At 28.3% G+C, this 143,360-nt stretch overlaps 4 protein-coding genes and 1 pseudogene across 10 annotated transcripts in view; 1 reads left to right on the top strand and 4 right to left on the bottom strand.

Annotated features, from left to right (window-relative positions):
* LOC107171379 (uncharacterized) overlaps positions 1–2,763 on the bottom strand; it is a 9,615-nt gene extending 6,852 nt beyond the window's left edge. Inside the window, exons 1-4 of one of the 4 annotated variants that reach the window (XM_015521779.2) lie at positions 2,582–2,763; positions 1,115–1,310; positions 909–1,044; positions 684–836 (exon numbers count right to left, since the gene is read on the bottom strand). In XM_015521779.2, coding sequence (XP_015377265.2) covers positions 684–836; positions 909–1,044; positions 1,115–1,188 — 363 coding nt within the window. In that variant the 5' untranslated portion in view covers positions 1,189–1,310; positions 2,582–2,763. The other 3 variants (XM_089217790.1, XM_015521647.2, XM_015521710.2) reach the window with 3 other exon arrangements.
* Positions 2,764–6,319: 3,556 nt separating this feature from the next.
* Positions 6,320–11,001, top strand: LOC107168575 (ubiquitin carboxyl-terminal hydrolase 7-like). 2 transcript variants are annotated; one of them, XM_089217863.1, is made up of 11 exons: positions 6,320–6,794; positions 6,872–7,075; positions 7,682–7,863; positions 7,973–8,188; positions 8,505–8,648; positions 8,731–8,922; positions 9,000–9,080; positions 9,153–9,243; positions 9,478–9,670; positions 9,748–9,916; positions 9,980–11,001. In XM_089217863.1, exons 2-11 carry the CDS (start codon positions 6,985–6,987, stop codon positions 10,205–10,207), a joined length of 1,587 nt encoding a protein of 528 aa, XP_089073989.1. In that variant the 5' UTR covers positions 6,320–6,794; positions 6,872–6,984; the 3' UTR covers positions 10,208–11,001. The 2 variants fall into 2 exon arrangements, with proteins under 2 accessions (XP_089073989.1, XP_015373562.1); XM_015518076.2 differs by having other exon boundaries at positions 6,320–7,075.
* A 23,552-nt stretch (positions 11,002–34,553) lies between these two features.
* Positions 34,554–52,472, bottom strand: LOC107169669 (uncharacterized). Of its 3 annotated transcripts, none has more exons than XM_015519521.2 (5): positions 52,008–52,472; positions 50,006–50,168; positions 41,248–41,322; positions 36,366–37,649; positions 34,554–35,530 (listed from the first exon to the last, which is right to left on the bottom strand). In XM_015519521.2, exons 2-5 carry the CDS (start codon positions 50,106–50,108, stop codon positions 35,391–35,393), a joined length of 1,602 nt encoding a protein of 533 aa, XP_015375007.2. In that variant the 5' UTR covers positions 50,109–50,168; positions 52,008–52,472; the 3' UTR covers positions 34,554–35,390. The 3 variants fall into 3 exon arrangements, with proteins under 3 accessions (XP_015375007.2, XP_015375159.2, XP_015375226.2); XM_015519673.2 differs by lacking the exon at positions 52,008–52,472 and adding an exon at positions 50,351–50,493; XM_015519740.2 differs by lacking the exon at positions 41,248–41,322 and having other exon boundaries at positions 52,008–52,468.
* An 18,867-nt stretch (positions 52,473–71,339) lies between these two features.
* On the bottom strand, positions 71,340–136,008 carry LOC107170406 (gamma-butyrobetaine dioxygenase-like). Its single transcript, XM_089215031.1, has 7 exons — positions 135,539–136,008; positions 120,268–120,455; positions 103,089–103,223; positions 76,528–76,633; positions 73,679–73,881; positions 72,278–72,444; positions 71,340–71,684 (listed from the first exon to the last, which is right to left on the bottom strand). Exons 1-7 carry the CDS (start codon positions 135,758–135,760, stop codon positions 71,530–71,532), a joined length of 1,176 nt encoding a protein of 391 aa, XP_089071157.1. The 5' UTR covers positions 135,761–136,008; the 3' UTR covers positions 71,340–71,529.
* On the bottom strand, positions 118,699–120,112 carry LOC149060658 (protein CFDP2-like; annotated as a pseudogene).
* Positions 136,009–143,360: the final 7,352 nt, after the last annotated feature.

The following is a 143,360-nucleotide window of genomic DNA, read 5'->3' as shown; positions in this document are numbered from 1 at the left end:
GTAGATCACATACTAAACAAATATCCATGAATGATATATTACAAGTATTTAATTTACTATTTAGATTTTTAAGAGTACGATAATTAGTTTCAATGATTTTAACAATGAATTGATAACATCAACAATTTATAACAATGATATTAAACCAACAATAGAATTTAAATAACTAAGCATTTATGGTAACAAGAGTTGCAGTAGAAAGATTACATATTTTTTGGGAGGAAAGTATAAAATTTTGAATGTGTAAAAGGAGAGTGTTAGTCTAATTAAATAAAAAGTTTAGACTTAAGCTTTATAGAAGATAGAGGTTCCTTTAACAAATATAGTCTATAATTGAATTGTTATGCTAAAAGCCTATTTGTTTCATTTTTAAAAATTATTTTACAAATTACAACTTATACATTTATGTAAATTAACAACATTGTATTCATAAAAATCAATTTTTTAAGACTTTGTTTATTAAATTAAAATAATTTGATGATTTTTTTCTAATATCATGATAAAAGTATTTAATTGTGGTCTTTTAAACTTGGTGTACATTGGGGAAGGATGGGCAGGTGTTCTAGTCTAAATAAATCACTGGAGATAACTCTTAAGGAAAGTAATAGATAGTAATACAATCAAGCAGAAAAATATGGATATTCAATAAGTATTAAATAGTAATGACCTAAACATATACTTACAAATTTATACGCAGAGTCTAAAATTTTTGTTTCAAGTTCATCATTAACGGTGAAAAGTAAAAATATAGTATTCCACATACTATTGATACGTTTGCCTATAGTTAAAATAGCTTTATTGATCACTGCACAGCATTCATTTTCTTTCTTTTTACACTAAAATAATGAAATAGTTTTAAAAAATCACCGAGTATAAACAAAGGTGGTTATATACAATAGGCAGCCTACATCAATTATCTTGAGGAAAATATCGAATATTTTTAATTCAAATTTTAATTGTTCCATCATATCAAGTCTAGTTACTTTTCCTTTAGCAATTTTAACATCAATTTGTTTACGGTTTTCATTCGCCTTTTTTAATATTCTAAAAGAAAACGTTTACAATTATTATGTCAAACAAAGTAAAACTTATAATATAATAAACTGCAACTTACATTAGTGAATGATAATGATCAGTATGAAAAGTCATTCTGAAACATCCTTCGAAACCCTCAATTTTGAATACCATAGTTGTTATTGATTGTTCTATTTTATACACAAATTTTATGATATAAGATGGAACAGAATGTACTCCGTGAATATATGTTTCAAAATCTTCCACAAAATGTTTAACTGTTTTGTAACATAGATCTGAAATTAAATACGCAATTGGTTATTGAGCAAACGATTACAATTAAGTACCACACGTTAAACGGTCGTTAATATGCATAAACTAACAAGATTCGAGACATCAAATTTTCAAAACAGTTACACGACGCACAGTGAGTGCGTGTGTTAGGATTGATAAAGGAACACTCATGTGACCATAGTTAACTATCGATGTTATTAAGGAAGAAGTTGCAGTGTATCGAGACGCATCGATTTAATTTCGAGAGTCCAAGAAGTTACACATGCAATACATAAGCGATACGTACCGACCTAAATCGGACTCAGACTTCGATACTACTATACGAGTCAGTACATAACTATTTGCAGCCGATACGTATCGAATTCTTCATGAAAATGTTGCATGCTTTATACTTAAAACGTGACATAACTCTCCGTAACACTAGCTAGTCAACGTCCAACTAGATTCCCTATGGTAATGGTAATGGTAACCCACCGATTAAAATCAAAAATATCCTCATCTATAGACCATAGTCGACATATTATTAAGTAACCACTCTTATCATTTGCTCTTATCACTCACGGTCACCAGGGCTAAGATCTGTGATCTAAGCACCCGGGTATCTAAACAGAATCTTAAGTAAAACCATAAACATTAATTACTTAGTGCCTATTAAATATATGTGTAAAATCACCTGGCCAAAGTTAAAGATTTTGATGTTCACGGTTACGTTCCCGACGAGTGACTAGTGGCTTATAGTGGTATCTACTGCACAATTTCAAAAGGGGTAATGAAGACTGAAGAGTGAAGACTATCTAGAAACTCACTAATCTAAATCGGTATAAAAAAAACCTTAGATATAAAGATATGGATAGGCCACGTCTTTGTTAAATATATTTCAGGCCGTGTTCCCGGAGGGAAGACATTGAGGACGATGCTTTCATAATGATAATCGACACTCGATAATAGATACACTTATTTGGCCTCAATTCAGTCAATTCATACGCCTTCTTAGGTTCTACATGATCAATGTACTCTTTAATTACCGCTGATAAGACTGTTGTCCTATCCATATCTTTATTAACTATGGAAAAATACATCGGGATGTTTTTAGACCATATCATTTACATGGTTCATTATCCCGTTGTGGGATAATCTTAAATCGGCTTAGTCTTGTGAATTTCTAGTATTTTAAATTCTTTTACTAATGCTAATAGTAATAATAATGTTTAAAAATAATAATATTATTCTCAAAATTTGAAAAATCACTATTAAATAGGTATTACTACTTTACCATCTGCCGTTTTAAAAAGCGTGCCAGCTGTTCCTATTTATCCGACATATTGAACACTGAACACAAGAAATACAGCCACTTGGTGCGTGACGATTGCGACTCACTTTAATCTTTTATCTATGGACTCACTCGTCAGTTTTCACCTCGCGTACTAAAGGCATAGACTTGTAGAAATGAATCATTAAGTACGATAACGGGGGAAACTGGGGAAAGTAGGCGGGGCTTGTTCCGAGAATCGGGCGCTGTTATAGCAACTGTAGCTATCTTGGCATTTGGCTGTCCTCGGAACAATACCATTTCTCTCACTCTTATGATAACACATAAGCTATCTCTCGAAATTCGTATATATACCCTATATACCCTATAATATATATTATATACCCTATGGCACGAATGCACAATTACTCCTCCCAATCATCGGGGAAAATGTTCCGTCTATTTCTATTTTCTTTAAATCCATGTCTATTGAACACTGATTATAAATATTCGACCTCCCATTTGGTGGCGCATGCGCAGTAAATGGCACTTGCAGGGTGGCATTTACGACTTTACGCTATCGAAATTATTAGACGTATTTCATAAGCCATCGCTCTATTCATTTTATATGATATAAAGGTAAACAAGAATTCGATTTAACTCAAAGACAAATATATAAAGTTAAAATAGCATATTATATCGAATGTAGTGGTTGACGGCTTTGAAATTTGTGAGTTGGAAAAAACATTACTATGATTTAATATTTGTTCTAGCGTATAACCACAGTACATACAATTAATAACTAATTACTAATTTTTGATAAAAATACGCTGAACGGTGGGTGATTCAGCATCTTAACCCCCCCCCCCCCCCAATCTAAATCCACCATGGAGGTTAAATATTATGATTTGTTCTTGTAATATTGTGTAATATGTATGTATTATATATACTTGCGTGTATTCAGTTGTGTGATGACAGTATTTGAGTTGAACGGTGAAGAATAAGCCGAGAAAAACAAAACTTGGAATTTTTCGGCAGCGGTGGTAGTTGTTGGAGATACAAGCGACTACGACAGTACGAAAAGAAGATGCACTTAAGAAAATAATATTTACTGTTGCCTGTAGTGATTAGAGTGGTGGGGTGAGGTTTCAGTTCTGTCCGAGGTGTGACAAACACTACCGCCTCTGACGTCGGAATCTCGAATAACAATTATGTATATAGGTACTTCAGCTGTCTTTTTCGAAAACCATTGGTAATAATATCTATAATCGATGCCGAAAACACTGAATGAGTGTCACGGGGTGGGGGTTACAATATATTTTTGGTACAGTTTTATTATTTGTCGATATGGAAACTGCGGGTAGTTGCAACCGCATGGTTCCCTACAACAATCACTATTCACTAGCCGCTAGTCAGAACCGCTTTTACATTTATGTATACATACACTATAGTGTTATATTATTTCGGTGGGGTGGAATGCGGGTGGCTTCGGCCCAATACAAAAAAATCGATTGTGACGAAAATAACAAAGGAAATTCGCGCTCCTTTTATTGGAATATGTATATCTATAGTGTTTTGTGTGCACACTCATGCGCAGTAGTGAAAAAGTGGTTGTCATAAAACTAATACATTTATTATACGACCCAATAATACGTACTATAAATAAATGTTGTCCCTCGAAAAAAAAAGTAGGTACATTAAAACAGGTTTATTTATTTTATTTTACGTTCTCCTCCGCCGAGGTGTTTTCGTATTAAAACCATGTAGGATGTACGCACGTTTATAATGGCATGTTGAAACATGCATTGCTTATTGTGATTTTATAAGCACAAAACTAATCAAATTTAATCCTTTAAACTGCCAAGAACAATTTATTATTTTGCAAAGCTTTTATGGACTTTATTCCCAAATTTACAAACTTTACAAGAATACATTTCTTGTTACACATGTTTCAACATTATATGTGGCATACCTTTTTATTGTAACAATATATTTAAAAATTCGAAAAAAATAGCCATTAAATCGTCTCGATCGGTCATTACCTCGACGTGTGTGAGAAACCCTAATCAGCATATTTGTTTTTACCACAGCACTCGCCATTCCTCACACCCAGTATATAAGCCGTGCTTGACGTAAAGAGTAACATAATACCATGACGACAATCGTTACAGTAGTCTAATAGTGATTTGATGTTTTGATGAGATTCAAATACGAATTAAAACCAAGTTCAGCAGGGGTGGACTGGCATCTATTCGGCCCACGGTTATGAAAAAAAAAAATCGACACTATTCTAATATAACTTTAACTTTTTAACTTACTTTTTGAATTTTAGTTCCTCGACTCACCATAATTAATATAGGTAGTTGATAAATGTTTTTAAAATATGAATTGATTTGAGGTAATTGAATTGTTTGTTATTTATATTGTATTTTAAATCATAAATAATAGGTAAAATTCATTGGTTTGATTAGGTTAAGTTAGGTTTAGTGAGGTTTAATCTAAAACCTAATTTAAAACCTAACGCTGTTAAGGGGATTCGATACCGCTATTATTTCTACCAAAATATACCTATATTTTGCCAACTGTATTGATTGTTCTAGTAATCGGAAATAAATTCCGAAAACATATTTGAATTCGCTATGAAGTTTACTTGAAAACAATTTTTCAGCTCTTTCGAAATTGATCACTTGAACTCTTCAATTTTAATTTGAAGAATTTTACAATAATATTTATATTGAGCTAAAAAAATTAATTTAAAAATGTGAGAAAGTCGTTTTCAACAATATTTCATGATGAATTCATATGTTTTCAGGATTTGTTTCCGATTAGTTGAACAGTCCGTACATATGACAAAACATTGATACTTTGAAAAAAAAAAATAGTAAATAATGTTCATTTAGCGCGCGACGGTGCGTATTTGATATATTACTGTCTGTGCGGCCGTCATAATCGAAGATGAGAAATATTATGTAGCGTGCTGTAAAAGTTATGTGGGTGGGTGGAGGCACTCACAATAATGACTGCAAACAAATACAGGCCACGCACGCACACGCTTTGTCAATTGCCTTCAAATTGTCTAGTCTATATTCAGCTCTTGAAAAACGATCGCTATGAAATTCCTTTAATAATATTGATCAGCATTAATATTTAGAATTAATAATTCGATATCAGCAGCGCCATCTACTGGGGTTAGGTTACCCTACTTTCCCCCTCACAAAATGATCGATCGTTTTGAGGTTTCAAACTTGCCGTTGTTTTAACCATAGACGGGTGACCATCACAGCTGATATGTAATATCAGAGTCGGTCTCTCTCACACATAATATCACAGATTATATAAAACAATATAAATAATATTATAATATATAATAAATATTTATATTAATATTAATATTAATTTATATTAACAATATAAATAATATTATATATAATCTGTGATAATATTATACGTGGTCTCCTACTATAGTCACCCGCGATGTTGGTAACACTTGACGCATCCTTGTCTGGGTAGAAACGCCGATGCTGACGCTGCCACTTCAAATATATTTCTGATAGGCCGCTAAATTTTGATCTCAAAGCAATCTATAGATATATAAACAGATAAATATACGACTTCCTTGCCTATACAACACTATATTGGTAGGCATGAACATAGCCTGCCCCACATATGAGATTAAGCTGGCAATGTTTACATAATTTGTAATGATAACGTACGTTGATAAGGCGAATAGATACGTAATGTACTAATGTATTGTGTATATTATATTTGTATTATATTATTGTTCTATGGTTATATGTATTAACTTGGCCTATCCATTTTTCTATTATCTTTGTTTGTTATAATGTGATTTAGTTCCGTAAGTATCCACTAAGACGGCGCTAGTAATGCTAAAAAGAAAAATAGTAAATACCCCCTGCACTCTACCTGTTGTAAACAATTCGTTGTCAACCTCCACCTCACCACACTCTCCAACAATATTGTTACTAATTACTGTAGTACTGTACTTCTGTAAATTTTGGCCCGTGCTTATGATTTAATTCGTCAACTGTCGGTTAACCATTGTGCATTATATTATCTTCAATCGTGCAAATAACATATCTTTGGCAAGTTTCTGATTAATATTGTATTTATTATATATAATATTAACCATTCAGTAGGCCAGTTCATCTCCTACAGAATTAGTCCTCTCCGTGCCTTGAACAGAACAGTGGAAGAACCTCCTGAAGCTACTGACTGGGTATGCGGTCGAATTAATAAGGGCACTTCACACTTTGATATCAAAATACTTCAACCACTTTTTTATTGACAACATAGGATTGTTACTCCATGCAATAATCTTAAGGGCGTCGGAGCCGGTGCTTTTTTACTATTTTCAGTCCAAACATTTTGTAATTTTTTTTAATTCAAAGAAAAGATCATCACCTTCAATGTCGGAAAACACTCAGGTGATGCCAATCATTAATGATCTTGTAGGACCTGAAGAAATGCCCATTATTTCAAATAATGAGATGGAAGAAGGTAACAAATAGTAGTATTAATTATTTATTAATTTTTTGTTTATAATTTGACACTTAATTCAGTAAAATGTTTACCTACTTAACACATTTTCTTACTTATTGACAAAATGTTAAGTATCTATTATTTTTATAATTTTAAATTGTATTTCCTTTGATGACTATTCTCAGCATGAAAAAAAATTATCCTTAAGTGGTGATCAATTTTTGTCAGCTTCTGTCATTTCACACCCGTCAATTAAATCAGTTTCTATCAACTTATTTGGCAGCTTTTGTTTCTGATGATTGGTTGTGATCAAAATTGCTTTATTATGTTAGTTTTAGCCAAGTATAATCGCTAGGCAGATCATTGATGATTCAGTCAGTTGTATTATATTGTATAATAGAACTTATAAAAATGTTTTGTCTTTTTTTATTTATTTGTTCCTACATTTTTAAATAATATCAACAGTGATTTTTATAAATTTATCTTATTGCTTACACTAAAAACATTAATTTTAATTATAATTAAATATCATTATTAATAAAATATAATTGTATCGTCAATTTGTAAATTTAACTTTGTCTACTGACTACTGGCATACTGAAGTTATGATTATTTTATTTTTAGACAATGCACGACCAGAAGGAACTTTTAGACTTGAAATTGAAAATTTTAGTAAATTAGCAATTATTAAGGAACAAACACTATCACCTCCTTGTTATGTTCGCAATCTTCCATGGAAAATAATGATAATGTATAGAGCAGACGAATACAGAGGATTAAATCATGCTGTTGGTTTTTTCCTTCAAGTATGTATATTTTTTTTCTGTCTTATTCGTGACCAGTAGTATTGATCTTAATTTATTATAACTATAGTTATTACCACAAAATCCATAATCACTTTTAATTTTAAATTAGTGTAATGGTGATTCAGAAAATACTTCCTGGAGTGTTAATGCAAGTGCTGAACTTTGTGTTATATCTCAAAAAGAAGGAATCTCAAATGTTAAACGTAAAATTCAACATCTGTTTAATCCAAAAGAGAATGACTATGGATTTAGTTTTTTCATGTCTTGGGAAGACATAACAGATGAAGCCAAAGGATATATTAAAAATGATACGGTTTTTTTTGAAGTGAGTTTAGTATACTATTTATATTTATAAAATGTTTACTATTTTTACTTTATTTATGTTTTTATTTATTAGAAATAAATGTTTAAATTTGTTGTTCTGTACTACTTATAAAAGTGTGTATGTACAAATATAGCAAAGGGATGGGGTACATCTTAAAATTTAATGGTTAATTCATCTTGTCACATAAATTATTAATATTTACAGTTTACAAACAAGAATTTTTTTTCAGCTTCAAAATTCTATAAATCTTAATTTATTTATTTATTTTTATCTCTAAATAAAACTATACTGATAATATTAAACTCACTTTTAACAGGTATCTGTAACAGCTGATGCACCGCATGGTGTAAATTGGGATTCTAAGAAACATTCTGGATACATAGGTCTGAAAAAAAAAAGTGCCGTAGGCTATATGAATTCACTTTTACAAGCATTATTTTTCACTAATCAACTACGCAAGGTTAATAACATCTTCAATTTTATAATTATTTTATATTTATCTCGTTTTGATATTACACTTGATCACAAATACAATTTTTTAGGCTGTATATAAAATGCCTACTAAAAGGGATGATAGTAATGACAGTGACGTATTAGCATTACAAAGAGTATTCCACAAGCTTCAATTTTATAATAAACCTGTTGGAACCAACAAATTAGTTAAAAGTTTTAGATTGGAAATCCTTACAAGTATATCATTGCCGTATTATGATATTCAAAAATTCTTAAAATACGTATGTATAATATTTTTAATCAAAAGATATATTACTTTTCTATTACATTTCTATTAAATTTTTCTGATTTATTTAAGTTGCTTGTTAAATTGGAAAATAGAATGAAAGACACGAGTGTTGAAGGAACTATACCTAAGTTATTTGGGGGAAAAATGATTGTAAGTTAAATAAACTTTTTTTTCCATACATTTAAAACATATATGTAAATATTTTAATTATATTTATTTCAGTTATATATACATTCTAGAAATGATAATAATACATCAAAGCTAACTCAAACATTCTATGACATTCAGCTCAATATAAAAGGAAAAAAAAACAGTAAGCCATATAAAATTATCTCCTTTTAGGCTTATTCTGGACTAACCTATTATATATATCTCATTGTAGATACTGTGAGTCAAGCTTAATGAATTTTGTTTAGGTACCTATATGATATTAACTTAAATTTATTACCATAGACCTTATACTACTAGACAAGAATTATAAAAGCTTAATCTTATTGATGCATGATTTATATACCTATACTATTTAATATTTTTTATATTCTTGAAGTTTATGAATCATTCAAAGATTATATTCAAGTTGAGACACTGCGTGGTGTTAACTCATATGAAGCTATATTGTATGGTTTACAAGATATGGAAAACAGAGTTATATTTGAATCATTTCCTCCTGTTCTTTGTCTACACCTTAAGCGATTTCAATATGATCCAGTCACAGATATCTCTTTTAAAATCAATGATAGGTAAATTTAATGTTATTATTTATGTTTTTGATGAAAATATTGTATTGTAATGTTATTAATAAATCTTGCTATTTTAGATTTGAGTTTTATGATAAAATTAATTTGGATCAGTTTTTAAAAAATAAAGAAGATACTCCAGCTGATTACACATTGTATGCAGTTCTTGTTCATAGTAGGGTTGATCATAATGGAGTTAATTTTAATGGACATTATGTGGTTTTCATTAATCCTAAAGGCGATGGAAAGGTAGATTTACAATTAAATATTTAATTTATCAAATAATATCAAATGTTTATTTTTTTTTATCAGTGGTGTAAATTTGACGATGATGTTGTCTCAAGATGCCCTAAAGAAGAAGCAATAGAACGTAATTTTGGTGGCGATAATGGAGACATCATTAATTGGCGTATGATGCCAATAAAGAAATGTAGAAATGCACATATGTTGATTTATATTCGTGATTCTGAATTAAAAAATGTGCTGCAGGAAGTTACAATTAATGATATATCAAAAAAGGTTTATAAAAGTATTAACTAATGATTATCTGATGGAAATTATTAAATTAATATAATATAATATGCTATATTTAGGATATTATTTTAAAATTGATTTAAAATGATTATCATTAAATTAATTAATTATTAGTTATTATTATTTCATTATTTTATTTATACCACAGCATGTTTACAATGGTTGATTAAAAACTAAGTAATATCAATTGTTTAAAAGTTAACAAAATTATTTGAAAATTCAATGTCAATAATGTTGTGAATTTAGAAATCAGTGTATGGTAACATTATTTTTATCGCCACTTTTAAAATAGGAATATTATTCGATTTTTTTTAGCATATTGGAAAGGTCTACTTTGACAGAGACAAATGAAACAGTTTATGAAGTGGTTTAGTAATGATACTTTTACATTTCTTTAATATAATAAATAAGAGGCACACAATCAAGACCCACACCACTATATTTGTTAAGCGAATTCAAAGCATAGAAAATTTCTTCATCACTAATATATCGTATAAATTTAAATTATAATTTATATTTATAGTGTCATAACTCATATTCATGTATTCATCATGTTCATATTATGTGAGGGAGGAAGTGAGTGTACACGAGAAAAAAATTGAACCGACTCATTGAAACTACAGAGTGACAGTAATATTATTATACGACATATTTTAAGGAATATGAGTTTTATTAGATTAAAGCTTTTTAATGTAATACCAAAACGGTTTTATACTAGTAAAAATGTTATTTTCTAATCTAAGAATGCAATATTAGAATTAAATTTAATGACAATATTTTACATTCTTTACAAAGGTCGAAAACTCAATATAATTGTATTGTGACATACTAATTTTATATTTTTTATGAGTTTTTGTAATTCTTGATTACATAGAGCGAGATTTTGATAATTAAATAACAGTCTGCATCTTAGGACAAACAATTCAATAAAATGATTTACAATTTCTTTGAATTTACTTAGTTTTGGTGTTTGGCGTCATGTTTTATTTGTATTTGTATATATTTCAATCAAATAATGTATTATTATTACACATTCTTACTTTAGCATGATAAATTTATATTTATCTATAAATATGAAATACATTTTACTTATATTGTATTATAGAATCTTTTAGGCCCTTAGAAATATTATTGAAAATAGTGCTTCTAAGTTACATAGTTTTTTAGAAAATTTATCCTAGGTAATATTTAAATATAGGTGGTATAAAATAAGTAGCACCTCTTACAGTGTAGTTGTAGATGTGTGTGATGTAAATCTCGGGAACTATAGAATAGTCTCAACAATTCATAAATAAAAGCGCCTTCGTATGAATATGTACTGGTGTTCACTTTTACGTTAAGGGGATTGGAAGTGGTGATTTTCTGTCTTTAATTAACACACGTGGGACATACAATATGCCTGAAAAAATTAAGGTACTTCTAGTTGTTCGATTTAAAATATGTAAAGATGAGTTAATTGGTTACAAGTTTATTTTGCATAGGTCGAAGCACTTTTTCGATTGTAGCAATATTTTGATAAGAATAAATATTTTAAATTTTATAAATTTCTCAATTTTTTTAATTCAATATATTAGAAATATTAAAAATATGCTTCGACCGATGCAAAGTAAACCTGTATACCGATTCAAAAATCTTTACATATTTTAAATCGAGCAACTAGAAGTACTTTCATTTTTATCAGGCGTATTGCATGTTCCATGTGTGTTAGACAAAGACCCGAAAATCGCCGCTTCCAATCCCCTTAAATATGAATAATTATTTGAAAAAAAAATTTCACTCTCTAAACAGAATTTCTTTTCGTAGAAAATTAAATTGAAAATTGAAAATTAAAATGGCTAATGCTGCCACCAATGTTATAAGCACTACGGTTTATGGACTGATTGAACTGTGATGATGTGTTATATTTTATATTGTGTCTTCATGGGCGCTCATAGGTAAAATTTTAAGGAGGGTCAAAATAAAAAAATATCTCAAATGTAAGATAGCAAAGATTTAATGTTATTTTCACTTATGAATGTAAATATGCATGTTATATATTTTGTATTGTCATATATATATATAGCTACAGTTGATTAAAAAACATTTTAATTAGTTAAGAAAAAAAATATATAATCTAATCTAATATATTATTCCGTATCGGTAAATAAGAACTGCAAATTTCTTCGTTTTATTCCAAACATATTAATGACATCCTGAATGAAAATATCCTTGTTTATGTTCACTCTTTTCATGATGAAGGCTCATCATACTCATAGGTGCAAATAGGGAGTTATATTGGCGGGGGCTCGAACTCTTTGATATATTCAACAAAAATTCCCTCCTCCACATCAAATAAAAATATTACTTTTTTTTTATTAGCTACTAGTATAAAATTATTACTTATTATTGCACATATATTTATTATTAACTAGATAATTGGTTACAATATTAAATTTATTTTTCTGCTGGATTTGGCAAAGTCATTTAAAACTGAGACCCTTTCAATAATAATATCTTCTTCAATATTAATAATCCCTAAACTGCTAAATTTTTCTTGGAGCATTGTTGATCGCATCCATGTTTTCAACCTCCTCATTGCGGAAAATGACCTTTCACTAGAAGTGGAATTGATTGGCAAAGTTATTGTTAAATTAAATAAATTATAATAATTTGGAAAGATTTGTTTGCCATTCAATGAGTTTAAGTGATTTTGCAGAACTTCCAAATCAACATTAACTTTCAAGTTATTTTTGATAACCATCATTTCTGATCTTAAGGAATCTTTGGAAACACCGAATAAATAAATCTTAAAAGTTATTATTTAAAAATCAATTTTAAAAAGTATTCGGTAAATAAAAAGTAGATTCGAACATTCAATAACATTGTTTAGCACAATTATTTATTTATATAAATACATTATAAATTAATATTAGATTTAGTGTTTATAAAAATAAATACTTCTAATAATTTTCATATTACCTTATAATGATTAATGAATTGTAAACTTTCATTAAAGCTTAATTTTAAAAGGTTTCCTACAGATTGGGCTATTCCCATACTTTCTGGTGAAAATCGTTTTTCCATATTGACAATAATAGTATCAAGTATAGGATAAAAACAATGCATTTTCCAATAATTTTTATTTATTGTAGTACCCATTAATACATTATTAACATGGTCTTCTTCTGCCGAAGTAGTTGATAGTACAGTATACTGTTAGGTTCCCTTCTACGACGTTTAGAGCCAACTGAATTAATTAAAATTACATCAATAATTTGAATCATACATTTATTTTATTTTAATAGGTATTATTAAAATAACACACCTTGTGAAGGAATATCCAATGACACATCATGTTCTTCATAAAATATAGTAATATTATTCCACAAATTATCAAAATATACATCTTAACGGTTATTTTTCAGAGTATCAATCACTCCACATTTTAATGAACTAGATTTTCCAAGAGTTGTAGAGTTTTTATTGTAGACAAAAGACCTATTGCTGGGGCAACATCTTTATCTTTTTGTAATTCTATTTCTTCATCTAGAATATATAGAATAGGTTTAAAATTTGCAATAACTGAGTTACAATTCTTATAACGGCTGACCGATCGAATATCTCATAACTGTGGGATTTTTGTTTTTTTAACTCCTAGTTTTTCTTGAATTTCGGTCATTTTTTCATTTTTTGTTGGTTAACTAAAATGAACATACAACGCTTCCAAGCCATTAAAAAAATTCTGTGCGTCCTAAAATTAAATTTTAAAATACTTGATGTCATATCATTTTTATTAAAACACAGAATTTAATACTCCATAACTGAATTAAATATGCATACATTTGTTACATTTATAAATATATTTGATCTCACCTTTAAATGTTTACACAATATATCAATGACCACAAGGTTTAATTTGTGTGCCATACAGTGTACATAAATAGTTTTAGGATGTATTTCTTTAAGCTAAGCCTGAACTCCACCAGTATTACTTGACATCACGCTAGCACCGTCATACGATTGACCTATTTTATTAATTTTGTCTAAGTTCAAAGAATTTAAAAACTGTAATAGAACACCAATATTATACTGTCAGCATTTTGACTTTGAGATACATCTAAAAATTCAACAAATCGTTCTTCTACTTTAAGGTTTTTTGGTTAACGAACACACACAGCTAACTGTTGTTTTTTGTGGCATCTAGAATTTTTTATTAATAAATATTTTATTTATAAAACAATTATCAAAATATAGCTTAAGACTAGTTAAGTAAATAAACAACATAATATTAAGAAATTACCAAGCTTCATCACACAAAATGCTATACATTCCAGCACTTATTATATCTTCAACAATAGTATTCCTTATACATGTTTAGCGCAAATCTCAATGATTTCATTTTGTATTAACCAAATTGTATGATTTGTTGGTTTAGCATAATTTAAAGCAAAAGTTGGATTATACTTTGCCGTTAGTTTGCATGCTTCTTTTAAGTTACCAACAGTAAACATGATAAATAATATAAATAGGTATATATATATAATTAATTAACATTAGTTAGATACTTTTATATATATTGTACTAAATTCACCTAACTTACCTTGATTCAAAGATGTTTCATTTTCAATATGACCTCTAAATGCTACTCTTTGATGTGCCAAAAATAATATGATATCAATTAATGTTAACATGTAGGTAATCTCTATTTTCTAATATTTTATCACGGTGTGCATTTGTAACTAATGTATGAACAGAACCAGTAGTTTTAGATTGGATATGTGCATGCCATTTTGTCATACAAGTCAAATGGTACTGACAACTAGAATGCAACCCTAACATTAATTTAGTATATTTCGATCCTATTCCTCTAGAACCAAAAATCTATAAAATTAATATTTAGTATGTTATATAAATAAATCGTCTACAAAAATGAATATATATATATATATAAGTATATATCAAAATAGTTTAAAAATAGTCATTTAACACTTACTTTTTTCAATTTCTAAATCCTTTAGTTGAAAATTCTATGTTAGCTACAGTTCTAGACCCAAACATTTTACAACGATAGCAAAATATAGCATTCTCAACTATACACTATACTCTATCCAATTAAAACGACTAAATACTGTAGGAGAAAAACCTTTATTATGTGAACCAAATTGTGTCTGAGGGTATTTGTATACAGAAGAATAAAATTATTAATTATTATTTAATACTCATTAGTTTTAAAACTTGAGCTACAAAAGGCTATAATGTTAGAAGATATAAATATATTAGAGACACAATAATGTATATTTTATAGGTACCTAATATATTATTATATTTATTATTTCAATATTTTAAAATTAAAATAATTACAGAATAAAATATCTAATTATTGTACTGCAAATTTAACATCAAAATAATAACTAGGCATATAATTAAATTGTAAAACTTACTTCTAATATAGGTTTAGCAGGACCTGAATCGATATCACCTAAATCATTAAAATCATTTGGCCACTTGGCATTTGACCTGTGTAGGAGCTTAATAATAGATTTGCATTTTCTTCTATTAATGTTATAACGCTTTCAGATCCAAATGAATCAATCATTCAAAATGAGAAATGCTAATTCAAATTTAAAAAAAAATGTTAAAGAATTTTACTTGCAACTCTGGACGATGACTGTAGAATGCCTCATTGTCCTCTTTGTCTCTTTGATACCTTTTTCAGTAGGAGTACTTGATATACTTTTTTTACATTAAAAATGCTAAATACTGATTTCTTATCCTTAATTAAAATTGTTTTTAATATGTAATGTGAAGTAATTTGTTTATAGCAAAGTTTTTAAAATGAACATTAACACTGACACTGGCTATTATAGTTACAATGTTACATAATATAACTACCTATATAGTAACTACTATAAGTATAGTGTTATACTGACAAACTAGACAAACTGTCAACTGTCACACTGAAGACTGGACTAATATAAATAGACAATAGAGTGTACAGACATACAGTTCGTACAAACATATTATAACATACCTAATTCTATGATACAGACTACATTGAGTAAATGTACCAATAAGTAATAAGTAATAACAAGACAGCAATAAACTAATAACTAATGTCTAATAATAGTAATAATCGCTATAACTAATAAATAATAATAAAATAAACTACGACGTTAAGTATATCGGAAATAATATGCTTGATAATCGCTGGAAAACCCGTTAGCTATTTATCAGCTTACCCGTGTAATATACTCGTATACACATATTATAATATCATAATTCATAGTATCCTACCATTTTACTATAACTTGTATATTTAGTATTTACTTTATTCATAAGTCTTAGGCATAGGCGTAAATTGGAGGGGGGCTTAGGGGGCTTAGCCCCCTAAAAAATAGTATAGCCTTGTTATAAATTTCTAATGTTATAAATTATAAATTATAATCTTAGCGTTAGCCCCCCCCTTCTAGCAAGCCAAATTTACGCCTATGGTCTTAGGCTAGGAATACATTTTAACGTATTACATGTTAACGGTACGATAAAGTCATGATGCACGTGACTGTTTTCAAATATCGCACGATATATTTATGTTCCCAATACTTATTTCATAAATCAATTAATCTATAATTAAAATAAAAAAAAAAATTATATTGACCATATTTGTTATGTTTTTCACTGTTTAAAACAATAAGTAGACAACACATAATAAAATATCATATAAAACTTTATTGAACCGACAAAAAGAACTCTTAAGTATACACTCACATGATGCTTATATCGAATGAATGATAATGTGGCTAGTTAGTAGCTACGCAGTAACATAACACACTAAGTCACTAACACACATTATAATTATCGCGTCTCTTACATATACAACAATATTGTACACTTTTACAGTCATAGGGAGCAGTCGAAAACAAAATTTGATTAAACAAAATTACATTACACTAAATTACACTAAATTATATTAAATTTTAATATAAGAGTAAATATTGGGGGTGGCTTAGATGGAATTGGAGGGGGGCTTAGCCCCCAAACCCCATCCTATTTGCGCCTATGATCATACACAACCCATTCATATTATTTTTTGTCCAGGGGGGGGGGCAAGTGCCTTATCTTGCCCCCCCTCACCACGGATGTCATGTGTGTCTTCAGTTATATCTGAACAACGACAATTTGTTGTTCCGTTCTCTGTAGTAGATGAAAACCAAATGATGTTTCGTATATTTGGTTATTGTTTAAAAAAAAAATACACACTTTAAATTAATATAATGATATATAATATACTTTATTAACTGTTAAATTATAATTATTTACTTTGCGTAAGCACACTACATACTCGAATGAGTTGGTAACTAGACGGAACAGTTGACAAGACTAAGAGATAGTAGTCTATATAGCACATACCAGCGTCTACCCATTTACTATATTATAGCTAATATTATAAAGACTACTTTTATTCTAAGTTGAATGTAGTGTTGGATACATAACAAGAAAATTAAACATTACATAAAAATTAAAAGTTGTTAGTCTGGTTAAGACTCAAAAAATTGCTTGATCGGTCAACCGATTTGGATGATTCTTTTTTTTATGTGTTCGTAATTGTCAGGAAAAGTCTTGTATGAAAGAAAATCTACTAACTTAAAAAGTAGAAAATTTGGTTGGAAAAAATACAATAGTCTATCCATCTGCACAGAAAATACAAGTTAAACAATAATACATTTTTGTTCGTTATAATTTGTAAGGTTGTTATTGGTTACAAAAAACAGTTGTGATTTAATTTAATAAATTTTAGACCTGTATTTATTTAAAACCATATAACTTTGTTAAAATGGTATTCCTAACGTTAATTTTTTTACCGTTGTCCAGGAAACCTACACAATATGCACACCACCAACTGATGTTGGCTTTTGGAATAATGTTGCTTGGGTACCCAAGAGTAAAATTAATTCGAGTTAAGAACACATCCCTGTTCGTGGGTTCTATGCTGATAAAAGCAACTTTGATTTTCATTATATCAACACCATCTTTATTCTATGTAGTATCAAAGTTATCTTTTCTTGAGGATCTCATTGGAATATTCTGAGTTCAACAATTTAAATATTAATAATGTCTTTAGGATTATTACTATTATGCTATTTGATATTTAATGTAAATATTTATATTACATTATGCACCTTTTTTTTCTTGAAGATATGTATATGAGACATTTTTAGTAGCCATCTTAATTTATTTTTTGGAGAATTTTTGTACTCGATTATTAATTAATTTTGTGTTTCGTAATTTCTTTATTTTTGTACTTAGAAGATCTTCTCTACATCGTAATTTTTGTATAGGTAGTGTCATCAGTGTTTTTTTTTGCTTAGTATAACAATTAGGTATAGTTCAACAATTATAATTTATAAACATAACAATCATGCAAACGACTATAAAATAATTAAGCCGTAACAAAACAAAGATAAGAGTAATTAAATATATCGTTACAATTGAATGCTTGAATATATAATAACAGGTGAGGTTAGATGTATATTGGATTAACGTACCAAATATAGGAAGGAGAAAATGAATGGACGGATAATGAACAGATAGATAACAATGTGGTGATTAACACGAGTATATTATATATATATATATATATATATAAATTATTTATACTTAATAGTGAAATAAGAAGGGAGAAGAGAGGCTTAATTATATTCGAGAAACTGAAGATAAATGAGGAAAGTAAAGTTTCAATACTTGAGGAAAATGGAGAATGGTTTTGACCGAAGGAAGTGATATAAGCATACTAGGTAATAGAATGGTTGATTTAGATCAAAAGAGGCTTTGGTAGAATCGTTTTTAAAAGGAGTGGGTATGGGAGGATCTCGCCTAATTGGAGGTTTAAGTTTTTTATAATCGGGGTAGCCTTTGTAGTTGGTGGTGTGGCTGCCATTGCATAAAGCACATTTGGCATCTGACTCGAGAGTCACGTGGCTTGGTATAGGAATTCGAGGAGTGATTTATTTATTTGAAGTTAAATATTATTATTTACTAATTTATGAAGTAGGATATAGCACACTCGGATAACTACCTGCATTTGCCAACGACCATATCACGTTGAATACAGCAGTTACCTATCGTCCGATCTTAAATTAAAATCGGGCGTACTTAGTACTTTGATGGGTGACCACTTGGGAACACAGCTACCTTGTTATTATGGTTATTTATTAATTTTTTTTTTGTTTTGTGACATCTTATATTGGTAAATTTTTCCAAGCTATAGAAATGTTTTTCATCAATAACAATAGCGTATTAGGTACCTAAGAAAGATTTTAGTTCGGTTAGGTGGTTACAACTAAGATTAATCACAAACCCGTGAGATGGATTCATCACAATTAAAAATATTTTTTATTTTTTATATAATTTGGTTAAAACAACTCATAGAATTAGTCTCAAATTATTTAATCTGCGTTTAGAGCATAGACATATAAAGAGATGGACTGCGCTTAGAGAGAGAGGTGTCAAGCCATCATTGATAAAGAAAGAAAAATATATACTACAAGTTTGCATGGATTAAACGACATATGTATATGTAACTTTATTTTTCCATATAAAAATTATAGTGATTAGTGATTACAATTTACAATCAAAATAAATGTAAACATTAAATAAACATATAAAATAATTTAATAATACAAATTTAAAAAAAAATTATAATCGTTCCAATATTGTATATTTGTATGAGCTGTGTAAGTAATAACTAATAATTACTAATTATTAATTAATAACATAATATTATAAAATATAAATTATAATTGTCAATATCCTAACCAAATAATTGTATAGGTTCAATTATAGTAGTATTGTTTAGTTGTGAAATTGTACCTAAATAAATGTATACATATTATTGATGTGGATTTTTACAAATTAGTAGGTATGTTAATATTTTCTAAGGTTCTCTAAAACAGCATACTAGTAGAAATATTTAAACCATATTTGTTAGTTAAGGTAATATCATCATATGCTATTTGTCTTCTAATAGGAGCTGTAATAAAATATTTTTAACTAAATTGTTTTTTTCCTTTTTTTTTTTTTTACTTTTTTCAACTTATACTAAACAAACTTGACAGATTTTTACCATTTACTATAAATATACACGGAATTGCAGATTTTTTTAAGATTTTTTTCCCATAAACACCGCCAATATAATAATCACCATATGTAAAATGATTTTCACATATCAATGAATTTTTTGTAGCTTCAAAACCAGGTATATGTTTTTTTATCATTTCTGTCCAATCATGAACTCTACCTTTAGGTATACTGTAAAATGTAAATAAGATTACATTTGTATACCTAGTAATTTATTAGTTGAAAATGTTTTTATATTCACTTTCTTCAACAAAAATAAATTACCTGTGCATCATTAGGTCATTTTTTTCACTAGTGCCACAACCTTTAATTGAGCAGTACCTCATTGTGTTTATAACAAGTATTTAAAATGTTAATAAATAAATTGAAATTGATTTAAAATGTATAATTTTAAGATTTAATTCAAAAACCACATGAGATTAAATTTGATTAATATAATATTATCTTCCCAAATTCCAAGGTTTATCAAATAATAAATATTTAAACCATAGCACGATTTAAAGTGAAAATATTTCAGATTATTTATTTATATTTATTTAAATTTTATAGAATAAAGCTTGGAAGAATTGATATAATAATATTTTATAATCCATGACACTCTTTCTGTCTCTCTCTCTCTGAATAGTTGATTTGCCTTTAATGGACGGGGGGTGAGGAAAGCGCAGACCATCTCTATGGTTTAGAGTAGTTAGATTTTAGATAACCTGGTTAGCTATATAGCAGGGGTGGTCACGACGAGGCTCGCGAGCCGCATATTGCTCTTTAACCAATTTCGTGCGGCTCTTGAACCAAACTATTAGACTAAAATATTAATAAATATATAATTTAATTAGAACCGTAAGATAGTGTTTTTATTGCCGTCGGTTTCGTTATCATTTCAGTTGTCATTAGGTATAGATTGGCACGGCAGCGGTGGTGACGGAGCTTTTAATAATGTGTAGCCAAAAATAATCACTGTGTGTTTTGACCGCGCCCGAGTCGACGACGATTAAAATCGGATTGCCGTTATCGCGCCGCCGCGTTAATGTTAGTCGCGTTATTTCAATCTTTGGCACTAGGTACTTATGTATGTGAATCGTGGTACTTTACTCTTGAATTCATTAAATCTAAACATCGATCTGAATTAACTGATGAACATTTAAGTGAATATGTACGAACTGCACCTACAAATTATCAGCCAGATTTCAAAAAACTTACAGAAAAAATGAACACTCGGAAAAGCACTTCTCATAAGAAAAACAACAATAATATTAATAATAATGTCAATATTCAATATTAATAATGTTTTTTATAGTATAAAAAATAAATGTTCATTCATTTGATTTAAAATGATAAATGTATCTTCATTTTATAAGCATTACTTTACAACGTGGGCCACATTATGTGGCTCACCTCGAATTAACTTTATACATTTGCGGCTCCCAAAGTTAAGAGGACGCCACACCCGCATGTGCTGTCTTCGTCTTTCAAGTTCGTAACATGGCAAATTTTATGCTCAGCAGTTCCAATTTAGCTCCATTAGTTTACAACTTGGAGTAAATTGACCTCTTATAAGAATTAAAGGTAACATTATTATCTAGGTTTTCACAGAGGCTTTTTTATTATATTACAATTTTGAAGCGAGTTATGAGTATTTTAAGATATACAAGCAATTCACAGTTTTAAAAATACTCATAACTCGCTTCAAAATTGAAATATAATAAAAAAGCCTCTGTGAAAACCTAGATAATAATGTTACCTTTAATTCTTATAAGAGGTCAATTTACTTCAAGTTGTAAACTAATGGAGCTAAATTGGAACTGCTGAGCATAAAATTTGCCATGTTACGCACTTGAAAGACGAAGGCAACACATGCGGGTGTGGCGTCCTCTTAAGATTAGTGCCTTAGTGCCCACCCCTGTTATAGAGCATCATCAGAGTTCAACCCGTAAAATGTTACTTTTTTTACCACTAAATTAATTGCTTAATTAGAAAAAAAAGAGCATGGTAGAAAATTAATTTTTTGTTCATAGAAGGAAGACATTCTAGAAGAGGTTATTAGAACTCTAGAAATTGACTAGAATATTACTACTGCCTATGATAATAAAAAAATATATATGCATATATACATATACAGTGGCGTACCCAGGGGGGGGGCTTAGGGGGCTTCAGCCCCTCCCATTGGCCATGTTTTGGAATACATTTTATATTAAAAAAGACAAAGTACTAACCATGATATTTCTAAAAAACGGTATTGAATACAACGTATTATCTTTAGTAACAATGACCTAGTATAAGCAAAGCATAAACGTTGTGTTTATTATGGTACCGAATACCGATATAGATTTAGCCCCCCCCCATTCGAAAATCCTGGGTACGCCACTGTACATATATACATAAGTAATATAAGGTATAACTAACATAACTTATACATTTCAAAATGGAAAATATTTTTAGATACTTCATATTATGTTTTTTTTCTAGAACGCTTGATCATAAATTCATAACAAATTGGATGTTTTGGTATGAGTATAGGAAGTTATCATTTATCACGTCTTTATTCTATTCGTTTATGAATATAATTTAGCAGCAAAGTTAAAACTATCAGAACATCATGAATTATAAAGTATAATCTAAAACTTTATACCTATATAGTATTAGAAGTTTAGTAAATTTGTATTGGTATTTCTTCTTATTTACTAATTCTCACTCTATTTAGTAACTAACTTAAAATATTTAACATCTGGGATTTGTATGTACCACAACGGACAGCTTATGTATTCATTTTGAGTGTATAAATATTATGTTTGATGGTTGGAAAGTTTATTCTGATGATGCTGCTGCTGGTTAATTGAATCTGTGTCCGAGACTGGTAGCTACAACAATACAAATCATAAATTATTCATAATATTAAATTGATATTACGTACTGCAGTTATTAAGCTTAAAATCAAAATAAAGTTTAGCGAGTTTTAATCGAAACGTTTGAAGAGAACTAATTAATTACTTAATTTTTACGTTACGAAAATAATTATTGTATATGGTATAAATGGTTTTAATATAAATTATGAAAATAATAATAATAATAATAATAATTATATAATATACGATAATATCCGTAGCATACTAGTATAATCAATGATATAATGTATATTTCATCATCATCATTGATACCAATAATACTACATTTTTAATGCTCACTGATACCTACAAATTTACCTGCATCAAAAAGTCACAGCTAATACACACAATAGACACAAATATACATTGTACCTACGAATCGTCACAAAATATTTAAGATTACCGTGTCTTTAGGTTTGTCGTTATTCGTATCTTCCTGGATCGCCTGCAAAAATTCTTCTTCCACAATGACAGTTGTGTTAGACTGCGTACAAACACGATATTCGAAATCTTTTAAGTGATTACAATCTTCTCTATCGTCACTAGAACTACTATTCGAGTACTGAACAAAAAATAAATGTAATATTTTTTATTTTAAAATGTTTATAAATTTGTATATGGGAGTGGAAAGGACAAGTGGGTCATAGCCTACCCTGCGAGCTTTAGTTGTTTTACCATACTCGCGTTATAGATTGCAACTTAGATCGTAAATATAGTAATATTGTCTTATTCTGTGGTATACACTTTTTGGTTTTTGATTTTTTTACATCACGAACCTTAATAATTACTAATTAATTAAATATCTAGAAAAATAAAATACGAAATTATTGATCAGATATTACCTGTGAGGCAGTAACCATGGTATATCGGTATACGGTAATATGAGATTGCGTATGATTGTCCCTTTTAGTAGTGCGATTGCGTACGTTTGTAAAATAGCCTTAAAAACATTATAATTGCGTACGAAAATAAGCGCAACTTGCGCAACCTTAATATCGATAATCAGTCCCTGATAAAAAATTTAATACATTGCCATTTATTTTAAATTGTTCGTATAGTTTTATTACATGGTTAATGTTTTGAATATGTTTAGTTTGGATTGCTTTGGAGATATTTTTTTGTTCAATGGATATTTTTATATTGGTATTATATTATTTTAATGACTCAATGACAAAGTATATTGGTCGATGTGCGTTATATAATTAAGCGTTATTCAGAGGACGCCATACCCGCATATGTTGTCTCCGTCTTACAAGTGCGAAAGAATGGAACATAGTAAATTTACGCTCAGCAGATCACGTTTAGTTCCGTTAATTTAAAGATTAAAGTGAATTTACCTCTTATAAAATTTAAAGGTAAGAACATTATATGTGTTCGTAGTAGTATGTTGCGTTTTTATGATAGTTCAGTTGCTAAGTGTGTTATGAGCATGTATGCTGTATTTTATACGCAAAACTTGCTAAAAAATCAAACCATCATAAAAACACAACATACGAACACAGATAATGTTCTTACCTTTAAATAAGTTTTACATTTGGAAAAACTTCACTCACAGCATCGTTTCCTAAAATAAGTTATATCACAAATGTTCACACTTGTGAACAACAGCAACGTTGCACTAAGTTTGGTAGGTAGAACGTACACAATCGTAACGTACCCTCGGTATATTATAGAGTACCTATAGGCATTAGCGTAATTCCATTAAATTTCAGCAGGTGCAAAATTTTATTGGTACAATAATCGTAATGATAAATTAAGTCATATTATTCATATTTAAAGCTAATTGCATTGCTCGCGTGTACGATAGGTATCTTTTTATATTTGATAACGATATAACATAAACAAATTTCAAAATCTGTATGTACCTATATTTTAAATACTATATGTGCTGTGTCTGTACTATATGATACATTATACATATAAAAATATAATAGGTAATAATATGAAATTAATTAAAGTGATAACAACATTTTTAAATAAGTTAAAAAAAAAATCAACAAATCAACGAAATTCAGTTGGTATTGACGGTATTGTATTTTAATAGGTATAAAGTTCAGAATCTGCATGTGCAAAAGCATATCTTTGCACCTGCCACATAATACCAGGGGGTGCAAATGCACCGTCGTGCATCCCCGTAATTACGCCACTGAGTATAGGTACCTACTATAATTATAATAAATTATAAAACGTGTCTGTAACTGAGGAGCTGGTCTTCTATTATATTATGTTATTTTATGATATTACCCGTTATATATATTTTAATCTACCAAATCCCACTGTAGCTTAGCATAAAACATGTTTTGTAATATACTTATTTAGTTATTTATATATTTTAAACTGTAAATAGTGGGTGATGAACTGATGACTCGTGGGATAGTAATTTTATATACCTAAATTAAATTAATTTTTCACGTATCAATCGATAATGCTCAATGTGCCGCAAAAGGCTGCGCACACTTATAATATGTATCACCTGAATCAAATATAAACATGCAGATCATGTATGATATTATATACAATCTATTTCTGAATAATATTATGTGTAAAAACTAAAAATTATTATTATTTTGTATTTGATATGTAACGATTTATCTTATTTTTTTTTAAGATTTGTAACTTAACTACATTATGCAACTATACAAGTAATCAAATTAAAAACGTTTGTTTATTGTTTTATTATCACTTAACACTTTATAATATAGGTATTGTTATATTATTTACTATAACATATGTATATATTATTATATATATGTAGTATATTTGCTACCTAGTAATTGATATAAAAACTTAGAAGTTTAAATAATCTATTGCAATATTTTAAATTGTAAATTAATTCTTGTAAGTTAGTAGTACCTAAATTGAAAAAATGTGGTTAATACTTATTTAGTCCCATAACTGAATAAGAAAAAATGTTTTACTTATTATTGATAAACAATACATTTACCCATTGCTTTCATGATTTGGAATGGTAGCGAACAATCTACTACCTATCTAATGGCTAATTGAATCATTGAGGTGACAACGAGTCTTGCCATTTGTATGTCTTTTATTGGATAATATTAAAAATTGAATCTTCTCAAAAAATTAAAACAAATTAAGCTTATAAAAACTAAAGAAGAATGAATTAGAAAAAAAAATTAATTCAAAATAAATATCAAGATTTAAATAAATACAAAATTTATCACATATATTAATTGAATTATTTTATTAATTTAATATTTTAATTAACTGATTTATATGTAAATAAATATCTATATTAATCATTTTTCAAAAATTAACATAAGTCACATTTTTTTTTAACCTCACCAGTTGAATTTTTGTTACTAATAATTAGGAAGAAGTAATTAGTTTATAAAATTAGGAAGCAATATTTTTTATTAATGTTTTTTATTTGACAAAACTATCCATAACATTACGACATAAACTCAATTATAGTACCTACTATATTTTAAATGTCACGGGACTCAATTAGTGTATAAGTACCTAAAAGAACTTAGAAGACAGTTCAATCTAAAATGTTTAGATATTTTTTACTGGATACAGTATGCAACCAAAAACTGATATATTCATTTTTAAAGAAAGAAAAGAAAATAATATTTTTGACCGAGGTTGAAAAGACATTTTTTTTATTAGGGGGAACTCACGGCAACATAGGCCATCGTGTGTGGGGTAGCATAGTAAGGGGTAATTTTTGTGTATTTGTTTGTAGATTTTTAAGTTGGTAGATTTTAACACGTAATTGTGTATGTGTGGGCATGTGGCAAGGATATGTTGCTAAAAATCCCGGTTGGTCACGCATCCGGGAGATAGCAACTGCGGCCGGTACGCACGCTCAGTGCGTTCCCACAGATTGAGCGTACGACCAACGCCTCACCAAGCCACTGAAAAGAAATGTAGTTAAGTAATAATTATTAAAATTACTTGTTTGACGGAATTGATGCAACTTTTTTTACTTGCAGCCATATTTATATTTTGAATAAAATCTTCGGACGATTCTTTAGAATTGTAAATATCAGAATTTGATCCATCATGTTCCCCTAACCGTCGTGAAATGGAAATAGCAGGACCTAAATTTAAGTCGGAATCCGAATATGTTTTGTAATCATCACCATCATAATTATTGTCATCGGAATAATATTCGTCCGTACATTTCATTTTTACTTCTTTCTGAAGCAGTTGTTCCTCTATACAGCTATCTTCGGAGTCTCTGCAGTGTTCAATTAATTTACTATCTTTTTCCTGAAACTGTTTGATATCTTATTAAAAATGGTTTTATAGTATAGTTTCAAATTAATTTTGCTAAACTATGCAGCCGAATAGAGGGTAATACTATTTTTCTTTTAGTATACTAATTATTTTTCGTGATTCAAAATTAAAAAATTATTATACTATTATAGCCTATTACTAGTAACAATCATTTATTGTTTAGTGTTTTTTTTTTGCTCAACGTGTAATATAATGGATTATTTAATAATTATTTGAAAGCAGGTATGAGTGTAGAATGGACATAACATTCAAACAAAGTATAGGTAAATAATAAGACAACACCGCAAAGATTTTACATTTCTTTATTGAAATTTATACTGTAAATGACTTTGATATTACTTTTAACCTGTATATTATATCTTAATTTTTAATGTTAAATATCATGTTTTTTCATATGTATAAAATATAATATACACAAGTTTGATTACCTCAGATGTTGAACCCTGATATCATACTTTATAATAACTTTTATAATAATGAAAAAGAGTAAACAATTTTTTAAATATAATAATTGATAAAATTAATACAATATTATATTGGTTTTTGTTAATATATCATCCGTATATTATTATGAAAGTAATTTAATTGAATCGAAAATAATGAAAGGTATTTACTGTCTGTCACCGTATTATTTTAGGAGAGTGTCTAAAATCTCTTGGAATTTAAATATATCTATTTTATTATGTATCATGGCCCCCATAGTATTACGTTTTGAGTTATTGAATGTTAAAATGTATTGTATTCTCTCTACTTTAAATTGAATCAAACAAAAATTATCGTTAGTTTCTAAGAAATTGTGTTAATATACCGTACACAGTATACACGTACATAAATATATTATTAATTGTATTGTTATCGCTATTATATATAAAAGGTACACAAAAGGAACACAATACAAATATCAAGGTGTCACGAATATTAGTTAAATAAAATCGTACTAAAAACAACAGAATTGTTCCAACATTTTAAATGAGTGATTTAACAAGGAAATATTATTTTATACCTATATGAGAGAATATTAATTTAATATCAATTTTACCTCAATAAACTGTATCACTATTCGAAATAGACTCCAAACTATGAAGATAGGTGAACTTAAGACGATCATCATATTTAAAAATTCCATGGTATTCGAAAATATAACTACTGGCGTTTGGGGAAACATGTTACATCTATTGGGAAATAGACAGCACATAATACTGTCATCCGCGTACATGGTTTATTTATTGATATAAATTTGTATATTTATAATTTTTTTTTTTTAAATTTAGCGATTACATGCGATATATTAAAAAATAAATATTTTATTTTGTTTACATAATAAATAATATTGGCAAGAAATTATACATGTTACTATGAAATAATTTGACTAGCCAGTGACTTACAATCACAATACTGTCTATATAAAACCATAATATTACCTATCATGTTCATTTCGAGAGGTATATTATGCATTATCTTAGTTGAATCCAATACATATAATGAAATAAGACGTAATGAGACACAATAATACACCTTTTTTTAAATATTTAAATAAAAATTAATACTATTATATTATAAACACTATTATAACTATTATTATAAACTAACATTAGTTTCGAATAAAATTAAAGCTTAGTATTAGCATTGAGTATAGTTAGTATTAGATACTATCTATACTCAATGGTATTAGCTATATCAGTTATAGGTATCTACGGTGCTCAATATTGACAGTAGGACCAGTAGGTAGGTAGGTAAATTATGGATTCTACATAATACGCATGAGATACCTAAATTTTATTGTATTTTAACATTATAATATTAAAAATTGTACTTATAAGCGTTTGTGTCTTTGTGGTACTGTGCTTTTAAATTGTATTTAAATTTTTTGAGAAAACAGAAACTAGCACATTTGATCGCTTTGACAAGGACGATGAAAAAAACATGGTGTATTATACGTCATATTTGTATACTAGGAGTATTACTTATGTTACAGGTAATGTGGAATACCAGGCAATGTATATGTCGCATCCACTTAGTTTAATCGTATTTTTCATGAAATGGATATCCATTTCATGAACTACGATCATATCGTGTAAGTCAGATTTTAGTTCATGAAATGGACATATATTTTATCCATTACACGAAATGAAAACTCTTATTTTACACTTTGTGTAATATTTTAAATTAATTACATCAATAGGTAACTTTTCGTGAAATTGAAATCTTTTATTTGTTATGAAAAAATACAATTAGAGTATTATAATATTATAGCAACTAACTAATGAGGTATGTAGTATTTGTACTGTAGAAGCCCTAGCGATACTTATAGTCATTCAAAGCATTCACTGTACTAACGATAATAAATATCTATTAATGTCCTATTCTTTAAGGGCCGGTTTCACCACTACTTTAAACTACGATTAAGGTAAACCGGGGTTTAATCGGCCGAATTTGGCCGGTTAAATAACTGTTATCAGTCGATTAAGCGTAATCGACGTTTAAAGTATTTGGTGAAAGCGGCCCTAAGTAACTTAATCCGCATATGCAATTTAAATACGTCGCAACCAGTTATCTGCCATATAATTAATGAACTCTATGTACGTAAAAATAGTATATCACTCGCATGGATCCCGGGACACGTCGGCATAAGAGGTAACGAAGAAGCTGATCTAAAAGCAAAAGAAACAACAGGTACCACCGCTTTTGAAGTATGCCCCCTCATATCGGACAGAGACTTGATAAACTCAACCAAATTCAAGTACATGAATGAATGGCAAAACCTTTGGTCGAAATGTGATAACAATAAACTAAGGGAAATAAAACACTCGATACTACCATGGCCCAAATCATTTGAGATGTCCAGAAGAGACGAGGCAATTCTTGTCCGCCTATACGAATAGGCTACTCGCGCATGACACACGTATATCTCATGGCCAAAGAAAGACCCTCCATCATGCCTGACGTGTGGAACAATCATCACAGTCAAGCATATTATACTAACAGAATGTCATAAATTCAGTGAAAGGCGCATTGAACTAAAACTACCGGATACACTATACGAGATGCTATCACCCACTCCCGAGACGAGCAAAAAACTCCTCAATTTCGTCAACTCAACAGAACTGCGTCAACTAATTTAAATATTCTAACTTAGATTAAAATGTAAATCTTTAATTATAAGTAACAAGTAGAAATTAAGCAAATATATAAGTAATTAATGTAAATTTAATATGTAACGCCGGCTAATAACCATGTAGTTGATGCCATACACAATTAATAAAAAAAAAAAAAAAAATATAGCAATATTATTATATAATAATATAATTACCTTCATATTATAACTTTTCTTAAAATCGAAATCTTAAAATACTAAATATTATATTAATAAACTATAATTTTTTATGAAAAAATAAAATCAGTTTAAATTAAGTTTACTTTTTAATCTATTACATAGTTATAATTATTTATAAATATTATAAAAATAAATTATAAATTATATAAATATAAATTCACATTGGCGTTTACAAGTAGGTAAAACTTAAAAATTCTTGTCCCCCAGAAATATAAGAAATTGTTTCACGTAATGTGAGTTCTTTATCATCATTAATTTCAGTAATTTAAAAAAAAAATAGATGTCGCGGGTTTCAAACTTGCTGAATTGTACCACCCTTTTACTAAACCATATTGAGTTGGTGAAGGTTATGTTTGTTCTGATTGACAATAACTGCAATTACATTGGCGGGATCTGAAGGTCCTCGATCTATTTTAGGTACTGTTATTAAGAAGCAATCACCAATTTGTAAATCAGGAATCCTTGTTTGCCTGACCTAAAAACACAAATTCACGTCCGTTATCACTTTGTAATATATTGGGTGCCTCAAAAAGAGTAAATATATGAAATAAAACATTAGCAACTGCTTCGGAACTTTTATGTCTTAGAGGCCTAAGTATGACACATTTTGTCAAATGGTCTTGGTAAACACATACAAATTTATAATCTCCGTCTGATTGCGCTTGCATATGAAAAAGGTCTGTTTGACACCTAGAAATCATTTCCGACGAAATGATTGGTTTAACTACCAATCCTTTTTTCACTGTATTTCCTTTTCTCTCACATGAGTACATGATTCGCAAAAATTTAAATAGGAAGTTATTGTTTCCCTAGTTATATTTTTAATTTTTTTATTTACTTCGTATTCCATGCGATTTCTACCACCGTGCCCAATAGATAAATGTATTTCATGTAAAATTTTAAATAACTGCAGTTATTGGCATAATTAATTTTTCTTCACCTACCTAGTACTGTCATTACGTCATATTTTTTTTATTAAGTTTGAATTTGTTTTCTTCTCTAGCTTCAGTTGTTTTAAATAATTATATTTAGATTTACTAATAAAAGTACTGTTAGTTTTTTTGGTTTCGATAACTTTTTCAAATTTTCATAAAATGTAGATTCCATTTTTAAAACACGTACAGTACAACGAGGTATAGTGTCATGTACATGTTTGAAAACTCGACTGGTTAGTTGAAAATATCAATATTATTGTTCATAATATACTATTGACTGATTTTATCAAGATAGCTTGATAGCTATTAATTTTATCTTTCCATATTTATAGCTATCATTCTGGTATTAAGAGGACGTGATACCGATAGCGATACGTGATAGCGATAAATTAAAAAATTTCCACTAATTAATTTTTAATATTTAATCTTGAACTGAATGAATTTCAAACCAATATACAGCGGTAGATGTGTCGGCATTGACTTATAAGTTGATAATATATGTAAAATTTTAACAGTTATATAGAGATTAGTGATATTGTTACCACAATTTAAGACCATATATCACTTAAAAGTTGGTACCTAGATACGAAATTTTGACTCAACGGTTAAAACTAAATTTTAAGTAAACACTAAACATTGATAGGTTTGAGTGTGAATAATTTTTACACACACACACATTTAAAATACAAAGTTTTTCATTGAATATTTGAATATCATTCAACTAATCGCGGGCTGAGAATGAAAAGGTTCTATGTCAGAATATCAAATTGTTCAGCAGAGCGATTTTTAACTTTGATACCCAATATCTTTTTTTATGAATACCACTATAATTTTAATAAATAAATTAATACATTTACTGTCAGATACATTGTGAGTATTAAGTATTGGACATCCGTACATTTTATAAAAACCAAAAAACTGGGAAAAAAGTGTATAAGAAGAAAAAAGTTCTCTGTATAGAACCTTTTCATTCTTCCAACTAAATGATATGTTATACATAGAACTTTTTTCTTTTTCTGTAGTGCTATACAATATTTTTCTTCTTGTCAGTGTTACCGACACATGCAACATGAATAATTATAATAGCATAATGTTCTTACATTATTTTAATGTTTAATCAAAAACAATAATTATTAACAATTTGAGCAAATAAATAATCCATAAATAAAACAGATAAGGTATCACATAATCGTCTTGACAAAATATTAAAACAAAATAATAAACATAAATTGGCGGCAATTGAAATCGATAACAATATAGTAAATAGTTTTAAAATTCAAACTATAATAATATTATTAAATTTATAAATACCGGCTGGCTACTATTACAAAAATATTGTACGATATGATTGTAATTTTTGTTTTATCGTATCAACGATATCGTGTATTATTGATAGAACCTTTTAATACTAACCAACATTGAATAACATGACGATAGAACCTTTTCATACTTATGTAAACTTATCAGAATAACAAAGTTCTATCGAGCTACAGCTATAATCACGATTCTGTAATTTTTCATGATATAGAACCTTTTCATTTTCTATATCTCACTAAGTACTAATTGTAAAAATATCATATTTAAATCAAAAGATGCACAGTTAAAAACTAAACAAATAAATGCAAAAAAACGATTTTTGAAAAAAGTGGACATAGAACCTTTTGATTCTCAGCCCGCGTATTATTATTTACTAGGTAGGTAGGTAGTTATAGTAGTAGTAGGTAGTAGTATAGGTTATATGTCAAAATATCTCCGACCAAATATCCCTAAATCATAATATCCCCGCAAAAATATTCTATGACAAAACATCCTGCGTAAAAATATCCCACGTAACTATTCATTAAAAATTTAAACTTTTTTATACAAGTTACATAAAGGTATTAATACGTTTATATAATACTAAAAATTAATTAAAACATTTAAAAATATATTGAAATGCTATGTTTCTCGGCTTTTGATAAATTCTAGCATTTTTTCATTAAATAAAAAGTATTAGTTAAGTAATTTGGTTTAAGATTGTAAACGACATGCACTGTTGGTAATGATATAAAATGAAACACTATAATAACATTATTAAAATAACGAATAATACTATATTAGATAAAGTGCGATTATTTTATCACTTCTAATCGCAACAGTTATTATATTATATTTTGTAGGGGATATTTTTACGCGGGATATTTTGTCATTGAATATTTTTACGTGGATATTTTGGTTTAGGGATGTTTGGTCGGGGATATTTTGTCATAGACCGGTAGTTAGTCAATGGCAGTTTTATTTTTTGTCAAATCTTACAACTAGGTCGTTTTGGATTTTTTATACTCTGTTCGATGCTTATTAAAAAGTAAACACATTTAAATTTAATTATATATAAATATATTTGTGCATAAGTAGACGTGGATAAACTGAATAATCACGGTACAAAAAATACAAATTACCAATACAACAAAAATAATAATAGGTATAGTGATATCGATGAGGTAGAAATAAATTTTTAGTAGAATTTTTGTATATATCAAAATCATCTATAAATAAAATAATTAATAAAACACATTATTACTCTTTAAGCTTTACATAATATTATGTTTTAAGTAGTTGTATTCAAATGTTTTGTAACATATCAAACTTTTAATTAATTTTAGCTTATATAATAAATATGTGATTAATTATTAAATATATTTTTTTAAATTTAAATGTTTAATAAATTAATTATCATTACAGAAAGAACATTTAACTTGTCAAATATATTTTAGTGATTCTGTGTGATTTTATAATAATCGGCAATCAAATAAATAGTATCTAGAATAAACATAAATAGTATAATATGTAACACAATAATGGTTTATTGGTAAATTATTTTTTAAGCTCACGCTATACATACAGGGAAACACTTAAATTAACTACAAAAAAAAAATTAACAACGAACATATAATACACTCGGTAAAGATTTTTTTTGTTTTTAAAACTGATATCCTGTACTTATAACATTTATATGCAATACACGTACTTATGACAAAGAATCGATTTTCAATTATAATGATAATTTATCAAATATGGTATAATAATTCAAATAAAATAAAAATAACTCGCGTAATAAAAAATATAGTAAATAAATAATACACACAGTGCTAGTGCACGTGAACGGACTATAATAATAATAATAATAGGTAAGGAAGTGATGATAAATCAATTTGATAATTTAACCTAAATTGGCTGCAGTGTCGATAAAAATAATTTATTTGGTTGAATATTAAGTGGGTAGCAATAAGGCTTAGTGATAATAATAATTATTGTGTAAACTATATGAAGTATAACAAATATTATGGCATAAACTAAACAGCAATATATAAATCATCATTCGGTAGTTGAAAAAACAAAAAAAATCACACCGATTTAGATATGTATAAAGAATTTTGATTCCTAGGATGAAAAGTTAATTAATGTTATCATCACCCGACATGAACGAGTAACGTTTACCGAGGGTCCATAGAGACGATTGATTTTCAAAAGCATCCGTTTAAATTAGGACGAGTGCGTCTGAAAATTGATAGTCCCTTGGATTAACCAGTTTGTGGAAAACTTTACTCGTACGTAAGTAATATTATAATACATAAATGGATGACATAGAAATCTTATAAAACGATGGTTAAATGTGGATTATATCAAAACAAGATGCGAAGGAGCACAACGACTAGCACCGTGCCCAGGATCGATTTCGAGAATGAAATTATGTTGTTGTCTATTTCTTTAATCTTCATCTCGTATTTGGACAATGTGGGTTTTTCTGTGAGCATCATCATTCCTGTCAATTAAAAAAAATATAAAAAGATAACCTTTAAATAAAAGTTATTGACTAAGTAAATACATGATCTACAATTTCATGAATGTTTATATAATTGTATATTTTTGTATAGAAACTACATAATAATACTGATATTGAGTATAAAAAAATATTATATAATATATTATGTAAAATAAATATGTATCTATATTATAGTCTTTAGGGCACAAACATGTTATGACATTAGTATAAAAATAGTACCTAAACATATTGTTATGATTGTGAGTACAAACGTACCTAATGCGTTTTAGGATAAAATTATCATACTTGCTGTAGCTTTCTTTGGCTCTATTAAAGAATATTAAGTATAATTTTATCAGCATTTTTTTATCGTCTATACCAGCGGTTCTTAACCTTTTGTAGAAAATGGATCCCCTATGAAAGATTTTTAGAAATCGCAGACACCCTACCATTTTTTTGACGAATACCTTTTTTTTACAAAACATCTCATGTTTTCATAAAATTATAATAATTATTTTATACTTCAAATTATAGAAAGTAGACATAGGTTAATCTATTAAAATATGAATTATATTTTATATGAAAAAAAAAATAATAATAATCCAAAAATATTGTAATAATGCACTCATATCACATTGATTTATGTTAGGTGTCAATGCTGCCGTGGAACCCCGACATGAGTATCACAGACCCGCAGGGGCCACAGATCACAGGTTGAGAACCACTCTTCTATATCAACCTCTGAGACCCCTCATGTTACGAAACTAATTATATAAATATTTTGATTGCTGACTACATTTGAAATAAATTACTATATTGTTGGTTTGGTTCTTACCTGTATTTGATTGAACCGGACACTCATCTTGATATTTGGAGTTTGGCTTCGGCGATGGTGAGATAACTTTAAGGATTATCGAATTTTCGACGTCAGCGGATGACGAAATTGGAAACTGTGGTGATAACACCGGTGAAAATTTATCGTGACTGGTCACGACAACTTCCGTCATCACTGAGTTTTTGGTAGGCACGGGCTGTTCAATGGCAATGGACAGAGACAGTAGACTGGGCATAGATAAGACCCGGTTGCTTTCGATCTGTTGTTCATTCTCAATTTTCTGTTCAATGGCAGTAGACATAGTCAACGGGCTGGACTCAGATGAAATGTTTCCATCTTCAATTTGCTGATCGGTGGCAATGGGCAGAATTGGTGGACAGGAAATGGATGCAAAATTTTCATCATTCATCTGCTGTACACTTTCGATTTGCTGTTCAACGGTATTAGCCAGAGACTTTGGACAAGACATGGATGAAATTTTGTCATCTTCTATCTGCTGTATACTCTCGATTTGCTGTTCGATCACATTGGATAGAGTCACGGATGAAACTTGTTTATCATCTTCAATCTGTTGTTCAATCTCAAATGGCTGCTTTTTGGCCGTGAACAGAACCAATGGACCAGAAATGGATGAAACTTTTACATCATCTTCGATCTGTTGTTCATTCTCAAATGACTGCTTGTTAGTAGTGAACAGAACCAATTGACCAGATATGGATGACACTTTTTCACCTTCGATATGAAGTGCACTTTCGGTTGGCTGCTTGTTGGGAGTGGATGGATTTGGTGGAGGAGATCCAGATAAAATGTGATCACAAAATTCGTTCTGTAGTTCGAGTTCTGGCTTTTCAGCATAGACAGTGGCCAGTTTCGTAATGTCTGTTGAAAATCCAGAGTCAGTCACGCACATCAGTTGCTGCTGCTTATGGTTGACGTCATTCGTTTCCAACATCCCAAACTTCTGGTTGTTTTTGTCATTATCGTTGTTGTTATTATTGTTGCTCGTGAAACTATTGACGATGGACAGTTCTGAATACCCGGACTGGCTGCAGTTGCACTGATCATTAATTGAAGGTGGTTCCAAAATCACTTGCTTCATAACTTCCACTGAACTGGATAGGTGACTCTTAGCCAATATCGGTTGTTGTTGTACGTCTAATTGTCTAAATGATTTGCGTTTGAGAGTAATTGGTGAAGACGATGGTAGTGGTGGTGGCCGCGGAGATGAAATGCTAGTTTTTTTGGTTGGCCTACATAAATTGACTGACCTCGAATGAAATGATCCTGTGAACCAATAACCGTAACAGTTATTTAGGAATAGAAATTCGTTTTATAATTTATAAGAGTTTTGCATACGTGTTTACTGTTTACACAGGAAAGTAATATATTTTAGTTTATTAAAATTAATATTATATTAAATATTGCGTACTATTATTTTTATGAATCATAAAACTAATTCCTGGTAATTTAATTTAATTTAATCAATTATATAAATATCGATTGCTGTTGAAACATGAATTTTTATCGAATTTTACAAATAAATGATGTTTGTTTCATTATCCTCTCGTGGTTTTTGTTATTTACTATCTAGGATTCTAGATAAGTGTACCATCTCGGCATCTTACAACATGCCTATTTAATTTACAGACACTGTGGCTTCTATCGTTATTTGAAATTTACTGGCCATTTTAATAGATATGTATTCATAATTTATACAGTCAGTAATCGTTTAAAAATTTTAGTGTAAACATTTAAAATAATTTATAGGATAAGCAATGAAATAGGAAGTGCATTGATCAACGAGAGAGTATAACATTTTAAGTTTTACCTTATAGTTTTATTAATTATAACTATATATTTTTCATTCATTGAGACGTAGTTGAATTGTCTATAATCTAAAAGATTTCTTCATATTAAATAGGGTTAAGAAACTTAAAAGGTGGTTTATACTCTTTGAACCCTTTCCCCCCGAATGACGTCAACATTATTTATTTGTATTAAAACAGCGGTTGTTTGAAAAAATTGGATTACCGTTTGTTGAGGATACGATAAACCATTAAATAGTATATTATTGTTTTTAATTTAATATGTATAATGTAAATATTTTCTAATTGTAAATTGGTATCTAATGCATAAAAATAAGGATAGAATGTACATTAAATGTAATTATAATTCTTAAATTCACTTTTCACAAAGTTTGCTGTACATTCATTATGTTATCAAACAGCATCAAATAATGGTAGGGATATTTATTTTATATCTACATTATTTGGTTAATGAGCAACCTAAAATATTATAAAAGTTCAAAGTGTTTATTAGTTTCTAAAAACAGCAATTAGTTACATTTTACTATATTTTAAATCAATTCTATCGGGTGATATGTTTAATTTCACACGAAATGTTAGTATCGTACCTTTGTACTAAATATAGGTACCTAAATTGATTGTAAATTTTTAAAAATTTTAACTAAAAAAAAAAGTTAGATAGTAAGCTGTTATATTTATTTTTTTATTAATACTAATATCACCTTATATAATAAATACATACATATATTTTCATCTATTATCATATAATAATGAAAAAATTTATTTTATCTATTCTATTAGATTTTAGCCTATTTTATTTTATGTATATTCTATTAAATGTTTATAGTAATAAATGATATACTACTTAAGGAACTCATCGCCTTTAATACAAGCTTAGCTTTTATTTGTATTAAATAACTTATTGTAAATTGTTTGTTAGCAAATAAATAAATATTAAAAAATAAAATGAAAATATGAACAAACAAACAATAAAGTTATATAATACAATAGAACTAAAATTGAAATTAAATATAATTTATACTCAACAAAAAGTAATATGGCAAAATGTTGTTTTCTCACACAATTGGAAACCTAAGAAAAATACCTTCGCTACTTTACGAAAAACCGAAACTGAAAATAATATTCATTGTGACATTTTTATACTATTATAAATTGTTTATGTAAAATTAATTTTATTATAAATTAGGTATAAGGAAAACGTTCTCTGGTGTTAAACTAAAATATATGAAAAACATTTAATATCATGTAAAATTAGGTTCAAAAATAAATAATATGTTTTATTATAAAAATTAAAAACAAAATATTTATAAATAGAGGTAAATAAAATTCAGTTGATTGATACTTTTTATTATTATATTTAGTTTTTATCTAGGTTTGAAATGTTTTTAAAGTGTTTATACTTAAAAATTTGATATTCTTGAATACTAGAGTGCACTGCAGTATTGCATGTACGAATAAATATTATGAAAGCAGCGTAATGTTCTGCATTACGACGTAGTGAAAATAATTGGCGATTATAAAAAAAAGTAACCCTGTTGTTTATTTACTTAAAATATATAATGAAAAAAAAAGTTTAAACCAATTAATTCTCAGACAAGAAATTTTTTAATAAACGTACTTAGTAGTTAATCGTATAAGCACAGTTCTGTAACTTCGACGGAAGACAATTTATTCGAGTATGCGCTGCAGTGTATAAACAGCTTTTATATATCACAACAGTTCATGAAACTCTAATATGATTACTTTATGAAATTATTTTTTTTGGATCATTGGTAGGTGTATATACAGAGCGATAGTGACTGAAAAACTATAATACAATAATAGTGAAATCATGCAGTTCATTAGTTGTACATATTTTTAAATATCCACGTACGTGTAAATTGTGTAATAGGTAGACGTACATTATTTATTGTAATGTATTGTTACACATAACAAAATAATTTCGATCACTTTTAATCCCGATATATATTTTTTATATTAACTCGAGTCGTAGGGGTTTTATTTTAAACACATTTTAATTTAATTGTTTAACATGTGAAAAATCTAATTGTAATTATGGCGTGAGTGTCTAAAAATAGATGGATAGGTAACTGCAGTATGGACTCATAGGCGTAGCATGGTTGATTTTTTTGAGGGGGCTATAGCCTTTTTTTCCTCGTAGAATCAATGATGCTGCTGGAACTTCTTGTGAATTATTTCAGCGAAGGGGCTAGGTCTATAATTTGGGTACAAACATATATAAGTACTAACAATTTAACTAAAGAAAAATTTAAAGGAATAAAATATAAAAAGAACTAAATAAGCATATATTTAAGTTTAATATAAATAAATAAAATACCATATATCATATTATCAAATTCATATTTTATAATTGAATTAAGTGTAAAAAAAACATTTTAAATAGGAAATTATTACCTACAGTATCAAGTTTAAACGTCTACTTTTTTGCGCAAATATATTAAGAACATCTTCAGAATTAATAATATTAGCTAAGTCCCTTTCAATATGAAGTAATGAAAGATTTTCAAATAGTTCATTTTTACACAAGGGGCTAAGAAGAATTTTAGGGGGGCTTAACAAAATTGGGGGGGGGGGGGCTATAGCCCCCTTAGCCCCCCCCCCCCATTCTACGCCTATGAGTATGGTACAACAATTATGCACTGTTTTCTTTAATGATTTTTATTTGTTGAGTGCTACGTAGGTATTGCAGTGCGTCACAGTTTACGATTTCTAATCGGTCAATGGCAACATTTTATAAAAATTCATAGCAGATATAATATTATGTATAAGAAATAACATTATATTTAAAAGGTATTTTTCTCTTAATCTTATTTATATAAATGTAAGAAACAAAATGCGTAAATTGAAGAAATTAATTAAAATAATATTTAAGAATTAATTAAATTACTTATTAAATAATAATATAATATAGACTTTCGAATAGGTAGGTCTATGGGGATATTCGATGATTATTATCTTATATGAAAACTATAAAAAACTGTTGTAAAACTGTGCCTAAGCATATGGCTGTTATTTAATAATAAACTGTAATGTACTTGATATAACTTTGGACTGTGCTTCGACATCATTCGACGATGAACTATCACACGAGACTTTCACTGTGTTAAGGTCTAAAACATAATTTAAATTGGGATTGAAGTTTTTTCATAAATAACTTAAAAATACACACGTGAACTATATATTAAAGTCAGTTGCTATGGATTAATAATAGTAGCAATTGTGTCAGTGGCAAGCTCTAGGAGAGGAGCTATAGACCATTCCAACCCTGCTATATAATATATTATAAACACTATATTATAGAAATGTTCATATTTTTACAAAAATAATTGCGGCTAAGTAAGTTTTTTTAAATAATTTATACGTGTTAGGACAATATTTTATAGTAAAAATAAACCGTAATGACTGTATAGAGTATATATATATATATATATATATATTAAATTAATTAATAAATAAATATAATATGATGCCAACTAAATATTTAATACTTGGAATAAAATATAATTACTAGATTTTAAATAAATATAAAGAGGATGTCATAACCGCATATTGTATTTTATTCGTCATAAAAACGCACCTACCTACATACTAAATTAGCACTTAGCAGATGTAATTGTTTTTGTAGCTATAATTCTAGAGTGAGTAAATCAACTTATTAAACAATGAGCTACATTATAGGTTTTATTTTCTTATTTAAATTTAACAATTATTTTAGGTTATAATCTTTTATATTTTTCATTTTTTCATAGTTTTCTAACAAGCCACTAAGACACTTTTTAACATTTATTTATAACATATAACAGTATTCTTTATTATAGTAATTTATGTTATTACCATCACTAGAGTGAGTATAATTGTTTATCGACACACTCCGTCAACATTTTATTTATTCACTTATCAAAAAATAGTAAGTATTTGGAATAAATAGGTACTTCAAATTTGATGGTTGATCCAAGAATTTTAATAGATTTGTTCGGGGTTAGGTGGGATTAGGATATCATTGCTATGTCTATGTTATGAATATTGAGAGTTGCCCGAAGTTCAAGTTTGTGGGGTGTAATGCCATTTGCGTTTCATGCAAGTAATCTAAGTTTAAAATTAATTTCCATTGTTGGTACTTAATTTATTGATTAGTGATGTAAGAAGAGTTATTAAAGGATTAAGAAGTATTAAAAGGGGAGAGATTAGAGTTTTAAATTCAGATATGAAAGTTGTAAGTTGGCTTGTTAATAGTTGATCGGGGAGTGGTCGTTTACGTGGCTTGATTTTAGCTTATTTGATTTATTATCTTTAACTGCTTGTGAGAAAGATAAGTGCTGGGTGTCACTGGGTTCGTTTAGAGATGTTGCGGGAGCATTGAACAGATGTGATGTTCTTGGAGGAGGTTGGCTGTTGAGTTAGACTTGAAGTGTGTCGGAGGTTTCTGTTGTTAGTCTTGAGGTGGTGGTCGATTGTTGTTTTTTACGGAAACGTTGGAGGTCTTTGTGGACAGTGCTGCAAAGTGCGCATTTTGCATGTAGGTCCTTGGATTTGGAGCATTGGTTTGAGGTATGGTTTTCACCGCAACGGACGTATTTAGGCAGGTGATTGCAATATGATTTAGTGTGACCATACTGTTAACAGCGATGGCATTGGACTAGATCTCGTTTAATGTGTGGGGCTTCAAATTCGACTTTAGTGAAACATATATTGCTTATGTTGAAGATGTCTTATTTGTTGTTTGGGAATGGGTTGAGGTTTACAAAGAATAGTGGAAGGGTTTTTTTGTTTGAGATTTTAGAATGTTAAAGACATTTTTCACCAGAAAACCTTATTTTCTTATTTTTTCTTTAATATAATCAGTAGGGATCGTATGATGCAGATTCCTAACTACGACTCTCTAGGATTTTTCTTCGTGTGTCTGGTACGTGTGGTATTCAAGTTTGTGCTCGTTGAACAATGTTATAGCGGTATGATAAGAACTGGCTGAGTGAAGGTTTATTTTTATATTTTTTGAGTTGGATTTGCAAAGGAAGCCCTCGGTTTTCGTTATTTGCCCCAGGTTTTTACACTGAGTGATGAAATTAATCGGAGATTTTAAGAAAACTGGTGACGAGGGTGACTCGTTGATTTCTTTGTTGATTACGAGATCCATACTATCTACGTTGGTGTCGAGTAGAGACTAGCGGTTTGGTGAGGAGAAATTTAACAGCTCGTTTGTTTTTTATTAGTTAGTATTATTAGATGACCTAATGCGCTTGTTGTTGTCAACAGTATTCCATTCTTGGTCGTTATCTGAAGTGGCAGACGGAGAGGTTACGTCCTGCGTCTTATGAGAAGCAGTTTTTTTGATAATTATCGGAGATAATTTCAATTTGTTTTTAAGTTCATTTGTGTCTGAGTTGTTTCGTTGCATGGTGGTTGATAAGTTGTAGGTCTCGGCTTACGGCCGATTTGGTGACGGTAGTGACGGAATTAGATTATGTTTTTGTTTAAACGCTTAAAAACAAACTAAACCACGCGAAATTATTCGGAAAACGATGATAATTAAACTGAATAATATGGTTCGACTTAGTACTCATTAATTTTAATGACGCGATAAGCGAAGGGCGATAGTGTACGTGCACGACGGTCGACAGACGTGTGCTACAGACGACTTGCCGTGCTAGACTACTTGATGTTAATTAAAATATAAAATATAATTAAAATAAAATAAATCCATAGATTACCTACCTAATCCAAACAATAAAATATTTTATCTTACAAACTATTTAAAAAGTTATTCGAAAATTTAAAATAAACATTTGCTAGTAAAAATGTTTACATTTATCGTTGGTAAATAATATTTTTATACATGGAGGGGTTCCCCCTTAAAATATCCCTCGTTCAAAATGTCTCACGTTAAAAATATCCCCGTTACAAATATTCTACGTTGAAAATATCCCCGTTACAAATATCCCAATTAAAAATATCGTAGGTTAGCTAACCAGCAGGGGTGACCAACTATGTACATAGAATTCAATATAATAGTAATTTATGGTTATCTCATTTTCACTATCTTTATATTATGCCACGTAATTAGGTACTATTATAACTTACAAATATATTACAATCATGTAGGCCTTCAAGAATAAAAATTAAAAATTACATATCTGATGAGCTACCCGTTAAAAAAGGAAGTTTACGAGAAGTTGGACAGACGATTAAAAGAAGTGGTTCTTAACTATGAACATGTTACTACACTAAAGTATTTTAAATGTATTGCGTGTAGTTTTTCATTAAAAAAAAATCTTTATTACCTATGTATGTCATGTATAATTTATTAATATATAATTTTTTAATGTATATTTAACTAAAAAAAAAATGTTAATTTTAATATAATACGATATATAGATACTATAAAAGTTGAAATATACATTGCCAAAAACGATAAAAATTAAATTAAAATTTATAAAATTATTTAAAAAAAAAAAAAAACAAAAAATATAAATATGAATTAAGGGATAATATTATTGGGAATAATTTGTATATGTTAGCGGCAATGTGTATAATATATTTAATATATAAAATGCCTAGGAATTCTATATAATACCTGGTGGTTTTTAAAAAAGTGTAAAATAATTTTTTTTTTTATACACATTTCCTAAATATTCTGTATAATAACTAGGCATTTCATAAAATGACAAACACAAATTGGTAATCTGTAGAATAGTGAAATAATCCAAAAAAATAAATTTCCTTCTATAATAATTAAGACAATTATTAATTTTATTAGCTCACAAAAAAATATTTATTACAAAGTAGGTATGAATTTAATATTACAGAATATAATGCATAAAAATGAAAAAAAATAATAATTTGTAAATTGTATGGGTAGTGTACTAACATGCAGTTATTAATTATTATTACTATCATATTATTCTATAAAATACAAAAATCTATGTAGAACGTAATTAAGAATAAATAGAATATACTTTTTTAAATTTATTTTAAACTTTGTTAAGACAAAAAACAAAATAAATGTTAATAATAGGATTCTATTATTACAAAAAAAAAAAAATATATATTAATAATTTCATATGTTTAAGTTAATAAAAATTGGTTAAATTTATTTATTGCAACACTGTAAATTAGGATGACATTTTGAATTACAATGAATTTTATTTTTTAAACGCTTATACATCTGTTATTTTGACATCTTGTTGAACATGGACATTTAATAAAGCCTTGTCCAGGAATTCTACTTCATTAAATTTATTGATATTACAGATTACTAATGGATTTATTTTAGGTGAAGTTACATTGTCAAATATCAATAGGTACTGACAATATGGATTTAATATAATGCTTAGGTAATTTAAAATTTTTTATAAATTGCCAGCTGTAGTTGGTGTTATATATAATTCCTAGACATTTTATAAAATACCAATATTATACACATTGCCGCTAACATATATATGATATTTTCAACGTAGGATATTTGTAACAAGGATATTTGTAGCAGGGATATTTGTAACGTGGGACATTTTGAACGAGGGATATTTTGATGCACGAGATATTTTGAGGGTGCATGAAGGGGTTTTACTGGATTGTTATACCTCGTCAGTTGCTATTTCTATAATTAATTTTTTCAAATAAAATTAAAAAATATCATTGTTTATAAATGGATACAGTTTATTTTAAATTTATCATTTTATTTTTATCGTAATCTACAATCTATAAAATGTAATAGGAGATCATTAGTTTTTTGGACTATTTTTTTTTTAAAGTTTAAGTGTTAAACTAGCTTACGATTTGAATTTTATGAAGAATAAATAAACACAATAAGGCTATGAATTTAATTAATTCATAAAAAAAAGAAGAAAATTAATAAATGTATTGCTTTATTGGGAATACATTTATTTAAATGTAATTTTAAAACAATTTTTTAATGTAAATCAAATACTACTTATAACTACATAAGTACATATTATGCATGGTTAGACTAAAATCAAATGCAATAAACATTAAAATATATGTATATTATTATTTATCATTAGGCACTTATAGGAATATGATTTTTATTAAAATGTTGGTAAAGGTAAAAAGTAAATAATTAAATTAAGAATTCCACCAGCCACCAAGTATTTATATTCTATATAATATTATACAAATTGAAAATAATAACAATGTTTTTACAATAACTGTGGATTATACATTTATTCGTCGTTCTTTAAGGGTTTCCCAACTTTCTATCATTGTTGTCATGTCTATCTCATCCTTGGATATTGGATATTCTACGGCTAGAGTAAGTGGCTATTCTAGATGTACATATTTTATGTATATCAATAATCAATTTGCCATTTGCCAGTCTCGGGTAAAATACTTTTTAAAAGTATTTGGAATAAATACTCGAATATTCATGAAAAATAGTATTCCGAATATGTATTCGAATACATCATAAAAATAGTATTCTGAATAAATTATTTAGAATGCTATAAAAATATTCCAAATACTTTTAAAATATTTTTTGTTATAGATATTAATAAAATAATAATAATTGCTTTTGGGAAATTATAGCCAATGTTTAAATATATAACATATTGTTTGTAAATTAAAATTATTATATACAGAACTATAACTATTTATGATTTACAATATTATATTATAATGATTTTTTATAATATTTATAAAATAATTATCTGCAATATATGCAATGTTCTATGAATAATATTAATAATATTATTAAAGTAAAAAATATTTTACCAGGACAGGCACAGTTGAAAACAATACATACTAAATAAAGAATGTAAAAAATATTTATTTAAACAAAATAACCAGGAAATCGATAAATATTAATTTTTTTCCCGATAGAATATCATCATATTTTTGTTTGAGTGATGTGATAGATGGCAATAAGTAACCAAAATACATATGTTTTTACCCTTGTAATACATCTAGACACACACACATGCAGAGGTTCCATTACTAGTAAATAGTCGTCCAAAAATAATATATCGGCTTTAGAAAAATGGTTAACTTTAACAGCATCACATATCTTATAAAATTTAGAAGGGCTCATTTTAAAATGAATAGTAAGAAATTTCATAGCATCAAACCAGGGATTCTAACGGGTATCATTAGGAGTTTTTAAGTATACATCCAAATTGGTTTTAACTATGTCAGTCATTTGACTAGAACGGTTCTGTTTGTTCCAAATAGCTTGACATTTTGCAAATGTAGATGCTAAAATACTAAAATCCTAAAAAAAAAATATTGTTATACTATTAAAGTATTCCGAATATAGTATTTGGAATACTTTCGAAGGTATTCTGAATACTGCATAAAATACTTTTAGGAAAAGTATTTTCAAAAGTATTCGGAATACCTAAATAGTATTCCGAATACTACCCAAGACTGCCATTTGCTAACTGATATCGGAACTGATTTATATTTTATAATGGGAATGTTTTTAAAAGATGTTTAATTTTCATTTGTAAATACAACATAAAGGTTATTTTATCTAAAAAAAAATTTCGTATGCTGAAAGTGCTGACTTTCATTACGATTATCCGATGCCGGGATGTCACGACCCCCAATACCCCACTTGCCTCCGGCACCGATTGCGATTATATTTTGTAACTAGGCAATGAAAACAATTATTTAACTTTTATACACAACAGATAAATTGATGAACAAATTGATTATCTTCTTTTATAAAAAGTATGTTATGGAAAGTAAATAAATGATAAATATTTAAAAAAACACATAGCATATAATCCATTTTTAAATAATAATTTTGTCTTAAAAAAATTACTTACCTATATGAAAAACAATTGACGAAGTGTAATAATATATAGGTAGCTGAACACCATTCAGCACATAATATACATATTATTTAAAATACATATAAACATTTATATGAGTAGTTAACTACACAATATTTAAAACTATTTTTCGAAAAATCATTAGAATGGAATTAAAAATTGTTTTTCTCATTTTTTCAAAATTGGAACGTAAGTTTTAATTAAAAATGGGATCTTATTACAATTCAGAATTAATATTGTATCATATTGTTTGTATAGCATACAAACACATTTTGGCTAAGCCAACTTTTCTGTTAAGGGTGACCCTCTAAGTGTGTCCACCGTTCATAAAAAAAAGAACATTTTAAATTATCTTTTAGTAAAACCACCTTAATGTTAATTAATATCATTTTCTAATAAAAAGTAATTTAATAGTAATGTATTTGTTTTAACAAAAAAAATAACTAACAATTTATAATACGTTTAAAAATGTTCTTATTTGAGTCACTTTAAATTTCAAAAAAGTGCTTGTGGTGGACTAAAAGTTATGCAAGATATATTTATTTTGATTAACATAATGTGTGTACTATAGTATGCGCTGTTATTGTAGACTATAATATGTAGCATAAACACAGTAATGACTTGATTAAAGTTATACTGTTCTACAAAAACTCAACTAAAGCTTAAAACTATTTAAAAACTTTTAATCAACATTTATTTGAAATTCATTAGAGTAGCTCTAAAAACCTAATTTTTTATAGCCATTATCCAATGCATTAATATATATAACTAGTTAAAATTGATTTTGTAATGAAGATAAATCATTTTAAATATTAAAAACCCCGAAATAATAAATCACGATTCTAGTGATGAGTCACTTCATCAATTCGAACATTTTAAATGCATATTATTTTTTATTTTTTCAATGCATTTATGTTTCTTTAGTTCATTTTATTGTTTATAGTAAAAACATATACATATTATTTTACAAGTCATGCTGATTAATCAAAAAACTGACTGAAATCCAATAACAATTATTAAGAGATGTATTTACGTACCAGCTATAACTTCACAAGAAAATTAAACATTATCTAAAAATCTTAAATTCAACAGAATATTTAAATAAATAGCTTTTATAAATAAATATATATAATATATATCATAACTAAAAATACAGTTGTATAAAATTTGTGTGAGGAATATGATAAAATAATTAATACATAATAATATTGCATTTTCCTTGGTACACACACAATGTTATCAACTAACGCCAGGAGTATGAAACTTGAAGTTATTGGACTTGTTGTAAATTTAATACGTTATTTAATAGTTATTTAATACGTAATCAATGTCCAATTAACCAAGACAACCTTATTAAAAAACAAAATATTTATTCTTTTTTGGCGAGAAACAGAAAAAAATTCATGTGTCACCTACTTTTTAGTTACCTATGTTCGGTTCTAGGGTTAAAAATAATAAATTATATAAATAACCTCAAAGTCACAAGGAATACCTATATTGATATAAATTGTATTGAATATGGTTCAGTAGGTTTTGAATAAATTAGTTTTGGATAAACCAATGCGGGTAAAAAATAGTGACCAAATATCAAAATTACTAGCAAGAATTATTATATCCAATCATATAACAGTAAGTAAGTTTATTATATTATGTAATAATTTCGCGACCATTTGTATAAAAAACATCAATAATCTCTACTGAATTTCAAATTTTTCGATTTTGTTTCCGCAAAAATCTTATAAAGAATATTACAAAAAAAAAAAAAATAAAAATAAAATCAGTTAAATAGGTCCAACAGTTCTAAACTCTGAAGTTATGCGGTTACCAATGGACATTGGACCGCATTTCAATTTCATTATACGTCATATAATGGACGTGATAAATTTAGTAAGTAGCTGTATAAGGCACTTAATGTCGATGACTAAAATATCGATTTCCACCAAACGTCAATTCCACGAATGTTATATAATATGATACTTATATAGTTATAGTATTAATAATTATTTACCTTGCTGGTTTGAACAACGGCTCCATGAATTTGACAACGCGGCCCAACACGCGTCGCGGCCGTCAGGACCGAAGTTGTATATTATTCTGTTATTTCTATCCATCGTCGTAGGTATTCGACAAAAATTAAAGCCGTAGGTAGGTACAAAGTCTATCGTTAGTTTCTGAAAAACAAAAAATAAATAAATATTTTCACCGTGATTAGCCAGTATTTCATCGCAATGTGATTAGACGGTCTATACAAAACTAAAATATACTATAATAATAATATTGTATTATTGCTACGACGAACGCATAGACGCAGCTTAGCTGTAGTACGATACGCAGTAGTTATTAGTTTTATTACTCGTATTAGAACAACCGTGCATTGAAATTGAAAAAATATATGGACTTGAAAAAGGAAAATGACTTTGTCAAATAAACTTGTCAACTTCGTTTGACCGAGAGATTTTTGATCGTCACTAATTACTGCATTCAAATTCGCGACTGGTGATCGAACACATGACGTATACGTTATACAAGTGAATATTATTATGAAACAGGATGTCGTTATATATATCATTGTAATATAGTTATCAGTGATAACTTATCAAGTTACAATGTTACATAAAACTTTCTGGAAACCTTCACGGCGACGACTACAACTCTATTAAAATAACGATCATTAGTTGAAATATCGTTATCTCACTGGCATAACGAACGCCTTACAAATTTTTCAATACCAAAATATTATTAACATTATATTCTGGTTTATTATTATTTCTGTGTTTGTTGACACGTATCATTACCTACATTATTATGTGGAGCTTAAACCTTGTTGCATGTTCAAGCCCTTTGTGCCTTTAGTTATTAATTTATAGCTGTATAATTGTTTTCGAACGATAACAATCGCAAACTATTTAATATATAAACATCTAAGTTCTATATTATAACAATATATTTTATAAAGGCGTACAATTCCTTGTATATACAATACATGGGTCTATTGTTCAGCCGATACAGACACCCACACGATAGTAAGAATATTTTAATACAGTTTAACTTCAATTTAATACAATGTTCTGTTAGACGAAATTTTTTACAGAAGCAAACAAAATCAGAACCAAATGAGTTACAATGAATACGATTTTTATTATTTTTTGTTTGATGGAAGTTTCACTATAATACAATTTTTGGGGATACGCACCCATGTTTGGTGATAAGTTAACATCGTTCAAAATTGACGAAATATTTAATGGTCCGTCCTAGGCGTGCCGTTGTCGCACATCCCGGTGAAACGGAAGTTGTAGAGTTGACATATTATTATAATGATATTACCAATAATATCATGTATTTATTTTGCATTTAACCTACAACTCATGTCGGTGACAAGATGATAATAATGATTTCGTCATATTATTATAAAAGGCCATGGTGGTCACTGGTATTGCACTCGTTGTTGCCGTTGTACCGATTCGTCGTACGACGTGATCATTATAATGATCTCGTACGCGATAATAGGGCGCGCAAACAGAGTAATATGTGATATGTCAGACGCGCGTGTTATTAATAATATGGTGCGAGTCGTGGGTATAATAATACATTTAAATATTGTAAGGCTTGAGTGTTTGCGATGGGTAGGTGGTAGTATTCGACTGTATAGCGCGTCGGTATTGAATCCCTTTTAATGTAATATTATGTAGATATTTATATATTACCTTTACCCATATAATATGAATGCAAACACTTTTTAAACGAACGAATTTTTTATTCCTGAAAAAAAAAAACTCGCGATGGAGTAGGTGGTACCTCGTGAAGTTATATTCCAATAGTAATATATTATATTATTATGAATATATTTTTACCTTTAAGTATAAACCGAAATAAAAATATGTAATAACGACAGAAAACGTGTTCTTTATAATGTATAATTTTCATCGATTACAACCATGGTCGTCGGTAAACACATAAAATAAATTAATGTATATTATTGTAATAAGTAATAAACATAATTTTTTTCATACCTGTAGTGTGGTGGAATTGACGGGCCAGTTGGTGTTTTCCGTTGTCGGGTGTTGGCAATTTAAGCGTTTGCTTATTGCAATTATATAATAAATTCGTGTTCGTATCTACCCCGGTCGACGATGGAGATATTATAATATTATTTTTAATTCAGACGAAAAAAACCCGCGGCTAACGTCTAGATGTGTACGATGCGACATAATAATATTTTAATATCGACGCTATAGAAACGCGTTTTGTGCAACAGTGGTAATTTAAATAAAGATTTTTTTCGGTAATTACAATTACAATTACATTCGTTATTATTGTATGATTTTATCGGGAGACTAAGTTTTTGAAAACTTGGCTCGTGCTACGTGGCCGTCGTAGTTATAATTATTGCGTATGAAGTCGAGACGTCTGTGCCTCTGCGGGCCGCGATAGCGTTAAGTTCGATAACACGAAACCTGTATAGGCACCGCTCAACGATAATGCGAGAGATATCGAAAACGATTGCCGTGTGTGTCGGAGAGACAGATATTATCATGATAGCGGAGGGAGAGAGAAAAACTCTGAACATAGGTACTACGCTAATAATATAATATTATATTATATTATTTTATCGATAAAATAGTACAGAATAATAATAACGACGTGTTTGCTGTTCTTTTATCTAGCCTATTCTAATACAGTATAATATTTATACATATTAATAATCAATATTATTGCTGTAATTTTTTCTCCCTCCGCTGGATTACCCTCTCCATAGTCCATACTTCACACCGATATATTATGATAGTATTATAACGCAGGTAATATATTGTATAAATGTATAATATTATATTACTTTTCTCCTACTATCATCAACTCCGCTAGCCACTCTTTCTGTTACGAGAAACACTGAACATTTATTACCTATATTTTTATCTACCAAGGTATATAAAATAAAAAAAAAAGCAATCCAAGATCTTTTTTATAGTACCTATTGCTATTGTACTATTGCGATCAATAAACGAGTAATATATATATATTTATTATTAATTAACCCACGGCAACATAGGTCATTGGGTGTTGGCAGCGTACTGTAGATTTTTGGGTTGTGTCGGTTTGTTGGTACACTTGTGTGGTTTTCGTCTTTTCGATAGAATTTTGAATTGGGTATCCGTAAGTTTCTGCCATGGCCAGATAATATTATGTGCTGGTATCAGTATTGTATTGTTGAATTTACGTTTAATTGTATATTAAATCGAATTTTAAGGGTAGGTATTATAGGAGTTATAACAGTCTCAACTCTCAAGTATTGTTTTAGAAGATTAATGTTGCGTTTGTAACGTGAGGTAAGTACCTAGTATTGGAATATTTGCGTCCGGACGCCTGATAATTTTTTTTAATAATCAATTATGATCATCAACGACAGGATTCTTATTAAACGCCTTTAATAGTGTACTTAACTATCCTCTTATTGTTAAAGTTAATTTTTATGAAATATATTTACCAAAAATGTCTTTTATAGATTTTATAAAAACTGCATTACAACATTGTATCCTATAGCTTGCTGTTCTGCAGATAAAATTTGTTTTAAATATAGTAGGTATTTATATTATAAAATTATTATGAAATATACGCGTAGATGTATAAGTAGCTATAGTACAACAAACATTAAAATAATGTTCGGTAACTTGTACCTATAAGTTAAAAAGCTTATAATAGATACCAAGTGTAATCGTTGCATCACATATCGAATTATTTCACAAACATATTTTATAGAACCCTATAAAACGAACATTAGGCAAATACTTACGATTGTATAATAATAGAGAGTTTACAAAAAAAACTTCAAAATCCATCAGAGCAGAAACGTTTGGATTTTTCACGGTGGTGAGGCAGTATATTTAATTTAATTAATTTTTCCTTCTTGTGTACGTTCATCCACCCATCAATCGAAAACAATTTATTGCTCTGGTATGTACAAGATACGCTTGAAATGCCTCCGACCAATAATGTGTATTTCAAGCTCATGTTTAATATTTATAGCTGATAATCAAACTATTCACTTTCAGTTACGAAGATAAGGCCCGTGTTTACGTGCTTGGTATTTGTTGACGTTTTTTCCTTCTAGATTTTGATTTTAAAACAAAGCATTACATGCATTTTGCATTTGTTTAAAAACGACGTTAAACACAGCTTTAGAAATGTAATTTAAGAATACTGAATAAATAATGACCACAGATCACGCGAATAACGTTTCTTTTGTAAAATCCAAATCTAGAAATAATCGACATTCACATCGATACGAGACCACAATAATTGTTTTGTTTATTGTGTTCAAGAATAAAATATTATTAAAAATAGGATTGCCTGCAGTGAGAACAAAATATGTGTGATGAATCTGCTCAAGTTGATATTATGCAGTCAAATAACGGATTAAAAATTTAAATTACACTTTATCTATATAGTAGTGAGTTTTAAATCAATCGTATTTCCTATTGTAATATTAATAATGATGATGAAAAACTATGTAAATTGTAAATATAAGATAATTATATATTTATGTGTTATGTTACCTACAACAGTTAAAGAAACATAATATTACTTTCACTTACTTTTATAAGACGTGTTACCAACTTTGAATAACTTTATTGCGTTTTTAAAGAAATAATTAATTAAATAAACAGAACTCATGGTTATGACTTTATGAGTTTACAAAGATACGCTTTAAAAGACAATTTTTAATGTAACATTTTAAAGTTGAATGACTAATATTGATATAATATACATAGTACTTATACATTTTATGTATTATATTTTAAGAATTATTAAAGCATTTATATAAAAGTTTAGTTAGATAATATTCTTAAATACTTTTAACTCATTACTTAAATATATCACTAGGTAAGTTTGATATTTTATGATGGCGGTGAGTATGGTAGTTTTTCTTTTATTTTATAATTTTGGGAAAGTAATACGGGAAGAATGTTTAAATACATTTGTACTTATCTTTTGTAAAACTGGCGATTTGGAATGTTTTGCATGATTTGATTTGATAAGTGTTGAGTATAAGTCGTGAGAGGTAGGTATATTTAAATAATATTTAAATAGTTAAACGATATATTATGATAATTAATTTTCGTTAATATATAATTTTTTTACAAAAACATAAAATAAGTACAATATTTAAAAAATGACGTTTTGTGAGCTACCGAGCTGCTGAGCCCGTGTCGTATGAACTTAATACATATTGAGATGCCACCTTGGGATTGCGGCATCTCACCCATGTCTGTGAGATTTTATCATTGTATTTTAATAGTGTAGTATTTGGTATTAGTGTATTAAGATACCTAATAAGTGTATTAGGTATTCGATAATTTTTATTTGTACAGTTGAAGATTATAAACTATTGAAATTATTTTTTCGGCTGCATCCTAGTTCGGTCCAAAGAACCTTTTTTCATACCAATTCTGTCCCAGTTAAAAAAAAGGTACCTATATACTAATTCCGTCCTTAATCATTTTAGATTCTGAACGAAGTGATGAATGTATTGATTTTACAATTATGTGTTTTTTTTTTTTTTTTTTGTGTCTGTGTACAGCATAACTAGTCGAAATAATGCTTCGATTTCAAACTTTGGGGGTGGTTTCCGATGTAAAATTGAAGATCCTTGGTGCATTATACAGGTAAAAGGTAAACATTTTCTAACAGTTTTCAAAAAAATCGAGAAAAACAAAAAAAAAATGACAGAAAAACGGGAATTTTTACGCAAAATCAGTTTTCGACCAAATCGATTTTTTTATATGGTTGTAATTCAAAAAATAATCACTTGAAATACTTGAAATTTTCACCAAATGTTTATGTTAGTGTTCTCTATATACAGTTTAATTTTCAAAAATGTTTGACTTTTTTTGAGTTATTTATAGACCACTGAAATTTACACTTTTTTTGAAGTGTCGGTAAAAAAAGTTGGACGACCAAAAAAACTTGAAAATTTAATACAAGGTTCCTTATGAGTTTTTCTTATTGTAGCTAAAAAAAATTAAAAATCATAAGTCACAATTTTTTTTAATAAGCTTTTATAGTTCAAAATTTTACGAAATCTGTTGAAAACGCGAAAATTTGCAAGTAATTTTGAAGTTGAAAAATCATAAAATTTTTTGCGTTTATAACTAAGGATTAAAAATACAACAATAATTTCTCCATAAGTTTTCCTTCAAGTAGCTCTAGAGAAAACTCGAAGTATCATTATAGAAAAAATTTTAAGTGCGTTTGAATTTTAAATTTTTAGGAAATAGCGTAACGATAACAATTTATCCTGAAACGATTTTAAATATTTGTTATTATTCAAAAAGTATAAGTCCTAGATACTTGAAAATTTTACCAGTTATTAGGATTGGTATTTTCTTTACATGATTAAATTTTCAAAATATTTTGACTTTCTTTGAGATATTTATAGACGACTGAAATTTTCAATTTGTCTGAAAATTTTTTTTGGAAGTGTCGATAAAATTTTTTTGGCCCTATCAAAATACTTGAAAATTTAATACAAAGTTCCTCATAAGTTGTTCTTAAAGTGATTAAAAAATTATAAGAATACATAGGCACAATTTTTTTTTATAAGCGTTTATAGTTCAAATTTTTACGAAATCTGTCGAAAATGTGAAAATTTGCAAGTAATTTTGAAGCTGAAAAATCATAAAATTGTTTGTGTTTATAACTAAAGATTAAGAATACATCACTAAGTTTTCCATAAGTTATACTTCAAGTAGCTATAGAGAAAACTCGAAGCGTCATTATAGGAAAAATTTTAATTGCGTTTGAATTTTAAATTTTTACGAAATAGCGTAACGATAACGATTTATCCTGAAACGATTTTAAATATTTGTTATTATTCAAAAAGTATGAGTCCTAGATACTTGAAAATTTTACCAGTTATTAAGATTGGCATTTCTTTACATGATTTAATTTTCAAAATATTTTGACTTTTTTTGAGATATTTATAGACAACTGAAATTTTCAATATTTCTGAAAATTTTTTTGGAAGGGTCGATAAAATTTTTTTGGCCCTATCAAAATACTTGAAAATTGAATACAAAGTTCCTCATAAGTTATTCTTATAGTAATCAAAAAATTATAAAAATACATAGGCACAATTTTTTTTATAAGCATTTAAAATTCAAATTTTGACTAAATACGTAAAAATTACGGCAATGTTCAAATTATCTTAGATAGAAATTCATAAAAGTTTTTCTTTTTAAATCTAAGATTTGTGAATTTAATACAAGGCTCCTATCATATTTTTACAATAGCAGTTGAAAAATAAAAGAAATATATTGTCACAAATTTTTTTTATAAGATTTTACAGTTCAAATTTTGACCAAATACATAAAAATTACGGCAATGTTCAAATTATGTTAGATAAAAATTCATAAAAGTTTTTCTTTTTAATTCTAAGATTTGAGAATTTAATACAAGGTTCCTTATGAGTTGTTCTTATTGTAGCTAAAAAAAATTAAAAATCGTAATTCACAATTTTTTTTAATAAGCGTTTATATTTCAAAATTTTACGAAATCTGTCGAAAACGCGAAAATTTGAAAGTAATTTTGAAGTTGAAAAATCATAAAATTTTTTGCGTTTATAACTAAGGATTAAAAATGCAACACTAAGTTTTCCATAAGTTTTCCTTTAAAGTAGTTATAGAGACAACTCGAAGCATCATTATAGGATAAATTTTAAGTGCGTTTAAATTTTAAATTTTTACGAAATAGTGTAACTTAGTGTGATTTAAAATATTTGTTATTATTCAAAAAGTATAAGTCGTAGATACGTGAAAATTTTATCAGTTATTTAGATTGGCATTTTCTTTACATGATTTTATTTTTAAAATATTTTTTTTTTTGAGATATTAATAGACGACTGAAATTTTCAATTTGTCTGAAATTTTTTTTTTGAAGTGTCGGTAAAAATTTTTTGGCCATATCAAAATACTTGAAAATTTAATACAAAGTTCCTCATAAGTTATTATTATAGTGATTAAAAAATTATAAGAATACATAGGCACAATTTTTTTTTATTAGTATTTGAAGTTCAAATATTGACTTAATACGTAAAATTTACGGCAATTTTCAAATTATCTTAGATCGAAATTCATAAAAGTTTTTCTTTTTAATTCTAAGATTTGAGAATTTAATACAAGGCTCATAATATAGTTTTGCAATAGCAGTTGAAAAATAAAAGAAATATATAGCTACATTTTTTTTTTTTTACGTGCATTCAAATTTTAATTTTGACAACATACGTAAAAATCACGAAAATTCGTAAATTATTTTATTCTAGAAATTCATAAAAAAATTTCCTTTTATACCTAAGATTTGAAAATTTAATACAAGGCTCCTTACAAGTTTTTCAATCTTTATCACAAAAAAAATGTCCAACGGAAATTCAAATTAAATTTTTATTAGCATTTGAATTTCAAATATTGACAAAAATTCGTCAAAACCATGAATATTTGCAAATTATTTTGTAGTTCAAAATTCATAATATTGTTTGTATTTATATCTAAGGTTATAAAATTTAACACCAAGTTTTCCATAAGTTTTGCGTCAAATAGCTATAGAGAAAATTTGAAGTGTCATTATAGGAAAAATATTTTGAGCGTTTGAGTTTTAAATTTTTATGAAATCGCGTAATGATAACGATTCATCCTCAAACCAGGTATTCCTATATCTATGATAATATAAGGTATTATGAATTATGATAACTATATGATAACTACACTAATTGATTAACCGTGCCTTATGCAAAATGCGTCTTAATTGAAAAACAAAATATTTGTTTCAAAATAGAATATATGACAATATTTAAATATATTATATCCTAGACTGACAAATCATCTCCGTTCAGAATCGTTTTTCGTATACAATGATACCTATCATTGCATTCAAATTTAATCCCATCCATTACAGTAACCTACTGTACAGCAGAGCGACATCCACGACTTACCCGCTTTTTTTAATTTTGCTACTATTGGAAGTTTTCCATGAGTTATACTTCAAGTAGCTATAGAGAAAACTCGAAGCGTCATTATAGGAAAAATTTTAATTGCGTTTGAATTTTAAATTTTTACGAAATAGCGTAACGATAACGATTTATCCTGAAACGATTTTAAATATTTGTTATTATTCAAAAAGTATGAGTCCTAGATACTTGAAAATTTTACCAGTTATTAAGATTGGCATTTTCTTTACATGATTTAATTTTCAAAATATTTTGACTTTTTTTGAGATATTTATAGACAACTGAAATTTTCAATATTTCTGAAAATTTTTTTGGAAGGGTCGATAAAATTTTTTTGGCCCTATCAAAATACTTGAAAATTGAATACAAAGTTCCTCATAAGTTATTCTTATAGTAATCAAAAAATTATAAAAATACATAGGCACAATTTTTTTTATAAGCATTTAAAATTCAAATTTTGACTAAATACATAAAAATTACGGCAATGTTCAAATTATCTTAGATAGAAATTCATAAAAGTTTTTCTTTTTAAATCTAAGATTTATGAATTTAATACAAGGCTCCTATCATATTTTTACAATAGCAGTTGAAAAATAAAAGAAATATATTGTCACAAATTTTTTTTATAAGATTTTACAGTTCAAATTTTGACTAAATACATAAAAATTACGGCAATGTTCAAATTATCTTAGATAGAAATTCATAAAAGTTTTCTTTTTAATTCTAAGATTTGAGAATTTAATACAATGTCCACCGGGAATATTAACCGTGTCATTATAGGAAAAATGTTTTGAGCGTTTGAGTTTTAAATTTTTATGAAATCGCGTAATGATAACGATTTATCCTCAAAACAGGTATTCGTATATCTATGATAATATAGGGTATTATGAATTATGATAACTACATGATATCTACACTAATTGATTAACTATGCCTTATGCAAAATGCGACTTAATTGAAAAATAAAATATTTATTTCAAAAAAGAATATATGACAATATTAAAATATAATATATCCTAGACTGACAAATCATCTCCGTTCAGAATCGTTTTTCGTATACAATGATACCTATCATTGCATTCAAATTTAATCCCATTCATTACAGAAACCTACTGTACAGCATAGTGACATCCACGACTTACCCGCTTTTTTTATAATTTAGTTTTAATAATTTGTATAATTATAAAAAAAAAAAAAAAATATAAGTATTCATATTATTTACATTTTCATAAGTTAATCGTAATAATATATACATATATATAAATTCAGTATAATACTAAATTCATTTTTAATATATATTAAATGGTATGGACACGCACAAATAACGACTGAAAAGTTTATTTGGTTCAATAGCTGAAATAATATTATCTTTATTTCTAAATAATATGATATTGTTATTTATTCTATTTGACACGGACGGAACTAGTATATCTTTAAATTGCATTTTTATATTTGGAACGGAACTCGGATGCAGCCATTTTCTCAACTAAATGTAAACTAATAAAAAATGATAGGTATAACGTGTATATATAACATATTTTATAACAATTATAACTGCAGGATATTACAAAATCGTGTACTGTAGATGTACCCAAAAACAACATAACACAACAGAGTATAACAATAGTTATTAAAATATGTTAAATATATATTGTATGAGTTTATTGGAGTTCTCCTTCTATTCAAACAATGATGATGTGTACCTAAAATCATAATTCATAATGTAAAGAATAAAAGGTATGCTCAAAGATAAGGATGCACATATTTTTTGAAGGTTCTATGTACAATTATTTATATATGCAACCAACAATAAACTTAAGGTGACATCACCGGTATACCTATATTTAATCTTATGCAATGCAGTATGCACAAGAAACACAAGCCGATTCACATGCGCGAATTAGGACGAAAATACGGTTCATGTTGAGCATACTTCTCATTTTATATACTATGTATAATATTATGATTTCATAATGAAAATATATAGATAATATTTGTAGTAATAGTTATTACTTTTTTTTTGTATTGAATTCGGAAACTATAATCTTTTATTCACATTACAGCTTTATTATCAAAGTCTAATTTTTTTCATCTTATTGCTGAAATAAGGGTTTATATTAATATCATGAATTCTTCGTCTCAACTATTATTATTTATTACTCATTACTAGAGGCCGGATTTAAGCGTTCTAAAAATCAAGAAAAATACCTTAAAAATAGGTACAATTTAATGCGCTCACAACGGAATATTTTAAATGCTCTTAAAGTAAATTTTAACATTGAAGACATTTTTTTACTATATAAATTCTCACTGTTATTAATTATTTTTATGATTTTATTATTCGTATTTTCCTATCTTCTTATACTCTGAAAATTGTATCGTACAAACATAACAAAGAAAAATTAATATTATTTTATTCTTATGGAATGAATTTCAATTAAATTTGTTCATCAAATTTTATCCATTCATAATAAAAATGACTTAAAAAAACATAAAAATGCATTTAAAATATCTGAAAATGCAAAATAAAAGTTTCGTTTTTTTTATGTATGAAATGAACTTTGTGTTTGGAAAGAAATGTTTTCAAATATTCAGAAAAAAAATACCGATTTGCATTCAAATCTGTTCTCCACTTATTTTCTAATCCTTCAAAAATGATTAATTAAATAACAATATCAATTAATTTTTAGGTATAATCTTCTGAGATTAAAATCGTTAAAATCTCACTATACTACTGCAGTCTTAACATTATTCTATAGTTACAGGAATCTAATAATAAACTAAAACTTCCTACTAAAAACGTCATAAATATAAATATAAATAAAGTAATAATTTTGGTCATGTAATTTCTGATTATAGCCGAATTCAAATTATTTTGATAATGCGTGGTTACAATTTCATGAAGTTCCAGTTGAAAGTTTTCAATTTCGTTTCGTTTTTAATCGGTGTTTGACGACTGTAATACTATTTACTTAGCGTCAATGCGTCATTTACCTGTATAACCATTGATTTTATTTTTATTATAAAAAATACAAATACAGATATTCAAAAGTTTCAGTAAATATGCATTTAGGGCTCATAATTAAATTATTTATAAGATTTTTTAATGGAACTCCAACCGTTTTCTGTAGTAATTTTTATGATAGTCACTTAACCATCAAGTCTGTAATTTGCTCCGGTGTCGTATAAGTGTATTATATAATATGTATAGGTATATAATATGTTCATAATATTTATGTTTGTGTACATATAGACGGCACATAAATAAATAATATATGATGCATATATAATGTAGGAATATAAAGATTGACAGTCAAAACCAGATGGAAAGTTTACATATTTGATCAATGCCAAAAAGCTTTTCCGTGTATATAACTAAAAGTCAAAATGCCATTACTCTCTCAACCGCTCTCAACTATAACAACCATCGATCGACATAGTACAAATGTCAAATACAATTATTGTTCTTTTGCATTGCGCAGATATAAGTAATAAAATAGTTGTAATAGAATTACCTGCAGGGCATGGCCGATTTCCACCAAAAATCGGTTCCTTGATTTGATCATAGCTCTTTCCGCAAAAAACGAAAAAAGTACGATTTCCGTTTACACAAAAATTTATTTTGGCGGAAAGACGTTTCCACCAATTATTATTTGGGAGAACCATATACATCATATAACAATCACGTGTAAACTTACACTAAAATAAGTAAATATTCCTATAATTTTATAATTGCATAATATCACATATTATCGTCTGTTTGATTTCAATATTTTAAATTGTAAATTTGTTATACAAGTAATAAATATACTGTCTTTAAAATATAAATTAAAATACAAGTAGATAATAATAATAAATTAGTCGAATTTAGGCAAAATTAATTTAGTTTTTAAAAAATTGCATAGGTATTTGTTATTTTTAAATATTTAAAAATGCTACAAAAACATATAAATTACATATTATAGGTACGATATAAATCAAATAAAGTTTTAATATAGTTTTTAAGAAATTACATAGTGCCGTACTGTCGTGACTTAATAGGGAACTAAACTATAAAAAATAATATATTATAATAACATATATATATTTAGTTAGATATAGTCAAATAACTCTCAATCAAGTGCCACTAGTGTGTAGTTTCTTATATCATTTGTACTTATGTTATTTTTAGCTATTAGCATATATCCTTATTGTGCACCAATTGTACAGATTGTATATATTATTGTGAAAAAAAAGAAAAATCAAAAGATACAGTTTTGGCAAAAGCATATACTTACTAATTTCATTTGATTTTTGTTTTATACTTGCGTTTTCAGTAGTTTTTAACCGGTATAAAATTTGTTTTGGAATATTTTTTATACATGTTACATTACTTTATTTTACACACTCCAAAACATAGGCGAATTGCTTAAAGATTAAAATTATTTGTCTCCAATTTTTAATTTTTTTCCGGTGGAAACGTCTTTTATCAGTATTAGGAATCGTACTTTTTTCATCAGGCTATTGCTGAAACGGCTTATACTTGTATTATTTAGTGGACACGGGTAACTCAGAATCACCTAATTTATGGTAGGTACGATAGGTAAGTCAGGTACGATATACGCATCTATCTTATATTATATTATTATTATTAGACTTAATATGTTTTTTATCATTTTTATAATATTATTGAACAATCTGCATTAGATATATACAACATGACGTGTAAGTGAAGTGCAATGTGAAGATATGATTGTTGACCTATCTAAGACCTCATCCAACGTCGAAACTTAAGGGGGTGGATATTTGAATTTTATTTAACTAATAATTCGCTGCACCGCACTAATTGCGTTTACGATGCTTTAGTTATATATTATATGGAATTTAAGCCTGATTTTATTCGCATATTCGTATATGTTGAATTATTTTACAGATTATACCTATATGAAATATATATGGATGTATATTATACCGGAATCATAGTATTAAAGTGTGCACTTTAACTGTCGCAATAACTTTTTGTGTATCTGTTTCGTTTGATAAAGCCGGGTTGGAGCTTATAAACACTGTAAAAACTAAATGCAAACAACACACACTCGTGGCGCATATATCCACAACAAAAACATTTTAAATGTCTACCGCGCCCTTTTTATTGCCAGTGTGGTATATACATATACATATATTATATTATATATACGATATGATTATATCAAGTCTAGAGTAAATTAAAGTAGTTAGTATTAACATTACCTACAACGTAATCGCATATACATTTAAATTGCTATAAAACGATGATATTATTATGATATCTGTAGGTACAACAGGAAGATATACCTACCTATATAATGTCGTTACAAAGTTTTAATACAAATAACGTTAGGCAGTGCCTTTTACATGGGGTGAAAGATCGTTGCCTGTAGTTGTAAGAGTTCGCTATACATACAACGGTCTACGTTGGTTTGATAGTTTAACGGAACCGCTTATATTTAAATATGAACCATGTCATGTATTGTATGTGTATCTATAACGTAATAATAATCTAACATTGCATAAATAAAACTATAATTTCAATTTTCTCCGACGAAAAAATATGAAAGGGCATAAATCATTATAATATTACATTAATATCGTTCAGAGTTATTGATTAGCTTAGAATCGAAAATGTCTGATATCTTAATTCGTATTGTCATTGTGTGTACGCAGCGTACAGTACGCTAATATGAAAATATGACAAAATAAATCATATAAATGACTGAAACTTAATTTATAATTGGAGAATAGAGTGAACATTTAAAAAAAATTATTTTTTAGTAATTTTAGTTTTCATTGATCCTGAAATAAAATAAGTAATCGTTAAGTGTGATAAACACCACAGGCTAATGCTATTTTGTCCACAAATATAAGCACTACGGGACCAAATTTGTTATTTTTTTTTTTTAAATAATAAAGAGTTATATTCTACAGGCCACATTGAAATTTTGATTTTTAATATTTAATTTTAAACTTAATAACGAGTCTTTAAAAGCAGCAAGATAATATTATAAAGCTTTTTATTACAAATTATTTTACACCATTATTTGAAATGAAATAATAATCGGAGTTCATTGCGATCTATAGGAAATTTTATTCTTTTAAAATATAATTAGTAAAATCTCACAAAAATTCATCAATTGTTCGTAGACTTTCCTTGTAGAATAAAATATCGAGAAGTATGCATTGCGCTATGTTTTTTAAGATATTTATCAGCATAACGACAAAAACATGTATAACACTTAACTAATTTTTACAGTAGGGACGTTATTGCACCACACGTCCACAACTTTTTTTAAAGTTTATAATTTATATATATATATATATACTTATATCGTGACATTAATTTCATTAGGTATATTATATCTCTAAGACAACTAGTAGATGGACGATTAAATATTAATTTAATTTAATATAAATTATTCATGTAAATGGGTGTAATATTCAAATTACAAATAAAATATAATATGTTCTTAGTTGAAACTTATTAGTGTTGTGAAATAGTGAGACCTGCAGAATAAATTCAATGATGCAAAAGTATAAATCCGTCTCATCTTGTCGTTTTTCGACAAAAAATATTTACTCGTTTTTATTGTATATCATCATTCATCAAAATCATATGTTAGCCTAGCTAACAGTCAATCACGTGTTTTCCACGTTGATGATAATAAATGCGTTTCAACCTATAATAAAAATACTCGAGACCGAATTTGTAACGAGGAAATAACAGTAGTTGTATAATAATAATAGTTGTACTTATAGTACATAATATAATATGTACATTTAGAGGAATGCAAACGGACAGTTTTTTTTTCACAAAATGTGATTCGTATATAATATAATATCATAATACAAGAGTGGGCTAGTACACTATTTTTATCAACTCGTAATTTACGGTTAAATTGGAAAATATAAGTTCAGTTACTACAAAGTTACTTTATATTTTTTATTTTTTTAAGTTACTTTAAAATAAAAAAGCATCTTAACTTATTTATAAAATTCAATCACATTTTATTTTTTGTTGAATATTTAAAATAAATGCAAATATACAATTAAAATATTTGATAAAAGTACCTATATAGGTATAAAAATAAAAACAGAAAGATAATATAAAAAAATTATACATATCACAGTAATGGATAGAAAAAATGTAACAGCAAATTTGGCCATCTAATGGGTATTTATTATTTTGGACAAAACAAAAATTCTCATTTTAGTTGAAGAACAAAAAATAGTTCATCATTCTGTTTCAAACATTAATTTTTAAGTTACTGTTGCAAATCTAAATATTTATAAATTAATAATGATACATTTATGTAATTAAATTACATAAAATTCGTATGGGTATTATTTTTTTATCACATAGTACATGAAATCAGACAGTAAAATATTATTGAAAATTAATAGTAGTAAATTAAAAATTGAAAACTACAGAAAAAATCAAATTTTAGTAAAATAAAATCAAGCTATTATTAAACAGACGGTGAAAAATAACTAAAATAAAAATTTGCTGCTCACTTTGTGAACAAATCCGATTGAGCAATCCATTTTTGCGGATGATTGAATGCTGACACATCGCTTGGAGCATTTTAGTTCGTGCATAATAACTTTATTAGCAAATTGGTTTCTACCCGGGAAAATGAACAATAATGAGTAAAAAAAAAAAAAAACAAAGATTTTGAACACTGTCAAATGAGAGGTTCAGAAGATATTTTTTTTTTTTTAACAATGTCGCTATAAAAATATGACATAGAGTCACATCTGTGTACCTATTTCGTCTATATATTTTTTGAGGATAGAATATGGGATTAAAAACTACGTTTGCAAAATTTAGTGCCAGTTGGTCAATAATTGTAGTTTTCCATGATATTCATAATTTAGGCATTATAATACATAATATATAATAATATCTATATTAATCGACTATCCATCAAAGTCTATCCATCTATCATGGTTTTCATTTTGCTTCTGTTGAAGTATTATTAATTATTTTTTTTTTTGTCGAAATCGGTCAAGTGTTACTTTAGTATGTAAACCTGCACCATAAACTTTGCCACTTATATATTAATAAATCTGTTGGTTGTTACCAACAAAAATTTACATTTATGTAGGGTAACTTGTGGAATATTTATGATTTTGTCAATCTAGGTACATAAATAGGGACTCTTTTTTCTCAAATATTCCTTTAACTCCTGATGCGAGCGGTGGTGGCTGTACACCCGAACAACAGATGATGTTGTTTTGACCAACCACAAGAGCATGGGCAGAATCGGGGTAGTAATTGCATAATACTGTTGGTAATTTACATTATAACTATTGTGTGAGAGAATAGGTATTGTTATTGTTTGTGAAAATATTATATTTCGCAGAAGTGCGTTGGCAACCTATATTTTGGTCGATTAGAATAGTTAGACCCAGAATTTTCTCATTGGTGATTTACATTACTGTATTTCAGTGATAATATCTCGGGCCTCAAATCATAACTAGTACTTTTCCTAGTAGAAGCCAAATTTTTTTGACCCTCCCTGATTTTGGTGTGCCCTCATTACCACCCCTGCTTGTATAACATAGCAAAATTCGTTTTGCTTGGGGAATAACCGATAAAGTTACAATCATAACTAAAAACCAACATTTTCGACACATAAAAGGAGAACATCGGCTGTGAAATATCGTTTTAATTTTTATATCGAAATTATACATTCATATATATATATTTATTTTTAATTGGTTTACGGTCATTGAGACCATACCGCCAAACTAATTTCTCTCCATCTATCTCTATTTCCTGTCACTACTCTCCATGTTATCTTTGGTTCAATGCTTTCCACGTCTCATTTACACAGTCTTCCCAACGTAAGTGTGGTCTTCCTAAGGGTCTCTTACCGACCGTGTTCTCTTCGATTGTAGTTCTGACTATGGATTCTACTCTCCGCTAAGCATGTCATGCCCAGGTTAATCTCCTTTTCTTGATTATATTTGCGATGTTTGGTCTCTGGAACAGCTCCTCGAATTCTTTATTATGACGATTACACCATTCACAAGTGTTTGTGTTGAAGCATGGGCCGTAGATTTTCCTTTCAAATACTTTTATCCTAGTTTCTTCTGCTTTCCTAAGTGGCCATGTTTCCGAGGCATACAGTCTATGGGTTGTATCAGGGGCATGTACATTTGTATCTTCAGGTTTTTCAATAATGTTCTTGAGCACAGTACTTTTCCAAGACCAAAAAAACTTTTGTTGCCTTTTTGTATCCTAGCACTGACTTCCATCTTCAGGTAATTATCTTGTGTTAGCAAGTGCTCCAAGTACTTGAAATGTGTGACTCTTTTGAATACATGTCCTTTTATATTCATAGATTGTACTTGTCTCTTTGTCTATTTTCTGTCCTGGCGACTTAATATCATGTACTCTGTTTTTTCGTCGTTTACCTCCAATCCGACTTTATTAGCCATAATGATGAGTTTTCTGCATACCTACTTGTTTAACCGTTATTTCTTCAGTATATTCTAATATCGCTATATGATCCGCATAAGCCAAGATATTTATGTTCGAGTTTCCCAATACTATTCTATTGTTAAAATTTGTTTCTCTGATTACCTTTTCTAATATAAAGTTGAAAAATATTGGCGATAGTGCATCTCCTTGTTTTAGGCCTGTCCTTAACGTTGCTGGCTCTGACAATTCCAATTCTACCTTTATTTTAATTTCTATATTTTGCAAAGTGGCCTCAATTAATTTTATTAGTTTATTTTGGAACTTAAACTCTTTTAATATATTTATAAGGCTATGTCGGTGGACAGAATCGTACGCTTTTTTGAAATCCACAAATAGTATTGTGGCGACGTAAACAACGTACCACGAGTCGTCCAAGTTGTTTACAATATTGTCAGTTAATAATGGGAAATCCCATGTTCTAGAATATACGATAATTATCTCGTGAGGGTAATTTTGAAAAAGTTCTAGAACAATCGACGCATATATATACTGACGGGTCAGACGCTCAGTCAGTCAGTCCGAGAGTACCCTCCGCAGCACACCGTGAGTACACTACGCGACACACCGTGAATTACACACCGCCACATTCTCCGCGAGATATTCCGCGTTTTCTCCGTCATTGTAACATATTATATTGATATTTGTTTTTCACATTTATATTCACACATATTTATGTAATATAGTGTTTATTTTTAATTAAATTAAATTTTGAGTGATTTTTATTGCCTAAAACCCACAGTATATATATATGCTTTTATTGAATTCCCATGATTTTTCTATGATCTGTCTTAGGCTGAAGATTTGATCTGTTGAGTCTAAAACCAGCTTGATAATATATATATATAATAAATAATATAAATAAATACAAATAATGGATTTTAAAATAATGAGAACTTATTTCGTATAAATGATGTCAGAGAAATAAAAAAGATATTCACAGATAATATTCTCAACTGTATTGTATATCGATTTGGTATATTAGTTATTATTACAGCTTTAGTGGTTCTATCTCGCGCAAAACAGTTTTTGTTATGTTTTAGATACATTTATTGGGAACCCCTTGGCTGTAGTATTAAGAATAGTTAGCTATGTAAGCAGAATGCATTGTTCGACACAATCGCCGGTTGATGTATGTTTTTCATAAGACAGTCGTGAAAGACCAGCGATTCCGTTAAGACGAGTGTATTATATAATTTTATTTTATAACGGTGTTTTACTTAAATTAAATAAATAAATAACTTCTTAAAAATAAGTTGTTGTGTTGAATATTCCTAAAGTGAGAACTAACAAATAATTTAGTCAGCGTTAACCTGGACTTAACCACGGACTAACGGACTACGGACAGTAACGGCCAAATCCGAATACTCGTCCACAACACATTTTTAAGACAGGGCAACATATGCGGGTGTAACATCCCTTTAAAGAATATTTTCCAGTTTTTAATTCATTATAGAAGTGTTATTGTATAATCACAATTCGTTGGTAGACAAATACTTATTTAATAAAATCTTGAAATTAAATTACAATTGATGATTGTAACTAACTGTAATGTACATTCGGGATTCTGGATAGTTAAACGCCATTATATTTAAAATATTTTAAATTAAAATTTAGGGGGCCAGTTCGGAGCCACTGAATTTTAAAGTATTTGTTTGTTTACAAAGTGAGTCCAAATAATTCATAGGACAAATACATTTGAGATTACTAAGGTTATTGGAAACAATTTTATGGTAATGATACATGCTTGTAGAGATGTTATGCACTGTTCGATTTTCGAACCGAACCGAACTCTGGGTGTTCGGTTCGGTTTGAAAACCGAACTGGAAATTCCAAATAATTGAACCGAACCAAATATCTAATAGTTCCGTTCGATAATCGAACCAGAGAAATTAAAATTAAATTTTATGGAGTAACGGTTAAAATTATAAATTATTATTAAATAAATAATAATTAATAGATTAATATTAGTTGTTTAATGTTTGTTTGTTTTAAAATGATGTTTTTCGCTTTTTCTTATTCTTATCAGTTATCATCATATTAATAATTAAAAATTAAAAATCTGATGCATAATAATTATTAACTATTAAAGTATTTAAAGTATTTAAGTAAATAGTTGTAAGATCTTTATTCAATAATTCTGAGGTATGGTGGCTAAATGATAAATAAATAAATATTAAATATTAAATAAAATAATATCCAATTTAACTTTTAATGTTCGGTTCGAGTTCGATAAAATATTTGAAGAGTTCGGTTTGGTTCGGGTTCGATTAAAAGTGTGTAGGTTCGGATTTGTTCGAGTTCGTTAATTTAAAGAAAAGTTTGGTTCGGGATCGGTTCGACCTTAAATATTATGGTTCGTAACATCTCTACTTGTAATATTAAGTATAAAATAAAAATTATATTTTTATAGCTTTAATACTCAGCATTTTGTATTATATTTTTAATTAAACAAATCTTTAAGTTCTGCTTCGAGAATTAAATGAGTTAACTTGTGGTAAATTATTAGATACATAATGTATTCACTTATTTCTCGTATATTTGTATAATCTGGTTTTATTATAGAATAATACTGAGTATAATACTACATAATATGATACGAATAATTGTTAAAAGGTATTATTTTTTATAGTGAAATTCTTTGATGTCGTATAATATTTTTATTTTAAATCAAAAAATAACTTGAAAATATCGAATTAGTCCTATACTTAAACTAGTTTTACTATTTTTAATATATAACCAGTAATCAACTTACATATTATTTATATTTATTATTCTGTTTTAATTAATAGCTTTATATAATTTTAGTAGAAACTATATTATGAAAATAGAAAAAATGTAAATTAATAAAACGAGTAGGTACTTATTATTTATTAATTATTATATTAAAATACAATTTAAAAATAACGTTACAATTATTATACATTAAATTTATATCTTACATTTTAACTGAACTCATTTAGTATAATATTATTGGTTCACAAATCACTAGATTACATAAACATTTTATTTAAGCATTCATAAGTCATTTTAACGATCAATTAATATTCTTATTAGACAGTTGAGATTGGAGTACACGAGTTCTTGATTTTATCAAATCCCAGTCCAAATAACCACCAATCAATAATCTAGATCCTTTATATCCTTTTCTTCCGTGAAGTACTCGATGATTATCAAAAGTTAAAATGTCTCCTTGAAATAAAATAAATAAAGAGTTTTAAATATAATATGTTATACAAGGTTATGCATTTTAAAGGTATAGACATGCGTCTTATTTTCTAGAAATGTACCTATAACAATATAATATATATTATGTTTTATTTTAATTTGTTGATTGATAGCTATCATATTTGATTTCATACTCGTAAGCAAAATAACTTTTTGAAAATTACCGTCATAAAAATCAAATCTTAAATAAATAGTTAATTACCTAGTTATCGTATATTAACAGTATTTAAAGTTTTTATGAATGGAGATATGTGACATAGAGATACTTCGCAAAATGTTGATTCACCATAATTGTAAAAAGTCTTAAGTTAAGTTAAGTTAATATACAATTTTCAGAAAAATATTTCGTTTTGGAGTATGACATTTAAAAAGTAAATGTATCTTTTTTTCTTAAAAAAGTACCTAAAACTTAAGACTAGTACAAAAAGATATTGATATATAAATATTATGTGTTACACTTTACTCTATTGTATATCACACGTATCGTAACATTACACGTATGCCACTATAATATATTGGTTAAAACATAAAATAGATCAACAACAAGATATATTTACCGGGTTTCATTTTAAAAGTGCTGATGATCTTTTCGTTGTACGCAATCTTTACAAATTTTTCGATTGCATCATACCAAATGTGTACTTTATCTACTGATATAGGAAATTTTGAATCTCTATGATGCTCACTAAAATTGATTCTCTTGACATTCCCATAATTGTCTTCGCTATATATGAAAATAAAACAGAGCATGAATAACTGCTTTTGATAAAACTGCAATGGTTGCTTGGTGTGGTGCAGTCATACACTCAATAGTAGAAATGCTGTGAGTGTACCTACGCACTGGTTTGTGTTGCTAGCTCCCGGATGGGTGACCACCCGAGTTTTTAGCAACAAATCCTTGCTACATATACAACACGTGTTTCAAATCAACGCGTTCCTCACAAACAGCTAATGGCTCTAGTTGTAGAGCTTATAATCAATAAGAAAAAAAATTACAATGTTTAAAACATGCATCATACCTAAAAACACATTTCCAGTTAGTTCTAATAAATTAAGAACAGTATATCTTCGAGTCAGTGTATGTGTCATGTGTGTTTAAATTATTATTAGGCACCTAGTAAGAGAGCTGAATACTGATTATTTATTAAGGAGTACCTACTACCTAGTGTGTAGGCAATATTAGATACATTTTATATTATATTATTGTATTATTATATTATATTATTTTATTTTTATTTTAATATGTAGGTATATTAAAATCTATAAGCATAATCAATCACACTAAATTATAATTTTGAACAGTAGCTGCGAATAGAAAAAAATATGGTAAAGCATAATTATAACAATTAAAAAAAAAACTCGAAACTCGACGTGTTCTGTATAGTGGGGAAAACAAGCGTTTAAATTGGTTATAGCAATAATTAACTATAAAAACTGGTAAATAATTCTCCAGCATATAACTGTAGGTGTTGATTGTACCTCGGTATTGAGTATGACGTGTACTGTAATGGATGTGTGAAATTTGAATTCAATGATAAATAATTTAGTTCATTTAAATATTTTGAAACAATTTCATTGTGTAATGTGTATAGTACCTAATTAACAATGTACATCATAGTCTAGAAAAAATTTAAGTTTTTATCAGTGATATTTTTTTAATTACAATTAAATAATTAACTTCGCTATTTTTTATTTAAATATAAAATTGTAATAATATAAATAGGAACTAAAATTAATTATTATACCGTCGATTTACAGTTTAAATTAAATTAAATAATAAATTATTTACACACAATATTTGACCATAATTCTATTATCTAATCTCTAACGCTAATAGCTATCATTGTTCTATAAACGTAGTAATAATATAATCTAGTTTAAATTATTTTACAAAAGTCTACGATGGAGGCTATAATAATAAATAATAATAATAATAATGGTTTTGACATGACACTAACCAAATTATGGGTGAGATGTAAACGTTATGAAAGTTGTAGCCGCCGTCGTGACCACGATCAATCCACCTCACTGGCACCGTGGTCAATGTCTTATAGCAGTCCACGTCTATTTCCTTCAGACGGTCGCACACCGACAGCCCATCGGTCACTTCAGATTCACCGCCACTAGACTCTGGTTGAATGATGCAGTGCAGCAAAATCACCTAATTTCAATCAAACCGAATTGTCTGATAATTCATAATTAACCACTAAACGACTAAACCATGATGCAGAATAATGATAATAGTATATTAAAGTTTGTTTATTTCTATTTATGGTTTTTATTTTTTGAAAATTACATCCAGTCATATTATTAACATTTATGAGTATCGTACGTACTTTTTTTTAATGCTTTAGTCTAATATAATGTTATAATAGTAATAGTTTTAAAATATATATTAGAGGTTATAATAGCACAAGGTGAAATGGCAAAACGCATGGAATGCTAGTATTTAGATGTGCAAAATTTGGAGCAGAAATCATATAGGAACCATGACGATATCCTTAAAATATAAATGTCATTATTTGGAAAATAAAATATAAGTTCAGTTTACGATACATACTTAATATAGAAGCCTATGTTTGGAACTGCATGAATGCTTCTCCAATATAAAAATGACCATCTCTTTTCTGTTAAGAAAAAATCTTAGAAAAAATTCATAATTTCCTGAAAGAGTGGATTTTCGCTAAAAATATTTTAACGGCTGAGTAGTAAAAGGATAATTTTCCAAAAATACAAAAAATAAATTGAGATAGCTATTTTGTTGTTGAATGTCGAATTCGTTTAATGCGTGTATAAAGAATAATATTCCATTGAAACTACGTTTGTAAATTTAGCCTTGAATTTTCACTCATTGTCGTACTAGCTAGAATATTTGGTTTATTTTCATCTATTTTTAGTAATACGATGATAACAACGACAATCGTAAGATTGTTTTTGATAATATTATTTGATAACCTTAATAATGAATACAAATATGATGTTATCATTATTCGACACGCAGTTGTCATAAATACCATTTGTGCTGTTCCTCAAACAAATTTATATTTCTTTGTATGACGTTAAATAATACATTAATACGTTTTTAAAGTGTGTCATAATATAGTTATTAATGTTCTTCAATTCAGAAGAAAGTATTACTGAACCAAGAAGAAAACGTAGCAAGCTTGATAAATCCCAGCCCATAAAATAAATAGAAAAATCGTTCAGACAAAGAGGAGAAAAATTTGTTACAAGTAATGGTAATCTAATAGAGGCTAGAGTAACAGGTCCTAACTACGACTGTCGTAAAAATGTATGATTAACTTCACTGTAGAAGAAAAAAACTCTATAATTAGCGCAGTTTTTAGCGGTCGTCCTAAAAATGAAAGGGATAGGTATTTTTTGGGGCTTATAGATAGATTTGACGTGCGTAGACATCGAGCTTTATCGTCCAAATCAAAGCAAAACACGTCTTCTTTTAAATACTATGCTATAAAAAATGCTAGTCGTGTTGAAGTCTGTCGTAAATTATTCATGAGACTCCATTCAATGTCAAACAAAGTAATTCAACGTTTGAATAGATTACGTGAAACCAATCAGTCACTTGTTGATATGAGAGGAAAACATAAAAACTGGGGAAATACATTAGACCTAGAAATAATCTGTAAAATCCACTATCATATTTCATCTTTTCCTATAGAAGAGGCACATTATATATCATTGTGATTTTTACTACGAATTTAAATGAAATTATAAATAGTGCATGTGTTGAAAAGATAAAAATAAGTTATTTTTTTAGTTTCATTAGTTAGTAGTCTAAAATAAGCGCATTGTTTTTGGTAAGATTAAACTTATCAAAATCTTCATTACATTTTTTTTTTATAAATTGTACAAATATTTGAGTTCTGATTTCATTATTTTGCAGTATTTATTTATTACTTTTTAAGATCATTTTTAAAATAAGTAGGTATCAATTGTCTATTTTTAATTTTTAGTTTTTCAGTGGATCGAGGAATGTGTCAGTTTGTATGCATTGTATTGTTTCTAGTAAGACTGTCTCAATGGTTCTCATTTCATCTGCAGTAACTCAATTTATTTTCAACATTTTGAATCAATTTTAGACTTTCTACAAGATAAACACTTCATATTTTTATACACCTGATGGTATCTATTATGCATTGAATATTTGATAGAACTACCAAAAGTTGATTTTTGATAGAGTTATTAAACAATTGTTGTGCATTTTGTATAGACTTTGACGCATCATTTGGGTTAAATGCGTCTGATTGTTTGAAAATTTGTCTTTTATACATTTTAAACAGTTAAAAATATTGGTTTCGTTGAATTATTGAAGATAAAGAACCGATTATTATATTTGTTTTTATTCGGTTGAATTATATTTTTCAGGAATGTCGACTATTGGCAAAATCGGGTAATGTATATCAAATTTTGAATACATTTTGAAATATTTTATTGAGTATTTATTAAATATGCCAATTTTATGGAATTATCTAGAAATATGCAATTATTATATGCATTTTGATACAAATATGCAAAAAAAAAAAATTAACAGCAGAATATGCGTATTACAAAATGTCAAGATATTGAATCAGAATTATTGTAAGTCAAATATAGAGGAATATGCATTTGCATAAAAATCCAGCACTTTATAGTAATAATATTAACTATAAAATGTAAGAAAGCTTATGGGTATATATTATATATATACATGGTGTGTAGCTTGTGGGTATAAGCTAAATACATTGTGTGTAGCGTGTCTTGTATGGTTCTAATAAGAATATTACATGAATAATTAACCAAAAATTACCCCGGGTGTGTATTCGTAATACGGCAGGTCCGTGTGTAGTTGTAAGTATGTTGATCTGTATGCTAAATTTGTCGCATCTGAGTTCACTTCAACTTTAAACGTCTCCCTAAGAAAAAAAAAATAAACAAAAACAATAACGAGATATTAGTTTACGTTGAATTCGTTTATTTATTTTAATCTTCAAATCGTATATAATTTAATAGAGTTTCATCACAATATACTTACGTACTTATATACAACCATGGAATCCATGTAAATATATAGTGGTTAATTGATAGCTTTGATCATATACTATGGATGGAGCTATAGTGAATAGTATTTTGATGCCAATATTAGCGATGAGTCTCTGAATTGAGTGTTCGATAAGCGCATGCGCGATTCTATATGCGCATGCCCGATACATTTCGTCACATACCTAATTATTCATAGGCAGAGGCGGATTTATCTTTTTACGGCTATAGGCACCAAAAATTTGCCGCTCCTATAATAGGTGAAAAAGTTACAATACCCCTTTAGGAGATACCTACTCTAAATATTTAATATATAGACAATAGTAGTGGACATCCATTTTAATTTTTAGACTATTTTTTTCACCTGAAGTTACTTAGCCTACTTTGATAACAATGTCAATGGTTGTTCACTGAATTTGAATAAAAACCTACTATGATAATTTTTATTAATTATAAACCATCATTCATCAATAATAAAATAAAACTTTAACCATTGTTAGGAGCATTAAGTAAAACGCTACAATTTACAATATTTTTTATAATAAAAAACTTTATTGTATTGTTTCTTGTAGATTTGTAAAATACACGCAGTACGGACACACGACACGCGACTCGATGTTTCAAACACAGATTGCGAAATAATATAATAATTTAATAACCAAATTTTTGATTATTATTATTTATTATCATTATTCGTTACAGTTCTGAGTTCATAATAACAACATAGGATTGTCGTATGTCGAATTAGTAATATAGTGTGGCAGTGTGAGTATTTATTTTTATCGAAATTACGACGACGCGCGACGTCGATCCCCAATAAGAATAATAAAACCATTGTTGCTTTATATATTATTATGATCCATGCGGGCTCTGGGCGGACTATACCAACGTGTTAAAATATATAGTATTATCAAAAACTGTTTTCTACATAATTGTTTATATAATATTTATAGGTAATGACTATAAATTATAATGAACCAAAATAGATTGGTATACTGAATATCATATACGATGTACTATATGTTTGATGTTTTTTAATAAAACACTACAAAATTTGCCGCCCCCCAAATTTTGCCGCCCTAGGCAGCTGCCTACAATACCTAATGGGAAATCCGCCTCTGTTCATAGGCCGTACTCAAGGTCAAAATATAACAATATAATATGTGGATAAATAAGCGATATAATCTCAATAATTAAAATAATAATAATAATAGATTTTCAGAAATATACCTACTTTAACAATGTTGTCAATAGTTAAAAAAATAGTACCTATGCCTAATAAAAAGATTTAACAAAATTATGATTCTTTACAAATAAACTTTAACAAATTTGTCAATAATTAAAAAATATCATATAATAGTACCAAATAAAAAAATCAAACTTGTAGTTAAAAATTATGCGTTACACCTAGTAAATAATCTTCTATACTTCTATTATTATAATCATTGCATATATTTTTAAGTTTTTTGCTCGATCATTGTATTTTATTTTTTTGATGATAGTGGATTTCCCGCAACATATTATTCAACTTTCAATCGATTGACGAGTTCTTCTTTTTGTAGTGCAGTAATAAATTTACATTTAGATGGAATTATATTATATTAAATTTTTAATTATAGACAACTTTGTTAAAGTTCATTTCTGAAAACCTATTATTATTATTTTAATTATTGAGATAAGTCATTTGTGAGAATCTATTATTATTATTTCAATTATCGACAACTTTGTTACTTTGTTAGATTATTTGTAGAAAATCAAAATTAAAACTCATGACGCTATCAGTTTTTGCACACTATCAATTGCCCGTCATCTATTGTCCACTATCTATTGTCACACTATCAATTAACCATAATATATTGACGGTATACCATACATGTGCTCTTATATAATGAGAATAATGTTTATGCTGACGTAGGTAGTTTTATTCAGCTAGTAGTATCGGCGATAATTTATGCATTATTTTTACGAATGGATCATAGCAGGAAAAATGTCTCACTGTCCATGACGTCATTATGCCGCTTATCATTTTACCATTGTTGATAACAGTAGACAACCATATTAATATATTATACAAAAGTTAACAAAACGCATTACAAAACGCGAATAGTAAGTTTTTTTTTCTGTCTAAATAAGAAATTATTTAATAAAGGTAGCTGATATATAATTTTAGTTTATCTATTTAAAACAATAGAAAGTACCAACTTTTAAATAATAAAAAAAATAATAAGTATAATGTTTAAAACAAAAAACTGAAGACAGCAGTTTTTTATACTACCTATATCTATAAGCAGAGGCGGACAGGCCAGGTGGGACAGTGAGAATAGCCTACAGCCTGGCTGAACCATGTAAATTTTAAGCTTTAAACTAAAATAAAATAATAATGATTAAATGAATAAATCTATGTAAAGGTATTATAGGTAATTTTTAATATGGAATGGTTATAAATGCAAGTTGTCATTAATAAATAATAAAGAAAATGAAAAATTTTATTCAGCCTAGTTCAGTGGTACTTCTATTTAAAACTTAATATATTTATTTAGTTAGGTATATATTTGTTTAAATTTTAGGGTGATCAAACAAGTACAGCTGCAGAGAATTTATTGGTAATGTTTTTAATATTATTGATAACTAATTATATTGTTTTTAAATACCTACTTATTATTCCTTAGTAAATATACTTAAAAAACAGTACCTACTTGCGGCTTGAATAGAGAGATAATAGGATACCTCTTAATTTTTATAAAAATATTTTAAGTTTTAATATTTTATTTTTAAGTTCCTATTTTCTCTAATTACATGTAGGTACCCCTTATTTCCACTGGGCCGAACACCCTCTGTACGTATCTGGACCTTTACAATCTTCATTAATTAAAATTAAAGACAGTCGGAAGAAAACTATGTAATAAGTAATACCAGTGGCGTCTATTCTATGGTATATGTGCTGCTGAAGCAACACATACATTTGGCGGGTGGTTGGATGTTGGGTGATTTTTTTTTATATTAATACCTACTGAGACTTATTAGTGTAACATAATTAAAAACAAAACAATACTAAATACAAGTTCTGAATATACAGCATAGGTTGAATTAATTGTTATTAATTATAATGCCATTGTGTGTATAAAATATAATCCTATTTATATTGGTATTTAAAAGTTTCTTAAAATTACCCATGAATAATATTTTTAAATTTCAATCAAATAACTAAATTGTTATTTTTCATTTAGCTATCTAATTTAATCCAAATTTTAACATTAATGCTTAAAAAAATGTTGTGTATGCAACTTTAATATTTTTAAATAGCTATAATAACAACTTACAAGGAACTTTGTTTTCAAGCCTTTTGACAAGTGAACATTTTTTTATTGACATTTATAATCATTTAATGTTTGTATTATAATTTAATTACATGCTATAGTATTTTTTTATTATATATATTTTTTCCTAAATACAAATATAGTTGTTTTAATGAAAAATAATTTTAATTTTATAACTAATTTATAAAAATGAAGATGTATATTTTAAAATAGCTTAAAATTAGTTTAAATATTTTGAAATTTTATTGAGTGTAGACCATGATAGTTTAAGTTCCTGAGTAGGTAAAGTCTTGAGTTGCTACAATTAATTCACTATGTTTAGTACGTCTGTGTTCATAAAACCCAGATTCTGACACATACGTCGATTCACAAAATTCACAACGATACATATTAGAAAAAAATTGCAAAAACGAAGTGCAAACTGCAAACAAAATAGTAAAATACTATTGATTATTGAACTGTTTACAGTTTTAAATAATGCTGTATTTTTGTTCTATATTAAGCAAAAACCACAAGACACGGGGGACAGATGTCATGCTGGTTAGGTTTTATCTAAAGTACATTACTTCCAATAATAATTATCAACAATGGTAAAATGATAAGCGGCATAATGACGTCATGGACAGTGAGACATTTTTCCTGCTATGATCCATTCGTTTATTTTTAACTGCAGACTTCGAGGTATCGTCCGCAGGAATAACGCGACGTCACTGTTTTCCAACATCCGGTACAAATATAAGATACTTGGACACAATTTATCCAATACGGAATAACGCGGGCAAGATAAAAAGAACGTGACTTATCACATTATAAATAATATTTCAAATATAATATATTTTGCATGGTATTATTATTTTTATTGTTAATATGCGTTAAGCTGGATATACAGAACGACACAATCGTATATGTTGTATCAAAAACATATTACATAAATTATATATTTATACTATAAATTATAATGCAAAGTACCAACTACCCAGTACCCACCTTTTGTTCAGCAATCGTTTATGATTTTCCGATAGTACTAGGTATGTATCGGTACGACTTAGTTCATGTTTACAATAATTTGTAAAATATTCGTATTTTACAAAGACACGTAGGTACGCAACTTCACATGATGCCATAAGTATAAATTTTCTTCAATATTAGTATATTGATTATATTATTATTATTATTATTATTATGGTAGTTATTACCGAAACACAGAGTATAACAAGTATATAATATAAGGTTTGATAAGTTTGCCGATGTAGTACTTACAGTATCAAAGTACCCAGAAACTTTCGATTTGCTCCGTTTAGAGCGTTTATTGTGTGTACTCTGTCGCGGTTATGTATTATACCGCCACGATGTGCCCTATACCTGCCCTTTGAAAACAATCCACGATCGTATCTATAAACACGCCAATTGTTGCACAATAACCGGCATGAGCATAATAATTATTAATACACGTTATTTACCTAAGTTCTGGATCCGAGTCATTCGGAGCAGACGCCACTAACCTATGCTTTGGTTAGGTTAGACAAATGGCAAGTGGTTACATTTTAAAGATAAATATCGACTTTATCACATAATATATTTTTTAAATTTGAGCTTAAATTCTGTATAAGGATACGAGTATACAAACTACAAACCAATATAGTAGTTGAATCGTTGGAATTTAAAATTTGAAAAATGTGAAATTAAAAAATCAATTAATTATAAACAATTTGTATCATAAAAAATATTATTATGTTCATTTATTTTTATTTATATTATAAGGTACCTAGGTACTTATTTTTTTATCATAACGATTAAAATTTTACTTACCTATCTCATATTGATTATTGAAGATATTAAACATTTTTAAATAATATATAAAATATAAATCAATCATAATATTATTATTGTGTACAATATTATTGATTTTATTGGCATTTAATATATCCTATTGATTTTTTTATGAAAATTATATGTCATTTTTATAACTTTTGCTCTTATGTTATATAGACTGCATCTGTGTTGGGACCCGAATCAGAAAATTTCTATACTAGTCGAGTCCGAGATTTTTTGTTTTGATGAGTTCTATATTGAAATAAAATTTACCTTTCATTCCAATCGACTTAGGACTGTCTATAAATAATTATCTGTTTAGAGTATAGACCAAGAGTCGAGGCATATATATAATATTATTTTTATAATACTAAAATGTTAATATTCACTCATGGAGTGTACTACCTAGTAATATTGTAGTTTACATATCTATACAACTATATAAATTATACTGTTTTTATGTGACCGTTAGCTAAAAATAGCAATTCTTAATGGGTACTTATCAATACTTAGTCATTTATTAGTTATAGAAATATGGATTAATCTATAACGAATTAATATGAAGAACGAAATAGTTTTAATTTATTTCAATAAATATTTGTAACGGAGTAGCTGTCACCATATAAAACGGTCCTTTTCAGGACCACCAATCAGCGCACAGTATGACAGCACAAACCCCACAGACTAACATTGGGCAGGACCCGTTTGGTCCAATTTTCCTAACACACAACTCGTTTGGACCAATTTTGAAGACCCGTCTGGACTAAAAAATATTAGTTTTATACAACTCGTTTGGACCAGCGGTATAGCGGCGAAGACACTTGTTACACGCGAGGCGGCAACCGACAAGCACAGCGTTCCTGCTCACCACCATGGACGAAACTATTGACGCAGCGGTGAAGACACTCGTTGTATGAGGCGGCAATCGACGATCACGACATTTTCACCTTATGCTACGGACGAAGTCATCGGCGTAGCGGCGAAACACTCGTTATACGAAACGACGAGCGCAGCGTTCCCGGTCACACCATGGACGAGGCCATTAGCGTAGCGACGAAAACACTCGTTATACGAAGCAGCAACCGACAAGCACAACGTGTGTGTTCTTAATTACACCACGGACGAAACCATCGAGGCATCGACGCAGTGGCGAGAACGGTCGATATACAAGGCATTCTCTGGGTTGACGAACTACTAGCGTTGTTACTACGCTTACGGTCGGTATACCATCGCTACCAATAAGAAACGATTCTTTTCAGAACCACCAATCTGATAACCCACCCTCGGTGTGCCTGCTCAGGTATCACTGTGAGATAGTATCAAATCAAACACGACTTATAAGAGACCGTGGGAGAGTGATTCTAACTCATCCCCTTTCTTATTATATAATTGTTAATAGTAGTAAATTGTAAGTCCCAGTATTTGTACATTCAATCGCGCCTCTGCAGGCCCGATATCGCCCGTCGCGGACTGCTACTTTAAGCCAACCGGAACCAACTTCCCTCACATTTTTTATTGTATATAATCCATATCGCATAACTAACAAACAAAATGTACACAAAACAACTGTGCGTATAATTATTCAAGATCGCGGAACGTCGAAAATCGACGGACCGTATCATATTTCATAATGTTAAACATACAAAATTTATGATATATCACTAAAATAATAATAGTTAGACCTAAAAAAAAAACGAGAGTGCTTAATATCGTTTGATTCTCCTTAGTTGCACCAATGGCCGTCATGTCATCTACAATATGGTCGCGACTTTGACGATCCGATTAAAACCGAAATAATTAGGTACCAACTAACTGAAAATATTACAGTCATGTATATTTATAACGACTCAAGTAGGTCACTTGATTGAGATGTCAATAAATAAAACAAAAATATTTTGTTCTGTATGCACGATGATCATCGTAAAAACATATTTTCCAATTATTTTTCCGGCATATAACCAGCAACTTTATTTATTTGAGGGGATAGGATCATTTTAAATAAAAGTAGATCTGTCTCTTGCCAATCTTACAGGCTTTCCTAGTGTAATTTGATTTAACTTTTGGAAATATCTTATATTTGATCTCATTATGAAGTTACCTTTAATATTACTTTACAACTTCTTAGAAACATTGAACTCGTAAACCTGATAAACTTTGATTTTTACATTTTTTATACAAATCAAAATTGAGATAAAAAAACTGATCAAAAAATGTAAAAAAGTCCTTTTGAAGTAAATTTCATTCCAAAAGTCCAAATTCATAATTAATGTCTATAAACATTTTATTGGATACATTTAATGAAGATATATCGATACTTTATTCTAAAAAATGTTATGTTGGTTTATCGTGATATTGACATGTGTGATCACATTAATTTTAAATTAAAGTTACACGCACTATTACACTAATACCTACACATTTAATCAAAACACGGACGCACTTAAATAAATGGACCCATAATTGCATACAAAGATACATTTTTAAAATTTAAATCAGATACCTGTAAGTATCTGGATGAATTTTATTTATTTATCAGTTACACCCCCTTTGAAAATGTCAGTCTACTCTTAACCGTTTTGTTCTATAGAAACCATGCTATTTAAACGCGTACTTATATGCCTCATGGGCCTAAATTTATCCCATGTCAAAAATATATTATAGGTGTACTTATGTAGTACTCGGCTTTGATTATTAAATTAATTCAAATTTATAAATTGGCAAACTCAATGAGTAGGAATAATTGTATTGCGTAGATACTATATGTCTATAAGTGTGTAACAGAAATTTTAGGACGTACGCTGCACCAGCACCGCTCATTAAAAAATTTTGACTTTTTATTTCATCAATAATTAGCACGCAATTAGCATGAATTTGCATGACTAATTTTGCAATTTGCACGACATCGGTGTCTCCGGAATCGTAAAAATCAACGGGTGGTGCTGGTGAAACATTTCGCCAACATCGCCCGACCAAAAAAAAGGAAATTTTTATATTTTTTATATTTTAGGTTTTGACCGCAATCGTACATCGTCGCAGGTGTTATTATATACCTATTATACTTTGATATTTATATATTCAGAGAAATCGCGTTCAGGTCAAAAGCTGGTTAACATTTTAGATATAATATGCACACAATAATGTTTTATAATATACGAGTACAATGCTAAAATGGACGTATCTATGATATTTTAGACGATCGCTGCATAGTAAATTATTACACAATAATATTAATATAGGTAGGTATATTATAATGTAATAACGTTTCCGACCATAATAATTAAATTCTGCATTGTTCCCGACCCAGCGCACGATTGTGACAGCACACAGTTACAGTAACATTTTATTAGCTATGTTTTAAATCTGTATTTGGACAATTTCTCCTACGTTGAATATTATATTATTTTATGTCGTGGTACAGGTACCACTACATCATATTATTTGAAAGTAATGATAATTGTATAAAATAATAATATAATTGTAATTATTTATCACAACATAATTTAAAATATTGATATGGTTAGAATATAAAATATGTAAAAAGATATATTATACAATATGTCATCGTGTGATTTTGTTGTCCAGTTTCCAACTAGGTACCACTCTACTGGGATCGAAAACTGCAAATGTCTCCTCTCGAGGAAGAGGGTAGTATCATGTGTATAGTGATATATACATAGATATATATAAATAGATCATATGATCTCCCAACTATCCATTACTTATCAATAATAAGTATTTATCACTGATTGGCAATGACAAAGACTAACAGATCGTTTCAATTAATTAAATACAGAAAAAATATAATGTAAAATATCGATTTGTTTATCGAACTAGGTATAAAAAAAATTCCATAATGACGTAATTACGAGTATTTTGAATTCTGTTTTTGGTTTAATTTATTATATTATATTGATTAATATCATATTTTATGATACCTTCAGGTTTCTCTGAATTCATAAATTTGTTCCCAAATCAATGTTTTGCCTTTATTTGGTAGGCATTTATTCCTATAAAATTTAGAATCAACACATAACTTTTGAATTAATTGGATTTTTAAATGAATATCAAATAATTTTCAAACGATGTCGGTATCGAATGTAATATTAATATCAACATTGTTAGACATCATAATAGTACTCAAACAAAAATATGAATATGACGTATTCGGTAGGAAATAAATCGATAATAAACTAATAAAATTTATTTAGAAAATGATTCTTAACCAACAGTATAAAGTCACAACTAAATTTAAATTGATTTTTTTAATCATTTATTTATTGGACAATAATCGTTTTAAATTATACCACCTATATTCTGTCCATACAATGGATTACCAATTTTCCAAGTAAGACCTGTCGATGATTTGTGTTGTCCAATATATAACTACTAATGGACGGCATGTTAAGATATAAAATATAATATTGGATAAGTACTTATTTTATGATTTAAATATTTCCCCATTATATTCGAATAAATTGTTATAATATTGATGTACTTTTTGTCATTCAATTTACCCGCATATTATATTCCTCAAACAATAAAAAACTTAGGTACATATTATAATATATTATCACGGTTATGGTCGAATTGCACTTTGGTTTAAAAAAGGTAATGGTTGAATTGCACTCGGGTAAAAAGCAGGTAGGGGTCAAACTACACTTGGGTTCAAAAAAGGTATGTAAATAAAATTATCAAGCATATTAAGGGGTTAAACATTTAGTAAACACTTATTTATTTTCCACTTTCAAAATTAGGAAAATAGGATAGATAATGATTTTTAATCATTGTGTGGTTAAAAATTATTGTTTTATACATCACATTATGTTAATTATATATATATAATATGTTACAGTCCAAGTGGATAAATGGTCATTGTAAACACTGATTGGACAAAGTTTACAATGTCCGAGTTATTCAACCCATGTAGATAATTATTCACATAAAACATACATTGTATACAACGGCCAGTACTGAAAGTGACAAGTGAACAATATAAATTATATAATTTTATAATTTTTGTTACGGAACATTATCAGACGACAGAAACGGTCCTTTTCAGGACCACTAACCAACCACAGACTACCATTTAAGAAACCGCTATAACAACATCGTTATACACACAACGACGTTTATACTCGAACAGACGAACAAGTTCACTGAGTGAAAACAGCACCGTTGAGATCAGGTGACCATAACAATGAGGTTATGTCAACTCGCCTTTCCATATAGCCTGAATCCAATAAAAGCTACGGAAATCCGATTAACGTGTATAAATACCGGAACAACAACCGAGGACATTCATTCCAATTCCAAACTTCAACAACTGAACAATCAATTACGAAGAACTGGAATCATTTGGAAACTCAAGTTAACGACGATCACCAGCCACGACGTGCAACCGTGCAACGCGTTATCCGCCGACTGCCGATCACCCAGTGAACCCGTTGTCAGACACCAAAACTACGACCCACTCAGCGACTCACGCCGCACGGACGAAACACGATTGTTGTCTACCGGAGACCGCGGAGAAACACCGAACGACCGGCCCTGTCAACAATACTATCGCCGAGCATCAACAGTGAGCGTACGGATTGCCTACCAGCCGAGCACCCGGTGGCGTTACACTTATTCTCTCACTGTTCAGGGTTAATCGATTGTCGAATACGCTGGAACACACGATACGAGCCGAGCTATCCCGGAGGACAACGCGTACACCATCAACCAGGCGAGAACGACGACCGACCAGGACAACTGTCCGAAGCCCGAACCCATCAGATTGATTCCGCGTGGCAACCATCGTCGCGACCGACTCAGTTGAGCAACACATAAAACGGCTCTTTTCAGAGCCCCCACCACCTTATAAGACACTTTATTAAGTTGATCTTTTCCTAACCTACTTCGCCACTGGAATACCACTTATATAAGCTTGTACCGGTGACGGGCGGTTCCCCACCATATTGTCAAAACTTAACATACCCGACATTGTAAATAGAGTCCGGCCTGTGCCCGACTAGCCACAAGCACCACCGACTGTGACACCTCACTTATCAAGTCTGGGTGGTGCAGATCGACGGTTTACTTGCCTACTGTATAAATTATTATTCGATATAGCAATAGATTAATGTGATTACCAACACTCGCAATTTGTAATTTTTTTCACGACGCGGAACGTTGGAATTCAACTCTCCGTATCATTTTATTTAATAATTTTTTTAGAGATTTGATTATTATTTTATAATTTAGAATATTTTATTTATAGGTATTAATTTTTATTAAATATTTAAACAATTTATTTTTACAAGTATTACCATTATGGCATTTAGAGTAACATACAATTTTAGACGTTTTACATTTGCATCTCTTTGTTTCACATTTTTGACCACAAATGCAGCGATCATAGTCTTGACCTCCTATTAAATTGATTTCTACTGTAATATTGTTGCAGTTTACCTCTGGTTGTGCTTAATTTATAATTTTCGGTTTCCACTATAATAAAATTTAAATTAGAAATAAAGATATTAGATGATAAATAGTAATGAAAATGTTATTGCCTTTACACCTGACATAATTACTGCAAAAATAGATCGTAATTCGCTTCGAGCTCTATCTACGATTGGTATTTTTATTTTTACCGATTATCCAATGTTTCCTTCACAAAACCTTCTTTCAAAGATAGATCTCATTTAATTTGCTAGCATTTCTAAATTATATAAACATTAATTTCTTTTTGTTTGAATAGAAAGTTTTTTAGAGTTTAATAAATCCTCAGAATTTTCATTTTCTTAATTTTCTTCTGTTATCACTTCATTGTCTTTTTTCTTCTTTACTTTCTACCGCTCCAATGTGTTACAGGCTTTTTTTTAAATCTTCTTACTTTTTTAATTTTGCTACTATTGGAAGTATACATAAAATTATTTAATCCAATTTTAGCCCAAGAGCCAACCATACCTTTGTACGGTAAAAATTTAATGTCATGATGAAAAGCTCAATTTTTCATGAATTAGATGAATTTTAATCTTTCGCTCCATTTTTTGGCCTTATTTTCTTGCAACCACGTTCCTAACGAACTTTTCGAAGTCTTGGTTGGCACTTTCTACAGAAACAGAACCTTGAATTTGAGAATGGCGAGGCTTACAAGTACTATTTTCAAGTCTTTCAACATGCCACATAACTAATGTAGGTACTACCTTGTATGCAAATTCTCTGCTGTTATCGCTTTGCAATATAGATGGAGCACCAAAAGTTGTAAATATATCCAGTAAACGTAGTACTACTAGTAAACGATTAATAAATGCATTTTTCATTTTAAAAGACAACACGTACAAAATATAACATACAATTATAACACAGTACTAAACGGTAAACTTAAACGGCAGTATGTGTACGGTGGATTTATGGCTATGATAAATAAGGCTGCCATAATAAAGGCTCCCAAGATAATAATAATAGTGATATAAATTGTTCATTATTAATAAACGATGAATAGCCACAAATTACCGATTATCTACTAATGACACTACTGATAAAAGTTACCGTAACCCCGTAGAATGCAGTGCCTTAAGGAAATTATAAAATATAACACTCTAAAATAACTCTAATGTTCACATTACCCACACCAATGTTAGCAATGTTAGCATTGTATACAATGATTAAGTCAATATGGGAATTAAATATGTATTATTTACTTTGTCCAAATATCTTAGACATTGGATACAATGTCCGGGTATTGTATTACAATGATTGATTTGTCTACCTGGACCATGACAAACATACATATATATGTATATATAGGTACATTATAATTATTATATTATATTATATTATACATTTTTTTTCTTTCAATCGTCAAATTTAATTTTTCCATTAATATAATTTTTATTTTATTTCAATCATTTTTTGTAGTAATGAAAAACTGTATTCAATAATTTTAACCTGGTAATCAATTTTTGAGTATATAAGTCAATAATATTTTTCAATATTATTTTTTTTTCTGGTAGTGTATTGTTGATTTTTTTTTGTCAGTGTTCTGTATTTCAATATAAAATCGATTTATAATTGAGTTAAAACATCATTATATTTTAATCTATTATTTACTATGGTTAAACTCTATTTTTTAACGAGTGCAGTTTAATCATTGCCTGATTTTTACCCGAGTGCAGTTCGACCATTATCTTTTTTCAATCAAAGTGAAATTCCACCATTTCTTTGTAAATAAAAAGTGAAATTCGACTATCTCGATTAGCACCGAATCATTTATCATCAGATAGTAAAATAAAACCAGAAATTTAAGTAATTGTAAAAGAATTAAGATCGTTTGGAATCGACAGATGACGCAGTACCTATATATTTATTATGTTGCAGACACATTGCAGCTGTAATTAATACAATCGATTTACGGTAACTACATTTTAAAGTAGAAAATCGTTTTTATTATTAAAATATATGCTTCTGCTTCAGTGACATTTTTCATTATTCGTTATTCATTTTGCATTTCACACTTCTTTATTTAATTAAATACATTTAAACAATTTATATGCGTTTATTGAATCTGTTTATCACTCTAGGTACTGACTATGAGGTTATTTCTCCTCTTATAATTGCTTATTACGACGAGTATATTGCCTATACACTGCTACTACCAATTATATGTTACATTACTAAGATATTTGTTGATCTGCAATGGATATTATACTTATAAATTGATATTAAGAAATTTGAAACAAACAAATAAACCAAAACATGAAAATATGCATCTTTATTTAATTTGATCAGTCTACTGAAAATTTATGAACAATGAACTAAGAATATACAATCCTATTTTACAAGGTATAAGCATCGTCTTCACCAATTCAATATTTCATAACATAAATGGCGCCATTGGTCAATTCGACTAAAATTTGTATTTTAAAATGTCTTATAATACCCTACTTAGAATTACCCTATATTAAGAGCACGCACTCGCTATTAAAATGATTTAGTATAGGCAATATTATAGACATTTTATGGAGAATTAAAATCTTTAATCTTAAAAATCAGTCACAGATTGTTCATGGTTTATTGCATTCGTATTTATTACGCTCCACATATTTGTTGTGATACTGTCTTTATTATTAGTCCGAATGTTACAAATTTACTACGTAAAATAAAAATAAAATTCCCATTAAAAACTACCTAACCTAATTGCGATCTGAAAGTGCGTTCAAGTAAGTGTTTTCAAAATGTAAATATTTTGTAATTAGGTATCAAATATTGTTTGATTTTAAGCAACAAGTATAGATTATTTAAGTTTTCGTGGTATAGCTGCTGAGCAGCGGCACACGATTTTTGCGCAGAATATACCTATGCTACGATCACCAAATACATCACCGATCAGAAAACGTAAATATAATTCAAATAAAAACAATATCACTATATAGACTGCTTACCACGGTAAATCGAATACAAATAACGACGCGGTAGTTTATCACGACTCTAGAAACGATTCCATAATGTCGGATGAACACCTACTATCAATAATTCAATATTATAAATTTGTCAGATTCTAACCAGAATTCTCCGATTTGTGTTGAAAACAAAACAAAAAATAAAAAATAATTCTTAACTTCAAATCACTATAAAGTATTAACTCATTCGAATCGGTTGTTACATCCTTACGCCTTAGACAGCTTTACTGCAGAAGCACCTTTTATAGACCAAATTAAATAACCACCACCAATCTTTGTGAAAGGTATAATACACTTTTCAGATGTGTGTTCATTTTTAATTAAGCTGATCGGTGTAGATAACTTTTTATGCGAATCTTCGTCCGATTGCATAAAGATTCAAACTGTCAATCCAGATTTATAACGATCACTGATTTATTTCTTAAAGGATTCAAATGTCCAATATCATATATTTCAATTAAAGGAAGAAAAACCTACAAGAGAATTTATCTGTCATCTACAGTGATGACATTTTGGGGTGGGGGAAGGTGGAAATTCGCCCCTGTCTGGTTTTAAAAGTAATAATGGGCTGGTGGCCGGTTGTTACTGTTTAACCATAATTATAATTATATTTTACTATCGCAAAAACATGAATATTTTTATATTATTTTCAGGAAATATTAAACTGTGTACTAAAAAATCACTGTCGAAAAGATACATTTTAAATTAATAATTGATAGTTGGAATATGTTTGTATTTAGACGCATGTTATAGTTGTATGCAGAACAATAATAATAATTAATATCATAACTCCTTTAGTTAAATTTCTAAAATCTAAAATTCATACAAATTCTAAAAACAACAACCGATTAGCACTATTATTGATCAATGTTGATTGATCTCAGGATACAGAATTACCTTTGTCATACTTCACTACTTTAGTTAACTTGAGAGTTGCGAAAGTCATGTATGTTTCACAATAAACTATATTTTATTTTGTTAATTATTGTTTATTTAGTTCAGTAACTGCTTATTCTACCTAGGTGTATAAAACTTTTTTCTTGACGCATGTTCACATAACTTTTTTTATATGAGCAAAACATATCTTTAAAAAAATAAATGAGTGGTATAGCTAAAAACAGACTTGTAAAAAATAAAATAAAACTACTGCTAAGTCACTACTACTAAGTCACTCAAGAATCAAAAAAATGTAAGTTGATACGCACGTGTAAGTGAAACAAGCAGGTTTTCTCTTAATAATTCGGAATGTAAAAGTTTAAATGGCTTACTTGAAATTTCTTCAACAGCTTTTTGTTTGAGACCATGGCTAATTTTTTGTCGATTCAAAGTTTTTTCATCTTGTTTATTGTGTTTGTGATCTTCAAAACAATTAATAACTGTGTTGGAATCATTGATTTTCAAATAGAATTTACATTTACTTATTAAGGAGCAAGTCCATCGCTGGAATTCATTATTTAACATTTTATGGAACCGAAATTTATAATCATTAGAAATAAAGTTTGTTTTGTTACGTTCACTTTTCATTACGTCCATTACGATATTGATATAGATATGCTAAAATGCTCGCGATAACTAATGGTGCATGAATGTACGGTGAATAACTGGTATTTTTGAAAACTATTTTAATAATATACGAGGGATTCAATTCACCGCTTTTGAAGAACGGTAATATAGTTTGGAACTCAATTTACAATCATTGAAGATGAAAGATATTGAGCAGCATTTTCAATATCATTGTTTGTTTTGAGAGAGAGTTTTAGGTTTGTACTTTTTTGCATTATTTCATAGAATGTGGTGATAGAGCCTTGGTATAAAGAAATATGGGAAATATTTGGTTTGGGTGTGTCATTCACAGCTAAGAGAACAGGGTTGTGGTCAGAGCTAAGTTCACATAAGTTGCTAATGGAGTATTTTATATGCGTTGGTAGTTTGGAGAGGAAGAAATCTAGTATGTCTAGATCTCTATTTCATAAAGAGGCCAGTAAGTTAGGACTTATAAAATCAAGTTATGGGATATAAAACTCCATTGGAAATATTTGGAGTTGAATTTGCCACCTAATAAGAAGTATTGACCAAAGGGTTAAAGGTAAAGTTCCAGTTTTTGTGATGTGATTGGGGAACTAGGTGGAAAATAAGCTGAGCATATTTTGAGCAGAGTTAGGCAACTGTTTGTAGGAGATTAAATGATGTTAGATTTTGAAAAATATGATAACAGTATAACCTGTATTTTGAATCCTGGGAAGTAGAAATTGGAGTAAATATATTTAAATACGAATTTTAAGTATTTTCAAAGTAGTTCTATATTGGTATCAACAATAGTTGTTGTGTGATAATGGGATTATCACACATTATATTATAGAATAACTGTTTAATGTGGGTTGAACTTACTAGTCAGTTTATTGTTTACAGTTGGTTTAAAATTCTATATTATACTGAACAGTGAACGTTTATAAATTTTTTTTTTTTTTTTTGATATCAATACTAGGTATTACTTTTACTATATTATTTATACTATTATTACTACTAATAAATATTTTAATTAATAAACGAAGAAACCGAATAAACACGGACCAGTACGATTGAGTAGCTTTGTCAGATTTTGCTGATTACCAAAAAAAAAATTAAAACGCAAATATTTATCAATAGAGATCATACAAAATTGAATGATAATAGCGTATCTAATTAATCGAGGTTCCTTGATTTATGAATTTTATTTATATTTTAAGAATCAAATTGTAATTATATTCAATTAAAACGATTACACTTAGGAAAATGGTTTATTTAACTAAACAAAACTAATCACAGAAAGTGTATTCACATGGTGGAAAAAACTTTTCAAGCAAACTGTACCTTTTCGTTTTTATTAATTTTGTACAAATATAATATACATGTGATTGTATGTACCTATATCTTGGATAATAATTATTTTATAATAATTCATTTTATGAGAAATTTGACGATATTTTACTTACTTTCAGTTATCATAATAAGTACAATATTTTTTCGTTAATACAAAAAAACAATGGTAACACAAAAATATAGTATACCAATTAGGTACTAATGTTTACGCACCTATGTCATACTTAAAGCTTTTAAGGTACTATGACAATAAAAATAATGTCTTACTGATATAATATTAATAGCTATTACTTTTAGACTATAAGTCTTTAGATTTTATATGGTATCTAGGTAGACAATAGCAATATTGTGATTTTAAATGTATTTTTAATTTTACTAGATTTTAATGAAATCCTCTTTCTGTAGGACTCATTAATTTGTAATTTGTATGATTCACATTACATAATAATATCTATGTAATTAATAATCGTGTATCTATTATAGTTCCAATAATGGTTCTGAATATATTATACGTATATAATATATAAAGTACATTATTAAAATAGTAAAAAAAATTCCAATTATATCAGTGCATACACATTTATAATTGGTTAAAAAATATATATAAAAGAATAAAGTCAAGAAATTAAACGGTAAAGTCTGAAAAAGCATTACCTACCGTTGAATCAATTAAATTGTTTCCTCACTTTGAACATTGTATTGAAAGTATTAAAAATATTCAGACTGTCAAATAAATTCTTCAGAATGGTTTTTTTTCCTACGAAAAAGCTTAAATGAGGAGTTTAGTTTTATCGAACTATATACATAACACATAATATAATATTATGTTTCACACCTACTTAGCTATATCAGAAAAAAAAAACAGATTAACTTACTACGGTCTGTTACTAATCAAAACTTGAAATAAATGAAAAAAATAACAATTGCGATTGAAAAATTTTCGGATCCATGAAGTTGGCCGCATAATGTGAAAATTTTTGCCCTAAATTTTGTTAAAAATTTGTAAGTCATTTGTAAGTTTCAGTAAGCATAAATTTGAAATATTTGTAACTACAGCCGTTATCAATTATCCACAAAAACTTAAATCACGGCTAACTTCTGCGAAACTTGGCCATTTTGGCACATCAAAGTTTTTGAAAAGTGCCAATCTGTTCTGCACAATTTGTAAGTATTTGTAAGCCCATTAAAGAAATAGACCGAATGTTAAAAATAGCAAAACATGACGAAATATTTAAAAAAAAAATAGAAATTGCTGATGAGATTGAAATACAAATATCTGAAGCAAATACTGACAAAAATGAAATATTAAAAAAATCAGTAGTATCATTGGAACAATTTTCAGAAGAAATAGGTGACAAAGTTGAAATTATTGACTTGGAGTACCTAGACTGCTCCATCAAAAGTCTATGAAAACTGGAAGGGGTTGGGTGAGAAAAAAAAGAAGAGAACATCTTATTATGCTGCACCAAATCCAGAAATTATGCATATCGAATAGACAAAAAAAATTGAAATAGCATTAATCAAAAATAGAAATTTTGAAAATAAAACCAAAACGGCAAAATTAAATGGTGAGTCTATAATTTTAACAAACACTTGTCCATATGACTCTGTTATTCAAGCTATATCATGTACATATTGTGATAGCCAAGATTACAGTACCCACATTGATGCTATATTTAATTCTGTGGTTATTTACCGTATTATAAAATATTTAGTTACCGAAGGCTACTCAAAGAGTTTTAAATAATAACGTGTTGATTTACTTAAGAATATATGCCCATCAGCAACTCTGGTCAATAATATGATTTCAATTAACTGTTCGGGAAATATATCAACAGCATATGAAAAAATATGTGAAGGACTTGAAAGTGTAACAGAATATTATAAATGCAGTGAATGCAGTTTTGAATGGAACAATAAAAATAAAATAATCTACTTAGTTATACAGAACATCAATGAGTTGGAACGAAAATTAGAAACATATGTTCATGATAATATTAAATGCAGAAATTGTTTTCATCAGAACGAATTATCCGTGGACATTGGGAAACAAATATTTATAGATTGTGATTTAATAAGAGCATCAATTACGGAGTTACCTATCGTCTTAAATTTAAAAATTAAATTAACATTAAGATCTGCCATCATGTATAGTGGAACACCAAACACTATTGGCCACTACAACGCTGTTTGTCGAAGAAATAATGGAGCATGGGAGACATACAATGACATGCAAAATAAAGTAACAGTCGCAAGAACCAGCGTGTCTCACAATTTTAACGCACTCATCTATACAATTTAAATTTTAAGGTGAAACATGTTAATAAACTTTAAACAATAAAACTATAAATTTATAATTTGTATACATTTTGTATATTATAGATCAATACAGATCAATACAGGGAAAATATTTAAAAAGTTAAAATAAAAGAAGTCAAAGAAAAATGTTTTGTTGATTTTTATTTATCAACCATTATTATTATAATATCTAAAACAATGATAAATAATTTTATTGCACACATCCGTTACAGTAACCTACCACTTAACACTAAACAGTTTAGTGGTACCCACTTGCCAAATTTTTGTTTGTTAATTTTAACATTTAAGATAATATGATATCAGATATTCTATTCAATACAGGTAAAACTGGGTCTATTGCCATACATAAAGACCGTGAACATTTTAATATATTTTGTACAACTAAAACAATAGAGAGTAAGAATGAAAATTTTTATTAATGTTATTATTTAATGAAATACAATAAAAATACCAAGCTAAATAGAATAATAATACAATTATTAAAAATGATAATAATGATAAAAACATTCATAATAACAATGTAGAATATTAAAGAAAGGCGATTTTCCATCGTGTTTCTGGAAAATAAAAGGTAGTTTATAATGCGCATAAATGATGATAAATAGAACCCAAATGCTTAAATTTAACTTAAAAACTTTTTAACTACCTACGGATGTTCTGGTGTCAACGTCAAAAGAAAACTAACGTGACAATTGGTGAATATCGACATAAAATTAAGTATCAACAATAAATTATATAATTAACTCGATGGGTATCCGTTTGGAACAGTATAAGTTTAAAAAGCTCGATAAAGCACGGCCAACTTCTTTTTAAGGATAATTAGGTGGGGAATTAGTTACAAATTTAAAATTCGTGCTTACAAATACTTACAAATTGCGCAGGATATTTTGGCACGGTCAAAGTTGAAAAAGTTTGATAAAGCACGGCCAACTTCTTTTAAAGGATAATTAGGTGGGGAATTACTTACAAATTTTAAATTTGTGCTTACAAATACTTACAAATTGCGCAGAACAGTTTGGCACTTTCAAAAACTTTGATATGGCAAAACGGTCAAGTTTCGCGGAAGTTAGCAGTGATTTAAGTTTTTGTAGATAATTGATAACGGATGTAATTACAAATTTCGAATTTATGCTTACTGAAACTTACAAATGACTTACAAATTTTTGACAAAATTTAGGGCTAAAATTTTCTCATTATGTGGCCAACTTCATGGATCTAAAATTTTCAATATGACAAATAAATTTATATGAAGTGATATTATTATCGTTAATTTTAAAGTAATGTTTTGTGTATATAAAAACAATACATGGTATAATATTAAATTCATTATTAACCTGTCTTAATTCAAACATTTTCGCAATGTTAATAACTGTTATAATAAATATAATAAAGATTAAACATTTTAACAAATTAACATCATGGGTCAATGGGTCATACAATATTCGTATTTTTATATTATCAATGTCTGTGAAGTTGGCCCTTACACTTTTTCAAAATATGTTTTTCAAAGTGCTATTATTTTGCAAGTAATTAGCATAAATTTTTAAGTCCAATCCCGAAATTTGCTAGTCAAAAACAAAGAAGTTATAAGGGGTGGAATCAAGTAAGGGCCAACTTCACGCAGCCCTTACTTGTTGTCAGAAAATTTCGAAACTAGTGTCAAAACACTCGTTATAATTTGCAAGAATTTGCAAGTCCACTCCCGCAATTTGCAAGTCAAAATTCCCACCCCTACGAATTTTCAAAGTTTTTACCCCAGCCCTTTTACAAAATAAAAAAAATGCTTTTATCTTCATATACATCTTGAATATAAAAATATAATATTACAAAATCTAGTTATAAGAAAATAACATGTTGAATTAATCTTGAATGATAAAAAATCAAAAATTAAAAAGTCTTTATTGAGAAGAACAAACAAGTTGAATACAAAATAAAACGATAAAAAATCTAAATAAAATATAATATGTAAAAATCATACATTAAAAAAAATATATTGATAATTAAGAAACATGCTGGATAAAAAATCTAAATTTATGAAAATATCAAAAAAATCTAAAATCAAAATTATAATTTTAATAAAAATATCTAAAATAAAATATTGTAATATGAATAAAAATCTAATTTCCTAAAACGAATAAAAAAAACACTAGTTTTATCAAAATCAGATTTATATTCAATTTTCATTTTTTTTTTTTAAATAAGTCTTCGATTTATCAATTTAAATTCTCATTAATGTTAGATAATTTTTTTATAATTTGATTTGATTTGTAAAATCAATATATATTTTTAATTTTTATTTCAACATACCTTTTATTATCCATTTAGATTTTTTCATTATTATATTTTTAATTTTTAGATAATTATATATATATTTTTTTTTATCAAATATACATTTTTATTTTATTCTTTTGATTGAATGGATTTTTACAAATATTTTATATTTAGATTGTTTGATGAAAAACAGATTTTTTTACACAAAACATTTTAAAAATTATATTTCAATAAAAAATCATACAGCATTAAAATATCCTTAAATCTATTTTTCAATTTTAATAAAAAAAAAAAAAAATGTAAATGTAATTTAATACAAATTTTCCGTGATACTACGTTAGAACTACCTTTTATAAAATCCAATTTATGTAAAAAAATTAAAAATCACATTTGTATAAAAACATCATTTTAATTAAAAAAATGTTATTTCATTTACCAAATAATCGAACAGCATTAAAAAATTAAGATTACTATCATAATAAGCTATTTTAGATAGTTAATAACGTATTAGAATAAAATCTAATTGCGGGAGTGGACTTGCAAATTCTTGCAAATTATAACGAGTGTTTTGACACTAGTTTCGAAATTTACTGACAACAAGTAAGGGCTGCGTGAATTTGGCCCTTACTTGATTCCACCCCTTATAACTTCTTTATTTTTGACTTGCAAATTTCGGGATTGGACTTTCAAATTCTTGCTAATATGCATTATGCAAAATAATGGCACTTTGAAAAACATGTTTTGAAAAAGTGTAAGGGCCAACTTCACAGACATATATTATTATCTAATTTTCTGAGACTATAAAAACATCCATTATTATGTGCTGATAGTCCTGATCCCTTTTAAATACAAAACTGAGGCATTCTAAACAATTTATCGTGGAATTTCGAATATTACTTTGAAGTTTGATAATGATTCATTTAATTATATTATACAATTGATCCAATGATGCTACCCTAATTATATTTTATTCAGTGGTATTTTTCACGAATGATGTATATTGCGACCAAGTTATGATTTCTAATGTTTTATAATAATATTTTAATACTACTACAGTGATACTAAATTCATAATATAGTTTTACTATGTTATTATGTTAGCATATTTTTTGGGATTTAAAATCAATTCTATTATGATTGTTGATATGAATTATAATATCATTAACTTCTTTTGTATTTAACGACCGTAATATGTAAATAGTATAAGTACCTATATTGTATAAACTACCTAAAGTAAGATTTTCAGCCCCAATAACTATACTATCTTCTAATCATATTCTTCTGAAATAAAAATTTAAAATATAATTGTTCAATTGATTTTTGAATACCATAGTCAACTAAAATCTCTACAATCAGTAAATATAATGTGTTGAATATTACCTACATAAAAAACGTGAAAGTTTTGCAATGTTAAAGTTTTTTTCGGATGCCTCACGTACTTGCCATCTTATTTGGTAGCGTATCGGTAAATATTTAACCGCTCTACAGGTAAACAATAATGATTGTGGTACATTATATACTAATATACTATGATACACATACATTTATGTTATGTAAATAGTCATATGTCTTGTTTTATCTCAACAAGGAGTTTAGATTAAAAACTACTGATTTTTGTGTCTGATTAAATCGTCTTCTGTGTTCTGTTATCATATCGTTCTGATCATTTGTAATTGGCCATGTAATTATTACTGGACAAAAGAATATTAGTTCAGGTGCTTGAAACTCCAAGGCAGCTAAAAGTTATTTGTATCCTTAGTTTTTTCCTAGAGTTTTTACATACATTGGGAACCACTCTACATATTTTTTTTTGTTTTTAATAAAACAAATTTACTTTCACTGAACGTAAGAAAGAAAAAATTCCCAAACAGAAATTTGTTCTCGTGGGAATATTTTTGTCATCTTTGAGAAAAAATAAATTAGAAAAATTCCATTACGGGTTTTTTTTTTTAAAGTTATAAAATACCTGCAATACATATCTAAAAATGTGTAGAATAGGTATTTAAATCACTATTTTTTTTTTAAGAATTACCCGTTATAATAAATTTGCTTTGAAATTTATGTTGATAATTATTTTTGCCGGAGAAAAATATAGTATAGTAAACTGATTAAGTTCCATTAGAATATTAACTTAAAACATTATTATTATTATTATTATTATTATAAACACATTTCTTTTTTATATACCTAAAAAGTTGAAAAATATAATTTAAAATGATTTATTCAAATGTCTGTACTATTAACCATTACACTATTTAATTTACCCGAGTTTCTATTCAGTTTTATCTAAAGCAAGTAGGTACTAAAATATTACTTTCTATTTTACAGATTATTCATATTTTCGAACCAAACTTTTTATTTTGCAATTTCACTTAGTTACTGCATAGTTATAGTTGTCACCGATTTTGATAATAATTTTTTATTCCACAACACAAATTGTACAAGAGAGCATCTGACTATAAGTTTGTCATGAAATAAAAATATGATAAAAAAAAAGTCATATTTTAATGTTAAATAAATGGTTTATTTCAGCCATTTTTATAAATATATCTAAAAATTAAACATGGAGTATTGGAGTCGGTTACGTCCTTGAACGGTCTTGAACACTTAAAAATTTCAAAAGAACTACAAATTCTAATGGCATCGAAAAATACAAGATGGGCTTGCAGAGCTTAGGTAATAAAGAGAGTAATGGGTACAACAGTTAAACACCGAAGTGAATAATAGTACTATGTTCATAAGAGTAATAGGTATTTTATATTAATTTTGAAAACACTCAGGTACCCAATTCAGGAAAATTGGTTTGGAAAAAAAACCGTATAGTTCGCTATGCTGTATAACTTGGCTTGTGCCAAGTGCACCTCGTCGGCTCGTCATTGAGTGGATCACTGCATACAATAGTGTAATAGATATTGTGTATTAACTTTTAATAAACAAAACGATTTTGAGCGTAACTTCCATATACATAATAATATACACGAGGATCAAACGTAGAAATAATTTATGTGATTAAGCATGTAAAAAGCTCAAAATAATAATTATAAAATGTTATTACCATAAATATTGTATTAAATCACTTATTTATTTTGGCGTACACTTCAAAATGTTAAAATCATTGAATTTCAGAATTATAAAGGAAAAAAAAATAAAATTCGAATTGGAAAAATCGTGTTTTCGACGTTTTCCTGTCATTCTATGATAATATTTCCTTACATATTTATCAGACATTTAATATATTGAAAATTGTATATATTTTTACCGGTAAATAATTTTATTTACCTCTACCCTCCACCCAAGAAGAAAGTGAGTAGGTAACCGTGGATTTCAAACCGTTTTAACGACATCAATATAAACGTACTAATTATAAAATCACTAGTTTTTATCGTTCCTCCCAGAATCGAAATGTATGACATACCGTTTATACTTATATTAATAAAGATCTGATTGTGTGTGAATATTTCAACGACCAAGAACTCAGTAAACCATTTACACTTAAACACAGTTATCAAAATGTATAAATTATTAACGTGAACAAAATCTGAGTTAAGAAAATGTATCATATTTAAATATTAAATTTATTACTGGAATATATAACCAACTTTTAAATAACTTTAAGTGATATACAGATGTTACGTATTAATCATGTCTACATTTTTCGTAATTTGTAATTATTGATCTATTATATTTTATATTGTAACTTTTTAACATGTAATGGATTTTTGAAGCTACGATAAAAAGGATAAAAGATGTAGGTATTCATATAACTTTTTTAAAATTCAAACTAAAAATGTTACTTTAAACTATAATAAAAAACAAAATGTAAATGATTAAAATCCAGATAAAGTGTTACTATTAATATCGGGTTTGCTACTTCACTGGGCTATTTATTGTAATTGTATAGCTATAAGTAGTAAAAGTAGTAAAATGGTAGGAATACCATTATAACAAAATGACGTATATGAATATGATCACTGCAATACCACACACGAAGAAATCATTATCATACAGTGGTAAATGTTGCATTTTGAAAAAAAAAATACTAACAGCAATAATTCAACGTTTACGACGCCGTGACGATTAGTAGCCTAATAAAAATTTAAACATTTTAAACTTTAAGATACTTGTGGGTTTCATTTATTATACACGGAAAAAATAAATTCTACAGACTTTTATAAACGTGGTGGTAGACTATAGGTACTTATTTCGCTTATAAAATATAAATTGGTAATCCCTGTAACATCCTAGAACAACGACGAAGCGCTTTCCAAACGTTTGGTATTGATTTATTATTATAATTTATATTTACATTACCCGTATTGTGTCTTCTTCAAAAATGCAACACGCCCGGCAAGTTCTTTTACCCGGTCTTGTTCCAACCCACAACTTTTTATCATTGAGATGCCATAAACTGTCAAAGTTTCCAACCACTTCAGTAAAGTTTCGTCACTGTAACAAATAAAAATAAAAATTGCATTACCTACGGATCAACACAGGCAATAATATATAGTTTGAAGGAGAGAACATATATTTGTTCACCGATACTGTAGTTGTGAGTAAGTAAATGATGTATATACCTGTACAAAATATATACTCTTACGAGGATTATATTGTATGCATTAAAAAAACGGAAAATATGATTTTGTCTCCTCAAAGGCGAACGACTTTGATAATTTTTGTATCAAATTTTAGTAATTTTCCAACTATTTGAATTTTTAAATACATTAATTCAGAGAGTAACTAAAAAAAATTTACTTAAATAATTTACAAGAATGTTGAATTGACTTAAGCAAATATTATAGTAAATAGTTTGCATATTTTCTGGTGCTTTATTTTTTACATACTATACGGTACTTATTATTATTATAATTTTTTAAAATTTTTTTTTTTTGAGGCTCATACTTTCATTACTTCATTAGGTATAAAATATTTATTTGATTTGGATTTTTTGATGGCGTCTCACTCCATAAGATATGTAGAAATTAACAACGATTAAAGTATTTATTTGATTAAACTTTATTATGCCACAAACTAGTATACATTAATTCGGTAGTTTGTAACAGCTTTTATTTGGCAACGTTGCATGCAAATAAAAATATTAAATAATAGGGTATGCTTTAAAAAAGTATCACTGATAAAGATCCCGCTCAATTGCATGAGAGCCATTTCTATGCACATTTTAATTTAGGTATTGGGTCAACTGGAAACAGGCCAGTCGAGACCTTAGCTGAAGATCCAGTTATCGATTATTTCACAATATTTTATTTTTTATTTGTATTAAGCACAACATAAAGAGAAATGTATTTTCAATTTACAGTGTTGGGTTTAGTATGTTTGATCACGTCTGGCCCGCTGTTGCATTTTTTTACACTTCTTCCATCCAGTGCGCGTAGCCAACGCAAGCATGCTTGAGGGGAATAACTAAAGGTTGCTCTGAAAAGGGAAATTTTGATGTTTCAATAAGTGTCGGGTGTGGGCTTCTGGTAATACATTGACGAATTTTCATTGGCTCTGAATTCGTTATCTATCTCTTGTTACTTTGTTGATTTTGGTCGTGCTCTCTTTGGAGATCGGTTTCGGTTTATTCATCTGGCGGCTGGTCCGGTATGTTATTTTAGTCATCAATTCTTTCCGACTTGTTTAAGGTTTGTTTCATTTAACATTTTTTTGGGTGGGGTCTCTTCTGTTTCAATTTGCTTTAATTACTTCTTCTTGAATATTATATTTAGTTTAAGAGCGTATTTAAATTTTTTTTACTGAAAGTAACTTTGGAAGTATTGTCAGGTATTTTCCAGTCCTCAAGCATAGTCCGATGAGATCGATTTTCTGTTGTAGTTATTTGATCAATTTCTTGTTAGTTAGTTTAAATTAAGTTAAATTTAATGCAAATAAATAAATGTTGGTTATTTTTAGTTATTGTTTATTATATTACATATATTCGTGTGCGAGTAATAATGAACTATTTTCTTAAAGTAATTTTAAAATTTTAATAATAATAATAAATTCTATATATAACCATTTATAAGAGCATTAACCTCTATTTTTCTCTTTTAATTAAAAATTACAACTATCATAATTCATAATAGTTTTAATAATACATTAAGGAAACACAAAAGTTTTTCATGATAGATAAAAAAACAACCACAGTATAAAAGCTACATGTTTTATAGCGAAACTGTATATTATTTCATTATCAAACTAAAGAAAATGAACTTAATTTAAATTTATTAAATGGAGATTGTTTTTTAATTAATTAAATACATTATTGTCAAAAATGAAAAATTTAAGTAATTTATAAAAATAATAAATATTTATATGGACAATATTCTATAAATATTATTACTCATATTGAAAGCATAAGTAATATTTTTGAACAACCAAGTTGATGTAGGTTATCATGTTGTTTTTGCTTATGATCTTAATGAGGTATACTGTATCATACAACCATCTACAACTCATTTATATACTGAGTATTTAATAATGAGTAACCAAGTAATCAATTCCTACAAAAATAATTGAATATTCATAAATTATATTATATAGTTTCTAATTTCACCTACAGGGGCTCAACATTGAGTTCAAACTGATTACAACGGCACAACGTTACTGGATATGCATTGAGGCGGTCTAGACCATATTCCTACAGTAAATTATGATAATTCCAATACCTAACAAACATCCAGTCAATAACTACTCTAATCAAGGTTTACCTGAAACTTTTGAAAATGGGAAATAAGAAATAAACCTAATCACTTAAACTTAGTCCTTCAAATTAGTAACACCTCTTAAAAACCAGTTTAGACAAAAGAACTATCCAAACCTCCAGATACGACGACAGAGATTTGTACAACTGTTGAATGTTGATAGACAATAATAAAGAAGCCAAACTTCTCAAAGAAATATATATATATATATATTTATCGCTGACTTCGAGACCGATGAAGTAGCTGCTGACATAATTACTCTAAGAGGTAATGAATGTTATACATTGAATGTGTGCTCAGTTTCAAAAATTTATATAACTGTTTTCAAACTTTCAGTGCTCATAAGAAACATTAGATTTAAAGATTTTTTAAGATGATAGTAATTAACATTTATTACCATTTGCCAATCAATAGTTGGAATACATATTGTTTCAATGTAAGTATGAATTTCAAGTACTTGGTCTACCAAAAAAATTATTATGCTTTCATTCTATAATCTAAAACTTTATCTATGCCAAAATATTAAAACTTAACGTTATCTTTATGTATGTTATGTTATGAATACAGTTTTTTTTTATATTTGTAGGTAATTTTTTATTTTAGTCATGGAATCAGGAATATCGATAAAACCTTAAAATTTATATTTTTAGTATATATATTTTGTGAATATATATTAGAGATACATTTTTATTTTTTGTAATAAATAAAATAAAATACTATTTAATTGGCGACACACTTTACAGTTTACAATAATATCTATACTACAATATCATAATATAACTAGCTGATACCCGTGAACCGGGCGGTCTAACTTTATACGGCGAATCTAGATAGTTTCGATATCGCGCCCAGAAACTAGTTCGTGCAACCGTGTCTTCAGTTCCGAGTTTCGATTTTTGGTCCTTCGTGCTGTCCACTTCAACTGATTTCAAATATGTTTTCAAATCGGTGTATGGTCATTGGATGTGATACTACGCACGACTATAAAAGTATTCTTAGACATCGCTTCCCGAAAAATAAGGAAACTAGTGAAATATGGTTTGCAAGAACTGGAAACAATAATCTATTGAACAAAACTCTTCAACAAATTTTTTAATCTTATGTTATGTGTGATAAACATTTTGATGAGTTATAAGAGCCCTAGTTTTAAACTGTTATTTGTTAACTTAAAGAATTTTAAACTATATGCTATTAATATGTAAGCAGAACGCCTCTGGATAGATTTAGTATATAATTAATATGATATTATTTATTTATGTTTTATAGAAATAATCTTTATTGATTCTTCACATCAAACAATTTCTTAAAACATTGTTTTAAAATATTTTTGTTGTTATTTTAAAATCTTTTCGTTTATGTTCAAGTGGTCTCATTTATATTTATCATACTGAATTCAAATAGCAGAGCTTGTGTTATTGGTTGAGTCATCAAAAAAATTAAAAAGCTCACAAGAAGTTGTAACTGTTGCATGAAAACTATAACATCTGACCAATTATTAAAAGAACATATAATGATAGAAACTCGTCAATATGGCAACTGCAACTTGAGTTATCCAAATTATGTGGCAATGGATATTTTTAATTTTTTCATAGAAATGTTTAATCTCAATTTTGATAAATTTGTATACAAGTGTAACTCTAAGGCGTCTTATACCTATTTAGTTTCATATTTAAAACCATCTAATTATTTTATTTGTCCAGAACATGATTTATTTAATATATTTTTGAAGACTGCTACTAATCTTCTAATTTATTCTTATATAACTCATATAAATAGAATACTGACTAAAGGTGAAATATATGAAATATCTGATCAGATAAAAATAATGCTATGGTATACCACGATAAATATGAAAAAAAGAAAAATGTATTATTGAGACAAAATGTGATTTATGTATAGTTAATTTTGTAAATAATATTTTTTATTATTGTGAAAAAACATAATTTTTCATTATATTTTTTAATATTGTGAAAAAACATCATTTTTTTATATGTTATTTGAAATATTTAAATAAATATAATTTTACCCTAAAAAGATTTTTTTTTTAATAGAAAAACTTGAAAAAGGTGAATGGTTAATAAAAAATAATATAAAATAAAACACATTTATATCGATTTCTTTCTTCTATCGTTAGTTAAGGTTTTAGTTGGTAAAACCACGTGGAGATTTTACTGTAATGGTCATATCAAAACGTACTACAGGAGTCGCCTTTCTAATCTCTTTTCTATGCCCCTGAACTTTGTTGATCGTTAAAAATACCAACTCAATATGATTCAAAATTGTTGTTTAATTCATCGTTTAATACCTGGTGTAGCTAGTGATGTTCAAAATTTAATAAACATAAACACAATATTAAATATATTAAGTAGTATAAAATAAATTATGATCACATATTTTGATATTTAAACCATGGGTATACTACTAGTACTACTGAGCATTACTAATCGGTACGGCAGACGACTTATATACCGGACGATTCAACATAATCAAAACAGTCTTCAATAATCCTTCAATCAGTTCAAACCTACACACACCGAACTACAGAAGGAATCAAGACACATCAAGAGTTCATCAGCGCAGCGTTCCAGCCTACACCGCGGACGAAGTCATCGATACAGCGGCGAAGACACTCATTACACGAGGCGGCAACCGACGAGCACAACATTCCTGCCCATCACCACGGATGAAACCATCGATGCAGCGGTGAAGACACTCGTTGTATGAGGCGGTAATCGACGATCACGACATCTTAACCTTATGCCATGGACGAGGCCATTAGCGTAGCGACGAAAACACTCGTTATACGAAGCAGCAACCGACAAGCACAACGTGTGTGTTCTTAATTACACCACGGACGAAACCATCGAGGCATCGACGCAGTGGCGAGAACAGTCGATATACAAGGCAGTCTCTGGGTTGACGAACTACTAGCGTTGTTACTACGCTTACGGTCGGTATACCATCGCTACCAATAAGAAACGATTCTTTTCAGAACCACCAATCTGATAACCCACCCTCGGTGTGCCTGCTCAGGTATCACTGTGAGATAGTATCAAATCAAACACGACTTATAAGAGACCGTGGGAGAGTGATTCTAACTCATCCCCTTTCTTATTATATAATTGTTAATAGTAGTAAATTGTAAGTCCCAGTATTTGTACATTCAATCGCGCCTCTGCAGGCCCGATATCGCCCGTCGCGGACTGCTACTTTAAGCCAACCGGAACCAACTTCCCTCACATTTATTATTGTATATAATCCATATCGCATAATAAACAAACAAAATGTACACAAAACAACTGTGCGTATAATTATTCAAGATCGCGGAACGTCGAGAATCGACGGACCGTATCAATGCATTACTCGTTTGGGCATTCTTCCGTCGTCCATTTTTTGTACATAACATAATCATCTTATTCTTCCCGCCTTAATAAATCTCATAATATTTTATTTTTCTAAGATACTATGTTCCATTTCGTTGTTATTTCTTATCATCCAACTCCTTTCTTCAAACACATCACCATATGTTTTGCTTACCAGTTTTCAATAAAAAATTTTAATTTGTTGCTATCTGAATTTGATAATTTCCAAGTTTCGACTCCGTAACACAATACCAGCCTTATTTAAGTATATATAGCTTATATATACTTATATATAGCTTATATAGCTTCATCTCGTAATTTTTGATAACAGCTTTGATCTAAAGAGTGAGGTATTGGCAAAGTATGGGCAATGGCCATAATCATTCTGTTTATTTCCTCGGACATGTTTATTATTACTATTATTGTCTTGTTCTCTTTGCAAAATTCTTGATATCCACACTAATATAGAACCGACGGGAAATTAATTGAAAATCGATGGAAAGAAAAATTGTGGGTATTTAAGTTTTTTTTAAAAATTAAATACAATTTAAAATATACTTTTTTTAAATTTCATAGAAAGTAGATACCCAACTTATTAATTATTTAAATCCAGAAGTAAATGTATTTATTTAATTTGTAGTACTTAAGACTTTAAGAGGATGTTAGCGCACCATTTGTTTTGTCTCTGACTTACGTGCAACAACAAATGTTGCTTAGCAGAACAAACTTAGTATTAATTTTAATACGAGAGTGAATTCACCTATTATCAAACATTAAACTAAGAATCTTACCTGTGTCTCTATGTTGGCTTTTTTACAATACCTGATTTTTTATACAATCCATATGCATTTTTAAACTGTAATAATTTACATGCTCATAACTAGGGCTCGGATTTAAATGCCCTTTCAAAAAATGCATTTATGACCTAAAAACTCTAAAAAATGTCCTAAAAATATCAAAAAATTACGTTTCAAAAAATGCATTATTTATTAACCGCACACCACCGATAAAATATTATCGCTCGATAAGAAAATAATCTGATAAAAGTTTAGTTGTGTGCAATTATATCGGCTAATTGGATGGTGTGACATAAAGGTTGTAAAAACCGGAAAACCTGATTTTAAATTAGTTAAAATAGTTCAAAATGAAAATAATTTTTATTACGTAGTACTACTATGTAGTACTTATATTTCAATGAGGTCAATTTTTTTAGTCATAATACGACAAATAGGTCAAAAATGTACTAAAAAATTTAAAAATGCATTAAAACCGTAAAAAAATGCCCCAAAAAATTATTGTGGTTAGATTTCGAAGTACTTGAAACATATTTGTAGCTTGGAAAGCATCGCGTAAGATATCCCAAAAAAAAGACGCAAATGCATTGAAATCCGAGCCCTACAGTAGGGCCCCTACTCATAACTAACATACGAGTAGATATTAAAATATCATAATATAGCCGAAACAGATATTGTTTTTAACTTAAAGTTAAATAGTAGGTAAATTTTATCCTTTTTTAAAAGTAATAACACTGGATTAGTTTTACTAAACTAAATTTGGTATATTGCTTGTGAGTCAAAGAGAGAAAACAAATACTTAGTATATAAACATCCTCTTAGGCATTTTATTAAATCTTAATCATAGTATTAATACTGATTGTTAAGAAATATAATTATTATTATTTAAATTATAAGCAATGTAGTATATAGTATATAGTAGGTACTATATACAATATCGTTATGATTTTTGTGTTTTCATCATGAAATGAACTGTTGAAAGCTGTTAAAAGCTGGTTTTTGTTATGTAAATTTAGACCATCAAGCGAAAGAGAAGAAACAAACTTCATTCAGAAGTCCAATTTTAGTTTTAATAAAATGACACTATGCATAAGTGCATAAGATAAACAATTTCATTTATTCTCACATATATATCAATATGTTACATGTCAATTATTTATGAAAATAATTGTAGATATAATATTATCTATATTTAATGACTCATGTTTTAAATTTCGTTATTTCTTATGATAAGTAAAAATATTTTCAAGGATTACAGAAAATAATGTTAACCACTGTGAAATGGCTAATGGTACTGAAAGTAGGGATCCGATTACAAAGACTCAAAATATGTAAATACCTACCCAAAAATGTTCAATGGGGGGGGGGGGGGTTGGATGTTATAAATAATAATACATTTTACAATTACTTTTTGCCATGATCACTAATAATTAATAAAAAGTATTAAGAGGACGCTATACAACCGCATGTGTTGTTCCCGTCTTATAAGTGCGTAACATGCAAATTTAGCTCTATTAGCTTAATATTTTGAGTGTATTGACGTCTTACAAAAGTTGAAGATAACATTATTATTAGGGTTCGGGACTTCTTGCACTTAAAATTATCGAAATATGCAGTAAAAATCGTCAAAATATGCTTTAAAATATGCAGCTAATTTTTTAATTTGTTTTTAAAAACGCATCAAGTATAGGTATTATTATTTATTAATTACTATTATAAAAATCTAAAAATTAGGTAGGTACTTAATGGGCAGTAAAAATAATTTTTACGTGGGCTACTCAGCTGTATCGTCTTCATGTTCATGTCATCAGAAATAATTTAAGCCTGATGGTATGATCAACGAACGAACACGTAGGTACTGCTTTTCATTTCATCGTACAATTCATACCCGGCTAATAACTGATTACATACTTGGAAGAGTTTAAAATGTTTAAATTTATATTTGTTTTGTGATAAATCTATAGGAGCATAGGATTCATTAGGTTTTACCACAACTTTATAATGATTGTCGATATTGTCGATAAAAAGGTTGATTATTAAGCGATAAAGAGACTATCATCGTAAACAGACGTACGTGTTAGAAATTATAGATTATGACCAGCCAATTATAATTTTTTCCAAACAATTTTACGTTTATAAAAATATAAAAATGTGAGATATGCCCAAATATACCAACAATTTCTCAAATATGCGCTATATGATGAAATATGCTAATTCAAACTTAGTATTTAATTTCGTCATTTCATAAAATACATTTATAATTCACTTAGAATAGACTACGACCAGTACCAAAAAACATGCAAATGCAAGAAGTCCTGAACCCTAATTATTATACAGGTTATCACAGAGGCTTTTTATTATTTTTTAATTTTAAAGCGAGTTGCAATGCTTTTTAGATATACAAACAATTTACAATTTTAAAACATTGATAATTCGCTTTAAGATTAAAATATAATAAAAACTAACCTAGGCTATACCTAAACTAACCTAACCTGTGCAAGATAACCTAAATAACAATCTTGCCTTAATTTTTACAGTAGGTAACTAACGGAGATAAGCGGGATTTGCTTAGCGAAAAATTTGTTATGCGAAGTACGAGTACTTGTACGACGGAGACAACACATGTGTGTGGCGTCCTCTTATGTAACGATTCTGAAACAGTGGCGTACTCAGAATTTTCTAATGGGGGGGGGGGGGGAGTAACCATATTTTATATAAATAATTATCATATATATATATATATATAATGTATATAAAATTGTACTCTTTTTAAATTTAAAGACATACACAATAAAATTTTTGAAAAATGTAAATTTTATGGTCTAAAAACACTAACCTATTAATTTATAACTTAATATTGATTTGTCTCGATGATTTTGATAATTCATCCAAGGCCGGCCCAAGGTATTTTGACGCCCCGGTCAATTTTTTGAAAGGCACCCTTAATTAAATGCTCCATAATACTTTTTATACGTACCTACATATTTTGTTTAAAATTCTTATATTTATGAATAGGTAAAGGAAGGCAAAACTTATTTGGATACAATTTATAGACGTATCGGCTGTAATACATAATTTTTTGGTTTTCCTGAGATAATGATTATATTATATCATTGTATATTATTATTTAATTATTTGTAATATAATGATAAAAACTGGGAAGTGGAGTAAAATCTATAAAAAAAAATATATAACAGAATATTCCGTCATAGATAGTTTAGCCATTTAGCTATATTATTGTCAATTTGAATAAATATTACGCTAAAATTTATAAAATATTCGTATATTAAAAGCACCCCTAAAAAAATAGCGCCCCTGGCAACCACCCGGTTCGCCCGTAACTTGGGCCGGCACTGAATTCATCTACTACTGCACCCTTGTGAACTTGACAGCGCAACATTAGCAGACATACATCTAATCAATCCAACAAATTTGTTGGTCGATTTTTGGAGAGTGTTGGACAACTTTTAAAGTTTGTTGGACATTATTTTCACCGTGAGACCAATTTCCGATTTTGCGCTGCCAAGTTCACGCCAGCTACGCAACTTTTTGTTGGAACGTGTTTTTTGTGCTAAACACGTTCTCCTCGATTTGGTGGACACTGTTGGACAATTTTTGAAATTTGTTGGACATTATCACATCTGTGCTTATGCTTATGGTTAACTGTTTTTTTTTGGACAGGTTAGTTTAGAACAAATTTTAACAATAAAAATATTATATCATTAACCGATTGACCAAACGAAATATAACATTTTGAGTATACATTTATAAATACCATGTGTAGTAATCTAAACTTGTGACCCCTAGTTAAGGTGATCGCGACCCCATAGCTGAAAAATGCTGCTTTAAATGTTTTGGCCAAAGTGCAATTTTTAAAACATTTACTAAGTTCTTATAAGTGTGTTAAAATAGATATTCGAAGTACCTATTCATTAGGTAAACATACTTTTCAAGGCAATATATACGGAAAAGACTTAGTTGAAATGCATTTAATTTTTTGTAATAAAAAATGAATATAATAGATACTCGTATAACTTTTCAAATAATATATAATATGATGTATATTAATGAAAAATATTTAAACAACTTTTAATATACATTGGTATCTCCATGGGAGTACCTATACTTAATCTTTTTAAATAACATAAGATGTATAATTAACAATTAACGTTCTCCGATTAGCGTCACCCTATTCCTAACTGCGATTAATGACGTTACCAAAATAATAAAACTACCCACACACATAAACATATGCCGATGACAATAATATGCACCGCAAAGGAAATAATAATAAATACATTCTAGAAAACAAGCTTCAAACGAGCTTAGATATCAAAAACGATTGGGGCAAAACTAATGGTTTTAACTTTGCTCCCAGTAAATCAAAATGTATAGTTTTTCAAAGAAAACCAAAAAGGCTCCCAAACCCGAAGTAAAACTTAACAATATAATCATACCCATAGTCAAGAATGTCAAAATTCTTGGAATGACCTTTGATAATAACCTGAACTGGAAAAAACATATTTCCATCCTTAAGACCAATGCTATCAAGACAACTAACATCATTAAAATATATTAGCAAACAACAAATGGGGGCACAAAAAAAAATATTTCTTAACGTATATAAAGCACTCATTAGATCTAAAGTAGATTACGGTTCCATCATATACGGAAGTGCCAAAAGTTCTATGTTGGCCAAACTCGAAACAATCCAAAACACAAACCTACGACTAATACCAGGTGCATTTAAAGTAGGCGATCAACAGTCTGCTATGCATTTTAGGGGAGTCATCACTAAAAAAGAGACGGAAATTACTTGAACTTCAATACGCTATTAAAATCGCCTCTTTTCCGGACCACCCAACCTATAAAACTATATTTAAAAAAAACAAATAAAGCTGCGTATAACTTACCCATAAACACAAGCAAACCAATTGGCATAAGAATAGAACCTTTCTTTAACACGTTCAACATTAATCCTAAACACATTATAAAAACTGTCTCTCCTATCAAACAACCTTGAAGACCAAATAAGTTTGAAATAGATTTTAACTTTGCTGAAAATAATAATAATAATACAGACCTCTGGATATTTAGGAACCTTTTGCAGGTTTAGCAATCAGGAAAGCTATTCAACTAATAAATGAGATGCCAAACCACTCGTTCAATATTCTCACAGATTCTCTGAGTACATCGACAAGTATTCAACATACAAAAAAAAAAATAATGAAATCATCAATGACATTACAAACCTTATCAATACTACTCATAAACATATAACATTAACATGGATACCCAGCCACATTGGAATTGAGGGGAACGAAAGAGCAGACGCAGCAGTAAGACAAGCAACGGGATCATCGAAACTATTCAATTGTTTTCCAAAGATGACCTCAAAAGAGAGGCCAAAAATACCATAACTAACCAATGGCGCAAGGAATGGAACCTACTGAGAGACAATAAATTAAGTGAGATAAAACCTACCACGGACAGATGGACAAACCCAATCACCTTAAACTGAGAACAGGACGTAATATTAACACGTCTTAGAATAGGACACGCTTGGCATATACATAGACACATCATGGATAATAGCGAGGCTGAACCATGCACCACTTGTGGACTGGAAGTCTCAATCAAACACCTACTGTTAGAATGCCGCCAATTCAACGAAGAAAGAGCCAAACACAACATCCCAAACAGTCTTTCCGAATGCCTCAACAACGAGCCACTAAATATCCACACCACACTACAATTTGTCAAAAACACTAATTTATACAAAACAATCTAACCATTATACACCACGTAGCACTAAATTTCTACTGTAATTATCTATGTTTTTCTTTTTTTTTCTAATTTTTTTTTCATTTATAATCAATCTATCTTTCTTGTACTGTAATATTCTCTTCACTTTAACTTTTTCACCCACCTTGTATGTGTATAAAAAAAAAACACTGTATTCACTATAGTACCACCTAGCGACCTAGTTAAATTACGTTTATAAAACCACTTTTGTTTCTTTTCTAGGAATGACCTATGTTGTCGAGGCCTTTATTAAAAAAAAAAAAAATAACAATTAATTAAATAAAAGAAAAATATTTAAGTATTTTTTTTAAGTTTAAAATAAATACTCGTATAAAATTGTTTGGTTGCGCTGTCAAGTAGCGCTGGCATCGTAACATTTTGTTGTTAGCAACGTTGAATACGTTGAATTTCTTTTCATAAAATGGAGGATATCACCTATGTTTTGCTTTGGATAAAAATGTACATATTGCGACGATTATAATTATTTGTTCATTTTTCTTTATACATCATTCAAAAACACAAATTTTACGTACAATTACCATCTAAAAACGGAAAACAACTGACAATAACTGACTTCGAGGTCTTATTTATTCGTATTATGAATATTTGTAAATATTACCCGGAAATTACTGTTAGAACCCAATTGATTCCGAGGTTCAATGGGCAATGGTACACTGTACAGTGTTTAAATAATATGAATTTATGATAATTGTAAGATTAGAATGGCAAATGAAAATATATTGATTTCAAAAAAAATTTCCCATTTGTTTTTCCCATTCCGTTCAACTGTTATGTTTATTTTTATTGTACGCGATAAAACTATTATGAAGTTATATCCAATATATTTTATTTTATTTCTATCATCATTAATCATAATAATAATATTACCATTCGTTATTATTGTCACAATCTCACTACTACTTCAACAGTGCAATAACATAGTCTTTTCCGTATATATTGTTTTGAAAAGTATGTTAGTTAATGTATAGGTACCTACTTCGAATATCTATTTTAACTAACTTATAAGAACTTAGTAAATGTTTTAAAAATTACAATTGGACAAAACATTTAGAGCAGCGTTTTTCAACTAGGGGGTCGCGATCACCTTAACTAGGGGTCACAAGTTTAGATTACTACACATAGTATTTATAAATTTATATTCAAAATGGTATATTTCGTTTGATCAATCAGTTAATGATATAATATTTTTATTGTTAAAATTTGTTCTAAACTAACCTGTCCAAAAAAAAACAGTTAACCATAAGCATAAGCACAGATGTGATAATGTCCAACAAATTTCAAAAATTGTCCAACAGTGTCCACCAAATCGAGGAGAACGTGTTTAGCACAAAAAACACGTTCCAACAAAAAGTTGCGCTGCTGGCGGTGAACTTTCTCTTCTTCTTCTTCTTCTTCTGGCATTCCTACTCTCTAAGAGTTTTTGCCGCCATTACTACACTTCGCCACCTATCTCTGTCTTTGGCTGTCTCTCTCCAATCTTCAACTCCAAGTGTTTTTAAATCTTCTTCTATCACGTCAATCCGTCTTTTCCTAGGCCTACCTCTAGGTCTTTTCCCATGTGGTTTCCATTCCAATGCTACTCTGACTACTTCGTTTTCTCTTCTTCTCACTATGTGACCAAACCATTGTATTATTTAGCTCTTAATAAAGCTTGTTACCGGTGCTAGTTCCAACATATCGTACAGCTCTCTGTTGTACCTCCTCCGCCAATTCCCCGTTGTTTCATCGATGACAGGTCCGCATATTTTCCACTATTATACTATGTGCTCAAAAGTCTTCAGGTTTCTCTCTGTTTGTTTGGTCGTTGTCCAAGCTTCGCAACCATACGTGAGAGTGGGTTTTAGAATAGCCACGTACAGTCTTGCTATCGTTTTCCTAGATAGAATTTTGGATGTAAAGAATTTTGTCAGTGCGTAGAACGTTTTTTGAGCTTTATTTATCCGTATACTTATTTCCTTTGACCAATCATTCTTTGTACTTAAAGTTGCTCCCATATATTGAAAATCGCTTAATTTTCGTAGGATAAATTCTCCGTCTTACTGGAATCCTCCCCACTCTCAATTAGTTCCATTATCTTTGTTTGCTCGGTATTTATTTCAAGCCTTATTTTATTCGCTGCTTCTTCTAACACTCTGGCTGCGTTAGCTGTGTCTTCAAGCAAATAACCTATTATATCTAAATCGTCAGCGAAACCGAGGAGTCATATCTTATTCTGACCGATTAATAACCCACCTTCATTGCCCTGTAGTATTCTTACTACCTTCTCTAGGGCAAGGTTGAAAAGTACTGGTGACAGAGCATCCCCTGTTTTAGTCCGGTTTCCACTGTAAAGGTTCCCGATGTTACATTTTGTGTTCTTACTCTGTACTTCGTGCCTTCCATACACATTTTAGTTAGTGCTATTAACTTTTTTGGGAAACCAAACTCATACATAATATTGTAGAGACTCTCTTTGTCTCTTTGTGGATACTATCATAGGCCTTTTTAAAATCTATGAATAGTTGCCACATATTCTGCCGATATTTGTACCTCTTTTCAATTATTTGACCTATTATGTATAATTGTTCTGTGGTTGAACAGCCTTTCCGGAAGCCGCATTGGTATTCACCTAGGCAATCCTCCGAATAAGGGGTAATACGATTTAGTAATATCCGAGAGAAGACCTTGTACGCGGAGTTCAAAAGCGATATCCCTCTATAATTGTCACACTATGTCTTGTCTCCTTTTTTATGCAATGGTATGATGATTGCCTCATTCCAGCTATCTGGTACTCGTTCTTCCATCCATATTAGCTGGCACAGTCTGTAGATTACTACATGTAGCTCCTCGCCTCCATATTTTAAGAGTTCTGCTGGAATATCATCGGTACCCGGTGCTTTCCAATTTTTCAGGCCAAATATTGCAATTTTTACTTCTTCTAGACTAACATCCTCTACATATGGCTCCGCTCTTTCATATTCGATATGTTTTACAGGCTGCGCTGGCATCCTACCATTTAATAATTTTTCAAAATATCCTTTCCATCTCTCAGCTCTTGACTCTGGCTCCATTAGCATTTGTCCGTCTTGGTCTCTGATTCCATTCCATATAGGGTTGAATTGCTTATACTGTTTAATGGCTCTAAAAAAGTTTCTAGTTCTCCCTTGTGCATGGTCATTCTCTGCGGTTTGAAGTATGTTGCTAAAAAATTTTCTTTTTTCCCTTTAAAGGGTATTTTTGCAGATTTTACGTTCCCATATGAAAACTTCTTTAGTTATTTGATTGTTTTTTTTTAGTAAAGTTATCTCTCGCTTTACGGCGTTTTTCTACAGCCATTCTACAAACATCATTATACCAAGTATTTCTTGACCTTTTTAGCTCACCAATACTGGTGGTCGCTGCTTTGTTAACAGCATTTCTCACTATTTCTCAATCCAAATCTACGTCCATTTGTTCATTATTCTCCTTAAGGTTCTTCATGACTTCGTTCTCATACTTTTTCCTCACGATTTCATCTTCGAGTAACTCTAGATTAATTTTTATCCTTTTGTCTTTCTTGAATTTCGATTGGCCTTTTAACTTTGATCTAAGTTTGGCAATCACTAAGTAGTGATCCGTGTCACGATCGGCGCCTCTATAGCTTCTTACATCGTAAATGGTACTACGGTATCTAGTCTGTACGAGAACGTGATAAATTTGGTTCAGGGTTACGCCATCCGGTGACCTCCACGTGGCTTTGTGAATACTTTTGTGTGGGAACGTAGTACTGCTAACAGTCAACCCATTTGATGTTGCAAACGCTATCAATCGCTGACCATTGTCATTGCTGTTACTATGTAAACTTTCTTTCCCTATGCAAGGGAAGTACTGTGGTTCCATTCCGCAATTTGCGTTGAAGTCAACTAGTATAATCTGTATCACGTTCCCATTGATGCTCTCATATGTTTCAGTCAGTTAGTCGTAGAAAGCATCTTTCACATTGTCATATTTTACTTCTGTTGGTGCATGTCCATTTATTAAACAAATATTAATTGGGCTAGTGTTGATGGTTAATATTGATATCCTTTCAGATACTGGATTAAACTCTTTAATGTACGGTACTAATGTCTTATGAACTGCAAAACCGCTACCGAAGTGATGCCGGCGTGAACTTGGCAGCGCAAAATTGGAAATTGGTCTCACTTTGAAAATAAAGTCCAACAAACTTTAAAAGTTATCCAACACTGTCCAAAAATCGACCAAAAAATTTGTTGGATTAATTAGGTGTATGTCTGCTAATATTGCGCGTCAAAGTTCACAAGGGTTGTTTCACTTATTCTATTTAAATAATTAAGTTAAAAAGTTAATATGAATTAAAACTAACTAGTTAATGTCCACTTTTATAGTAACCTAAAATAAAAATCATTTTAGATTTCGAACGAGGTGAGGAATTTTATAATGATATATGTTTTTTCTGTGTCCATCACCATGTTTTAGAGTAGAAATAAGTCTTTGATTTTTGACTTCAGTCCATATTTAAAAAGAAAAATTCATCCTAGACTGACAAATTATCCCCGTTCAGAATCGTTTTTCGTATACAATGATACCAGTCATTAAATTCTAATTTAACACATCAATTATATTGACCTTCTCTCCATCTCTATTATACAGCAGAGCGATACTCACTTGCCCATTTTTTTTATTCCATTTTACATTTAAGTTAATTAGATAAATTTTGATTTGAGATATTCTAAATTTACGTTTAAATTAAAATTACAAAGTTTGTTTTAATAATTTATGATGTGAACTTGATAGGTAAATAACTAATATAGATATTAATAGATACGACCTTTTAAGTACATCATCATATTTAAATGACCGGAATATAGTTGTAAACGATTCAGCAGTCCATTTGACTTGCTGATTTTCGTGGCGTTCTTGACCCTCATTAAAATTTCTCTCTAGTAGCCATTGTAAGTCGTAAGTACTCTCGTGGCTGTCATCCCATTTCACATAAAGTTTATCATTGCTTATAACCTGAAAAGAGAAATAGTGCAAATAATATTTCTATTTTACGCTGTACTAAATGAGGGAAACTGAATTAATATTTGTTTGGAGTTATTATTTATAAAATCAAGCGTAAAATTAAAAACCATTTGTACTCGGATGTCAGTGCCGGTACGTATTTAGTACAAAAGTATATCTTACAGGGAACGCCTCATAGAATGGCCGGATTTGGTTTAATTTTTTTTTAATATTTTGTATAAGAGAATATTTGTCAAGTGGGATCAAAGCTTGATTTTCAAAATTATAATTATAGAAACTGAAAAATGCATTTAATTATTGCTCATTATTTATTTTCCAAACGTATTTTTCTAGCACTATTATATTATGTATAATTACAATTCGGAATTTGATCCTAACTGAAATGATTTATCATATAATTTTAGAGGAAAAAAAATCCAAAATATCAACGAGGTTTGAGAGTTTCCTGTAATGTAATTTCTGTAGATGTATTTATCCCTATTTATGCTCTCTCTAAGTATAGGTTTTTGAAAGGTATTATAATTTAGGTAAAAACTGTAATATAAAATATAATTTTCAAATTTTATAGAATTGCAAAACTTCGGAAAATCCGGCAACCACACCCTTAAAGAGATGAATAACGGTGATAAAAAAACTAAATGTAGCTGATATACTTATACGAACAAAATGTGTTATCGTTAAACATATTATTATTGTGAACAAAATCGCTTTAGTAGGTACAGGAGAACTCCGCGATTATCCGAACGCCAATTATCCGGACGTCCAATTAATCGGACGTGAAAAAAAATAGCACGTGCCGTTATTCATACATGTTGAAATTACAAAATTGCACTTGGAAAGGTCATGAAATAAGTTACTGGAGCAAGTTGAAGACCAAAATGTAGAATTAAATGTTGAAATAGCTGAAATACAAGAATGTATATAAGCCAAGTTCACGTATTTGGGGATTGTGATGAAGACAATATAAATGAGTGATTGCTTATGGATAAAAATGGTCTTGGGTATCAAATACTTTCAGATGATGAAATTGTTCTTAGCTTATTTGAAGAAGATGATACTGAAGAAGAAGAAAATGAAACTAACGATTTGACTGAAGGTGAAAATGGGCCGTCTTATTCTGAAGCTTTTGATAATTGGATTTGGCGTTTAAATGGTTTGGGAGGCAAGAAGAATCCAACACCACTCAATTGTAGCAATTAAGAAGGTTGAAAGACATAGCTGCTCTAAAGGGAAAGGCAACTATGAAGCAAACTATAATATCATCATTTTTCAAAATAAAATAAATAATGTGCCAAGTCAGCTTTTTTTTTGTTTTTAAAACATTCATTGTACCTGTGACGTTTTATTTGGAAGAGATTTCGCAATGAGTAAACCTTTTAGATAAAAATCTTCTTCCTTTCGTTATTTAATTATTGATTACAGCGAAAAGTGTTGCAAAAAACATACCTACAATCTACATATTATGTTACACACATTCATTGCAGTCACACATACACAAACACAGACACAGTACGTATAAAGATGTAGTAACTTTAATATAACTATAAAATATTTAATTTTTAATTTGTATAGCTAATGGTTGAAAGTACATACAAGTTTACACTTGTTTTCTCTTAGACTTTTTATGAGAAAAAAAAATGAATAAAAATATCTATAAGGTTTTTAAACTATGTATACCACGAACCTATTATTCACACCATTCATCGTTATACCATAACATCGTTTTATTTTCAACCATTCTTATTTTTTTTTTTTATCGTCATCTTTAAGTTTATATATCATTAACGACTCCCAACTATTGCTAAAATTTTTTCATAATGTGTTTTATTAGCAATTTCTTATATTTACTTATATACTATAAATTATACACATACACTGCAGTGAATGTTTAACACTAGCACATTACAATATTGAGACTTGATTTTTACGGTTCTAAGATAATAGTATAATCAAATAATTATCATTTGTTACTTACGTAATTGGAAATATAAATCAGACTTGTAATCTGATAACTATTCATACCTGCATTTCATTATTACCTAGTTGGCAATTTATTGAATGATATTATCACCGTGTTCTTTTTTAATTAATATTACAATTAAAACATTAGAATAATTTAAACTGCAATATCAACCGTAACAGAATATCATATTTTTGATAGGTTAGTATCATGCTTGTTACTCAATAGGTACACAAATAGATCTGTAAACATTTATCTTTTTAATTGTAATTATTCGATCCGACTATCATAGTTTTTTGAAATAAAAATTTACCATCCGTTAGCACCAAAATATAAATTTATGTTTAATTATGTTTTATACATTAATATTTAAGAGGAACCAAACAGAAATACGGCGATGAATTGTAAAATATAGGTTGGTAACTGAATTTAACACTGAATTATGTTTGTTAGTAATTAGAAGGAGGGTGAAAGCTAATTATATCCCAGATGAGTTAATGTAAGTTATGATTTAGGTCTGTACGTTTTAAAATTATGATTTATCGGTGCAATGATCAACTGTAATAGCAAACTAATATTTTACATTTATTTACTAATTACCTACTGTAATATGTGTACTTGATTAAGTTAATCAGTTAATTACATTTAATGTGTGTTATTCAAAAATAAAATTACCGATTAATTTCCTAAGAGAGATTTATTTTCATGTATTACGTTGTATATGGTGCAGCTAAAAATGTTTGAGATACACAGATATTTTCAATATGGTAAAACATGGTAATAGGCAAATAAAATTATTATAACCATCAGTAAAAACTAAAATTCTAGGTATTTCGAACCATTTTAACTTCATCAGATAAACGTGTTTATCTTTAGTATCAGAAACTAGTTATTGTTATATAGTAAAGTCGATAACTTCTAATTAATTATTTAAACCAATAACAACTTAAAAACATTACATGTCTTATACAAATATATACTTATAATATACATAGTTTATATAAATTTGCTTTAGATTGAAAAATACACTCACACTATAGCTAAAACAAAATTATAAAGTAGACAAAACTAAAACAAATTAAGTCAACGTTAACCCAAGAAATTTTCGGCTTTGCACTGAATCTAAAAATTGTGAATTCTATCATTCTAGCATTAAAAATGTATAGCCTGATGTTTCATGAACATGGTGTTTAAATTGTATGTAATTTGAACGGATTTTAATTATATTAACAAAATAAATTTGAGATCTGTTATAACTCGTTATATTGTAGTTTTCTAAACTAGCTTTTATTATTATTTTTATTAATTTCATAATAACTTATTATATATAATTTCAACATTTATTAGGGCGAGGAAACATTTTTAATGTATATTTGGTTAAGAAAATAGTACCTATTTTCAAAAGCAACTCTTAATAAATATACAAAAACAATTCATTTACTAAAAAAGTGAAAAAAAGATACCTAAATAAAAAAAGTAAAAGTAATATCTAATACAAATATTATAATTTTGAACTCCATATACTTTTACTTAAACCTGATAATTTGTTCAATTCGTTAATATAGTTAGGTATTTAAAAACAAATAATTTAACAGATTTGCTAGCAAGAATGATTACAAGAAGTGCTTTATTAATGATAATGATAATATGATGATGCCAATTATATAGCTCTTAATGTGTCACTTTTGAAATAATTTTTTTTACAGTTCCATAAAAATGACAATGCTTTGTGATTGTGGGCTTTGGCTCGCTACTTACCATTCCAACCGTATGAATATTGGTTGGCACAAAAATAATTTGACAAGCCCATACAGATTTAGAGTGGGGAAATGCTTTGGTATATCTCATGTAAATGATGACCCCGAGGGCCGAGATGAGTTATTTAAATTAGTAGATGGTAATTTATTAATTAGGTGTTAGTTATGATGAATATCACTCTAATTATATGGTATAACATGCTGGGGAGGCGCCAGCAAAACAGACATAAAATCGGTATATATTGCCCAGAAAATTATTATAAAAGTAGCCTACTCGTTACTGCCAACATACCCTTCAATAGATATATTTAAAAATACTAACATACTATCAATCTATAAATTATAAATTAAACAAACACTTATAAAAACAATTCAAATGCAGATACTTAATACTACAGATATAATAGACAGTAGAACAGGTAATAACATAAAATTACCTTATATATCATTATTCAGTACAAAAAGTGCTCCCGATTGTATGGTCAGAACTATATTCAACAATTTAGGAAATGATGTAAAGAGTCAAATCAAGTATGAATGTGAAAATCAGTCTAATAAAACCAATGTAAAAAATATAATTAACAAAAATCGTATAAAAAATATAGGTAATTACTAAAAATAGTAAATTACCTAGATGAGAATGTGTGTAAAAATCAATTATTAAAAAGTATCTATGTATAAATATAAATGATTATCTATTAGTATCGTTTAGTTATATAATTATAAGATAATGTTTGTTTAGAGAAGTAAAATACATCATTCTCAATTTTATAAGACACATTTTATTTTATTTTATTATATTATATAAGTAATATGTATAGGAACTCCGTATACCTACCAGAAACGAGCTTGCTCAGTTGGTATACGTATCAGCTCTTATCACTATTATTGTAATAATTTAACTTTTGAAATTTGATTATTGTATTGAAATTATGATATTGATTTTGCTGAAAAAATAAATACATCGACGATAATAATGAAAACTCTGATTTTTGAGAATCGAATGTCAGGAAAATCTAAATATATATGGTTGTCAGATCTACAATTTGTAAGTAAAGATATACATTTGTTATTGATGTATGAATCCAGCTTCTAAAAATATTCATTCAACGTATCATAATTTTTTACAAGTACCAACCTGCCATGAAACAATAAAAAATACACAAAATTTTAAAACTATTGATTAAATATGTAAATAATTTTTTTCTAAAAACATACGTCTTAAGCAAATGTTTGAACTTTGAACACATATTTACCAATATTCATTAAACTAAGTTTACATGGAATAAATTTATATAGTTGGCCATTATATCTGGTTGGAGAAAAAAAGTCCACATTCATTTAGATGAATTTTGACACACTGATAGAATGGCACACTATTAGAAAGATTAGGTATAAGATTTATTTCCATAGAGTTTGATTTTTTTACAGATTTTACGTTTCATTAACACTTATCTTCTCGAATATCAGAAGAAAATAGAAAAATTGGATATTACAGTTTTAATTCAAAGGTATTGATGAAATATTTGAGAATGTGGTTGTTGTGATTCTAATGTAAAAATATAAAACTAAATGTCCTTTAAACATAAATAACGCATCCAAAAACAAAATTTTGTTTCATTATAAAAATACAGAAACTGATACTGTACAATGTTGTTTTTATTTGTTGATCAAAGTTAAAATGTTAGAAGTTTAAATTTTAAAATTTAATTTAAATTTAAAAATATAAAAATATTTCAAGTCTTTAGTTTGAGTAAGTCAATGTCATTAAATTCAAACAGCGTTTTTCTATGTTCATTGGTTGGCTATTTCTATACCTAATTTAAATTACAGTAATAGGATTCGCCTGCTGTTTAATATAATTTAGAAAATAATCTCGAGTTTGGACTTTTAAAAGCGAAATTGAGCTTCACATTTAGCTTTCAGATTATTTTAAACTCAAAGTTCAGTATTGTTTTAATATCAACTTTCCAAGTAACGACTAAAATACCCGTACATTTTCCAGCATTTTCTTCGTATCATAGGTCAATGTACATTATTTTGTGAATTACTTAAATAATGGTGCGTGTATCCTTTTGCACAACCATTACCAAAGATCCATGAAGCGTTCAAAGGGACATTGAAACATTTCAATTAAAACTTATCGGATTCTTTAACCTTTTGCAAAAAAACATATAAATAGATTTGTTTTTTATTGATTATATCCCCACAATTTGAAAACATGGAAATTAGTGTTACATGTGTTTAAATTATTTATTGTTAACATTGTAATTAAATATAAAAAAGGTAAAACAAAATTCAATTTTGAAATTATTCGCAATATTAGATGTAGTATTTGAATCAACATTTATATATTTTAATTGAGAAAAATTAAAAATATATCGCATAGTATTATCACAATTATTTTTTATTTTAGTAGTATAATATAATATTTAAACATAATTTTTTTTTTTTAAGTTTATTAAGGCTTCAAAAACACAGGTTTTTAGTCTACTTATAATTATATGATGATATTTATATTAGCATAAGTAATAACTACGGATCTAAGAAGTGGATAAGAAGATGTAAAACTAAATGGTAAAAAAAATGTTCTCATTACTTTTTAAAATATTACAAAACAACTAAAAAAAATAAAATCTTAGGTTTTATGAAGTACCTACATGTTTTCCATGAAAAAAAGATTTTACTATTTTGTAATAAGTAGTTTTACATGACATTTTCACCAAATTGATAATGACTTACCTATAAGTTAGGTTAGGTTATTATAGTAATAATAATGTTATATTATGATATATTATTATGAAAATTAATTTAATACAATTTTGAGTAATAATATAAACTTAAATTACCAAGTTTTAAAATATTCTCAGAAATAGAGACTGACTCCATACCCACTTAGAATCGTTTTTCATACCTTTGAAATGGTTAATCATCGAATTTAGATTAAACTCATCCATTACACCGATAATATATTCAATGATGAGATAAAACGGAAACCAACTATACAACAGCAGAGTGATTTTCTCAAATTTTTTAATTTTAAATCTGTTCCCATTTCGAAAATGTTTACAGTAAGTCAGTAATAGGACGTAGTGTCCTACACAATGGAAGATACTGAATTCAACGCTATTTCTTGTAGGTAAGTAGGTATATAATGTACCATTTGTACAAACATTGGTTGTGATAGACATATTATTATTGTAAAGGTGCGTAATTCTGTTTTTGGATATTACATAATAATATTATCATTGATTTCCGAAACTCGGAGCACATTGATGTTATTTTTAGTGAAAAACATATATACGCGTTTATTGTAGCGCGTCGTGCATGCTATTATGACGCTTAAGGCTGCTGTCATTTGAATACACAATCGCTAGATTGCACTCGCGTTAACAATATTATTACAGCGCAAACCGCCATGATATTATCATATAGTGATAAAATAATAACCGTTATTGAGTTGGCTCATAATATACGGTTTTGTATGTTAGAGACACTATGATGAACGATGATAATAATTGTATTACCATGTATTCTAGTTTTAATGAGTTTTATCTGGTGGAAAACAATTTTTTTTTCATAAAAAAATTTCGTTTCAATAACTCTGGAGTTTTGATAGTGATTTTGCTTTTTATGTGTAATGCATATAAACTATATTATTATGATGTTGGTATAAAAATACCGTATACCAGAAAAAATATATTTTGCAAATAGGACTAATCTAATTATGCATATTTATAATTGGCTTCGTTAAATAAAAAGCACCTATTATTTAATTGATTGGCAGAGTGCAGTGGTACGGGGATACCCCGCAAAATATTTGTCCACTACTCCGCTTGTCTAAACTTTAAATACTTATAACTCATAAACTACTCGTCCTAAATTTGATTCTTATGAATCGAAATACTTAGAAAATTATTCTGATTTGGAATATGGAATTAAAATTCTATGTTGTCATTCAAAAAAGTAAAAAACTTAAAAAATGATAAGGATAAAAAATATTTAAAAATATAATTTTTTAATAAAAACGTTGGTTTTTTAATAACTTGAAACTATGTAAAATAATATTTTCAAAAACATTAATAATTTTTGAAATAATGAATATTCAATGATAAAAGAATCACCCAGTATGTAACTATATATAAACTGGAGCCTTAATTTCTAATCCTTTTTCTGATTATATTCTTGGGTTTTGATTACTGGTCAGGTTGTTAAAGTCACAGAGATAAAAGGATCAAGTCGTACGATATCGTAACTCTGGGTTTTAATTTTAAAATCAAAAGATATGTAAAAAGCCTAAAAAGTGATGAAAATCTAAATGTATTGTTATTATAAAATATTAACTGAAATTATGAAAAAAGCTATTATAATTACAAAAAAAAAAAAATTAGGTTTTTAAAATGTTATATTATTAGTTTTTCAAACATAATAAATATAAAATTTGAATTCAAATTTTTAAAAACCAAAAGTATGTACCACTGCTGAACATGATTTTTATTATCTATACAATGATAATCAAAAAAACTAATATTTATTTAAACAATACAAATGTCAGTTTAAGACATCGAACGTACTGTAGGTACTGCTATTAGTGTTCATTACAGTAAGAAGAAACTTTTTCGTCACACTATAATTCAGAAAAGTATTATCACTGGATATTTTTTCTACTAGAGTGGATTACAGTTCAATAATTAAGGGTAGGACAATTTTATTATATATGTATAAAAAAAATATTTCGTTTTCCTTTACTTTTCATTTTCCTTCCTAAAGTAAAGAAAGTACTTTCTATTTTATAGGGGTTTTGTCGGGAATATTTTTCCTAACTTAAAGAGTTTAGATCTACCATTTTTGTCTGAGCAAATTGAGCCTAAAAAGTTAGACCATTCGCTGTTGTGACAACTGTGGAGAAGGTCTTGGACTAGTTCCATCTGGTTCAATTCAGTTTTTACTTGTGAATATTAATTGTAATGCTGCCATAGTGATCTGAGGTTTCTCTAAATCTTTTTATCATCAGAAGGATTAATAGTACGAGTGTGTTTTTTTGGGTCGATACAAGAATAGCAGTGAGATTGATGATGGATTCATAAATCTTATCATTTTAGATATGTCAAGAAGAAGAAAAGATGCTGATTTCATGTTTAGGCGCAAATCAGTACAGTTCGTAATTCGAGAAGGACCGGGTGGTAGCGTTTAAGAGGCTCTGGTCTGAATGTCTAATCGAATCGGCAAATGATCAGATAATAGTTTCTCAGAGCGATTTGAGAGTTGATAGAAAAGTGAACCTGTCTTCATGATTGCGATTATCAGGTTGATGATTTGAATTATCAGGATAGTGTGTGGGAGAATAAAGAGCTATCACAGTTACATCATTTCTAAAATGAATATAACTTGAAAGCAAGGCGCCAGCATAATTGCATGGTTAAAAGACAAACTTGTTGCTTATTGCCACCGTGTTGCTGTTGATTATCTTTGTGACTATATGTGGCCCATCAAATATGTGAAATATATTTTTTATTTCTTTATTCAGAGTATTTGATAGCTCATGTGCTTTTGTTAGTACTTGTTGATCAACCATGCACTTAGTTTTTCGCTTTATTTCTTGAGACTTGGAACGTCTACAAGTTATTTTTTCAACTCCTACAGGTTCTTCATATATGTCATTTTTTTCAGCTCACACAAAAAAAGAATATTTTTTCGTTTGTTAAAAAGATTTCCATTGGTTACATATTGTTTAAATATTATAATTAGTTGAAAATAATATAAGGATAGTACAATGGTATAGACATTAGGCATAGAAATCTTTTGCACAGACAACACTGGCATGGTAGCTAGTATATTATATTTCAATCTTAAGTTATTATAGTTCTAAATAATTATTATAACCAATGTTTATTTGACTATTTCGTAACAATATAATTTTTAATTTGAATTAATATATAAATATATATATAAAAATATTCTTGGACATAATATGAAAGGGAAAGGTATTCAAATTAGTCTCTCAATTTTTAAATTAAAAAAGCATTTTTTTTTTTTTATAATAGAGGAAAGTGGGCTAAATTTGTGTGTCTTTTTTTTTTTTTGAGGTAGTGCAAAAATTAATACTGGGTGAATTCACATTTTATTTGTTTGTGTAAAAAAAACGTACCGATAGCATTTACATAAAAAGGTATAATTGGTATAATTTTCGAAGAGAAAATTAAATAAGAGTTCCGGTTCTAAATACCAATGATGGTTTTTTTTGTTTAATTATTTTTCCTTTAAAGGTATGAATATATAATATACATATTACATATATTCTATTCTATGAAATTCAACCACGGCTGTGTCATTTTATAGTAGCTTTGTACTACATTAACGATGTAAAAAGAAATATATCAGATAAATAAGTGTAACTAAGTACTGTATATAAGTAAAGTTTTGAAATAGAGTATATTATTTTAAAGTGGCCGTAACACAATACAACGTAACCTGTTAATTTACCCAATTTTTAATTACTAGATTATTTATTTTTGGATTTATACCCTCTATAGTGTGCACAGTAATATTACTTCATATATCAATAATAGAAGGCTAATAATATAATATTATAGTACTTAAATTAATAAGTTTAATTACCATGGTCGAACCAAGATAAATAGTTTTTCATATAGATAAATATATTAAAGATAATAGACCAACTATTTATTTATATCGACACGAAGAAAAAAAAATACTAAAAATATATAAGCTATCAATTAAACAGCATTTCATATTATATTATATTTTTTTTTTTTTGTTCTAAAAAAAAAAAAAAATGTTTTGCTAGTACATTATATTTATTTTAATTCATTACAATCCCATTATTTATACGTAATCAATTGATTTTTTCTACAAAATAATTTTTGTTTAGTTATTTATAATTTCTACAAAGTTTGGACTTTTCATGTTTCATTATTTATTTCATGTTTTTACAAATCATAAAAAATATTTATATATATATATATATATATGTAATAATAATTAAATTGTATTTATTAACTATAAATGTTAAACATTGAGGGGGTGGCCAAATTCAAACAAGAAGAAAACCAAAATAATAATATTGATTGTTCGCATAATTTTTACTTCCATACGTAACCTGCACCCACTGGCTAAGGATATAACCATATAGACTAATGAGTATAAAGTAATAATATTAATAATCATTTCAAAATATTACATAAAAACCTTTATCATGGGAATTAGTGGTTTCTTAATTTTATGTTTTATGTCAAATTTAAATATTTTATTCAGCATGCTACACATTATTATACATAATAATATATCATATTTAATAATAATAATAATTGATGTTATAATATTATAAAATATAAGAGGCTTGGTAAAGAAACAGTGGAAAGAATGAAGTACTTGAAGTAAGAATAACGATGTAATTGCACTGTTTGATGTTTGAATGCTAAGACGTAGCGTAGTAGCTAATGTAAAAATATTATTTAATAAAAATTAAAAAACAATTTAAATTCCATTATAATCGATGTTTTAACAGTATTTGTATTATATAATATAAATATAATTTTGTTTTGTTGGAACATTGTAACATGATATACCATCATCGCTGATAAAATAACATGATAGTTAACTCAAAAATGAAGACTAAAATATAAAGATAGTTTATGCTAGTAAATTAATACCCTATAATACATTAAAATATACCTTATAACGCTTGATGGACATTTTAATGGACCAGTGTGATGTTAAAACTAAATAAACTTGAATCTATACTCTATTAATTTTTTTTTTCAATGATTGTTTATAATCTATTATTGAATCGAATTTTGTAATTGGAATTCGCATAATACTTCGAACATATGTAATAATTATAAGGATAATAACATTATTAATAAATAATACATTTTTTTTTTAATATTGAATTGTATGATCATTATTTAATTGTCCATATAAATAAAATTTTATACGAAATTTGAAGATATCCAAAATTAATTTTAAAATATTTATAAAGTCATTAAACACTTATTATATCACACCATCTATTACAACATTTTCATGAATTGAGAGTCCCCTCCGGTTATTTTCCCTTTAATTCCCCATTGTCACGGCTAGACGCTGGTTCCTTAATTAAAATTTTTCCATCTAAACTTTAAAAAATAATCGTCATGCTGTATTGCCGTAATACAGTGTATTAGCAATAATAAATCAAAAATCGTTGTATTACTCTAGTTTATTAGTCAAATACATTTATATAACATTGATATTTGTTTTGTTTTTTTTTTTTTTATAATAACGTGCTATGTACAATCATGTATAATATTGAAAGTGTAATTTTTATAAATTTAAATATCACAATATTATGTATAATTTAAATATAATAAGTTGTCATTCCTAAATTAACATTCTGACAAATTTAAGTCATTAAAAATGTAATATATGTGAGTCCCTCTCCCTACATACTAGGTACATATTATAATATAAAGATCTGTGTTGCTATACAACAAAAGTAACAAAAATGGTATCTAAAAATAATTTAATTTGATAATTTATAGAACAATCTTCTGCACAAAGTGTACTTACAACAAAAGTATAAATAAACAAAGTGTAAAAATAAACTAATAATACAACAAAAAATGTCATTAAATAATTGGAAAAATCTTGGCTATAATACCTTCAAAAAAAAAATAATTGACAACATTATAACGATTACTAATAATAACTTACTTATTAACGAATAATAATTGGCGTGACATTTTATTTATTGTACACGTTATTAATTGTAAGTTATGTTTTGTTGTTGTTGTATTCGTGGGTAGGTAGTTATTAAATCTCTAAAAAGGCAAACCTACACTGTTTTACGTATTAATTCAACTAGGTATATTAAAAACATAAGTATAAAAAAAGTTCAAACCCGGGAAAACAATGTTTATATTATAATATATTAGAATATATTGCCATATTGGTAAAAATTAATAAAATTGGATTTTTATTAAGTATAATGTTTAATGAATATTTCTGTATCATTCTTATAAGTTGCAGAGGACTTTTATGAAGTTGGAGTTGGTCTACTTTCGATCATACAGTTCAGAGTATAAATAAGGGTGAAAATTTAATCACATTTTTTTATTGTAATACATTTTGATACTTGACTGTTATTAGGTATTGAATTTAAGTTAAATGAAAGATATTATACAATAATAAAATATGAAATGCAAATGACTGGAAATATTTATTATCCCCATTAAAATAATTAGACTAGGTACTGAAAACTTAATAGGAGGGGATTGTAACTTAACATTATGCCATTGATCTGGAATAAGTATACCTTAAACGGAATAGAAGTAATAGAACTATAGAAGTACAAAAACATTTTAGTTTTAATTAAAATGTCCAACTACATTAAATTATTTCTTAATCAAGCACTAAGTTATTAGATTTTATATATCAACTGCTTATAATTCTATATTATTGCTTGTACTAACAATATATCTATCAAAATTGTATATTTTATTTTGTGCACATTTAAAAAATAAAATTTGTTTGAATTTTTTTAAATTGAAATGCTGGGAAAAAACTGGCAATTAACTTTGTTGTATAGTAGGCTTTGAATGTACCTCGCCATAATAGAATACTTCTGTGGGTGAGTTCAATTTTTAATTCAATAATATTAATCATTGCATGCAAAAAACGATTTTGACCGTCTATCCATCTATCAGCCTACATTTCTAAGAGTATTTTAAAATACATTACATTTTATATTTATATTAGACATTTATTTTTCTTCTAAAAGTATTGTAGACTGAACCAATTTTTCCCGTTAACAAATTGGATACAATATTATAATATTATATTGTATAGTAATTATTAAAATATTATCTCATAATATAATATTACAATCTGTTTTATACTTATATTTTATATATCAATATAGAAACAACTCAATGGTGAGAATATTATATTAGTTGTATGATAAAAAAAATAAAATAATAATAAAAATATAACAATATAATTGTATAATATATATATGTAATATGTATGAAAATATAATTGTATCATAAATAACTTGAAATTAATTTAACTATATACGTTAAAAAAATAATTGTACCTATATAGTAAATGTGTAGTTACAAAAAAAAAAACGTGATATTGTGATTTTTAGTATTTTTTATAAAGGACACTTATATTTAATTAGGCTAAAATATGTAGTAGAAAAATTAGTATAGAATTTTGTATTTTATTTTTATTTTTATTAGCTTATATTTTGTACCTGCGTATTTAAACCTTATTGTTCAAAAATTATGGTAATAAAAACAAAATGATAACACTACGTACTTATTGAATACAATATTAAGATTATCCATATTAATATAACATATTAAATAGAAAGGTCAATTAAAATGTACTGAGGTAATAATAAGTTCTTATTTCTTACATAATTGAATCGTAAATAAGCGATTATCGTAATATTATATGTAATGATAAAGATGAGTGATTATGGTATACAATGTTTGTGCTGTTCTATGGTAAGGATATATATATATATATATAAATTAAATTAAAGCCAAGAAGTTTAGTATTTACTTACTACGAATATGTACCTACTTAGAAAAAAATTAAAGATCCAACATTTTTTGAAGACCTATGTTTAATTTAATACAAGACAATGTTTTGAACAATGTAATAAAATAATTTGTGCAGAAATTTATTCTCACCCACCAATAGGAAAAGCTAACAAAAATTATTTACTTTACTGTTAAATTTATAAAAATTGCTTGTTCAATATCCTGATAACAAGGATGACTTTTTAGTGCAATTTTTAGTTACTAAACTCATAAAAGTTGATAATATTAAAATCTTTTTGTATCCTATACAGCGAAATATGAGCAAAAACACGTTTCGGAAATGGCAGTCGACAATGACACGTTTGAAAATATATTCTCTTATAGGTATGTACAAGGTTAGGTACAACAAAGGCAATATCATGATTTGTACCGAAATGTTAATGAAACGTTTTGATTTAATTCTACGATGGAAATAGTATGTTTTTGAATAAAAGTATATTCTCAAACTTGTTTCAACCTATATAATATTATATATAGAACAAAATGTATGTTTATTTTTTAGTTTCCCCGGTTTCTCGTCATTTTTATAGCACGGAAATGCTTTGCATAATCTGATTTCGAAAAAATTGGGAACTGTTGTAATCAATTAGAATGTATTATTCTCATTTTTACTAAAAGATTCACAACTTTAATAGTATTTTAATATATTATCATCGACCATATAAAAGAGGAGTAGTACGATAATATAATTAAACAATAAAAGTATCATAAAAGTATATTACGTGTGAATAGTGGATGACTTACTTGGAGTCGCGTCGGCGCTGAACTGAACCGAAAATCACGGATCACTTGTTTCCGGAAACCGGACTCGGTGGATGTGCACAATAAACACTGGCAGTTGTTCCTAAGCCACACGTGAGGGTATCGGATTTGGCATCCACAACCGTCGTCTAGCCGGATTTCACGGTGTTGGTCGCCGCCGAACGAATCGGTCGCTGACCACCGCCGGACAGAGCCACCGTTCATGTTGGTTACCCGCTACTAAAGATTTCGATTACCACAGCGTTAACCACGTGTACTCGGTGGTCAGGACTGGGACAGGTATGCGAGGCTTTGTAGTGCAGCTTTTTCACGGCAAACACGGCAGCAGCAGTAATTTATTATTTTGTGGATGTTTTATTTCTACGACAAAACGAAAACAGTTCGCCAGACGATACGAGTGACAGCATGCGTGCCCGCTTGCACAGACTAAACTGTCGGGGGGAACGCCTCGGATAGAACCGGACACGCCGATCGTGTTCGCACGTCGTTCGACGGATATCGCGGGCTTTGTCGTGTGTGGCACGTGATTGGAGTGGGGCCAACCGAATCGGCCGTCTGCTACACGGTATGGCATCGTGCCCGATCCGTTCGAGGTTTACATCGTAGACGGCGGCGCGGCTGTGACAAATTAGGAATATCATTTTAGTAGTAGTTACTTCCTATGAAATGAGAAATTACATGGGTTATAGTTTAAATGGATGATTGCAAGGGTTAAGTTAAGCTATCGGCGTATGCCCCCTCCCTTGCCAGTGGTTTGCGTTTTGAGACGGTAAGCTACTAAAGTGATTTTGATAACAATTGTAGAGATTATTTTTAAAAACACTAGGAGAGCAGAAGAACTTAGAGAATACATTTAGACATATCCAATAATAATAGGGGACTCTGGTCAATTTTATTTTTTATATTTTTGATGATTACACACCATGTAAACTAAAAATTATAGTAAGTGCCGAATTTTAAAATTATTAATCTTCACAGACGGTGTTAAACCTAGTACTTATAACGATTAACTCTTCAAGTCATTATACCTAAACCGAAACTAGAAACACATCAAGTGTTGTATCTTGTATCTAATCTACCACTGCAGGCTGACACCTCACTTCGGTCAGGCGTGTCTACAAAGTGAGTTCATAAACGTGCTCACGGGGTGAGCTACTTAAACGTGAGCTTGACCGGACATTTTCTAGAGAAATCATAATATGTATACATTGAGTTATAGTGCGTATATTATCTTTATATATTATTAAAACGTAGTAAGGCGATTTCTTGTGACAGTTATATCTGAAGTACTACCGGACCGATTTTCACGATTTTTTTTTAAACGAAAGTACTCGGAGTGTAGATGAGCCATCAAAAGAGAAAAGTCCAAAAAAATAATTATTTAAATAGTTATTGGAAGTATAAAGTTTGCGCTATTGTTACATAGCGACGCGCGTTGTTTACCGTGTGCACTAACCAGGGATCGAAACAGGTTTTTCAAAAACCGGTTAAAACCGGTTAGAACCGCGGTTTTTTTCATTATTGAACACCGGAACCGGAACCGACACCAAAAGCTTTAAAACACCGATTAAAAAACCATAACTGAAACCCGAGGCCTTTAAAAAATCGTTTATAAAACCCAAACCGAAACCATAGAATTGAAAAACCGTTCCTGATCAGTTCTTGAAAAACCGATTAAAATTTAAAATCAATATCGGTTTCTTCAAATGTTATAAAGTTAATTATATTATTTATAATTCTAGTTAAAACGAGTATTTTCATTCGAAGAAAATAATATAATGTTGGAATTTATTAATAAAAATCCCGATGCTCTTAGGTAATCACTAATCAGTATTACGATTTACGAAATATTAATATATATTGGTAATACGAATATTGTTCTATTTATATTTTATATTATTCCTATACTTATTGTATTGGTTCTAAATTAAAATATAATATAACTACTATTATTTTGTCCACCCCTATGCGGTTATACATGTTTGTAATCACTAATCAGTAATCTGTATTGTTGTTATATTATATTAATTGTAATGTTAATATTTATTGCGATTGTCTATTGAGTATTGGTAATAAAAACGACACATGTTATTAAAAAATAGAAATATGTAAATATCTAACAATCTCTTGGATTAAAAATGTGTGTTAAACGTGTATTTATACCTTTTTAAATAACAGAATTGTCAATACTCCAATAACCTTTTTTAGCAACTATCCATTTAAATTTAATATTTTGTTCAAATATCATAAGTAGGGCCCGGATTTTTATGCAAAAATTATTGCTAAATATGCACATATTTATGCACTCAAAAATTCTAAAATATGCAAAAAATATGCAAAAAAATACGCAAAAAAAATTGTTTTATTGTGTATTAAAAACAGAAATGAACATCTTAAAACAATTACAAAATATATTAGGTATGAGAAAAAAATACAAACACCGTTCCAAAAACCAAAACCAAACATTTTCAAAAACCGTTCTTGAAACCGATAAATTTTTTTAAAAACCTTTTTTGAAACCGAAACTAAAACCAAAAAGTTTGAAAAACCGATCTTAAAACCTAAACCAAAACCAGAAAATTTAGAAAACCGAAACCGAAACCGTTAAAATATGAAACGGTTTCAATCCCTGGCACTAACACATCTTTACAACTTAATTTTATTATACTAGCTGAATTACCCGTCGCTGCCGGGTTACGGTAAAAATAAACAAATAGTTGAATAATTGTATAATAATTGTTACTGTTGTTGAACAGTTATCGTCGTGGTGTCGTCGTCTGAATCGTTGTCGAAAAATGGAATATCAATTAATTTCAATACCAGGCGATGGAAATTGTTTATTTCGTTCCGTGTCACATTTAATATTCGGCACGCAAGAAGAACATCGAAATATTCGATTAAGAGTGGTTAACTTAATAACTTGATGGTAAATAATTGGGATGTGTACAAAGAATTTGTCATTGGTGAGCTTTCGTATAGACTACCTATTTATAATTCTAATGATTACGAACATTTGATGACCCTAGATTGCGAGTATGCTGGTCACATCGAACTTGAATGCATTAGTCGACTTTATTATTTTATTTAAAAATATTATTTTTAATTTAGAAAATGTGTTTATTTTTTCACAATTTGCAATTCTTGCATCTAAAAATTAACATTGTTATTAAATAAATAACTCAATTGCCAATATGTTACCAGGGCCAGAAAAAACGTATTTAAGTTTAAATACAGTGTCAAAAGATTATGACGATTTTTTGTTTCCTACAGAATTTTTTGATAGTTTACATTTAAATGGTTTACCACCGCACAGTTTGGTACTAAATTTAAATGTTATCTCCAATCTTATGAATGGCCCATGATTTATTGTACGAAATATGTACGATCATTCTTTCGACTTGGAATCTATAACTGGTCATCGTATTTTATTGCCTAGAATTGATTTGACCCCGTCAGATTCTACTCTTCCCTTTTCATTCACCAGACGTCAATTTCCGATAAGAATAGCTTTTGCTATGACAATAAACAAAACGCAGGGTCAAACATTGGATAAAATAGGATTGTATTTACCCCAACCTGTGTTTAGCCATGGTAAACTTTATGTGGCCTTGTGCCCATGTCCAAAGTTAGATCTTCTGAAAAGTTAAAAATACAAATAATACGAAACAAAAAAAAAGATACAATGAATATAGTTTATAAAGAAATTCTATAATAATAATACTCAAATTCGTTGTTATTTATTTTTTTTTTCATTATATGTTTTTCCTATACATTAATTGCACATTATTCTAACGATGTATACATGATAAATGTATTAATGTAATTTAATTTAATGTAATAAATGTATACACGATAAATCCTTTATATTTATTTATTATTTACAATTATTCAACTATTTGTTTTTTTTACCGTAACCCGGCAGCGACGGATAATTCAGCTAGTAAATTGTAATAATATGTTCATAGAAAATTCATACGTTTAAATATAATTTAAAAAGTCACTTTTTAATTGAATACTACGGTATTTAAGTCTACGGACTTCTTCTTCAATTATCTAATTGTGTTAGCTATTTATAGGTACCTACTATTTAGTGTTCACATGTGTAAATTAATATTTAGAGTTTCGATGTTATTGCGCCATTAAATGTTATTATAATTGTTAATTTTATTCTTATTGATATCGATAATACAGTGTACAGTTATAAATTATTAATTAGAATGTATACTGATATGTTAAATAAAATGTATAGCCATTGTCTTAGTATTAGATAGACATTAAAAATCATTGTTCTAGGCTTGATCAAAAATTGAAGTTTGTGAATGCCTATGAGTGAGGTAAACTGAAGCTAAGTTGACCATGCGCTGAGATACCTACGTTTATACCAAAATACACAAAGTGTCGTATTTTATAATACTGTAAATTTTTTTCCAGATGAAGTAAGCAATACAGTTACTATAGTTAGTGTTATATATATATATGTACCTATAGATATGTTTGTATTGGATGGGTATACACAGTGGTATGATAACAATATATTATGTAAATATTGTCATCGGATCATGTATATTGTGTAAACGAGTTGTTATATTATATACTAAGCGTGTTTTCTCAAAACAAGGTCACATTGCTACGTCCTATATTAATATATTAATATAATATTGACATTATCTACAGTTCATGTTATATCTATTCACGTGAGGATTCGGGAAAATGTCCCTCCCTTCCTAAATACTTCTTCTTTTCCCTGAAAAGCTTAAATTAATCTATAAATTTAGTTGGTACTCAGTATATATAATATGTATATGATGGTTTTATATTACCTAATAAATGTGTAAATTTTTACATGGTTTAAACATGAATTTATTAAAACTCGATACTTTTATAAAATTGAATTATATATTATAAAAAATGAAGGAAAAAAATAATGTGTGTGTGATACACGTTTTAAATAAATGGTGAAATCCGGATTATACATATAGGCAGTAGTGTATGATTCCTATGTCTGTTTTTCATTGTCACTCCGCTCTGTGTGTCGAGGTTTCCGGTGAACGTCGGCTGAACGAATTTGTATTTTATAACTGGCTAGACGTGTTTTATGCACATAGATAAGCCGTATATTATGTTTCCCAGACCGAACAATTCATAACAAATGCACTTGTTAACCGTATATTGGTTTATTAATCAAAAATCGAACGATAAAAAAATTGAGCTTTTTCATTACACATAGCCTATCACAAAATTCCATCCGAAAGTATTACAAAAGTTTTAATTAAAGTTTAAACTGTAACAGTGGCAATTAGAAAAATAACTCCCATGAATTTATTGACATACCATTATAATATACAATGCGTTTTTGTTAAAATTTTTTATTAGAAATTTGAAAAAGTGGTTTGGAAATATGTGCTAATAATATAGTAAAGTTATACTATTATAGCGGCAGTTATTATTATAGTATTATATAACTATAATAAAATATTAAATTCAATGAACACTGAGAAACAAGATTTATCTAAAAGCCTGTGCTGATTGTTATATAATGATAATAATAATATATCTTTTAGCGCGTTATTATTGATTTTCTAGTGATACAAAAAAAAACAGAAAATTGGAACTAATGACCCATATTATGTATTTAAAGAACTAGTTGTATTCAATGTATTTTTTTTAAAACGTTTTGGTCTACCAACGTGATGGTGAGAACTATAAATATATGAGACGTTTAAGGGTCATAAAAAACAGTATAAGTAAATTTTAAATTGTTCACATACTACTGTATAGAACAAGGGTGATGGCCAACATGAACACATCTACGAGCCGCATGGATAAAGACAATGATTCAAGAGCCAAAATATTTATAAATACATTTTAAAATGTTTATAAAATTACTGCAGTATTTTATCGTTAGTAAGTAAATATTGTTTTTTAAATAAAACGCGAGCAGTATACGACTATGACGTGAGCTGCAAGTGGGCTACTCCTGGTATAGGATGTATTATAATGATAGGTATAGAGAAAATTAGACGATATGAATGTTCACACATGAGACACAATATTACATTTGCTTCCTTGTACCAATTATTTTTAATCACTTCATATAATTTTATGAGTCGTATTCTACACTTGTAAATTATAATAGCCACAATAAAGTTAGGTTTATATGATACCACTGAGGCACTAACCTATTAAACATAGAATATTAATTTATAAATTTGTAGGATTTTCAAAGTTAATTTTTTCATTTAAAAATAAAGAATTTCAGGCTTAATGAAAATTGGAAAACTTACTTAAATTGGCGAACATGAAGATATTAAAATCATCATCAGTGATTAGACATGTCAGTTGTAGTAGAGCCCATCAAGCAACTGCCAATCCGTGATCGTCATTAGTGCACAATTTATTAATTATTTACAATGTGCAGTGCACATTGTAAATAAACGTCTATAATAATTCGGCCGTAGAGGCACTGCTTTATTATTTATCAAAAAATCATTTTTTTCAGTCGGTTTCTGTTTCCCGCGTTTTTTCATATACATATTTTATAATCCCGCGTATGTTATTAATAGATACGCGGCGTGTGGCACTAGATAGATTAGAAATATTGGTGTGGCACTGAAAGTGATATAATATACTTACACGACAGCGAGTTATCATAATCTTTTACCACAGTCACCATATCTTTCTTGCAAGACACAGCATAGAGTGGGGTTAGGGATGATATTTTATTGAGCCTCTCCCTCACCTTGTTTTATATTATATCCTCAATTATGCGTCGTGTACCTATAATACTAAATATTGTTATTATCGCTATTTTCGTCTACATGCCTACACCGTTTTAGCTGGCTTGGTCCCCGCTTGTACAAGATAAACACTTAACGATTTAATGCTCCTTCTGTGGCCTGGCGATTGAGAGGACTGATTGCCCGTAGTTATAGGTACCTATGTTTGTGTAATACATATAATATTTTCACACTAGTGGTTTTAGCTGAATTCCGGTAGAAAAGGCGCAGTTTATAGTTATATAAAAATAGTATATTATAGTATACGTTATTTTAACAGCCGAAAACCATTTGGGCGGTAGAGTTTATAATCATCGAGTATAGCATTATACCAAAATATAAGGTTGATATTCCCTGGCTAATTCACCAAGCATGGTTTTCTCCATTTTGTTAATTAATCATGAATTTAATATAATCTTGCTTTTGAAATTTTTAAATATACCTACATGAAGATCATATTTTGTAATTATTAAATTTTTTTGTACTCCTTATAAGGAGTTTCTTGTAATAATTTGACAATATTTTTATGTGCCTTAATTAAAATTTAGTTTTTAAGTACAATTTTTACACTAAAAATAACAGTTAAAATGGTTTTACTAAAATATAAAATATAATATGCAATAATTATTTTTTAATAAAAGGGAAATAATAAAAAAAAAATAAATAAAAAATATGCAATATTAGGTCGAAATAATAATAATATAGGTATATATATATTATACCTATATGATGGGCAATTCCTCATTTATAAATAGGAGCTTGAATCTCCACAAGACACTCTTAAAATAGGAAAATTTTGATAGTTGATATCTTTTAGGAAAATTCAATTTTTAAGTGTATAAAAAAAAAATATAAAAACCAAATTTTAAATAACACCATTATATTATTAAAGGAAAGAAGGAAATGAACGTGCTTGATGAATCATATTGTATATTATATTTTGTACGTGTAAAAATTACTTTTATCGATTTTTCATTCCATTTTATGTCAGAAAAACAGTTACGCTGTACCTGTATAATATGTATCAC

The sequence above is a fragment of the Diuraphis noxia genome, unplaced genomic scaffold (genome assembly GCF_037042655.1).
Source record: "Diuraphis noxia isolate RWA-SAM2 unplaced genomic scaffold, SU_Dnox_SAM2 contig0001, whole genome shotgun sequence".
NCBI classification, from domain to species: domain Eukaryota; kingdom Metazoa; phylum Arthropoda; class Insecta; order Hemiptera; family Aphididae; genus Diuraphis; species Diuraphis noxia.
This window is presented reverse-complemented; position numbering and strand designations above follow the sequence as displayed.

Excerpts from the sequence above, each read along its gene's own strand:
- LOC107170406 (XM_089215031.1), bottom strand. The coding sequence starts at position 135,760 with ATGAACGGTGGCTCTGTCCGGCGGTGGTCAGCGACCGATTCGTTCGGC. Across the intron at positions 120,456-135,538 it reads CAGCGCCGACGCGACTCCAA|GTTATAAGCAATGATAAACT; the intron begins GTAAGTCATCCA and ends TTCTCTTTTCAG. Across the intron at positions 76,634-103,088 it reads TTGAAGAAGACACAATACGG|GGAGACGTTTAAAGTTGAAG; the intron begins GTAATGTAAATA and ends TTTTTTTCTTAG.
- LOC107168575 (XM_089217863.1), top strand. The coding sequence starts at position 6,985 with ATGTCGGAAAACACTCAGGTGATGCCAATCATTAATGATCTTGTAGGA. Across the intron at positions 8,189-8,504 it reads ATGATACGGTTTTTTTTGAA|GTATCTGTAACAGCTGATGC; the intron begins GTGAGTTTAGTA and ends CACTTTTAACAG. Across the intron at positions 8,923-8,999 it reads TTCAAAAATTCTTAAAATAC|TTGCTTGTTAAATTGGAAAA; the intron begins GTATGTATAATA and ends GATTTATTTAAG.
- LOC107169669 (XM_015519521.2), bottom strand. The coding sequence starts at position 50,108 with ATGGATAGAAATAACAGAATAATATACAACTTCGGTCCTGACGGCCGC. Across the intron at positions 41,323-50,005 it reads CCGTTGTTCAAACCAGCAAG|ACCTTAACACAGTGAAAGTC; the intron begins GTAAATAATTAT and ends ATTATGTTTTAG. Across the intron at positions 37,650-41,247 it reads ACAGTCCAAAGTTATATCAA|GATCATTTCATTCGAGGTCA; the intron begins GTACATTACAGT and ends ATTGGTTCACAG.